The following is a 134699-nucleotide window of genomic DNA, read 5'->3' as shown; positions in this document are numbered from 1 at the left end:
TTCTCTTTCTTCAAATAAAAAGAAACTAAATACATATTTGTAAAAAATGTAACAAACCTCCCCCTCTTGACACAATATGATTAATTTTTATTTTCATACACAACATAGGATAATCTTGAGAAATCTTGAACCTTAACAAATATTTCTTCTTGAAACTTCAGACCACCAATAGCCAAGACTTCAAAACATAATCTTGAACGTCATATAAGAGCAATCTTCAAATTTCCAACGAAAAAAAATTGAGTTCAGACAAAACCGATAATATTGACACATGCATAGAGAAAATTGGATCTAGAAAATTACCCTAATTTCTAAGATTAACATGAATAAAAATAAACTCTAAATTAATTCAAATTAGAGTTTTGAGGAAACTTACATTAGAAGCTTCGATTGATGCTTGAATATTCGCTTGAACTCGAACAGACCACCACTAATAGTTACCTATTATCCTCTGGACCTAGAATTGGGTTGTGGGATCTGATAGATAATGAAATCAAGAGAGATGAAATTGAAAGGTCAATAATGATTTTCAAATGATGAAAATTTTGGGTTATTTTTTTTTAAAGAAACTCTTTCAAAAGGAATTTTAATTTTTGAAAATAACCAAAAGTTTATCATAATTTGAAAAAGTTTTCCTTAAAAAATATAATTACATGCCACTATTGCATCTAATTAGTTTACTCAATTTCAACACCTCACTTTTCACTTACACTTAGTGAATTTAGTCACCATTGCATTTTCTTTTAGTGGGCATGGTATCATCACTATGAGCTTCCACTTAGCCTACTAAGAGTTAGCTGGACTATAGAACAAAATGTTGAATTTTTCCATTAACTTTGGTCAAATGGCAAATTGTTCATTTGACCATTCTAGTCAAAGTCAAACTTGGACTTTTTAAGTAAAAAATCAACACTTTGACTTTTTAAGTAAAAATCAACATTGTGACTTTTTTAGGCAAAAATCAACATTTTGACTTTTTTAGTTAAAAATCAACATTTTGACTATTTATCATTTTGTCCTTTTTGACTAATTTTGACCTCCCAAGCATGAATTTACAATTTTTTAATTTAAATTATATTTAAATATATCACCGAGTCAAAGTTTGACTTTTGAAATTCAAAAGTCAACATTTTAACTTTTTACAACTAACTATTTTCATCATTTTGAGCTTTCGAGTATGAAAATGTATTCATATTTTTTATATATAAATTATATTTAAACATAAAGCTCTACCTCTAAATTGATAATCAACGACTGTATCGCATACACTTGTCAGTTTCTCTCTCCTCTCCTAATTTAAACAATTCGAATCATTCCATCATACTATTCTAACTTCATTCTAGGGTAATTGTAATGGATGACCAATTGAGGAATAATAATTAAGGATATAACAACATTTTAAAAAAATTGCAAATATAGCAAAACTATCGTTGATAGACTTGTATCACTGATAGACTCGTATGATCTATCGGTGATAAACCAATTTTTATAACATGGTCTATCAGTGATAGACTCTATCATTGATAAGATTTGACAAATTTTGCTATATTTGCAATTTTTTTAAAGTGTTGCTATATACTTAATCATTTTGAATTTAATTGCTAAATTTGCAAGTATCCCTTTATTCTATTTGAGCAGTAGGAGAACCTAATGGACTTATAGATCATGGGCTCCAACGATCTAAGATTAACTAACTAAACCCTTTTAAACCAAGCTAATCAACATTCGTTAACTAATGGATCATTCCACTAAAGTCTCGTAGTTGCAGTTTCCTCACTATTGGTACATTTGTATCCATTTGATATAAACATGATTAGTAAGTTAATCCTTCATAAATTATTTGTAACCTTGGTTGGGTCAAAATATTTGTTTTACCCTTAAGACTACAACTTGCTCCTTAAGTCCCATTGATCTACTATTGAACAATTGATTTAAGGTTCAATCTATAAACTGAATCTCTCTCGGGTCAATGAGAGGGTGTGTCTCTTGTTCAAGATTGGATTCTGTCCTTAAGGAAACAACCTATCTACTAACCCTAAAGCGAGTATAAGTGAGTTCCATCTTGAACCATATGTAATTTTCAGCCATCTACTCGGTCTTACCCTTAAAATGGGAGGCTTATGAGGCATGTGTTAATGAGTTGCCCTCACCTTTGTAGATCTAAGGATAATCTCATGTAAATAGGAGTTCATAGTTAGCTTAGGATTAAGATTAAGTTATCCAGATCATCAATAATCGAAATAGTCAGTTTTAAACAGTAAACAACATTATAACGTAAAAGTGACCATTTTAAGATTCAATATTATGTAAACTCTTTACATAGGATATCCCCACTTTCATGCCTATACATGAATGATTCAGGATCACATCGTTTGTACTAACTACAAAGCAAGTCACATCCATAGTGTCACAGAATAAGGCGTCCAACCTTTATTCATATACTATAGATCATTTTTTGTTATATACTCAAACTTGATCCATGTTTATGTTTCTACATAAAGTTCAAGTTTACTCAAAATAGCCTCAAGACTTTAGTTTATTGGATTTAAGTCTATAGTATTCAATTTCTCAATAACAATTATATTGAATACAATATGATTTTAAACTACGAGTTTTGGGACATAAATTTCAACAAACACCTACTTGGACGACTAACACTCCTGGTGGGATAAAACAACGCTGGATTTTACCATAAGAGAGAATAATACATATGAGTACAATAAACATATGAATATATAAAAAACTAGTGTACATGCCTAATAAGTCTCCCACTTTTCCTCGTTTACAAACATTGTAGACCTAAACTTTGTTGGTAACCCTCAAATACTTTAGATGTGAGGGCTTTTGTAAAATGATAGACAATGTTTTGCTCAAAAGATATCTGGATCACTACAACATCACCACAATGTACAATTTTCCTGATAAGATATGGTACTTGCATTCGATATGCTTTTTTCGTTTATGGCTTCTAGGTTCTTTTGAATTTGCAACTGCACCAATATTGTCGCGGTAAAAAGTGATTGGCAGATGCATCTTTGGAACATTTTCTAGATCTATCAAGAATTTTCGTAGTCACACTTCTTCCTTTGCTACTTCGCAAGTCGCTACGTATTCAACTTCCATTGTGGAGTCGCTTATACAAGTTTGCTTTACGCTTCTCTACATTATTGCTCCTCCATTTAGAGTGAATATCGATCCTGACATAGACTTTCTAGCATCTTTATTAGTTTGAAAATCAAAATCAGTGTATCCAGTAAGGATAAGATCCTTAGTTCCGTACACGAGTATGTAGTCTTTTGTTCTTCTAAGATATTTTAGAATATTCTTAACGGTTGTCCAATGATCACGTCTAGGATTGGATTGATGCCTACTGACCATCCCTACAGAGTAGCAAATGTCAAGTCTAGTACATAACATTATGTAGATTAAACTCCCAACAGCGAAAAGATAAAGAATATGTCTTATATTCTCGACATTTTAAGGTGTCTTAGAACATTATTCTTTTGACAGATGACTTTCATATTTGTACGGCAACATGCCCTTTTTGGAATTCTGCATTTTATATCTAGACAAAATTTTGTCTATATAATATGCTTAAAACATGGCTAGTATTTTGTTATTACGGTTTTGAAATTTTGGATCACGAGAACGATTGTGCATCTCCCAAATCTTTCATTTGAAATATCGTAGCTAGCCATTTCTTGATATCAATAAGATAACCTACCTCATTCCCAATTAGTAGAATATCATCGACATACAAAACGAAGAATGCTACAACAAAATTGACAACCTTTTTGTAAACACAAGACTCGTAAACATTTTGTTCAAAGTCATAAGATCTTATTACAGTATCAAATTTTATATTCCAGAATCTAGATGCTTGTTTTAATCCATAAATGGATTTTTAAAGCTTATAAACCTTTTGTTCTTGACCCTGTTCTATAAACCCTTATGGTTGAGCCATATAGATATTCTCCTCAAGATTGTCATTCAAAAGAGTTGTCTTGTCATCCATCTACTAAATTCCATAATAATAAAAAATGACAATGGATAAAAGTATTCTAATTAACTTAAGCATGGCAACAGGAGAAAAAAAAATTCGTAGTCCACTCTCTCTCTTTGGGTAAACCTTTTGCCACAAGTTAAGCCTTAAAAGTCAGTACTTTACCAGTTTGGTTTCATTTTCTCTTGTAGATCCATTTACAACCAATAGGTTTTACGCCATTTGGTTGATCTACTAGAGTCCATAAAGAATTCAAGTACAAACTTTATTTTGAGGTCCATGACTTTGATCCATTGGTCACAGTCCACATCATCCATTGCTTGTTTATACATTAATGGATCCTCTACGCTATCATTGGGTATGATGACTTGAGTTTCAGTTAAACCCAAGTATCGATCATGATGATGAACAACCCTCCCACTATGTCGAGGCTCTCTCAACTCTCGAGAAGGATGTGATTCACTAGATTTCCTAGTTTTATCAACTACTTTAGTGGATGAACTAGGTATATTTGTAGCATCTTTGGAAATCTCATTTAATACTAGTTTACTACGAGGTTGATGATTTCGGATGTGGTCTTTCTCTAAGAATGTGGCATTTGTCAATAGAAATATTTTATTATCTTGAAGATCATAAAACAAACCACCTCTTGATTCTTCTGGATAACCTATGAATAGGCATAATTTTGAACGATGTTCCAATAATTTAAAGTTTTACACCAACAGATGTGTCGAGCATCTCCAATTCTAAAGTGACATAAACTTTCTTTATACTATTTACATAGCTCATAAGGTGTTTCTAAAATACTTTTAGAGAGAACGTTATTCAAAATATAGACACCGTTTCTAAAACATGTCCCGAAAAAGAATCTGGCAACTGAGTGAATTACCATGTCCAACAAGGTTCGATTTCTTCTTTCTTATACACCTTTCTGTTGAAGCCTACTAGTTGCAAAGAGTTGTGATTGGATTTCATGTTCTATCAAATAGTCTTGGAATCACAAGTCCATATACTCTCTACCTCCATTTGATCGAAGTATCTTTATTGTTTTACCAAATTCATTCTCAATTATTCTTTGAACTTTTCAAGATAATAAGACTTATGATGTATTAGGTAAATATGATCATTGAATCATCAATGAGACTGATGAAATATTCATACCCACCTCGAGCTTTAACATTCATCGGTCCATAGAGGTTCGTATGTACGAGCTCGAAAAGTCCTTTGGCTCTAAGACCTTTTTTAGTAAAATATCTCTTAGTCATTTTTCCTTTAAGACAAGATTCACAAAGAGGTAGAGTTATCTTCTAACTGACTTAGAAGCTCACTCTTAACCAATCTTCTAATCCTATTGAGATTTATGTGACAAAATCTAACTGCCACAAATAGGCGCTAAAAGAAACCTTTTGTCTTTTACTCTGAATTTTGGATATTCTAAACATTTTAATATTTAAGACAACTTGTCCTGGTTGGTCTTAACTTATATAAGTTGTTTTAAAGTATAGCATAACAGACTTGAATACCTTTATAGAAAATTAATGCTTCATTAATTTTAAAAGATATTTTGTACATTTGTTCCAAAATACAAAAAGGTAAAAAAAATTGATGAATTTCAAGAACATACCTATTTAGGCCTCTCAGACCTAGTTGCCAACCTGCAAACCTAGTTAACGACCCGGTTCATCCACTAGCCTACCTGCACGAGCTCCAGCCTTCTCTTCTTCAGTCTAGCCCAAGTCCAGCGCACGACTTATCATTCATACAGCTCAGCCCGTGCCAATCTGACCTTGCCAACTCGGTCTATGTTTTCCTACTCCCATGGAGCTATACCCAACCCAACTCCATGACCCACGCACATCTGGCCTCGTTCCCTGTTGGTTTTGGGTCAGTTTAAGCCAAATGAGTTGGGTTTTTGGCCGGTTCAAGGATGTTTGGGGCCCATTTTGTGCAGTTTTGTTGGTTTTTTTGTTAGTTCGGGTGGTTGGGGAGCAATAATGTACTTCATCAAATTATTAATGTAATAATAGTTTTTAACTTAATAAAATTATGCATGTGATGTATGTTTTATTTTTAAAAAAAATTGTATGCACATAAAGTATGTCATATAGATTTAAAATTTCACCATAGGTTAACATGTCCATGCATTTAATGTATGTTATAATGTATAGTATGCATGTTAATTAATTAATATGATTAATTAATTATTTTATTAATTTATTAATTTAATTAATCTTGATTAAATATGATTTCGTGAAATTAATTAATTTAATTATAAGTTAAATAAATCAAAACCTATATTAATTAATTTCCTTATATAAATAATGTTTGAATGTTTGTTATAGATTAGTTTATAGTTTTATAAGTGTTATAAAATCAAGTTTTGACTTTTAAAATATATAACAAAGATAAATTGCATACACACTTAGGTTAAACATATCAACCAATTTTTCATAGAATTATGTCAATATCTTATAAAACTAATTACAATAGGCTCACCTGATTAAATCTTATTAACAAGTTAGGTAAGATGATTAAGGTTGAAGGTTCTTAAGTTAACGGTTTATAGAACACTTGCTACCTGGAGATCATATTAAGTTCTTGAGTCTAGTTAACCCAATTTTATGAGCATGTGTAAGATGTGTGAGATAATAAAATTGATTTATCACCTAGACATCGTAGGTTAAAATCTTGTATAATGGTTATGCTTAGATGTTTCACCTAGACTTAGGATTTTTTTAAGTTTGCCTAAATATAATTATGAAGTTATAGATTACCCTTGAAACCATTATAAAACACTTCAACTAGAAAGAAGTGTCGTACTTTTAGATCTAGCGTCTCTAAGAGTTCACATCGTGAGGTCCATACAGGGCTTTGGGTCGTGCATAGGAGCGGACTCCCTTTGGAGAGTATTTGCATGGATCAAGATCAAGGTAAATAGGAGAAGTGGTTCATATTAAGCGGGTGAGGGATATGTGACAACAAATCCATCGGTCTCTTCCATTAGGTCGCACCGTGAGATTCCTATAATGCGCCTGCTTGTCTGCCTTGGAGCGATGTTCCCTTCAGATGATTGTATTATAAGATTCAGAACACCGCAAACTTCAAATATGGATAGGTCTTCTTAGATCGATTTTCATATTAACTTTCCACTTTCGGGAGCATGTTGGTTCTAATCTATGAGATCCGAATATGGTAGGTCACACTTACAAGAATTACTAAGTTGCTAATATATTCTCGACCAAAGTAGCGATAACTAAGTGCTATAAAGAATAAAAATTTATTCTAGAGTTAGCATCTAGTCAAGATTTCCTTGGTTTAAAGGAGGAGTAATGAACTACCCTATGATAGAGATTATTCTAAACCTTTAAAATATCGTTGCAAAACATAATAATGAATTGTACATTATTAGTAATTGCTAAAATAGATTGGTTCTTAAAGGATTATAGTTTTTTACTAAGAGAATATGTTTGTCTTTTCAGCATCAATAGCTCAATAGTTTAACTTTTAGCTTCCAAAAAACTTAATGGTGATAACTATGCGGCAATCAAATATATTTAGACTAAGACACAAGGCAATTAAATCCATTTACGCTAAGCGTATGAAAGAGGAGGTCTCTGTTAGAGAACATGTTCTAGACATGATGAACATGTCCAAAAAACAACAATCCAAACAACAACCCCACAAACAAGGGAACACAAACAACCTCACAGCCCGGGGACAAGAAAACATAAAAGAAGAAAAAAAACTAAATAAGATCCTAAGCATCCTCACTTCAAGAGACAACACGAGCATGAACATAAGTTTGAATAATATGAAACATGACAATAGGCTCACAAGCCTAACCACCATGGAGACGGTGATTACGCTCCTGCCAGATACGCCATTACTTCCTCCTCGCACCTTTTCCAATACCCTTATAGCAAACCCAATACAACTCAACATACCATCTCTCAATCCTGTGAGAGGAAGCCTTGACTAGAAGGACACGGGACCAAATATCACATCTAAAAGGACATGAAAAAATAAATGGTCACAAAAATCAAAATCCCCCCACACAGAATGCACGACGACGGAATCAAACTATTCCACCTACGCAACCTATCTCTAGTCCTCAACCTATCTTTGATAGCCAACCAAGCATAAAAGGAATGTCTGGGAATATTTCCCCCTTCCCACAATAAATCTACCTAATGAACCAAGTCACTACGAGGATGAAAAGTATCTCACGCACTCTTAATTGAAAAACTACTCAAACGACCTGAAACCTAGACCCATCAATCCTCAGCACTCAAACACAGATAAAAAAAACATAAACTCTATCCCACAAATCAATCAACACAATAGACACTCACGACCACCTCCATTCCCCATCTGTTCCAATAAACTAAGAAAGTCTAGCTTATGATCATCTCGCTACATCATAAAGCACCGCCCCCCAACCCTCTCAATGATTAGACCACCTTGCAACCACAGATCAAGCCACACTCTACATCGCCTACCACCCCCAACCTCCAGCCAAACATATTCTTTTAGCCTATCACGCTAATGCAAGATAGCCCAAAGATACCAAGACCGAACCATTTCACAATCAATCGACCACAACGACCTCCTTTTTAGAATGTAGTCATCCACCCAAGCCACCCACAGAGAACCCAAACTAGCCACCAATAACTAAAGAATCTTCAAAATTTCTGCGATGTTCTAAGAAGGCCTATCACAAATAACAAGACCACCCTCATCAAAAGTAAGAGACACCTCTCCCCAAGCAACCTTAACACCCCTCTACCCTCCTCCTTACCCTTCGAAGGATAAGACCTAAACAATTTATCAACTTCATGATGCACACCCACATGCAACACAAACACACTAGCCCAATAACCTAAAAACTGTGCAATACAGATCGAACAAGTTGTAGTTTTCCAACTAATGAAAAAACTCTAACGAACTAAGAATGAATCCAGTTAGTAATACGCTGAATAAGAATAGCACAATCAGTAAGCTATAACCTACCAAAAAGTAAGGGAAGCCCAAGATAGTGAACATATAGATGTCTAAGAAAAAAAATGCAAGACCGCGTCACAAGAATCCTTCCCAACCACATTCCAAGCTCTTTTAAAGAAACCCACAGAAAATCCATGAGAACCAAGAGCCTTTCCACTATCCATAAAAAATAACTCCCTTCTAACCTCCCCACGACAATAAGGAGCCTGTAAAGCATGAATATTTCTCAGACCACCTAAACTAAAAAAATGTCCTAAAGCATAGGAGAGAGCTCCTTATAGCAAATAACTTGGGACCCCAAACTGTTACGATAAAAATTAACTGCCACTTGCACCACCCCATTGTGAGACATCAACTAGGAGCCATCTGAATCAACCACAAAAAGAAGAGAATTACAACTCACACGAGAACGATGGAAGAAGGCTATATTTCGATCACTAAGCTTTTAACCACCTAATCCTGAACTTCTAACGGAGAGAGGTTTCCTCCAATCTAACAACCATTTAGAAGGCCTTAGTGGCAAGGCCAACTTTTTCCTATTTCAAGAATTTGATTAAGATTTTCAGTACCAAAATTGAGCATTTTGAAAGATTTGATGATGCTATAATATTTAGCTTTTGTATTTTTTAGTTCTTATTTTAGAGATGAAATAATGGTTACAAGCGATGATTATCTTAAAGCAATTCTTGAATTCTTTCTCTTTTAAGCTTAGGAACTGTAAATATTCCTTCTATTGTTGATGAAGCTTATTATTAGCCAAGTTATTATCTTGGGTGTCTACAGTTGAATTTTCAATACTTGATTCTGATTTATTTTCTGTATGTACAATTATGAAGGCTCGATTATGTTTATCTTTACTACTGTTGTAGTTAGAGTCAGAGTCATCGTCTGATAGTGCTACAGTAAAGTTTCTCTTTTGCCTTTTCAAGTGATTTTGACATTCAACTTGATATTGGTCATAGCCTTTGTCATGCCCTGCTCCAAGAGTCACTCTATGCGACCAAGTGAAGACATGACCGCCTAAACAATCTAAGCAGTCTCTTGCGAGATAATGCATAGAACGCTTAGTAAGCGAAATTAAATGAAACTAACAATCTTAGACACAGAATGTGAACTCAAATGAAATAAGAAGATTTCATTGATAATTCTGATAACAGAGTACGTTCAATACTTCATACAAGGTTTCTTTCAAAAGAATTATATACAACTTAAAACAACACTCAAACCCTCATCGCTTTGCTTTTACATGTTATGTGATCTGACAGTGGCTAATACTAAAAGGATGTGTTTAACAAATGACATAGTAGGCGTTCAAAGTTGCAAGTTCAACATTGGATGTCTTTCGTTACTTGTGGGGGGAGGGGGGTAAAACAAAACATTGAAAAGGTTAGACAAAAACGTCTAGTGAGACTAGAGTTTTTTTTATCAACATCTTTGATAAATCAAAGTTGCCTTAACGTGCTATAATCATTTCATCACATCACGATTTAATCAATAAAATATTAAATTTAATCAAATCTATCTCAATTTTGTCAACATCCTTCACAAATTTTGTCAACATCCTTCACAACTCATAGTTTCATATGGAAATCATTGCTTTTATACTTTTTATCGTAATTCATATATGCATGGCGCATGTAACATAATCATCTCGTAGAACCAGTTGCATGTTTAATTTAATATTTGTACTCGTTGAAGAAAAACTTGAACCAAGTTTATATAGCTTATTTTAATGCATATTATGAAACTAGGCTCCCATACAAGAATACCGCAATGAAAATCGCCTTAAACAAAGACCGAACAAAAGAAAACGGGCAAAATTCTAAATAATCAGAAAGTTTTCAAATATTGGTCCGTGCAATCAACTTCAAGGTCACAAGTTCGAATCCCAGCCGCATGATTTATTTCCACGTTATTGAGTTGAACGTCACGTGTTCGAAACGCATCCATCTGCGCGTCCCACCTCGTCGTGCGTTCGAACGTCAACTGCTGCAAAATTAAATAGGATTTTCAATTGGAAAATTATCGTCAGCACGTCACGTTGTCTGCTGCCACGTGTCGTCCAATCGTCTTGCTCGCATCTTCAACATCACAAGTTCGAATCTCATATCTAAATTATTTTCTGATGAATTTTTCGAAGGCAATTTCGTAAATATTTCCAACTCTTTGTAAAGCTTCGTCGTTCCCGCGTTTCATCCGCACGCCCGAGCTTGAGGTGACCGTTTCGAACCTTCTTGACGGTTGCTTCATTATTTCCCTATAAACACCTTATTTTCCCCAATTTTCACAATTCAACCTCACTTTTCATTTTAATTCTCAATGTACCTAAGTTCTCTTTAACAAATAAATTTCCAGACTTCTTTCTTTTCCATTCTGCCATTTTTCTTCCAAAATCTAGTAGGTTTCTTTAATCAAAATGGAGGGGTAATCGTCAGTGAAGTAAGGGGCATTGGAATTGTTAATCTTGTGAGTGTTTGTTTTTTCTTTCTTTCTTTTTTTTTATCAATTTTCTTGAATTGTTGTAGAGTTGCTTTAGTTTCTTTCCAGAATTTCAATTCAATTTTGCTATATTTTTGTTTCCAATTTAATTGAATGAATTTGATTCTTGAATTCTTGAAGCATCTTGTGTTTTTTGTATTCAATATACATATTCTATATTCTTTGGGAAACCAATGATAAGATTTGTCAAAATTGCCTTCATAATTGTTGTTTCAATTTTAATGACAATTCTTGAAATATGAAGTTTGATTTGAGATCTTGTTAGAATTGCTTCATTTTTATGGCTTACTTGTTCAATCGTCGATTTTGTTATTTACTGCTTCTCTCTTCCTAATCAATTTTTTGGTGGCTCTCTTCCTAATTAATTTTCTGGAACCACCAAAGCAAGGATTGTTTCTATTTAAAGCAACCTTGTATTTCGACACATCTCGTAATAATGTTCGACTGTTCTCTTTGCACATTCTGTCTATGTCCTTATGATCAGACTAGCTACACTCATGCTGAGACAATGTCTAGAATTTAGGGAGCTGACGTTGGTGCTTAGGATTATAATTTTACTTTTTACTTTTAATTATTAATGTACTCTCGAAATTTACAAATGTGTACATTTGTAACATTTGAATTAATTTTAATATAAATTTGATTTGATATTTTAATAATTTTTTATTAATTTTACGTTAATTGTGTTTTAGAATTTGATTGAATTTAAATTAAATATGATTCAATAGCGAAAAAATTAAATGATAATATATATATATAAAAAAAAACTATAAAAAGGTTTTTTCGACACACAAAACATGTCGGACATGAACATCCATTGTCGACGCTTTGACCACTTCAGACAATGCTTCTTCGACGTCATTTGCTAGTCGATTAGACTTTGTCGGGCAAAAGTTTTTGTTAACGTCATCGGGTTGCGTTTCAGTTTAGCCTATCACGATGCTCTTCCCAACCTGGCATTTTGCGTTAGGATAGACAGTCCCAATGCATTTTATGAATTTTGTCGACGCATGTGTGCGTTAGGCGAAGCCCTACTTCTTGTAGTGACGTATGACAATTCGTCACATAGTCTTCTTGGCGTATAACAGTCTTTGACGCATAATTAGTTCTTTGTTGTGAGTATTATTATCACGTAAGAGAGACGCGATCAGAGCCTCGTAACTACTACCTCCTTATTGGAATTCTATCCTTGAAATTTAGTAACCTTAAACGAAGAGTTGTGGATTCTTAGATTTCCTTAGCTTCTCACTTTTCCAAGTGGCTTCTTCAATGTCATGGTTGTTCCACAAAATTTTAACCATGGGAATTGCCTTGGTTCTCAATACTTGTTCATTTCTGTCTAACACACACAAGGGTGGATTTGCTTTTGGAGTATTTGTGAGGGATCTGGGATATACTTTCTCAACATTGAAACGTGGAAGACATTACGAATTCTAGACAACTTCGTCTGCAATTTTTAACTTATAAGCCACTGGTCCCACACGTGCTAAAATCTCATAAAGTCCTACAAATCTAAAACTTAGTTTTTCCTCTTCCAAATCTGATTACACCATTAACGGTGATAATTTTTAAGGAAAACCTGGTCTCTAACCTCAAACTTCAGAACTTGGCGACAATTGTCTGCATAACTCTTTTGCCTGTCCCAAGCAATTTTCAGATTTTCTCTAACCACTTTGATGTTCTTAGTCATTGCGTGGACTAACTTTGGGTCATAAAGTTTTCTCTCGCCTATTTCCTTGTAACAAACTAGTGTTCTACAACGTCTACCATATAAAGCCTAAAAAAAGACCATTTTGATGCTAGAATTCACACTACAAGAAAATGAGGATCTCCCAATGCACACAAGTGCCGGAAGACATACAAAAATGTGTCGGAAATTTCCGATGCAAAAATGTTCGTTCGAACGAGAGTCGGGAGAGGAAGTTTTTGTTTGAATTGCTTTGGTTTGAACTTTAAAGTATTTTTGGGTTAAAGTAATGACTTCAGCTTAGTATAAAGAGTTGAATCATTACACTAATATATATACTAGTGTTGTAATAGCTAATATTCATAAAATAAATTATATATATCAGCGCAATGTTCATTGACATCAATTGAGGGGTGTCAATTATTGATGTACGGAACCTACTAAAAAAGTATATCAAAGTGACTTTAAAAAGAATGTGTAGAATTTTCATTATATTGTATGCAAAATTGAAGGATACTTTTTACTTTTTCCATTTTAAAGTGAATTGGGCCGACCTTAGTCTGCCAATTTTGGAACACAGTTAAAAAAAGTGACGAACGTGTATGCTAAATATGAAATTGCCTTTATTCTTTGAAATCATGAGTAGAAAAAAATAGTTTTTTCATAATAATAATAATAAATTATTGAGTAGTGGAACTCACAAAGCATGAAGTGAAGAGATTAATAGGTGGGTTTGGGGGAAAAAAAGTTATGGAAAAAAAAGATTATGATAATCAGTTTTCAATTACGAAAAAAAAAATTGGCTATTCCATTCGTTCATGAATTCGGACATGAATTCTATCTCTCTCAATTGGGAGATAGCAAAGAAATGCATATAGTAATGGAAATAAGAAACAATAAAAATTATCTCTTTTTTGTTGTAATTGGATTCTTTCCATTTTTTTCGTTCCTATTCTTCTTTCTGAGAAAAAGGGTACTTACTAAATAAGGAATTATTTCGTTTCAGATAATAATATGTGTTTGGAGAAATTGTTACTATTGGTAGTGTCATGAGTTGAGTTTTCTAACGAGTGGAGGAGATAGTGGGAGAAAAAATTTAATTGGTTGGATGAGATTAAAAGAGGTGTTGCACAATGTATGAAAAAGACAAATAAGTGCATTTTTCCTATTTTAGTGTTGACGATAAAAGTTGACTCGGCTGTTGAATAGAAAGATCAACAAGCATAATGATAGATAATAAATGATGATTATATTGTTATATTCCTATGCTTGGGGTTATTTTATTAAAGAGTGTCAGGTGATAAGGTGTACTCTGTGCTGACATACACTGTTATTGTTCATGGCATCAGGGGTGTTGGTTTTGGTCTTCGCTTGCTTCCTCATATCATTCCCTCAAAATTCTTCTCAATCTACTACAGATCCTCATCAAGGTTCTCTCTTATCTTTCCAATTTTTCTTTTCACTTTTTTCCAAGAGAAAGAAAAACCCAATAATGCGTTAGAAAATTGAATATCCTATAACTAGAAAAGAAAAGAAAAGGCAGAAGAAGTAAGGTAGGTGGATTAGAACACTTACAAGAAGAGTGCCGATGGTTGTAATCCAGCCGGGAAGAATGATTAATAGTGTTAGAGTAGGAATTGGTTTGAAAGAAATTCATTCATATCTTTTTCTACTTTTTGTGTTCTTTTTTTTTTTTTTTTTCGCTTTTAATGCTTTTATCCCTTTTAGTTTAGTTTTATTTTTTTTTAAGATGTGAATATTTTATTTAGATTTAAATGACATTAAAAAAAGACGTTGAATCAAAAGTAAATGGTTTGTATGTCTGCTTGTTTTTTCTTTCTTTCCTTTCCTTTTCATTTTATTATTATTATTTTTAATTTACACCACTAGAATATTTATATGTTCTTAATTACAAATGTTTGGTATCTTAGGTCATTTTTTTTTTGTTTTATATATATATTTAGCATATATCTGGAAATATTTTGATAATGGATTTCTATTCAAAACAATCTTAAATGTGCGTAATATTGCAAGGGTGTCCTTAAAACTATATATTTTAGGAGGTTAAAGTCTTGTTTTGAAAATTGAAGTTTATATGTATGTAAAATTTTATATGTGTGTTTGGGGGTGTAGAGTCATTTTGTTTAAATTAAAAAAAGTCTATTTTTAAAATATTGGGTTGAATTATGAAATAGGTATCTAATACAATTTTTTTCCAACTCAAATAATCTATTTTTTAGTGATTATTATTTTCCCTTTTTCAATTCTACCAATCTCTTTTTTTACGGGGAGTTTTGAAAAATAAGGTTTATAGTTTTGTTTTAGATGATTCATTTAAAAAAATTTAACAATTATTTTACAAAATTGTGCATTTGGATGGAATGCAAGAGTATGTTATGCACAAAAACAATAGATTATCAAGAGATTTAGGATTTTTTTTTATGAATGATAACATATATCAAATTGTAAGTTAGAGTTTACTATACATGTAAACTGGAAATTGGAAATGAGATCAAGTCACATATTAGCTAGATAAAGAGATGATCTTGAGTTGATGAAGCCTTTTGAGTGAAACGAAAAATAAGAGTGCGAGAATATAAACTACAATACAAGAAGACTATTAAACATCATGAACTAATAATTTCAAATTTATATTGATACACTTTCATCAACTAAGTTTTTTAAAGTATATCATCTGTTGAGTTTGTCATTTTGGAGATGATGGATAAAGCTAGTCATTGTAGATGATGATTGAAATTGGTCATAGTTGAGACATGATAGCCTTACGGTGCCTTGTAATTGTTATTAGGCGACTTTGATGTTTTTTTTTGCAATGTATTAATTGGTTGAAGAGTTAAAAGCCTCGTAACTAAAATTCTTTGGACCGTTTGACCCTCAAACTATGAAAGAGTGGGGTTATCATAATCCTAGAATTAGGATTAGAATTATTATTTCTCATTCGTCACTATTCTTTACTTTTCCTTTCAACCTCTCATGCTCATTCTTTTTACTATTCTCCACTTCAAATATAGATTATAATAACACATACTATAATAATCTGCGTTATAATAAGTTAACTATTAACACAAATGTGTATTCTCCATCACATGTATGAAAATTACATTTAATGTTGACCCAAATAAAACCTAAAATTGTCATGGAAGGAGAGGAAGGCCATTTGACTCCACCTTCACCCTTTCGTCTTGACCTCCGGAACCAAAAGAAAAAAAAAATGTGAATCTACAACCTTGACAATGCCAATACCACCAATCTACAAATACACAGTTAATTCCAATTACCAAAGCTACATCCATTCACCCATTTGGCAATCCTCCGTCTGCTATTCTCACATTCAAGTTAGATGACAAACATGCTCCAATCTATTTGAAAAATATCGTGCATTTTCCTCAGATAAAAAAGAAATCTTTTGAGCATATCTAAGCTAACTCACAACAATAATTGTTTTGTTGAATTTCACTCGGATTGTTGTTTTGTGAAGAACAAGGAAACAGGGAGGGTAGTGCTCCAGGGGATACCTTAGCATGGGCTATATCAACTCCATCTCAACACACTTAAGGCCTAGGACTCTCCTCCGGTTCACACAACCATTTCTCAATCCTGTGCCAATTCTAATACTGGTAAACAGAGTCAATAATTTATTTCTAGTTCGAGTCACCTTCATAGTGAAGATGGTCATTATCCCTCAAATTTTCATGTTTCAAAGAGTAATGATGTCAAAGAACTCTTGGCATCAACATTTACGTCATCTTTCAGATAGGGTGCTGAACCAAATTCTTAAGTCTTGTAATGAAAAAATTTCCATTAATGAAAGTGTTTCCTTTTGTGATGCATGTCAGTTTGGAATAGGGGTGATTATCCGTTAGAGCCAGTTTTTCAACCAAACCAAAATTGACCATCGATGAGTAAATGAAAGTCGATCGGTTTAACTCTTTAAAATATTTTTTGAAATTTTTCGATTTGGAACTTGATCACCGAATATTAACTACGGAGGGTAAAAAGCCTATCAATGTGAAGCTGTACAAGTATGGGCATATCCAAAAAGCTGAGATAGAAAAAATTGGTTACGGAAATGATGCAAGTGAACATAATCAGACCGAGTCGAAGCCCCTACTCGAGTTCAGTACTATTGGTATAGAAAAGAGACGGGGTGGCGTTTCTGTGTGAATTATCGTAAGTTGAATAAAGCCACGATAGCAAATAAGTTTCCCATTTCGGTGATCGAAGAATTGTTAGATGAGTTACATGGGGCAACAGTGTTTTCAAAGCTTGACCTCAAATTTGGATATCATCAAATCATAATGAGGGAAGAGGACAGAGAGAAGACAACCTTTTGGACTCACGAGGGGCACTATGAATTCCTAGTAATACCATTTGGATTGACAAATGCACCAGCTACTTTCCAATCGTTAATGAATCAAGTCTTCTGCCCATTCCTTCTTCGTTTTGTGCTAGTATTTTTTTATGAATACCTTCAATTGGAGTGAAGAGTCCACTGCGACTTTTGAAACATTGAAGAGGGCTATGATATCAGTTCCGGCTATGGCACTTCCGAATTTCGCCCTTCACTTTGTGGTTGAAACTGATGCGTCCAGATGTGGATTGGGGGCTGTCCTAACTCAGAATTCAAGGTCGATAGCCTTTTTAAGTCAAATATTATCTCCATTGCCCAAACTAAAGCAATTTTCGAAAGGGAACTCATGGTCGTGGCGTTAGCAATGAAAAAATGAGACTATTTATTGGGCAGAAAATTTATAGTGATATTGGATCAAAATATGCTTAAATTCCTAATTGAGCAAAGGGAAGTCCAACCTCAATTTCAAAAGTGGTTGACGAAGCTTTTGAAGTATGACTTCAAAATATTATATCAACCCAATCTATGAAATAAGGCCGCAGATGCCTTGTCTAGAATAAACCAATTAGTAGAAATCATGGTTTTGACTGCCCCAGGGATAGTTAATGTGGAGATGATCATGAAAGAAGTTAAGGAAGATGGAGAATTGCAGAAATATAGAGGAATTAAAGAGGGAGCCAAATGGGAAGCCGAATTATGAATGGATTAATCGACAATTACGCTTTAAAGGAAGGTTGGTATTACCAAAAAGGTAAATAAATCATGGTAGATTGAGGATATATTCAGGCTCGTCCCCAAGAAGGTAAATAACTCGATCTAGAAGGTACCAATGAATCTACCATCCCTATCGCTCACGATGCTTGTCGGGACTCCCTACAACTTCACGACATGCTTAAAGAACAACTTTATAGTCAGCTCGGCAGAACATAGTTTGGTAGTGGGGTGAAACTGGCGATTTCAAGAACCAATCGATAATAACCAAGATGGCTTTAAGGTCGCACACCTTTGAAAGATGTCTAATAAAGTCCATGGAGACACTGTCCCACGGTCTTGTTGGAACAGGCAAGGGTTCAAGAAGCCCAACAACTTTCACTTTCTCGACCTTATCTTGTTGGCAGATGAGGGACGTTTTCGTATACTGCATGACATCGTCTTGCATATTAGGCCAGAAGTAGCTTTTCTTCAATAATGCATAGGTCCTTTGCTACCCAGGATGGTTTGCCCACCATGTGTCATAACACTCGTGCAGTAACTTTTTCCTCAGATCACCTGCTCTCAGAACATATAATCGGTTTCCTCCCGTCAATAATAAGTCTTCTTTGACCTAAAATTGTCATGTTTTATTGGCTTTGACTAGAGCAGCAACAACTTGGGGAGAGGGATCCTTGTGAATGAACTCCCTAATGATATCGCGCATCAATGCATCAACTTTACTTGTAAGAATAGGGGCTAGCATACACAGTCGCATGCTAGCCTTTACAGCTAAGAGCATCGGCAACTTGATTGATGGTGCCTTTCTTGTGTTTGAACTTGAAGTCGAATTCAGCCAAAAGTTCTTGCCACCTTGCTTGCTTAGAGGTCAACTTAGGTTGGCTGAAGAAGTGATAGATAACGTTGTTAGATTTCACCATGAATGGTGATCCCAGTAAATATTGCCTTCAGGCCCTCAAACAATGGACTTTGCAATCATTTCTTTCTCTGAGACAGTATAACTCATCTCAGCACTATAAAGCTTATGGCTCTTGTAAGCTATTGGGTGACCCTCTTGGTTAGGGACACCCCTAAGAGCAAAATTTGGCGCATTGGTTTCAACTACAAACGACTTAGACACGTCCACCAACCCGAGGACAAGATTCCTTATCATTGTCACCTTGTCAAAAGCAGTTTGACATTCGACTGGCCATCTCCAAGTTGTACCTTTCTTCAATAACTCAGTCTATGGTGTAGCCCTTCTTGAGAATCCTTCAATGAACCAGCGATAGTAATTAGCCAATCCAAGGAAGGAGTGTAATTTCATCACAAAAGTAGGGGCTCTCTAGTCTTTAATAATTCGCAACTTATTCTCGTCCATTTGAATCTTTCCACATTTGATGACATGACCCAGAAAATTAACTTATTCAGCATTCTCTGATCTCTAGGAAACTACAACCTTCCATTCCAAAACAAAATAACCACCCCTTTCTTCCCTTCCTCCTATCCCTTTTAACCTCCCACCATGTAACTAACTATGGTTCCCACCAAGGTGGTTTCCACTTTCTCTACTTACGTTCTGTGCACCTGCCACTTCACCATTTTTCCTTATGCTATATTGCATTATAATTGGTGGTCTATCGTAACTCTCCCTCTCCAAAGACACCTTGTCCTCAAGGTGGATATGAGGAAACTACTGCAGAAAATCATCACAATTATCCCATGTAGCCTCATGAGGTGGTAGTCCTTCCTAACTAATAAGCACTTCCCATTCCTTTGTTGATGTATTCTTTCGGTAACCAAAAATATATGTCGGTATGGCCACACACCACATTTTTAGTTAAGAATGGAGCTAGTTGATGTACATTTGTATGATTGCCAACAAGTGTGTTAATAGTTCAATAACTAAATATCTTTTATTTACTCTGTAACCCTAACACAAGTGTATATATTCATCACATATATGAAAATTACATTTGAGATTGCGTGACTTTTATGCGTAAAACCTAAAACTGTCTGTTGTTGTCGGTGGTAGTTGTGTGGAGTCGGATGTGATCACTGAAAATGGTTGTTGGGGGTAGTCATTGGAGGTCAAACACTTAGTCAATCCTCTTTCTTAGGCTTATTTTGGTCCTAGATTGTTGTTTTAAGCCCAAATCTTAGCATTTTATGGCCTTTTTGATTGTGCTAAAGGTGTGTGTGATGACATACATTAGTTTTCAAACTCGTCGTGTATTATTGTTTGAATTAGTGGGCTTAAGCCCAAGGGTAAATTTGCCCTAATATTCTTTCCTTTTTTATAATAAACTCTTGTTGTCTATTTATTTTTCCCTATTTTATCTTTTGTGATGATTTTCTTCTGAAAATGATACGAGTCTCACTATTATTAACATAAATAAAGAGACAAAGCTCAATGTACATGAGGATTATACAAAGAGCAAAGGGGAGAGGGAGGATCAACAGACGCATCCGGGCATCTCAACTAGGTTGACACCTCCTTAGCGCCCTCAACACAACCAAAAAGCAACAATATAATATCAAAACAAAAACCACAAAAACAAAGCCAAACTAAAAGATAAAAAGAATTTGTCCAAAGCAAAAACAAAAACAAAGGCAGCAGGCTGAGAACAAAGAAGAATAAGCCTTGATTGATTGAGCAAAAAACTGTTTGAAGCAGAGGGCTGATCCAGAAGTCCTGATCATCAAGGACTTCAAAGTGGGGATGCTGTAAAGGCTGGCCAATATAACACAATATCCTACGTCAAAGATCTTTAGCAATACATTTTCTAAAAAATTCCAATCCACTCTGTTAAAGACCTTTTCAAGGTCTAATTTAAAGATCCATCTTTTCTTTTTTCGGATTCTATAGTCCTCCACATTTTTGTTTGCTATTAAAATAAGATCCAAGATTTGGCGCTCTTCCATAAAGCCACATTGTAATGGAGCAGTAATATTTGACATTACTTTCTTTAATCTTTATGCGAGAACCTTTGCAAACAAATTATAAATTAATGTTTTTTTAAAAAGAAAACGAGTCTCAATATTATTAATAATGAAAATAGAGAGACAAAGCTCAAAGTACATGAGGGACATACAAAGAGCAAAGGGGGAGGGAGAGGATCAGCAGGCGCACCCAAACACCTCAACTAGGTTGACATCCCCTCAGCGCCCTCATCACATCCATAAGCGAAAATAAAAACCCACATAGTAGGTTAAATAAAAGCAATACAACAAAACAATAACAAAGTAAAGGCCACAATACAAGGCCAAAAAAAAAAAAAAAGATAAAGCAAGGCAACAAGCCGAAAACAATGCAAAAATAATAGTCATCCTTGATTGAGCAAAAGCTGATTAGAGCAGAAGGTTTGATCTGGGAGACAAGAAAAACTAGAGCTTCAAGGTGGGGAGGCTATAAAGGCTGGCCAAATTAAAACAATCTCCTGCGTAGAGTAGTCCTGAAAAAACTTGGATAATGAGCACCATGAAGATGCATTCAGTCGAGCAGAATCATAGTGTTCCATCCTTTGCAACCAGCTTATAAATTAGTGTTGTAAGACTTATTGGTCTAAAGTCTTTTACCCTTACTGCATCTTCTTTCTTCTTGATTAAACAAATGAAGTTTTCTTTTACACATGCATTTAACCTCCCATTCTCGTAAGACTCGTTAAAGAGAGCAAGGCAATTATCTTTGAAATGATCCCAAAAGCTAATTAGAAATTCAGCTATATAGCCATCTGGTCCAGGGGCCTTATTTTTCCCCAGTAATTGAAGTGCATATTTTATTTCGGACAAACTGAAACTTGAGGTGAGCCTTGTATTTTGTTCTGTTTAAACTACTGACCAATCAAGGGGATTAGGGAGAGAACCAGCTTGAGGAGATTTTGTATAGAGGGACTTGTAGAATTCAATGATGAGACTTTCAATTCCATTAAAGGAAACTGTAGGAGTACGTTGATCATCTATCAATTCTGAGATCAAGCTACGTCTTTTTTGCAGCAAGGAAACGAGGAAGAAGCTAGTATTTTCATCTCCCAATTTTAACCAATTCAGCTTAGATTTTTGGATCAAATCTCTTTCCTCTCTCCTGTAGATTGCTAAAATGCCCGATTTAATAGACAATTTCACAATGTTATCTAAGGATGACATGTTCAAGGATTCTTCCTTAATTTCTTCATTTGCAAGAGCTTGGAGCCAAATTATAAATTAATGTTGAAACTGATCCAGCAGGGAACGTGAAACTGACCTTCCTTCTCTTGACCATGTGAATTTATTGTTGGAAGACGGAATTTCTAGCAGCTTTGCCACTCGAATGAGTTTATTAATTTTTCTCATTCCCTTTGTTAATCTTCCTACTGGAAATGTCTCTTGAACTTTTCAAATGATGTTGAAATCAGCTCCCAAACACCAGGCTCCTGTTCAGAGGTCTGAAAGAAGAGACAACTCCAGACAAATTTGGTTTCTATCTCAATAATTTGTGGGACCATAGAAGTTTGAAATCCAACATATTTTTCTATTGATTGTGCTACATTTTACTGAAAGAGAATAGTCTTGTTTCAGGACTTCAATAATCGACAACTTAGATTCATCCCACATAATCAGCAAAACTCCTAATCTACCACTAGCTTCAAACTAAAACCCAACCAATTCCTTTCGAACTCCATACTGCCTTCATAATACAACTGGCAATCTCTTCTCTTTTGGTCTCCTGAAACAAAATCTTTTGTGATTATTAGAAAATAATAAGAAAGCAATACCCTGGTTTTTCTCCCTGCATTAGGGTTTCCACATAAACTTGTGTGCTAGCTTTTGTCATCATTTCCAATATGGTATCAGAGAGGAATAATGATGAAACCCTAGACGACACAACTCTTTTTGGAACCTGTGCAAAGGAAGCCATTGTTGACAGAACCAAAACCAATATTCTAGCCACCTTGGATGCAAGGATAGCCGCCATCATGGAGGACCTCTTCCGCCTGCTTCAAACAACTTCGGTGAACCCCTATCTTTAGCTGCACAAGTTCTGCTGGTCTGCTGTTTTAGTTCATTTATTGTATTGTTTTTTCTTCAGTTTTATTTCTTACTTTTTTGGTTGCTTCGCATACTGTACTTGGATTTTCTTTTGGTCTTTGGTTTTTCCTTGGTACACCTCCCCCTCTTTTTGGCTTCTCTATTTTTCTCATTGTATAATTCTATTATACTTTGAGTTTTATAAAGAAGCTTGTCTCCATTTCAAAATATATATTTATATAAGCTTATGACAAAATTTAAAAAATATCTTTTTGAAAATAAGGTGTTAATAATGCAACCAAAGTCCTCCCACGTTGGTTAAGCAGAAGAAATATGTTATGAATATGCATGTAATTGAGACAAATTAACTTTATTAATGTGCAACCTTTTGGAATGGATGATGGGCAAAAGAATTTAGAGAAAAATTAAGTTACAATGTAGGAGAATTTCTGGCATATATGTAGGAGTGGTAAGTGTAATGTTGGCATTTTCTTTTTCTATATGTTTGATTTGATATCTGATTTTATAATGGATTTTTAAGGGATGATGATGTTGTGTATGCAGAGCAAACTCTGAACTCCATGTTTAGACAATGGAATATATTCGCGCCTAACAATACAAAGAAAAACGGGGTAAGATTTCGGAGTTGGAATATTAGCGGCAACCTCTGCACTGGGATTGCTAAGGATAACAGCAACATCGAAGATTCAACAGAAAGTCCTTTGATCAAATGTGATTGCTCCTACAACAATAAATCTACTTGCCACATAACCCATCTGTATCTCTCGACTCTCTCCATTTTGTTCTCTTCAATTCATGCATTTCATTCTCCCATAACCTGCTTTGTTTGTTAGACTCAAGTTTTGATTTTTCCAATTCTTTAATGGTTTTTATACATTGCACAGGTAATGATTAGTTGAACCAGCACATGCACTACTTTCCATGTTTTGAAAAACTCTGGCTGTTTTTGTTCATAGCCATAGGATAGCGCAGTTTAAACTTTTTTTTATTGGGGTGAGAGATGGAGGTTGTTATTGAATAAAGCAAACGAACTTTGGAATTGAGCTACGTTGACTGGTAGAATTGAAACTAACTTTAGCTTCAATGTGGAAGCTGCTTTTGGAATTGCCTGAAATTGGTGACTGCACCTTTAGAACATTGCTTCTCTTCTAAAATGAGGGGAATACAATGACCTGCATTTGTTCTTTTATCTAAATTCTCTGTCCATTTTGTTTATATTACTTTGCAGGAAGGTTTCAGGATTGGATATTGCTGGTGTAATCCCTCCCGAGCTATGGACACTGACTTCCCTCACCTATTTGTTTGTTTCCTTCCTCATTCTTTGCTTGGTGTTTCTTGATCATTTTTATTTCTTATTGCAGCATGAGTGTTCATGTAGCCTATATTGGAAATTTGCTTGCAACATATATGCAGTAAAGTGAACCAAGATTCTCTAAATTTGTCACAGGAATTTGGAGAAAAATTTATTGTCAGGGACACTGTCGCCTTCTGTTGGTAATCTAACGCAATTGCATACCTTGTAAGCCAATCCAAATACTGGTTTTCAAGACCTTTGTAGATAACCATATTCCCCCTTTTTCTTAATCTAATCTATACCAAATTTTGGTTAGGCGCATTCAAATCAATAAATTATCAGGAAAACTTCCAAAGGAACTCGGACATCTTGCCAACCTAAGATTCTTGTAAGTTTTCATTGTTTCTGTACTTTGTAAGATATCTCTTTTTAGTTTTTCGAAAAGGAAAATGAAATTTATGAATAGTTACAACCATCACTATAATAGATCCCCAATTAATAAGGTGTATTCAATTCACGTAAGAAAAGAAAAGAATAAGAATGGCTGAGCAAGAGGTATTTGCCTTGTTTTGGTGGGCCCCAACATATCTTGTTTGTTAGATTGGGATGTTGGTTGGTTATGTGGAGTCTCTCTTTTCATTCTTTGACATTTATGTTTTCATTTCATCAACGAGAAGTGTAGTTTCTTTTTTTCTTTTTTTGAAACGGAGACAAACTTCTTTATCAATAATAAAAATTCAAAGTACAAGATAACTATACAATGAGCATAATAAAGAAGCCTAAAGAGCGATAAGCGAGGGGGATCAATAGGTGCGTCTGGACATCTCAACTAGGTTGGTACCCCTTTAGCACCAAAACTTCATATCCCAGTTAAAGCTAGAAATAAAATATGCCAAAATACAATTGAGACATGGTCCAGCCTAATACAAAAAGCTGAAACAGAGAAATGAAGAAGGGGAAATGGGCAAACAAAACAGTACAAAGGCTGAGCCTATAAACAAAAACAAAAGCTGCTACTGTAGTATTGGGTAAACTAAAACAAAAGAAAATATAAGCTGTGCTCCAAGGAAGGCCAGCTAGAGGGGAAAACGAAGCCGTCAAAATGCAGACAAAGTCACCAAAATAGTATTAATATAGTTTGATTATTCTTAGGTGATATTATTCTGGAGATATTATTTGATATTATTTTCTTAAGTGTATTTCTCTATGGTTATATATAGACTTGTACCTCTACTAAATAATTAATGAAATATAGATTAATTCCATAAAATCAACATGGTACCAGAGCTATAGGGTTTTCGCCTCATTGAATTCTAGCCTCCACATCCCGTTCGATTAACGGAGGCAGAATCATCCCCCATTAGCCGAAGCCGGACCTTAGATCTGCAAATTCACCGCCGTCGTCGCACATTCCCTTTGCCGCTCATTGCCGCTCAAATCTGCCACCATCCAAACCTCAGAAACCCCATTCATTTTCACTAGCATCCGCCGCCCTTGCTTCCCGACCATCTCCTTCATAGTTCTTCGTCTGACCTCTTGTTTTTCTGTTAGCCAGGTAATTGATTGAACCTCTATCAGTTGAAGCCGAACGCCCAACCAAAGAGTTTTGGTTTTGTCCGTCGTCTAAGAAGCTCCGCTCGCCGCTGCGTTTCGTTGTCGTTGCTCCATCTGCTTACGCTGTCCCGACAAAACCAACGAAACCCCATGTCCTCAGATCCTCGTGTCCGCCTTCAATCTATCCCAGGTCTGTCTGATTTCGTTCAGACCCATCCTTCATGTCTGCCTTTGAAGTTTAGATCGAAGCCCAAATCCAACGGCGCCTCGATTTTGTTTTTGTTCAGATCCGCTAGGCCTCTCTACTCCATTCAGTTCGGTTTTCGTTCTGTTCACCCCAGATTTCCCGTTCAATCTGATTTTGACTTGCTCTAGGTTAGTTCACTTGGTTCCATTCTGATCCAACAAAACGCTCTTGTCCAATTCAGACCCTGTTTTCGTCCTGCTTTAATTCTACTTTGCTCTTTCATTTTGCCCCCCGAAGTTCTTGTTTCGTTCTTCCTAGGTTCTGTTATAGATCTCTATACGAGGATCTATGTTTCTATCCCAAAAGTTCTTCGTTTCGCTCTTCGTGGGTTTGTTTTAGCCTAGAAGTTCTTTGTGTGTTTGTTCTTCGGGTTTTTTATTCTATTCTAGATATATTGTTTCTTTTCTTAGTTCTTAGCAAACTCAAGTTTGTGATTTCAACCTTGAGTTTGAGGGAGGGTATTAATATAATTAGATTATTCTTAGGTGATATTATTCATGAGATATTATTTGATATTATGTCCTTAAGTGTATTTCTCTATGGTTATATATAAACTTGTACCTCTACTAAATAATTAATGAAATAGAGATTAATTCCATAAAATCAACATAGAACTAGGTCTAGGGGGCTGGTTGAAATAGAAGGACTGCCCAGTTGAGACGAAGATCTTGAGTGGAGTAATTCACAAGCTCCTTGTTTAGAGAGCACCAGTTGCTGCGATGCGTTCTGCAGAGCAGAAAATTTTTGGTCTTTATCTTTGCTTATCGTGGAAGATCTGTTGATTCTGTTCAAACCACAATTTGCCCTATACTTGGAATTAGCAGCAAGACAAGGGAAGCCTTGCATCAAATTTACTTTAGTGTTAGAGTTGGGAAGTTGAAATGCTTGGTAGGAGAAACTGAGTTTACTAACCTGGTGAGGCAATTAAAGGTCTGAATTTTGGAGCTGCAAACCTACAAAAGGTCTGGATTATTTTCTGAAATAGATGGCTCAGAACAGTGAATTCGAGAAGGGGCTGAAAGTGGAACTTTGAGAGCACATCCTCCATTCAACTCTGATTTTTATAAGGCTGTCCATAAGTTGTTGAAGGATGTTTGCTTCTAGATATAATGCTTGAGGATTTTCGAAGCTTGAAAAGATTTACCGCCTTTTGCTTATTTAGGTCTTTTGCAGAATCCAGAAGCTGAAGGGAGAGAAGATGTGGTGGCCGGATTTGGAGAGTCGTTGGGTGGGAGGGAAAATCTTTAAGTACTCTGGAGGATATATCATAATTATTCACGATGGTAACTAAAGAGGCTTTATCCTTTTTTCTCTCTCTCATTAGATCTTCAGCAGCTGAATTAATGTGGATTAGGTTAATACTCATGGTCCCCAGTTGCTTTTTAGGACAACTGTGATCATTAGGGATGTCATTAACTGAAAAAGGGGACTGTTCAGGTTCGAGCCCAATGGAGTCGGCTGCCACATGTTTGCCGGATCCTATCATTTTCTTTAGCACCGGTAAAGTGACTGGAAAATGCTTTAGAGATTCAAATGGACATCTATTCCTCCGTAGGACTGCAAATACTGATTTGGAGACATTTAGAACTGGTGGGAAGGAGGAGAGATCAAAGCCTTCATCATACCAGACTTCTCTTACTCTGAGCTGGTCAATGGAACTTTTGTAGACATCTTGCAATTTGGGAGCTTTTCTAGAAATTGGGGGTTTAAAAATTTAAAATCACCAAAGTGTAAAAAGATGTTTCCCCTCTTTTGGTCTGAAATTTCAATTGTTGAAGGGACACAACCGCAAAGGTTTTTCTTGACCAGAATTCGAGCTTCATTACAATTAGTAAGATTCAAGGTTTTTGTGACTATTTTTATAAGACCATTGTCAGGATTCCAACACACTTTCTAATAAAACACCCAACAATGGCTAAACAGAGACAGCACCCTGTGATTCTTTATTTATGTATATAGCCAAAAGATACAACTACAATATGAAATGAAAGTAAGAACAGTAAATAACAAGAGCATACCAGTATCCTTTACAAGAAGGATACCCCCTCCCCTTTACGGCTGCTGCCGCCTCTCTTTACCCTAAGGATAACAAAAAAGATACCTATCCCTATTTCCCAATCATTCTATTTATACTCACCCTCAAATTCCTACTCAGTGGGACCCACCTGCACATTCTCTTACTTCCCACTCATTCTCTCTCATTACTTGTTGGTGAATTTCCCTTCTTACCCTTCCTAACATACGTATGTATGATTGGGGGTCTCACAACTACCAAAATGATCTCCAATTGACTAAAAAATACTTCTACACTAGAGATCAAGGGAAAGATTCTTAACTTTAAGCCAACCTCCATATCCTTTCAATATGAGTGGTTTGCTGTGTTTCAAGTTGTCCCATTTTTCAAATTTAAGATGGTAATCTCCTCATGCTTGCCATTTTCCATCCATGCCGATGAGGTCACTAAGAGAGCCTTGATCAAGACTGATAAGAGAATTATCATCATAAAGGGGATTTATAACAATATTGGTTTGGAAGTTCTTTTCCAGTATTTGGCGAATCATTCTCTAGTTGTCAGAAGCAAAAGGTTCTGATATGATCCATAGGTTATCAAAATTGATCTTGGCCACTTCCTTTTGAATCGGGGAGGGATGACGGCAAAAATCATCAAGTTTACTTTGATAGTTGGATGTCTGGCTGGGTTCCTTTTTTTCCAGGCATTGGTACTGTTTTATTGAAGTTTTTGGACTTGCCCATCTCAACATAACTTGGCTTTTCTTCCGGTGGTTGGTGGGAGACTTTGGTTGAGTTGTCTGAAAACTATTTGGAAAAATCAACTATATCAATGAAATTTTCCAGCATTTTGCAGAAGAATGACCAGCCTTGCTTGTTAACTCCGGGAAGTGACCTCCTGAATAAGGCCAAAAGGTTATAGTTAAGGATCCAACCCGAATTAGCTTAAAACTTGGAAATCTTTAGTCGGCCTATGTTAATATCAACATTCTTCTTGAAGTAATGTTCTATAGGGTTTTTAAGAAAAGCAGAAATGGTAAGTTGGGTACAACGGAGTTGAGCTTCAGAGATTGATATGGATTTGTTGGCTTCCACGTTTTCAATAGTTGAGCTATTGTTCTCTTTCCAAATGCAGTAGTGTGATTGACTGACTTTGCAGCAAACAGATCTCCATGTCGAGGAGAATGAAGCTCGTCGGAGAAGGCTGGCTAACTGGGGGGAGGGTGGAGGAGAGAGGAGAGAGGGGAGAGAAGAGAACTTATTACCTTTCAGAAAGTGTTGTTTCTTTGAAAAAAAGAATGTTGTGTTGTTAGGGAGGGAGTGATATTGTACGGGTGAATTTTCTGACTTAAAAATGGGAAGTAAAATGGAAAACTAATTTTAAGACATTCAAGAGAGTTTCTAAAATTTAAGATTTTGCTAGGCATCCTATTTATGAAATAGGTAGCTGTGAGTATCTTCTCTTTCAGGTTGGGGGCCAAGGAGAAGTTATCAGCTTGACTTCGACGAGTTATTTGAGTCCCCAGAAGGATTGGAGGGAGGTAAGGAGAGTTGGAGCCTAAAGCTAGAACAACGAAGTGAGAACTCTTCATTATAGGGTGGTTAGGATCTTCATAGACTGTATCGGAAGAGGGGGTTTAGGGTTTAGAGTTTCCCATAAATACTTAGGAAAACATTATGGCATGTGAACCTCAAGTAAATGTTATTTTTCCGTTTAGCAATTCCATTTTGTTGGGGGTATCACGACAAGCAGACTGATGTAAAATGCCCTTCTTTTAAAATATCACTAAATAGACATTGCAATACTCAGTTCCATTATCAGAGTGTAAAGTGCTGATTTTTGGTTTGAAAATTGAGTTTCAATCATTGCATAAATTTTTGTAAAGAAATCTTTCACCTCAGATTTATTCATCATTAAATAGACCCAAGAAAGACGTGTGTGACAATCAATAAAACTGTAGGATCTTTGGACACTTCTCAAGGGACACAAGACTGTGGGATGCAAATGGGTGTTTGCACTCAAGTACAGAGTAGATAGTACCTTTGACAGACATAAGTCCAGTTTAGTTGCAAAAGGATTCACTCAGATTTATGGGATTGACTATTTTGTGACTTTTTCCCTTGTTGCTAAGTTAAACACTATTAGTCTTGTTGTTGATATAAATAAAGACTGGCCCATATATTAATTTGATGTTAAGAATGCGTTCTTGAATGGGGATTTAGAAGAGGAAGTGTATATGAGTCCTCCAGAATTTGAAGCTCAGTTTGATAATTAAGTTTTCAAGCTCTAAAAGTCTTTGTATGGGTTGAAACAGTCATCGAGTACTTGGTTTGACATGTTTACCACTTTTGTCAAGTCTCAGAGATACAATCAAGGGCATTCCTATCACACTTTGTTCACAAAAGTGTCCAAGATTGGGGAAATTGCAGTATTGATTGTCTATGTTGATGACATTGTGCTACTTGGGGATGACACCGTTGAGATCATCCAACTAAAAACGAAGATGGGGGATGAGTTTGAAATTAAAGGCTTGTGGAATCTAAAATACTTCCTTGGGATGGAGGTTGCTAGATCTAGAAAGACCATCTTCGTATCCTAGAGAAAGTACACATTTGATTTATTAGCTAAGACAGGTATGATGGGATGTCGTCGTGCTGATACATTGAGTTCAATGCCAAACTTGGAAATTCAAATGACAAAATTCTTGTTGATAAAGATAAATATTAGCGCTCTGTGGGAAGCTGATTTACTTGTCTCACACTAGGTCTGACATCTGCTATGCTATATGAAGGCCACATGAAGACAAGTAATAGAATTTAGAGGTATTTAAAAGCAACTTCTGGTACAGGATTGAGGTTTAGGAAGACTTAATGAAAGTATTAAGGACTATACTTGCTCTGACTGGGTAGAGTTTCATTGTTGATAGAAAAGCCATCTTGGGATACTACACCTTTGTATGGGGCAATGTTGTTACTTGGAGAAGTAAGAAGCAAGGAGTCGTGGCTCGAAGCAGCGCTGAAGCCGAATACAGGGTTATGAGTTTTGGAATCTGTGAAGCAATCTGGCTCGAGACGATGTTGTCTGAACTTTGTCAGGACTATGAGGTGCATATGAGACTATTATGTGTGCCATTAGCATTGCCAATAACCTGGTTCAACATGACAAAACCAAACATGTGGAGATTGACAAACACTTTATCAAAGAGAGTCTGAACAGTGGTAGCATTTGCATCCCTTACATACCCTCGAGCCGACAAATTGCTGATATACTCACAAAGGGGCTCCTCAGACAAAACTTTAATTCATGTGTAGTTGAGTCTTTTTGACATTTACGTCCCAACTTGAGGGGAGCGTTAAAAATAGTGGACTTGAGTCTTGTTGAAAGCCCAAAGATAGCTTACATTTACTTTGCCCTATTTTTTATTATTTTAATTAGGCTCGTGTTGTCTATAAATATTTCCCCTTTGTAACTTTATTATTATCAGAAAATAATAAGAAACATCTGTTGTTTTTCTAGAATGAATCTCTATTTCATTTAATTAATTTAGCAAAGCCTAAATATAATAAAAGAGGAATACAGTTAAGTAAAGAATATCTAGAATAATATCTTCTAAAAATACTCCAATACCCTCCCTCAAACTCAAGAATAAAATCAGAAACACATGGAGAACAAACACACAAAGAACTTCTAGTCTAATACAAATCCACAAAGAATAAAACGAAGAACTTCTGGGATAGAAACATAGATCCTCGTATAGAGATTTATAACAAAACCTACGAAGAATGCATCAAGAACTCCTGAGCTTGATAGAGAGATGGTGGAACGCAAAGTAAGCCATGAGGGGAAGGTTGGCTAGATTTGGGGCGGACGGATCAGAATCGAACAGAGACGAGCTGAACAGATCTTGAAACGAGACTGGATCTGTGGGACAGAGCAGATGGAAACCGGAGCTGTGTGGGACAAATCTGTACCGAAACTGGTCGATAGTGGAGCAAATCAGAACCAGAGGTGAAAACCAAATCAGAACAGGTCGGAATTGGACTAAACGAATTCGAAATCTAGAGGTGAACAGAACAAAAACTGAACTGATCGGAGCTAAGAGGCTGAGCGGAACTGAAAAAATGAATCGGGGGTGGATGGAGGTGAAAACAAAGAAGACGCATGGGGTTTCTAGGGTTCGGATGGCGGAGGATTTGAGCGGCAAAGGGAATTAAGGTGCGGCGGCAGTGGCAGCTAATGGGAGATGGCTCTGAAGGTCGGATCTGGAACATAGGGGATGGTTCTGCCTCCGTCGATGAATGATCAACGGAGGCAGAGAACAGGATGTGGCAGCTAGAATTCAATGAGACAAAGAAAAACCTAAAGCGCTGATACCATGTTCTTTTTCTAAAATGAATTTGTATTTCATTTGATTAATTTAGCAAAGGTACAAGCCTAAATATACTAAAAGAGGAATACAATTAAGGAAAGAATATCCAGAATAATATCAGAATAATATCTTAAAAAGATACTCCAATGACATCTATACCGTGGCTTTTCTTCTTATACTAGGGTTTCTACATAGACCTTGTGTTTTTTCTTCGTCTCTATTTTTCGATAGCAGCCAAGCAACAATTCTTGGAAAAAAGAATAACCAGAAGAATGAGAAATCTGGCGGTGGCTTAGACTTGATCGGCCTGCAGAAAGAAGAAAAACCCTTGAAGGACCTGCGGAAAAAGGGCTGAAAACGTCTTAAACTAGCAAACTTTGAAGGGCCAGCGACAGAGGAGACTGGTGCAATTCTGGCGGAGACGTGGCAGGTGGCAAACTCTGAATGGCCGGCAACGGCAGTGGTGGCAGAAACTAGAATTTTTTCTTTTTTTTTTAAAAGAAAATTAGGGTTTCAATGTTATTTCTTCTCTAGTACCAACTTAAAAATGGGAAGTAAAATTAATGTAATATTATTCCTTGTATTCTAATATAGAGAAAGACAGACAACAAATAAGTAAAACATAAATGAAGAAAAAATATCCGACATAAATAAAATGTTGTAATACAAGAGAAGAAAATTCAACATTGTGAACAAGATAAATTGGAAGAAAGAGAAAAACTCTCAAATCTTCAGTAGTTCATGTTGATAAATGAAATGGTTGGCTAAGGCCTTTCACTTATACATGCTTGAAATGCAGTATTGTAACTTCCACAGGATGAAAAGTATTCAAATAAAAGCTTCGTTAGTGAACCTTTTGAGGAACCATGGTGCGAATCAGTATTATAACTTGTCATAGTGGGATTTTTTTTCTGTTGAATTCATTTGGTTTTTCGTCCTTTCTTGAAACTGTAGGGCCTTTGGGGTCAACAATTTCTCTGGTACCTTGCCATCAGAGCTTGGACATCTTTTTGGGCTAGAGGAACTGTAAGCTTCACACTTCATAATTTACTTTATCACTTTATGTAGTTTCTACTTGAAAAGTTGAAAATACTGTAATGTGCTTAAAAAATGGAATTCATGCATTTATTCATAATATTGGGGTTTATCTGATTGGGTTTTATTAAATAATATTAAAAAATTATGTTAAGACTTTTAATTATCATCTTTATTTTGATGGACTCTTCAGTAAATATTTACAAACTAAAGTCAACGCATTAAATATGCTGCTTGTTAAAGGAATTAGGGTTTATTGGATTTATTCTTGTTTAATATTTTTCATATTTGTATTTTTGGTTTATTTATTCACTAATGTAAAAAGGTTATTACGTACTTTTGATTTATTCAATATACTGTATAAAATTATCATAGTATCAGAGCTCTGTCCAATCTCCTCCGTTGATCTGTCGTGGACGAAGATAGACCCGAGTATAGTTGTTTCACTGCATCTCAGTGACTAGATCTGTTGCTGCATTTTGTCTCCTGCAGCTTGAATTTGCATCTGTTGTCGCCCAAATATGCCCCTAGGTGCTTCCCCTGCCTAACTTCATGACTCCTTGCCCTAGATTTGCGCCTAGCCACTTTGCACAGTACATACTGTCAATCATATCTATAGCATCAGATTGCACATCTGATCAGCTCATACCCGTTTGCGCTCTGCCCAAATCTGGCCATCCACAACCCATAGTCTCTGTATAACCCAGATTTGCCACTGCCTCACGTCGACAATCCATAACCACCGACGCCCATAGCCTCCGTTTTACTCAAATGCTCTATCGTTCAGATTTGTCTTGGTTGTTCATGACTCTTTGCTCGTGGGTCGCAGTTTTGCTGAGATTTAAGTTGTATTTAGGTGGTGTTTGGCCCATGAGTTTGGAATTAGGGGGTTAGGCATTTGAAGCCAAACCCATGTTTGGACACTTCGATTAAAATTCCTGGGATTAAGAAACCAAACATGGGTTTGGAATATGTTTTTTTTTAATTGAATTTCATATGTTTTAGAAACATTTTCACTTCAGCCTCTTATCAATGATCATTGATGACCGTTGGCAACAAACGTTAGCCAACTTCACGATCAACCATAATGATCGACGGTCACAACGACCAATCGTCTTAACCGTAGGCTTCGGATTGTCTTGATCATCGATGACCAATCAACTTGATCGTTGGTGACCTACACCTTTGGACGTTACTGTCGTCGGGTGAACATCTTGATCGACGGTGAGCAATCTTTATCATTAATTATCTTTTTTGAAACAGAGACAAACTTCTTTATTAATAGTAAGAACTCAATGTACAAGAGAATTATACAATGAGCTAAATAAAGAAGTCCAAACAAGCGAAAGAAGAAGAATAATAGGGATCAGAAGGTGCACCCGAACATTTCAACTAGGTTGACACCCGTTTAGCACCAAAACATCATATCCCATTAAAACTAGCCTATTGCAACAATGAGAACAAAATTCAACCTATTACAATGAGAGTAGAATCTAGCCAATACATCAAAACTAAAAAATCATCGAAAACTAGAAAAGAAAAAAGGCCAGAAAACAAGTGAGCCTTATTAGTACAACTAAGATACTACTGAGAAGTAGTCCTAGGAAGCTGACTGAGATAGCAAAACTGTCCAATTGAGACAAAGGTCTTGTGTGGAGTAATTTGCAAAAATCTTGTTTAGAGAGCACCAAGTTGCTGCATTACATTGCACTGAATTGAAAATTTCTAGGCTTGATCTTTTCTTGTCTTGAAAAATCCGCTGATTATGTTCAAACCACAATTCCGCTAAAAGATCTATGAGCTTTTAATAGATTTAACCAAATTAGCCGAGGCTTATAAGGAAGAGGTGGACCCTCCAATAGCTGAAGCACTGAGGAGTTGAGGGAGGCGTCGAATACTCAAGCAATATCAAAGATGGAGAAGAAACTATTCCAACAAACAGAGGAAAAGGGGCAAAGTAGGAAGAGATGAAGCAATGACTCATTAGCATTCATACAGAGAGGGCAAACCGAAGGCTGGAGGCATCTGCTTGGGGATTTCTTTTGAAGAATTTCTGCACAATTTAGGGACCCGAAAAACATGATCCACATCAGAATGTTCACTCGCTGAGGGCAGCTTGATTTCCATAAGGCTTTGAAGAGTTTTTTATCCATCGGGGAGGCAGAATTTAAGTGGGCTGAGAGAGATTTAACAGAGAATCTACCTTGCTGTCCAATTGACCAAACCTTGGACTCATCAAAATCAAACACTTTTTCTAGCGCAAGAAGAGCTAATAAGGAACCAAAGGCTACTATTTCCTCTTCATTCAAGCTTCTTCTAAAGGAGAGGGACCAAGAGAGGGTAGAATGATCTCAATGATCAACAACTGAGCCTTGTGGTAATAAAGCAATTCTGAAAAGCAGAGGAAAAAGTTCCTTTAGAGTAGAGGACTGACCCAGATATCTCTCCAAAAACCAATTTTGCTGCCACTGCCAAGTTTAAGGTGAGCTATAAATGCTCCACTAGCCTCCACATTCTAGAAATGTTAACCCAAGGGCTCCTTAGGCTATTTCCAGATTTTTCCAAAGTGAACCAATCAAATGTATCTTTACCATGGATACTACAAATAATTTTCCTCCATAAAGCTGAATCTTCCTTAGAATATCTCCGGCCCCACTTACCAAGCAAAGCTGAATTTTAGGTTTTAATGCCCCTTAGACCGAGACCTCCATCTTTTAAAGGAAGGGAAACCAAGCTCCATTTTACTAGACGATTGATCTTGCCACCTGCAAATCCTTCCCAAAAGAAGTTCCTCATGATTTTTTCCAATGAAGTTGCCACATGAGCTAGAATAAGGAACAAAGACAGATAGTAGGTTGGGAGGCTGGCCAAGATAACATTGTATAAAGTTTGCCTTCCTCCTCTAGAGATAGTAGTTTAGCTTAGCCACCTCATGGTTTTTAATTAACCATTGTTTTTTGATAGAAGGGGAATGACGAACTGAGCCCTGAGAAATATCTTGATAGATGGAATCCGAGCATGGTTCCATTTTTCCAGATTTAGGTACTGAATGGTTGGAGCTTTCGGATTTAACGGTAGCAGCATGACTTTGTTTTTCCATTGAAGGTTGGAAGGGAGCTTTAGCAGAAATGATTGAGAACCAATGGGAGTAATCTACTATGTTTACATACTTATCCAGCATTCTACAGAAGGAGGACCAACCTTGTATATTGATTCCGGAGCATATTCTAAGGGTAAAACTACGTCCTGAATAAGGCCAAATGTCACAGCTGAGGATCCACTCCGAGTTGGCTTGGAACTTGAAGATTTTCATTTGTCCTCTGTCAATTTCACCATCTTTCTTGAAGAAGTGGTCTACTGGATTATTGAGGAGAGTTGAAATAGTGTGCAAAGTCCATTGGAGTTGAGCTTCGGAGATTGAAATGGATTTTTTAGCTTCCACATCTTCAATAATAAAGTCTTCTTTCTCCTTCCAAATATAGTAATGAGATTGATTAACTTTGCAGCTAGCAACTTCCATGTTGAGGGGCTGGTCGGAGAGGCTTGGCTGAACCAAGGAGAATGGTGTAGGAGGAGGGAGGAGGGAGGAGGGAGGAGGGAGGAGAGAGGAGAGAGGAGAGAGGAGAGAGGAGAGAGAAGAAGATTTTTTTTACCTTTTCCCTGAAATGAGGTTTTTCATTGATATAATGAAAAGAGAGTATTAATTATCGATGTCATGCCTATTAACAAACGGTTGTAGTGATGGTCAATGACCAATAGCCATGACCCTTGGCGATCGATTGTCATGATGGTCAGCGACCAACTAATTGTCTTAAACGTTGGCAATTGTTGACCGTATTCACCATTGATCAACGACCATCTTCACCAAGGCTTCCTACACTCTTTCCTATGGGTTTGAATAGTAAACACTATTCTTGCCCAGGATTACCTATTTTTTTCTAATTCAATCTAGAAAATTCGTCGGTCAACTCTGTACACCACCCCAATGACCATCAAACTTCCGGCCACCAACTGCGGCAATCCTCGCAAACCTTGAAAAATTAATAAAAATGAATTTTTGAATTTTTTTTTTCTAAGTCATTCCAAATACACATTTTATTTATGATAAGCACTTTTTCATTCTTCTATTTTCTTTTGTTCTGGAGTTTCTTTTAATGATAATTTTTATTTAATAAATAATAATTATTATTAAATCATCTTTTTTAATCATCTTTTTTCTATTCTTTGTTTAAAATCAATCTTTCCTTCATTTTTACGAGATTTTGTTTATTTTGTTATATTTTTCCTAGGTGAAAATTGATGACCTATCTATTGTGATCTCAAGTATAAATAAAATATTAATAAAGTATTTTCGAGGAAAATTTCCTATTTGTGCTTAATTAGTAGGTCACATGTAAGGTTTTAAACTAAGCATGGTTTGAAAATTTATTAAGCTTACACATGTAATACTCCAAGCAGGAGCTGACAAATTAAGGAAGCTTAAGGGGTGACTAATCCAACCTAGGATTAGTATAAATAGGAGAAGAAGATAGAAGAGAAGGAGGTGATTATGAGGTTTTACCGAGGGAAAGAGCTAAGTGTTGTGATGTTAAGAAGCTATTAGGTGAGAAGGGTTAGGTGTTCAGAAAGAAGAAGAGAATTTAGTGTAGTGAGTGATCTTCTATAGTTGAATAAAGATTTGAAAGCTTTCTTCCTATGTTTCATGTTGTCTTTTAATATTGTTTAACATTAATGGTTTTTAGAGGAATGATTTTAAAAGGAAGCTTATGTTATGTTTCAAGTAAAGTTTTACGTTCGATGATTGTATGTATGTTTGGGAGTAACCATTAGTCTTATTTCTATCAATGAGCTAACTAATTATGTGCATATAGTGAGTAAAGGCAACTATGTAGAAAATGACTGCATGGTAGAATGAAGCCAGCCAATGCGTAAAAGGAGTGTATTGGTTTAAGTGGCTTGAGCAACGGGAAATGAACCAGAAAATTCTCCAAGGTATGCTGTTAATGGAAAGGCCATCATAGTAGTCTATGCGTTGGAATGGTTCAAGTTTTTGGCGAAAGGAATATGAAAGGCTAATGTATGATTTATGATTTATTGAATGAGGCGTTCAGGCCTGTTTTATGAAAATAATTTTACGTATTGTATGCCCAAAGGGCTTAAAACATCACGCACCAAGTATTTGACTTGTGTTTTAAGTTTCTCTTCCCAAGGTTACAAGGCATTAAGGCCAAGTTAAGAAGGGTAAGGCAAGCTGCTAGTGAGGTGTTAGCAAGGCATTTAAAGTTGGGAGGTCGCGCAAGGCGTTTAAGCTTTATTTTATAGTTCATGTACTTAGAAGTATGTATCATGTATATTTGGAACTACTGATTTGAAGTAATAAAAAGGAGTTGTTTGATATCTTACACTATATTTCTTTTCGCCTAATAATTATGTTTCATGTTTTGTGTTAAGTTATTTGAGTTGGACTAGGCGATCAAGCAAAGTTCAAGGACTTCAGTTATTTGAGTTGGCCACGGGTTGCCGTCCGTTCATCTCACCGCCCAGCCCAGCTGCTTCTACGCGTCGTTGCTCATCCAACTATCGAACCCTTCTGATCATCTGTAGCCTTATACGCTGCTGGCACCCTTCGGTTATGGACAGCCATCAAATCTTTCTCTCCACGTGCCTGTCATTTAACCTTTTATAGCAGCCATATTTTTGTGGTCCCAGAATTAACCAAATCTACAGCAGATCTGGTTTTGAAGTTGGTGAATGCTTGACACAGTCTAAATCGATCGATCTACTGATGTATTCAAAGAACCTACCACTTTGCTTCCTAATGTGCATTCAAATTATATAACTAACTCAGTTGCCTTTAATGCCCGATTCTCGACCCATGATAATGAGAAGAATAGTAGGAAACCAATTGTAACTATGTTTCCTACGATAATCTCTCTCCACTGTTCAAAGCTTTTACAGCAAGCCTTGACTCTACCATAATACTGAAAAATATCCTACTTTAGAAAGTCCTGAATGGTAGAAGGCTATCATGAAAATAAAACATGGCAGATTTGTGCTCTACCCAAGGGACACAAAACTGTGGGATGCAAATGGGTGTTCACGATGGAATACTTTAGGGGTGTACAAATATGGGTTGAACCCGAATAACCCGGACTACCCAACCCATATTATAAGGGTTGGGTTGGGTTAGGTTAAAATATGGATTGAGTTGGGTTAAAAAAAATTGATTTTTTCGGGTTGGGTTGGGTCTCGGGTTGGAGGGTTGAAAAATTCGGTTCAACCCAACCCAACCCGAATTAATATAATATATAAATAAATAAATATATATATATATTATTTTAATAAAAAAACAAATTAAAGGTATATAAATCTTGGATTTATTGTATGAAAGTTTGAATTATGTATGTTTGAAATTTAAATGTAACAATTTCAAACTTTTATAATCATTAGAAATTAGAAAACGGGAAAAAGAAAATTAAAAAAAATTATATACACAACCCGACAACCCAACCCAACCCATATTTTACGGGTTTGGTTGGGTTGGGTTAGAAACTAAATTCGGGTTATTCAGGTTGCCAACCCAAATAACCCGAAAATATGGGTTGGGTTGAGAATGTCTCCCAACCCAACCCAACCCAACCCGATTTCACCTCTAGAATACTCGACAAACACAAGACAAGGTTAGTTGCAAAGGGATTTACTCAAACCTATGGTGTTGATTTTTCAGAAACCTTAAAACATTGTTGGAGCCCTACTATTTGTTACTGTTAATAAAGATTGGCCTCTATACCAGTTGGATGTTAAAATTGCCTTTCTAAATGGAGACCTAGTAGAGCTACATGAGCCCCCTCCCTGGATTTGAAGCCCAGTTTGGGAAGGAATTTGTAAACTCCAAAAATCCATGTATAGTATAAAACAGTCACTCAGACCGTGGTTTGATAGGTTCACTACTTTTGTCAAGTCCCAAGGGTACAGTTGGGGACATTTTGATCCCAATGGTACAGTTGGGGACATTCTGATCATATTTTATTTACAAAGATTTCCAAGTAGGGAAGATTGTTGTTCTATATGTTGATGACATTCTTTTGTCTGGAGATGATCGAACAGAAATCAGTCCACTAAAGCAGAGAATGGGTGATGAATTTGAAATCAAGGATTTAGGTAATCTGAAATATTTACTTGGAATGGAGGTGGCCAGATCTAGAAAAGGCATCTTCGAAATACACCCTTGATTTGCTGATCGGAACAGGTATGCTGGGATGTTGTCCTGCTGACACCCCTATCGAATTCAACTGTAAACTAGGAAACACTAATATCAAGTTCCAGTTGATAAAGAACAATATCAGCGCCTTGTGGGTAAATTGATTGACTTACCCATACTCGTTCTGATATTTCTTTTGTTGTGAGTATTGTCAGCCAGTTTCTGCAGGTTCTCTATGAGGAACACATGGAAGCTGTCAACAAAATTATGAGATACTTGAAAATGACACTTGGTAAAGGGTTGGTGTCTAGAAAGACAGATAGAAGGACCATTAAGACATATACTGACTCAGATTGGGCAGAATCTGTTATTGACAGCAAGTCTACCTTCGGTTATTGTACTTTTGTATGAGCAATTTTGTAACTTGGAGGAGTAAGAAGCAAAGTGTTGTGGCCAGGAGCAACGATGAGGTCGAATATTGAGCTATGAGTTTGAAAATATGTGAGGAAATTTGGCTCTAGAAAGTCCTATATGATCTTCATCAAGAGTGTGAGACACCAGTGAAGATTTTTTGTGATAATAAAGTCGCTATTAATATTGCTAACAACTCAGTTCAATATGATAGAACTAAACATGCTGAGATTGACTGGCATTTCACTAAAGAAAAACTTGACAGTGGAAGCATATGCATTCTGTGTATCCCTTCAAGCCAACAGGTTGATGATGTTCTTACCAAGGGGCTTCTCAGACTGTATGTGGAAAGAAGTATAAATATCTTCATATATCAAACGCTCGCTAATTAGTACCGCATCTTCAAAATTGTAACCTTCCCATGGCATATAAGCTACTAATACGTTTTTTCCCAAAGCAAGTTCGCCACCAACTGTAGCAGCACCGTCCGCTAAAATTTGCCCTTTTTTTATGCATTTACCCTGGTGAACCTGGGATTTTTGCTGCATACAAGTATTTTTGTTAGAACGTTGATACATAACTAATCCATTGCCCGAAAAAATGATCTTGTCAGTATCGGTATAAATTTTGACTTTTTTGTGTTGGCAAGTTGAGCCTGATTGATGTTTTGTGTTCATTGCTTTCAACAAGGTATTTTGGGAGGGCACAATGATGGAGGGTGTAACCCTTTTAAGCCTTTCAGTTAAGACTTTTGCCATCATTTTGTAAGGGATGTGAACTGATTGGTCTAAAATCTTTGACCTTCAGGCTTCACTGCATCCTCCTTCGGAATTGAACAAATGAAATTTTCTCTAACCCGCATTCAGCTTCCATTTCGATGAAATTTCTCAAAGAATTGGAAGACATCCTCTTTCATATATGCCCAAAACTTCAGAATAGCTTCAATCATGAATCCATCAGGCTCGGGAGCTTTATTTTTCCCAAGATTCTTTAATTGGAAGACATCCTCTTTCATGTAAGAGACATATGCTATAAGGAGTTCACTTTCCCCCAATTTAAATGTGCTGGAAAAGCCCCTGCACCTACTGATTTTGTGTACAAAGCTGTGTAAAATTTCATAATCAGCTCCTCCATCTCCCAAAATGACAAAAGAATACTGCAATCCTTGTCTACCAACTCCGCAATCAGATTTTTTCTCTTCTTTGCCGCCAAGAAACGATAAAAGAAACTACTGTTCTCACCACCAAGCTTCAGCCAGTTTAGTTTTCTTTTTTGGATCAAGTTCCTTTCATCATTCATGAACCTTCCCAATAATTCTACCTTTAATGACACACTCAATTGAGAGGTCAATCAAGCATTGGTTTCTGCCCCACCCCCGCCTCCCGCCCCCACCCCCATCAAATCCTTCCAGCCTTTCCAACTGCACAAGAAATATGCGCCTCCCTCTCATTTCTTTTCTATTTACTTTGTACTTGCCATTTTTTTTTGCTGCTTTTAGCTTCCTTAGTTTGGCCGATATGACAAAATCAGTCCAGTTATTATTAGATGGAGGTTTCCCATATTCGTTTCCATTTCTTCCTGTCATTATCTACATGAACACTCGAGTTAGCATTCAGATTTGGATTCATCAGGGCATGGATTTAATCGAGTCTTCATATGCCTGATTGGGTTAATGGGTGGAAGAAGTCCTAACAGTGGCCGCAACTGGCAGCTGAGAGTTATCGCTCCGAGAGAGAGATTCCAAAACTTCAGATGGTTTTGGACTAGAGCCACGAGGCATCAACAAATCCAAGAAGTTTGTGTACTTTCAGAATTTTGTGAAGATGAACTTTCCAGATAATGTAGTAGGAAGAGTACAATTGTACAGAGACCAAGCTGCAAATAATTGAAAGCAACAAAATGGGAGAATGGACATCCCAAGAGCTATCAGCCATGGAAAAGAAAAAAAATATTCAAGAATTCATGAAAAGTTGAGTAAGAGCGGAAGAGCATGAAGAATCAGAGTAATGTGAGTCAGAAGGGCCAAAGTGAGCTTAGCTCAGGGTTATTGGCATGATATTCATTCCTTGAGGTTGAAGGTTCAATCCTCTAGTTGTTGTACTTAGTAACCTAGGTCACAAGAATCTGCTACCATGAAATAATATTTCATAAAGATTTGTAAAAGAGCTCTTGTATTCAATAATCTGAAAGCTTTATAGAAAGATAAATATGTTTGGCAAAAGTATAACAAGAAAACTGAAATAAACAATATACTAACTGATTATAACAGGCTTTAACAAAATAATAACCATCTCAATTGCAAGTTTAATTAAACGTGACAATTTCCTAGGTTGTTGAGCATAATAGTTGGTGATCATGTTCTTTCCTTGACATTCATGTTCAATTGTTGATTATGTTTGCCTGGAAGGTACTTAGATAGTTCTGGAGTTCAGGGTGACATTCCCACAACATTTTCAAATCTTACAAATTTGCAGACAGTGTAAGGGAATTGTCCATCTTTGTTTTCTTCTAATTGTTCAAGAAATTTCTTAAGAACTAGAACCCATGTATGTGTTGTTGAGATACATTATTTCTTTTTTATTCTGGACAGATTGGCATCAGACAACAAACTCACCGGAGAAATACCTGGATTCATTGGGAGTTGGCTAAAACTCAGAACATTGTAAGAATACTCTTTCCCAACCACCTTTTCCAGGTAGTCAAAAACCAGAGAATGAGAGTATGATTTCTTTTGTTCAATGGAGGGCTACAACCCTGTTATAATAGCTTAAATTTATTACACTAGATTTTGAGTTCAAAGACAGACTGAAATGCAAAAAAAGAGGTAAGTTCTCTCTCCCTTTCTGTCTCTCCTCCTCCTCCCTCCCTTCAAGATCATCACCGGCCCCTTCTCCTCTTCGATAGACACTGCTATACGTCATCAAAGGAGCACTAATCAAAATGAAATAAAAGCTACAATAAAATCTCTCTCACAGCTTTCATCTTCAACTACACTCCACCATTCTATGACTTCATGAGGTTAGGTCCACAAAAAGACTTGCCTGAGGATGCAGTCCAGCTTCTTTCAAGGACATAGACAGCTTATTAGTGCCATAAACAACTCGGGGAAGTTCGATACCAGATTATAACTATCAACCTCCAAACAACCCAAGGAATCGATGTAATCTTAGAGAGTTTGGATTGAAGTGGTACTGTGAAACCTCCGTTCCTTGTGTTCTCTAGTAGGGAACTGCACCAACACTTGTGTAACATTAGGCCCTTTTTCTGGTTCGGCACCAAGTGACATTGCTTTCTCCTGCCGCATTCTAGCTAAAGCAGCCTCTCTCTCTGCTGCTTCACGAGCTGCTCTCTCGCGAGCCTTTTCTTCCTCTTTCCTTTTCCTCTCAGCTTCCGCAGCTTCCCTTTCAAGGCGCTCTTGCTCTTCTCTACTTTGTTGTTCCCTGGCTTGATCGGCTTCAAGAGCTGCTCTATAAGCAGCATCTTGTTCCTCTCTCAATCGCATGTTATTTCTTCTTTCTTCTGCATCAAGCCTTGCCGAAACCAAAACAGGAGCACTTTCTTCAAGAACTCTATGCAGAATCACTAGCATTTCTTCAGCAGTTTTTGGTCCCTCAACCTGCTGAAGCAGTGCAATCCTCTGATTTGTAGCAGCCATAACCATAGCACAAAAAGGGTATCTTGAAGCTTTACCATAGCACAAAAAGGGTATCTTGAAGCTTTACCATAGCACAAAAAGGGTATCTTGAAGCTTTCAAGCTATTACTCATCTTAAAACCTTCACTAGTGCGAGTACTCCCTCCCTACGAAACAAAGTTCTCATTCACAAACACAGCAACCGTCTCCGAACACAAGGTCCTCTCACAGAACAATGGCGTATTCGGGTGATCAGGAGAGTGCAAGTAAACAAACAAGAACTTAAACGCGTTTCTCGAACGTTGCAATGCATGCATGTACCCTTCCCCAACAAAACTCAGCCTAATCATTCCATAATCCCTCTAAAATGCCGACACAAAATCAATAGCCTCCGATGCTGCAGCAGATACAGAAACCAACCGAGCCGACGACTCAGCATTCCGACCAGAACCAGACCCAAAACCTATCACACCAAGAGAATACGAAAGAATACCACCACCAGCCCAAAACCCAAGACCAACAGCACTCGAAACAAGCCCTAAACTACCAGAAATCACAGAAATCGAAAGCGTTATGTTTTTCCAAGCCAAACTTGGAGCCAGAGCTGCATTTTCTTGATGTTCCGGTCTATCAAGAATTTCTCGCATCGGTGGGTCGAAATGGGCATCCCCACCACCACCATCGGCAGCAGCAGAAGCAGAGGATTCTAAATTGGTGGCAGTAAACGAGGAAACGGCTAATTCGAGGTCTCAACCGTGAGCGACAAGGATTTCGGTGCAGATTTCGGGATCTTCTAAGCCTGTAATCACTTGGAAATAGGCTAATTTATCAGCAAGATCAACCATATTTGGTAAGAACTTAAATCAATGGAAGAATTTAACAGTTTCTTTGATTCATCTCCTTCTTGACTCTTCAAAGATTGATTACCGAAGTCTTTGTTGATTCTTTAATCTAACTTAGAAAATGGATTTTGATCACGAATTGTGTTTGGGAAGATCCTAGAGTTTTTTTAACTGAGAAAGCTTCTCCACATAAGACCTCAATGGAGTCATCATCTCTTAGCCTCCTCGTGGTGTTCCTTCTCCAAGGATCTCAAGTTTGTCTCAGCGCAAATTGATGGATGTCTGCTATAGTCTTTTATTTGTATTTGTATTTCTTTGTACTTCTTTTGGTTTTGTTTTGCCTTTGGACATTACTCATTTGTTTTGGTCTTTAGCTTGTTTGGATATGATGAGGGTGTTATGGGGTGTCAACCTAGTTGAGATACTCAGGTGCACCTCTTGATCCATGTTACATATGTTCATTGTATAATTCTCTTGTACTATGAGATTTTGTCTCATTATTATTATATTAATAAAGAGAACGTCTCCTTTTCAAAAAAAAAAAAAGATTGATCAACTTTTACTCAGGCAATCCTCTTCATTTTTCTAAAGAAGTTTTGGCCCACCTAGCAACCATTCTTAATTTATAGAGATGGAAGTAAAAAGCTGCAACATTGACGATCTATTTTTCTGCATTTGGCATGAAGACAACTTTTCACATAGAAGACATAGAAGCTAATATTATTATCTCAATATTGATCTTGTAACTTAGGTGGTTCATTGACTCGGGAAAAGAATTGAATCAGATTTCTGAAGAAGATTATTTCTACAAGAAAGAAAAAGTCGAGAATGGAAGGGTCGTAATCTACAAATTCAGAACTAAAGGTGGGTGAGTCTAAGATGCAATGCGTGGCCTCGTATGGGTGGAAGATTATTTATTCATATTCCCATCCGTTAAGACAAACAAGGGTGGAAAAGTTTCAGCAAAATGCTGGAAGATTTCAAGGACAGCAATGAGTACAAAATCTGGTTCTCTTCCCAAATCAAGTCCAACACTTTTATGAAGCAACCGAACAAATCACGGAGAAGCTCTCCACTCTTGGATAGCTCGTAACTTATCCTCATCCATCCCACTCTTTTCATGCTTGATAACGTGACTCAAGAAGTTGATGCACTTTTGAGTAAAAGCACATTTCTCTTTCTTTACATATAACTGATTTTTTCGTAGTTTCAGCACTAACTGGAGATGAACTTGGTGTTCTTTCAGACTGGGGCTGGAAACCATAATGTCATCGAGATAAACCACCACAAGTTGATCAAGGTACACATGGTGCAAAAGGTTGCAGGAGCGTTTGTCAAATCGAAGGGCATTACGAGAAACTTGAAGGCCCCATATCTTGTTATGCAAGTAGTTCTTTGTTCATCCCCTTGCGCTATTCGAACTTCATAGTAGTCTGACCGGAGGTCGATCTTCGTAAAGTATCGAGCTCTGTTTAATTGGTCAAACAAATCGGTTATGATCAGAATAGGGTACTTGTTTCGAACCTAACTTCGTTCAAGGCCATGTAGTCAACACATAGTCTGGGTATTCTGTCTTTCTTCTTCTGAGATAACACAGGTGCCCCATAAGGTGCTTTCGCTCGTCGGATGAATTGGAAATCAATAACTCGTCCAACTATTTTCTTAATTCAGCTAGCTCAAGTGGAGCCATTCGGTAGGCATTTTTTCGCTAGGGATTTGGCTTCTAGGACCAATCTGATCTCATGATCAATCCCACATCAAGGGGCAATGTCTTCGTCAGCTAGGGCGACATTATATCAACACACTCGTTCAAAACTTCCTGGATCTCTAATGGGACAGACCCAATTTCAATTTGCTCATTCGCCACAGGATAACAATAAAAGTAGGCTCTTCTCTTTTGAGGCCTTTTTTCAGTTACAAGGCTAAGATCATTCTCACCCCACTAGGTTGGTTGACCTTAGCTTGAACCATTGTTGGGTTACTGCTCGTAACTACCGAATACTGAGCCAATAACATATAGATGATTTTATGTTCCAAGAGAAACTCCATTCCAAGTACAACGTCGAAGTCATCCATACGAACCACGGCAAAATTGACATTTCCTTTCAATTTGCCTTATGTTAGAGATACCCTTTTTGATACCCAACAATTGGAAATGCTTCGGACCTAACAACTTCATCTTGCTGGTATCTTTCTTGATTTTCAACTCCAACCGTTGCGCTTCATGTTCTAAGTTGAAATTATGACTTGCACCTGAATCTACTATGGTGCCTTTTGCAGGTGTGGAGTTGATGATTGCATCGACAAACATAAGTCCCTTCTCAAGAGCATCCTTTTGGTGAGAAACATTCTTCTGAATTGCTAACAAGAATTTTAATGCTCCCATTCAAGGAATCTCCCCCTCGTCCTCCTTATCAACTTCCACTTTTGCCTCGTTAGAATACTTCACTAAGGCTTGTAGTGTTGTCAACGAGCCTTGATGTGGCACTCAGCCACTCGATGGGGGCCCTTACATAAGAAGCAAGAAACGGGCTTGTTTGATTCGAGCTTGACTAATATGTTCCTTGGGGAGTACTAGTGCTTGGGGTTTGCGGTTTTTTGCCATTCCTAAAGTAACTTGGGGGATTGGGTTTGGAGGCCCTGTTCTCTAGATACGATGTTGGCACATTCTTTTTTGGGACCCTTGGTCCACTGTAGTCTAGCAGTCTTTCTGCAATGGCAAAAGCAGAGGCAAGATGTTAAACTTTCTGTTCATATAATTTAGTCCTGACCCACGACTTGAGCTCTTCTACAGAACAAAATACTTTATCCTTTTCCGACATGTCTTGAATGTCCAACATAACAGCAAAAAACTGTTTAACGTAGTCTATGTTAGTTCCTGTGTGTCTAAGTTCTTGTAGTTTCCTTTTTTCAATAAATTCAATGTTAAAAAGAAAGAAGTGAACCCTTAGTTCTTAAGGTCTTCCCAAGTATCAAGACCGTTTTAGATGTCATTCACTTTCGACCTCCACCAGAGATTCACATAATTAGATAGATGTATGAAGGCTAATATCACCTTAGTTTCTTCAGATGTGGTTCCATTGCCTTAAAGTATTGTTCCATATCAAAAAAGAAAATTTCAAGCTCTTTAGCTTTGAGATTCTCATTGAAGGTCTTGGGTTCTAGAATCTAAAGCTTGCTTGGAACAATAAATGCTTGATTCGGGATCTTGTTCCCCACTGCTCGCATCGTCAAATTCACTTGTATTTTCATCTCGGCCTTGATTGTCTCAATTGTCACTCTTAAGTCGTCTGGCAGATCACTGAACAACTCTAGCATTGTCTTCTGGGAACTGTCAAGCTCGTTGACATGCTCTTCCACGTGTACGACAAAGCATGTGGAGCTCTACTTCAAACGTTTAAAACCACCCACTTGAGTAGCTTTATGTTCTATCGAATCAACCCTCAACGTTAATTCGTTTGTAGGTAGTTTGTCTATTTGGACATTTAGTGCGTCTAATCCTTCCACCTTCTCATCCAACCCATCTAGCCGGGTTTGGAGAAATCTTACTTTATCTGGCAATTCTCTTAGATATAAGAATTGCTTTTTGATCTCGGTCAGTAGCTCAAACTTCGACTTCGATAGTTGTTTCGTTGTCGACATGATTGCCTCTCACTTAGCCAAGGAGCTAACAAAGCATTGATACCACTTGTCACAATCGCAACCTTTCGAATACGGGGCGGACAATTGTACGACACTTGCTCTAACTCGGCCGGCAAGTCAGCCATACGAAATTCGAAAGTTGCAGGCAATCTCACTATATGATGTAGCCTCCCTTCATGTTTTAAAGAAAATGGTTTTATAAAACGTGAGAGAGCAAGAAAAGCACTGAAAACATCATTGAAGACTGACAATTGCAAGAAAGCTCAGTTTGCAAAAAATATAAGTCGGGCAATTAACTATTGGGTTTCCCCTGTAGTACATTTTAAAAATTTTTAAATGTGACAGACTTGCATATCAAAAGTGCAAGCGGTCACTTACATTGAAAGCGATGTAGAAATAAAAGCAACAAGCTAAACTAAGCACAAAACATAAAAATAAGATGGTTTGAGGATGTTTTAGCATGCGACCATAGGCAAACAATGCCTTGGACAAGCATGCTCATGACATTTAGCATACTCATATAAAATCTACACGTGAATGGTTTGTATAAAAGATTGAAGGTTGGAAAGGATACTGTTCACGTTCCCCTTCTTCAATATGCAAATGACATCTTAATCTTTTGCATGTTTGATGAAGTTATGCTTGGAAACTTCCTTTGATGTACCTAGTTCTTCCTTTGGGAGGATATCCAAAAATTGCTCACTTTTGGCAGCCTATCTTTGATAAAGTACAAAAGAAGCTAGATAAATGGAAGTGGTTTAATCTCTCAAGAAGAGGACTTACTCTTTGCTCATCTCGACTCTCCAACCTCCCCACCTACTTCATGTCCACTTTCCTCGTGCCAAAAAAAGTACCTAATTCCATTGAAAGAACCATTTGTAACTTCTTTTGGAAAGGAAACAGGGGCAGCAAATTGAGTCACCTAGTGAAAGGGGATTTATTCTCCAAATCCCAAGGAGATGGGAGCCTTGGGTTGGACAAGTTGACATTTAGAAATATGATTCTCCTTGCCAAATGGGGGTGGAGATTTCCAGTAGAACATAATTCTCTTTGAAGTAAGGTGGTTCGTAGTATCCACAGGAGTAGCATCCTCCAATGCCACACAAGTGGCAAAGAAAACTCAAGTTTAAAAAGTCCTTGGGTAAATATTTCTAGGCAGTGGCGTAAAGTAGAAGCTTTGGCAGTTTTTAAAATTGAAAAGGGTGACAGAATTCTGTTTTGGTTGGATCCATGGATGGATAAAATTGCTTTGAAGATCAGATTTCCGAGTCTATACAGAATAGCCCTTTTTCTTAAAGGCTCGATTTCTGAATACTGGGACTTCTCCACCTTCTCCTGGTCTCTTAATTTTAGAATAATGTTGAAAGAGGAGGAGATCTCTGATGTTCAACGTCCCCTAGGCTCCTTGGACTAGATAACACTATCCAATTTAGAGTATAAAAGAAGCTGATCACTGGAATCTCATGGAGTTTCTTATAGTAAAGTCACTATCCAGGCCATTTGCTCCTGCTTCTCCAATGGATCTACAGCTGGAAAAATGCCTTGGAAATCTAAAAGTCTAAGGAGGGTGAATATAACCCTATGGATTATGTTGTCCGGGAATTTAAATTGTGCTTCGGTTATGGAAAAGAAAATATCCACTCAGATTTCATGAGGATGTACAACACATATTGTTCGAATGTGTTTATGCTGCCAAGTGTTGGAGTAAACTCTTTCACACCTTTAATCTCAGCTGGGCTCTTGAAAAAGATTGCAAGAATAATGTTAGACAGTTATTGGCCTGGTTATGGGAAAAAATGCTTCCTTGCTTTGGTGCAATGCTGTCCAGGCAATTTTGGTGGAATAGTGGTTTGAGAGAAATCAATGGGTCTTTCACAATAAAGTCTCCTCTTGGTTTGATATATACGATTTTGCACTGCTGAATGGCTCTTCGTAGTACTCTCTAAGTAAACAGTTTAAACACTTTTCAATGCAAGATATCTTACTAAATTTCCTCTCCTTTCACCAGCGAGGTTGACCTCAAATTAGACTCAGATATTGAAGGGATGGACCTTAGTGTTTCGTTTAATGATGAGGGCTTCCCCCCGAATAAAATTCCCCTTGATCTGCCTAAAGATTTGTTGATGTAAATCAAAGTAGAACTAATTTCTCAAATGAATTCTCTGCCTATTCTCAGCTGGAGAATGACTATTTATTGATGAATTGTATGTTGTGGTAGTTACAATCAGTTTTGGTAGTTTGGGGTATAACTAATCAGTTTTAAACAGCTGATTCAACAGAATATAACAGACTAACTATCTAACTGTCTTGGCAACAATCTTATTACATCATTTGTTGTCAATAGTCAATGATTGTGGAATTATTTTGTCTTAATTTAGAAGTGCAGCCTTCCTATTTCTTCTCCCAGCTATCTTGAAGATTCTCCTGGAACACTAGGGGTTTGAACGATTTCTCCAAACATGCAGCCCCTCGAAAAGTTCATAAAAATTTGCAGCCTGGATGTAGTTAAGGATATGAAACCAAGAAATGATTATGCGATCAAGAGGAAGAGTGCTCAAGAACAGAGGGATTGGAAACAAAAAGCTAGCTAATTTTCATCACCCTAAAGCTTTATGGTATCCACATGATAATGAGATGACTGAGAACTACAGAAGTTCCCTGGTCAAGGACCAATGCCAATATTCTGAAGAGTTTAGGAGGCAAAGGCAGTAAGCATATTGTTGATCCTGAGGAGATTGTTTTATCTATCATGGCCAAAGCTTCCAAGAAGCTAGGTTATCAAAATTTTCTTTTTCGATATGAAGCTCTCTGAAATGATTAATTTATTTTATTCTGGAAAGGAGCTTGAAAGAGAAAAGTCTTTGGCTACCAAATTGTTGAACCAAGTTCCTTACTTCATCTTGAAAATATATATAATGCCAAGGGCACAAAATGTGCATTGTGAAAATAAATATGTTAGATCTCCTGGAGCATTCAAATAGAAATCAAATCTTTTTGTGAAAGACGGACATGTTTTTTTGATAGAGTATTGTGAAGAAAGGGCTTTGCTTTTAGGCAACATTGAAATGGGGGCAAGGCTGTGGACTTATTATCAAAAGTCGTCCCCCTATGATCAAAATGGTGCACAGTAGTGATGGGGGGGGGGGGGGGGGGGGGGGGGTGGGGGGCGGGGGGGGGGGGGGGGTGTTAGTTTAGGACATGTCAAATACAGGCATCTCTTGAAACAAACATGTATAGGGCGCCTGTATTTTCCCATAAGGTGCCAATGACTGATTATATTTTGGTTCGTTTCTGCAAAGGGGAAGCTTTCCCTGAGAGGCATTGACAAAATTTTGTAGTTGGCCAGGAGTGAACGTGTTCAGCAAGGCTGTTTCGTTGTTCTCTTGGTGTTCCCTCTTCACTCATCTTGGAGCTTTTTGTGGGCATTTTGTCACCTTACTTTGGGTTCCTTTTGTCATCCGATTTAATTAATTACTTTGTACCTAGTTTCCATTCTAGATTTATTCGTACTATCGAGGATTTTGTTTAGCTCGTTATTGTTGAGTTTGATTTAGCTATTGTCTGTATCTGTTTTAACCCTTTTGCTCTCAGTATAACTCTGTTGTACTTTGAATGTTAGTTTCTCTTATTATTATTAATAATAAAGAGGCTTGTATCTGTTTAAAAAAAAAACTAAATTTGCAGGCTTCATCTTTCCGCTCTGATTAATGGTTTAGTTTAGGCTATGACCTCATATGCTTCTTCCATTTGCAACTTCTTCTTTGTTTGACTCTATATTTATTCCTAGTCTTGTTAGAGTTTGTTTCGACGTTCTTATTGAGATGTATCGGCTGTAGTTAGCCCTCACTTGGACTTTAATTGTTGTTTGGTTCTTTATTATGTTTGGATATACTGATGGTGCTAAGGGGGTGTCAACCTAGTTGAGATGCCTAAATGCATCTCCTCTTGTTTGGTTTTGTTTTGTTTGGTCATTGTATAATCCTCTTGTAGTATGAGCTTTCATCTCATTGTTTATTAATAAATGTGGCTGTCTCTTTTCCAAAAAAACAATAATAAAATAGAATACTTGTTCTCTTGTATTCACAACTTTAAACAACAATAAAATTCTCTCATTTCGTATACAAGAGTTTAATTCTCAAGATTTGGATTTTTGTTTACAAAAGGGTTTATATCATTCTCTTAGGTCCCTTTACCACTTTTCCTTTAAAATAAGCTCATCATATATCAAATCTAAATGATCAACTTGCTCTTGCTGTCTTGCAGGATGTTTCAAGGAAACTCTTTCACGGGACCAATACCGTCAACATTTTCAAATTTGACAGCTATGAATGATTTGTATGTTTACTAATTTCTAATTTTTGATTTACTTTTTGCTTTATCCGTAGTTAAGTATTTTATTTATATGAAAGATAGCTTCTTACATAAATAGAATATGACAAGACAAGAAAAAGGTTATCCACGGCTAATTGTGTCATTTATATAATTGATGAAGGAGAATAGGTGATCTATCAAATGGGGGGTCTTCCCTAGAATTCATCAAGAATATGACGTCTCTGCGGACCCTGTAAGTTAACAGCAGCCTTTGTTTGATTGCTCTTTTTTAAAATGTTAGATATAATGTTAAACTTACCTTCATTCATCAACTTAAGCTTTTGGGTCAATTAGCGATTTAACTTAGTGTCATAGTAGAAGGTCCTATCCATGTTCAAACTCTTGCCATGATATTTCCTCTCCAATTAATATTGATTTCCACTTAGTAAATCTTTTTTTCTTATGTTGAATTTTCCTTACCTTCAACCTAACTTAAGCTTTTGGGTTTGTAAAACACTTAGGTTTGAGAGAGAATCAAAATCACTTAATTGCATTCACTAAAGAAATATATATACAAGGTACAAGAGTGATGAAAGAAGGAAAGTGTAGAAAATACAAAAAAAGGAAAATATAACAAAGATATTTACAACAGTAAAACTATAACATTGTCAATCAGCGATTTAACACTTGATTTCCTTATGTTGAATTTTCCTTCAAAGATTTTGAACGTGACAATGTTATTTTTTGTTATTCTTATTTTGCAGAGTTTTGAGGAATAATGGTATATCAGATTTAATTCCTTCCTACATTGGAGAGTTTGAAGAATTGACGTGGCTGTAAGATTTAATTGTCTATGGGTCGATCTTTAAGTGTATATTTTTCTGGTAGTGAGCTTGGTTGGATATGTTATGGACCTCATGGCTGCAAACCAACTGAGCTTATTAGACATTTTGAATAGTTATTTATTTATTTATTGTGTTTTTGTTTTTCATAACTTTTTCCCTTCTAATTTAACATTTAGTTTTTAGCTTTTATGCTTTTTATATTATTCTTGGGTAGGATCTTGATGTCAGTCTTATTTTTCTTGCAGAGACTTGAGTTTTAACAAGTTAAAGGGAGAAATTCCAGAGTGGCTTTTCAACTTGACTAAGCTGTCATACTTGTAATGTCCATTTTTTAATGTCAAACTTCGTTCATGTTTTCTATTCAATTGATTCGTGTGTTCTTGTTCTTGTTTCCAGGTTTCTTGGAAACAACAAGTTAACGGGTAGACTACCTCAAACTAAGTCTGACACTCTTCTTGTTATGTAAGTTCATCTCATAACTGTTGATTGCTGTAACTACAGAATCGGCTTGTCCATTGGAAACACGTTTCAATTTTAAAATCCTAATGTCTAACAATGTGCTCAAATTGAAGTTGAAGGATTGTCTTGATTAGCCCATACATTTATTATGGGCATCGACGTTTGCCTTGTGTATTGACCCCTTTCACATGATTCTTGCAGAGACTTATCATACAATGGTTTATCAGGGACCATTCCTGAATGGGTCGATGGTTCAACCTTACAGTTGTAAATTATATACTAGTCTCTCTTGTTTATTTTTATTTACAATCATGCAAATATACATTCCTTAAATCCTTATCCTATTTTTGTGTAACTGGAATAATGGTTGATTTCTTTGTCGGGAATGATTTGCAGAAATTTAGTTGCCAACAACTTCCTCTCAGAACATGTGAAAGAGAGGTAATTCAGTGAGTTGATGTATTATCTGTAATTTTCATGTGTACAAATTGCGCTTAAACAAGGTAGATAAACATTTGAATGTCGTGTTGTATTGCTTGTATAAACACATTTTTCTTTTACCTTTTGTTTCAGTAATTTACCTTTGGGTTTGCACTGTCTTCAACGAGAATTTTCTTGTAATGGAACTTCTGGAGGTTCTAGTTTGAGTAAGTGAAAAGTTTGTCTTTTTTGTTACAAGGGAGGGGATAAACTTATTCAGGGTTATTTTTCCTTTTATATAATTATGGCAATACACTAATTCAACTTCATGCACAAATAAATCTCTCGAAATATAAAGAGCTATGAGGTGTATTTCTCCATATTTTTTTGAGTTAATGTAGTCTACATCCTTTTTTGAGAAGGTAACAGAACTTTTCATTAAAAAAAAGAGAGAATGTAGTGAAACTTTTCATTGATATAATGAAAAGAGTCTAATACTCAAAATTACTAGAACCCTCCAGAAAAATCAGATAAAAACATACAATGGATATTTCTCCCAACTTTTCTTATACATCTTGCAGAACCTAGTTTTGGGATCAACTGTGGAGGTTCAAAATTTGATGAGTATGATAAACAAAGTGCGATTACTGGTGGAGCTTCATATTATGTTAGTGACTCAGAAACTTGGGCTGTTAGTGATGTTGGAAACTTCCCTAATACCGAAAACTCTACTAGTTATAACAGAGGCAATAGAAACTCTACTAGTTATAACAGAGACAGTGACACAACAGAATATACATTTGCAAATAGAAACGTCTCAGAACTTTTTTGGACACAAGAATTATCTACTTCATCATTGAGATTTTACGGACTGGGACTTAAAAACGGGATCTACACTGTGAACCTTCTGTTTGTAGAACAAGCTTTCACAAATTTGTCGAAATGGAGCAGCCTTGGGAGGCGGGTCTTTGATATATATATTCAGGTTATCTTTCTTCATTCTTACCATATAGTTTATTTTACCATAAATGTAATATGAGGAGTCTCCTACTGTTTGGCAATGGAAAGAAGAAACTTGTTATCTTAAGTTTGGCTTACAACAAAAGACTTAATCTACAGTAGACACTGGTTCTAGAGAGTACTTTAAATGCGTATGATTGTATTTTCAAGTTTGGTGCAATTGCTTAACGTTTTTCTTTTAGAGTCATTCTAAACCACCGTAGATTTTAAGAGAAGCATACATTTTTATTTGTAAGATTAGAATAGAAGTAAGCTGTCATTTGTCGTCTATTACTTTTAGTACAAAATGCACCTTCTTAAATAGGAAAAAAATTGGACAATCTAACTCAAAATAATAACGAATCTAGCATCGTCTAAACATATTTGTAAACTTCTGTCTTTACCTATTTTGTGTAGAACTTCTTGGAGGAGGATTAGATTGAATGGAAACTATGATACTTTATTAGTGAAGAGGTCAAAGCCTTTACAGGCAAATTACAACAAGGCTCTCAGCCAGCCAACTAACCAACAAATAACAAACTTAAAAAACAAACTCGATCATGAGTTTATACAAACAAGGTATAATCATCTAGAGCATAGTAAGGAAAAATATCAGTCACGTTGAATGTAGAGCTGATGTTCATCGAGGAAGGGAGGTCCACACAATAGACATTTTCCCCAAACTTTTCCAATGTAGGGAAAGGTCCACAGTCTTCTTGACATGGATAATAGACCATGACAAAATCCTCAAAATTCTGATTTTTTGAAGGTAAAAGATTCCCTAGGCAAAGGTTCTTCATCTTCAATTAGGCTAGGCATTCAGAATGCAAAAATGAGTACCTTGAGTGCAGAATTGATTTTAGATCAAAACCCTGATTCTTTGTAGGTATATTGAACACAAACGCAAATTTCTTCTTTCAACCGGACCAGTCTCTCAGAGCACTTGCCATCCACACTTTAAATATTCTGTTTTTCCTTACCTTCCTCAAAAGTTAAATTTTTGAAAGGCTACCATTGGCAAACTTCGGGACCTCCTTCAAGAAAGAAATGCGATACAGATTTTGACTCTCCTTTTAGCGTGAGTAGTGAGGAAGTTGATCATTTGGTGAAGTCAAATGGGCTGGAGGATCATTCTTTGAAGGACCTTTTAGAAAATGATCTCAATGATTTGTTTCAGTATGTATGAAGAGAAATTGGATGTTGAAAAACAGACCACTAGAAGTCGCTCTCAGTCTCAGCGTTAACGATATTCCAACCCATTTTTTTTAAACGGAAACGAGCCTCTTTATTGATATTAATAAAAAAGACTAAAGCTCAAAGTACAAGAGAAATATACCAAGAGCAAAGAAAAACTAAAGAAGTAGATGCAACATAAATCTAGATAAGAGAGAACATAATAAAATTACAACGAGCTGGATAAGATCCTCTGGAACCCGAGCAAAACAAGAAGAATTAGATACAAAGAAAAATGAAAATCTTTCAACAAGGAGCCCCAAAATAGCTGAAAACTTGAAATTGCTTAGAAAATGAATGGAAAGGAAAACACCAAGAAAAGGCAACCAGTTACAAGCTTCAAGCTTGATTTAAAAATACAAGCCTATGCCATGGAAGACTTACTGAAATCTTTCATCACACCAATAAAAACTGCACGTTTACTACTGAAAAAGCCCACTAAAGCTCCAAATCGTTGAACTGAATTCTGAGAGGAAGAAAGAAAGAAATACATAGGGAAGGGCCAAACGTAAAATCTCTCACTTTACAAAAGCCATTATCTTGCTTCAACAATCCTGCCAATGCGCCCTGACAATCACTGGAGAGCCATTCAATTTTTCTTTTGTTTTTTTTGAAATGGAGACAAGCCTCCTAAATTATTATTAATAACAGAGGCTTAAGCTCAAAGTACAAGAGTATTATACTAAGAGCAACAGAAAAGATAAAATTCTGTCTACAGCTACAACAAAAGCTAAAATACAAATTCCAAACATAAGAGATCAAGCTAAATAAAACCATAACCGAAGAAATCTAAATACAAAACATAATGCAAAATTCTTTCATCAAGAACTAATTTGAAACTCAAAACTTGCAAGAAGATGCAACTTGGCTGACTTAAAACTACCTAGCCAAATTATTCCAGAATCTAGAGGAAGCTCGAAAATGTCTTCCACTACTTCAACATCAGCGTGAAGGATTTACTTGCCACCCATATGAAGGGAAATCCAAAAAAAAGTGAAGTTGGTCTAACAATGAGGAGGAATACATTAAACTCCTGAAGAATCAAATTAGATTACAATAATTCCACGATTAGCAACTATTGATTTTAAATGATCCGATATTTTGCAAGACCGGGGACAAGAACGAGTAGCAAAAGGCAAATTTGCAGATCTAATTTTACAATTAGATCTATTTCTAGAGGCTCAAATTGTTTCTGACTTTCAAGCTAGGTTGACCTATCCAAATTCTCTAATTCCTCACTACTAACGTTGATACTACAAGAAGTTTGGGATCTCCCAACGCATAAAGTCATCGGGAGATATACGAAAATGCGTCAGGAAAAGATCTCTCGACGCATAAATGTGCGTCGGGATGGAGGTCGGGCAAAATGCATCGGGAGAGGATCTCCCGACATTGAGAAATTCAGCGTCGGGAGATTCTGACAACTCTCGATGCAGTTTTCAGCATTGGGAGTTGTGTAGGATCTTCGATGCTGAATATTAATGCGTCGGGACATCCTATTTTTTTTTTAAAAAAATACCTTCCAAAACAGAACAAGCAGCAGCTACCAAAATACCTTCCAAATTGGTAAGCAAACTTCCATTGATTAAATGAAATGTACAAGAAACCAAAAGTATGAAGAATTGCCCGAACCATTCTTGAAGCACAACAATTATGCTACTAAATAGAAGCACAATTATAGTGCTACTTAATGCAATAGAATAGGATAAACCAACATTAAAGGTTCCTAAAAAGTGTCTACGTGACAATTTAACTCTCAAAACAGTCAACAAAAGTATCTAAAAACACCTTGACTCCCAAGAGTTGAAATACTTACAAGAATGACAATTAATTTGCTGAGATGGGCACAAGTTTCATAATTGGAGCTCTCAAATTGTTTAGCCTGAATAAAAATCAAACACGTTTAATTCTAGAATCAATTACACAACCCAATGCCAACCCTCATTCTACAAATGGAATCCAGTGTATTCAAACACGTTTCAATCATAAGAAGCCTAATTATCCCCTTACCATAACAAATTTAAAACACCCTAGGACAAAATCCAAACACGCCATATTGAAAGGAATGCTTTCATCTCTTCGGTCCAACATATGTATTATTGGCATCACACTTTTTGTTATTTTTGGTATGTTGTATATTTTAGTGCTAGACTATTTTCTCTATATCTAAGATGTTTCCATTTCAAAAAGGGAAAACAAAAAAAAACAAAAACCATAAGCTTTTGGGTCAATTGGTGGCTTAACAATAATATATGTTTTTATGTGTAGTTGTCCTTGTGATTGTACATTCCTTAGTTTAAGGTTCTCTTGTAGACCTATATACATGTGGCTTTCTAATCTAAATTACGAGTGAGAAATTTCTTACAAATTGAATTCTCACTTGAAATTATAATGTTTTCCATCTGTTTTTGCTTTGATCTATTATTCTGTCTTGTTTGAGCTTAAGATCTTTGTTTCTAGGGGGAACTTTTCCAGGAGGATTTTAGTATTCAAAATGAGGCAGGTGGGTCTTTTCGTCCTATTTCAAAGCCATTTAAGGTACCAGTTTCAAAAAACTACATGGAAATTCACCTTTTCTGGGCTGGGAAAGGTACTTGCTGCATACCTAAAGACGGTACTTTTGGTCCTTCTGTTTCAGCAATCTTTGCAAGTCTAGGTAATGGCCACTCCTGTCTATTATTTTTCCCTGCTTGTTATGGTGTACTTTTCAATTAACTAGATACATTTTTCAGCAGATTCTGATCAGCCTGTAAGTAATGCGAAGAAGGGAACTAGTCAAATAAAGGGGACCGGTAGTAAGAAGAATGCAGCCATTCTAATAGTGGGGATTGTTGTTGGTGTAGGATCTGTTTGCTTTCTAGTTTTCACAATTTCCATTCTTTTCTATAGAAGGAAAGGTCGTTCCTCTGAAGATGAAGGTAACCAAAACTAGTTACATCAGAGTAGTTCTTTTCCTTTTAATTCTCAAGTATTCCATTAATAAAAACTTCTCTCATGGTGCTCGTTATCCAAGCATTTTGCAGATTATTTGAGTGGGAACGCTCTTACTTTTCCTGGAAGTATTCCATATAATGAAGTGTTTTATCACATTAATGGGAGTGGGTTTAGTATAGTATAGTGTTTTTGGGTAGAGAAAAGGAATGTTTGCTTGAAAATGACTGAAGGTGTTTGTGTCTTTTGGTTGGAGAGGTTCAGCTCTCTAGAAATAGCTGGTTGCCGATGGCCTTTTTTCTTATTCTATCTTGCTGATTCCTGGGTTGTTTTTCAAACTCTTGACGAAGGGAAATCAATTGAACATTGTTCTTGTCACACCCCTGCCCCGCAGACCTGCTTGCTTGTCTCGTGAGACGGGGTGTGACTTGAGCATCCTTGACGCAGTTAAACACAAAAGACACTCATCTTAACTTCCTTACTTTAGCTTAAACACCAAAACACTTAACTTCGAAATCCTTTAGGCGATAAAGAACTTAACGTGGAAAGATAAAACGAACTTTAAACTTTTGTTCCTTAACAAGGCGTTTAATACATGTACATAATGATACAACAATCAAAAGATAAAAATCAACACTTAAACTTGAACGCCTGGCAGCTTCTTGCCTAAGAAGCCCAAACTTCCTCTCTTCTTGACCTCAACGCCTAAGTCCTGAAAGGTAAAATTTTAAAACGTAAGTCTAAAAGACTTAATGAAGTTTTATGAAAACCTTTTCGCAATGCCTTTTTACAAACATCATTTCGCATAAACAACCTCAGAACATTTCACATAAACCTTTCTTTATGTTTAAACACATTTATAACATAAAAATTTCACATAAACACACATTATAATTATTCATTTCACCAAGGATCTCAAATCGTTCTCTACGCTTGGTCTCATTACCTTGCGTTTGACTACTGTAATAATAGCATCCGAGAACATACTGATTCGTTCTTGTTGCTCAGGCTACTAAGCTTTATATGCTCCTTTCTATACAGAAGTCAACTTCTTATCACCATGTAGTCTGTACACCCTTTGGTGGCATTGACTCTTTATGTGCACATAAAAGTTAGCATCATCTCAAGAAATCAAATAATGGTTTGAAAACCATTTCATAGCATGGAAACCGTAATCATCAAATCAAGTTTTAACATTATAAATCATGCTTGAACACATAATCTCTTCATAGAAATTTCTTTTTGAAACACTTTCTCATTTGAAATCATCTTTCAAAATAGTAAAGCAGAATCACAAAACTTTTAAGAAGAAAACCACTCACCGATCGTAGATCAAACCATTGGCTGAAATGCTTGTCCAATTCCTTCTTGTTCAAAACCTCTTTGATCCAACATGCCTCGCCCACCAACCTCCATTGTCCAGAAACTCGTTTTCGGTCAGAACCTTTCTTCCACTTTAGAGCTTAATAACATAAAGTCCATAATTCAAATGAAAATGTTTCCTTCTACAAAGTAGTTGCAAAATGTCTAAGTATTCTCACCTCAAAATTTCAGCTTCAGGTTCCAACAAATGAACTCTACAGCCCTCTTGAAGTACACATTGTTCAGAATCACACGAATTCTGACCTTCCTCACTTCCTTCAACTCAAACCCAGCCCTCTCTTACTCAAATTAAACCAGAAGCTTCAACTTAGAAAATAGACTCAAAATGGAAACTTTTGGAAGTAATTTCACTCAAAACGCACAAGTGTACTGTGAGAAAAATGAATATGTAGTAACCTAATAATAGAGTTCCTTGCATGAGTACAAGTTGACACCTCATCCTTGCTTACATCCACCTTAAACCTTATTAATACACTTCTTGCTTACTTTTACACCTCAAAATGCATGCTGACAAGGCTTTGATACTTCGCTTAATTCTTAAACCGATTGCTTAATCATGCCACATAGTTGTCCAAAATGCATAGGTAGCTTCTAGCTTCCAAGACCATCTCGCCTAGACTACATAACCTGACTTAGAAAAGTTATAACTTAAAATCCGTAACTCGTTTGACCAAACTTCCTTCTACAAAGTTACTCTAAAATGAGTTAACTTTCTTCCAAATTTAAGAGCAAAACGTCAAACTATGCATTCTGTAGCCTTATGGGAGTGCATTTTGCTCAGATTCACTCGCAAACTAACCTTTTCGCCTTCTCTTATCCAAAACACCAACTTTCTCATATCCAAAACGTCCAGCCGCCTTCCTCAATAAACTAGACTCAAATTATGAACTTTCAAGACCAATTTGATTGTAAATGCCCAAGTGAGTTGTGAGAAACTCCTTTCTGAAGTTAGCTAAAACGTCCAACCTCTATGATCCTTCTTTCTCATCAACCTTAAACACTTAAAAACCCTTTTTAACCTCTTTAACTATTTCGCCAAGCCAACTCGAATACTTAGTCAAAACTTCCAATTCTTAACTTAAATTTTCGATGCGGGTCTTACAGTTCTTGTGTTCTTTTGTTGTACTATTTTGTTCATTGAATTTTTGCAGTTCAATCGTGAAGGGGAAACCTTATAGTAATGCAATCAAACAATTTTTCTATTGAAGGCACTTCAAGAAAAAAATATAACAGTACGCATAAACTTGAACATTTTGTTTTGTTTTGTTTTTTTTTTAAAGGTGTGTTTTTCTAAAAAATGCTTAAACTAAAAGGTGTGCCCACAACCACCTTTAGTCCTTCGGTGCCTCGTTTTCTCCCATCAGAATGATTTGAGAGGAAAGGTAATGAAACATATCCACAATCTACTCATATATTATTTACCATTGCAGAACTCTTCGGAATTGATGATCAGAGACCTCACACTTATAGTTATTCTGAACTAAGGACTGCTACAGAGGATTTTAGTTCATCCAACAAGCTTGGAGAAGGGGGCTTTGGACCCGTTTACAAGGTATATTTAATTCCTTTAAATGACCCATGAGCCTTGTTTTGGTTGTCTCAAATCACGTTGCTCATATCTAATACAATTAGTAAGTGAAACTGTAGTGTTAGTAGTGCTTATCCAACTGTCCTTGAGTTTGAGGTGATAAGCTTCCTTGCCTCCCTTCTCGAGTGTGGTAGACTCGATCTAAATGCAAAATCTCAGCACCAAGTTAGGATTGCCTAATTATCTAGAATAATTAGAATAGGTAGTAATTTTAATTAATTATAATAGGTAGTAATTTTAAGAACAATTAATAAGCATTAAAATATAATTAATAGACAATAATTTTAAGAATAATAATTAAGTATACAATAACATTTTAAAAAATAAAATGACATAAGAAAGATTTTGCTATATTTATAATTTTTTTAAAATGTTGCTATATGTTTAATTATTTTAAATCTAATTGCTATATTTTTTTATTAATATTTGAAAAAATGGTCTTTTAACGAGAGTCTTTTGCTGGAGTGGCCCATTAGGCCCAATGTTGAAAACCTATACATTAGGTTTTCTTTAGGAAATTTTTAAAAATAGCAAAATAAATTAAAACATTCACAAGTTATAACAAAATTTTGGATTTTATCAATGATAGTCTTTAAAAAAAATTTCCTTCTATATCAGCGATAGAAATTATAGATTTCTATCTCTGTCTATGAATGACACTGATAATCAATAGGACTGCTAGAAATATATCAGTGTCTAAATTATTACTGGACGACACTTATTATAAAATTTTAAAATATAATCTCTTTTATAACTTTAAAATATAATCTCTTTTATAGAAGTTGATACATGATTTTATTAAACATGGTTAAATATGTTGTTTATTTAATAAATTTAATATTATATTTATATATATAAAAAAAGTAGATGAAGTAATTTTCTCTCTTATTCTAATATTTTATTTTAATTTCCTTAATTTCAAATACTGTTTAATTAAAACATAAATATATATTCGAATTATTTTAGTATTTTTAATCAGTCTGATAGATAAAAAGATCTTAAATCTAAAAACCTAATTGAAAAGACTATTCCCATATATTAAAATAGTGTATAAATCTTAAATAAATTCATTTATTTTAATTTAACTACAATAAAGTTAAATTCACAAAATTAGCTATTCAATTTTAGAGACTTGTTTTCATCTCTGAACATATTTTAAGTTTTAATAGTTTGTTTTCTTTTGAAAAAAAAAAGATTTATTAACTGCAATCTATGTGCATCTTTGGAACATTGATACTGATTTTGAAACTTCAAATCTCCCAAATTACACACAATTTACCCAATTTGCTAATTAAGACAATGATTCAATTATTTATGACTTGATAAATAAAACACTCATTCTTGAAGAATAAGAGAGTCGTAATAGGAACAAACAAAAAAGAAAAAAATCAAAAGAAATAAAGGAAAATTTGGAAAAAATCATGTATATGGAGTTTGGAATAAAAAAGAAAAAACCCTAATGATAAAAATCACATATTGTTAATTGAATTTTTATTAAAAAGGAAAAAGAAAAAGAAGAGGGAAAAACAAAAGGATGCTAAATAAATAAAAGCTTGGTTAACTTTCATAAATATAATAGACAAAATATTTTCGACCCGGTCACAAATTGAGAAGCATATGGAATTTATCATTTTTTTAACAAAATTTGGGTTTGTCCTTAATTATTATCATCTTTCTTCTTGTAATTTTTAAAATATTTTCATTTGCCTTATTCATATCATTTTTTCTGCAATTTTTCTTTTCCTTTCCAACGTTTTTTATAATTTTTTTCTTTTTCTTTCCATTGACTTTTTATTTTCTCGGTAATTTCTTATATTTTTTTTCAAACGGTTATTTTGTACAAGATCGTGCTATTTTTTTTTAATTGTTATTTGGTTTTTGAAGATGATATGTCAAATATAAAAGATGAAAAAAAAGTTCGAAATATTGGATTGACAAATATATACGATTGTGTACGAATATAAACACGATGTACCAAATCTACCAAAAAAAATCTTTAATTTTAAAATATTTACAAACAATTTTGAAAACGGAAAAAACTCATAGGCCTACAGTGAAAAATACAAAAATAGTCAACACACGATTAATTGGCCACGCTCACTCGAGTAATCTTCTTCTAAAACATCATGTACTACAGTCTAAACGAATGACCTACGATTGTTTAGATCACATGATTGTATAGTTCTTCTTTTTAACGATAGAAAAATGTTTCAAATTTAAACGATTGTGTTGATCATGGAACATGATCGTATCGATTATGGTACGTAAGCGTAAATGATCATTAAAAACTTCAAATCTAATAATTGTGTTGATTATGGTAAACCATTGTTTAAATCTTGATATGTAGTTCTTTTTAAATGATGAAAAAAAGCTTCAAATTTAAATAATCGTGTTGATCATGATAAACGATCGTGTTAATCTTGGTAAATGATCGTGTTGATCATTTAAAACGATATTTAAACGATCTTAATATTCTCGAATATGAAAAATATTAAACATTAAAACAATCGTGAAATAGCTTCAAAGAATCTTGTCGAAAATAATGAAAATGAAATAGGAGATTAACGAAAACAAAATCGTTTAAAAATAGACGAAAGAAAATTTGGAAGTAGAGATAAAAAAATTACAAGAAAAATGAATAAATTGCAAAAGGAAGAAAAAGAAATGACGATAAATATTCAAACATAGATAAATATTTTTTGATTTTGTTATAAATTATCCAATAAATAAGTTTTTAATAAGATTTTATCTAAAACATAGATTGTGACTTTTTTCCCTTCTATTTTAAAACGTGATTTAAATATTTTCTTTTAAAACTTGATTGAAAGGTTTAATTTTTTTTTTTCAAATGTGATAGATAATAGATTTTTGGGTTGTGGTCTTTTTTCCCTTTTTCCTTTTTAAACGTTATTTAAAGTTTTTTTTTTTTTCAAAGGTTTAATGGAGTAGTTTTCCAGATTGTGATTTTTTTCCTTTTTCTTTTTGAATGTGATTTAAAGATTTTTTTAAATTTCTTTTTAAACGTGATATTGTGTAGTTTCTTAAGGTGATTTAATTTAATTCAATAATTTAAATATAAATTTAAGATGACCTTATAACTACGGTTTAAAGGGGACAAAAGAGGAAACCTTATGTTTCTTCCCTATAGCCTTCTCTATATAGCATATAGGTATTAAATATTTAGAATAGTCCAAGGTACATAGTGATCTTTTACATAAGAGAACAAATAGACCTTAAAGAAATCATTATTTATAGAAAATATATAAATGGAAAATTCCAAGAAGGAAAATAATGATAATATATAAACTCAGTTTTCCTTTTAACACTCCCCTTCAAACTCAAGAAGGTGGTAGAATGATGAACAACTTGAGTTTGTGAATAAAACGTCTAAATCAAATCAACATATATGTTGTAGAACAAAAATCCCACAAAAAATGAAAACAATAACTTTTAGGCTGGAAACACAAATCCACAAAGAACGAAACCAAGAACTTCTAGGATAGAAACAAAGATCCTCACATAGAGATCTAGAACAAAATGTTTGAAGAGCGAAACAAGAACTTTTGGGAATGAAGAAAGATCCTCATTGATCCATCTAAAACAAAACCCACAAAGGCTACTTTGAAAATAGAAGAAAGACCCACGATTTTTTTTTCTAACCAGATTTGTCATAATTATAAATAAACCAAATTGGACAAACTTTAACCAAACAAAACTAAACTGGACCCACAGTTGAAAATTGACCAAGTAGGCCTGAGAAAATTGAACTAAACACAATAGATGGACTAAAGTGAATCAGATTTGTTTAACCAAACCGAACTTAACTGAAAAAATAGGAACTGAAGTGCAAAGAAAACATGAGGCAAGAGAGGTTTGTGTTTCTAGGTGTTTGTGTCACAGGTGGGTAGAGCTAGATTTGGGTGGCTAAATCTCCACTTCCTGACATGGATCTCAAGGTAACTATGGCAGATATGAGCAACAATCTGGTTGTGCGCAATGGAAGAGACACATGTTGCTCATATTAATCTTTTGAATTCCAACAGTTAGTTTTTTTTTATAATCGTTTTGAAACGGAGAGACAAGTCTCTTTATTAATGAAAATAAATGAGACCTAAGCTCAGGAGTATAATACTAAAAACAAGAGAACTAGAAGAACACAGTAAGAATAGAACTGGAACTAGCTTAGGCATAAACTAAAAGATGGCTACCTAAAAACAAGTTCCAACAGAAAATAAATATTTTTATTACTTTTTAAAATTTTAATATTAATTAATCAACTATATTCCAAATGAAATTCTATATAACATAAAATAAAATAAAAAAAGGATGGAGAAGGAAAAAGAGAGGCCACAAAGGGAATAGAAAACCTTTATTTATGGGAAATGATCAGCATACATTTTTCTAGGCAAATGGTTGGAAACTGTGAAACAAACGAGATTTGGATGCATGTATCAATTTCCATGCAAACGGCCATAGAAGACAACAACTATACACAGTAATATACAAATATATGCTGTAACAATAATATACGTAATTCTATCCTAATAACATTCTTATCAAATATTGTCATTACTTCGTAACATGTTATTTTACTTGTAGGGAATACTGAATGATGGAAGAGTAATTGCTGTGAAGCAACTTTCTGTAAAATCTAATCAAGGAAGGAACCAATTTGTGGCTGAGATTTCTACATTATCCGCCGTGCAGCATCGCAACCTCGTGAAGTTGCACGGGTGTTGCATTGAGGGCCAAAATCGTCTCCTTGTGTATGAGTACCTGGAGAAAGGGAGTCTGGACCGAGCATTATTTGGTAATTAAGCTAACATTTTCCTTTTAATCTAAATTTGTGGCCAAACACAAATTGTAATATTTATTGACTTGTGTGAGGTAGGAAATAGAAGCTTCACTCTTGATTGGCCAAAACGATTTGATATATGCTTGGGTGTGGCGAGGGGTCTCTCTTATCTTCATGAAGAATCAAGGCTTCGAATTGTTCATAGAGATGTTAAAGCCAGTAACATTCTACTTGATGCTGATCTGAACCCCAAAATTTCAGATTTTGGTTTAGCCAAACTTTATGATGACAAAAAGACTCATATTAGCACCGTTGTTGCTGGAACAATGTAATATTTCATTCAAAATTTAAATTCCCCACCGCATAATTAAAATCATTACATTTGATTACTTTTATCACGATTAGTGTAATATCACTAAAACGTTTACTAATGCAGTGGATATCTTGCACCTGAGTACGCCATGCGTGGCCATCTAACGGAGAAAGCTGATATCTTTAGTTTCGGTGTCGTGGCTCTTGAAATTGTCAGCGGTAGGCCGAATTCCGACAGAAGCTTGGAGGAGGACAAAGTTTTTCTTCTTGAACTGGTAATAACTCTATAATCTTTGTCCCCTTCTTTCCAGTACCAAGTTCGCATCAAAATAAAGATGCAACAACCTATGGAAACTTTTATTTGAGAAATCCTCTTCATAAAGTATGCTAATGATATGCTAAACTTTTAACAACTATGGCTTCTAGAAAGTACGTCATCATTCTTAAATGGTTAAAATCACTTTTATCATTTTTAAAATTACTCCAAAAATACTTTTAATCATTCAAAATCTATTTTAGTAACATGAAAATGGCCTTTAAATATAAACTAAAAATTGAATTCATTTTGAGTGATATATGTGTGTTTCAAAGTGATTTTAAATATGAAAAAAATGAATTATAAATCTCAAAATCACTCCCAAACATGCACTCAATATCTTTTGAATATAACAAAAACAGAAATCAAGAAGAAATATTGGGAGAGTTAGAATAAAAAAAGAAACCCATTGATCGAAAAGGAAATTAAGAACAAATTTAAAAGGGTTTATATTTAGGGTTTTAAATTTTGAATTACCTCCAACTAAGACAGAGACGAAGATGGAGGGGGAGTGACGGCAACGGACAGAGCCTAGGGTGTATCCAAACGCTTTAAGTAAAGTTTCAGAAATTCTAGCTTCTCCCGAGTGCATTGGGAGAGGCTCTAACTTCTGACGTCAAAACTCCCGGCGGTGTAAAATGTTGTCGGAAGATCTAAAATTTCTTGTAATGGTTGTCATCAAAGTGATTGTTGGAGCGCAAAATTGCTCGCTAGCTGTGTCATTGAAGTGATTGTTGGAGCTCAAAATTGGAAGTCAAAATTGATCGTCGGAGTTGTCATCAGAGTGATTCTTTAAGCCTGATTTTGGTTGTCAAAGTTGTTATCAGAGTGATTTCCGAAGCTCAGAATTGGTCATCAAAATTGGTCGCCAGAGTTATCATCGAAGTGATTGTCTAAGCCCATAATTGGTCACTAATTAAAGTTTTCATTGAAGTGATTGTCAGAGTACGGAATTGGTTATCGGAATTGATCGTCGGAGTTGTCATCAAAGTAATTGTCGAAGCTCGAAATGGGTCGTCACAGTTCGGAGTTGGTCATTAGAGTTGCACGTGGAAAAGTGATCGTCAGAGTTGGTTCTCTGAGTGTGGGCAATATAATTGTCGATCGTGGCTAACGAATGGAGCATTGAAAACATTAGAAGAAGAAGAAAGTTGGGGCGAGTTGGTAAAACATATACCTACTCAAACTCCACCAACACTTAAAATCGGTAGACTAAACGATGAGTTATACCAACTCAACTCATGTTAGTGAACCAAACATCCCTAAGTTTCTTAATTTATGGTTAGTATTGAAAGCAATAAACACAAACACGAGACTTTACGTGGAAACCCAAGAACTGGGAGAAAAACCACGATATTGTTAATTTTATTATATTTTGATGAATGAATATAATAGGTACAAAGAGGGAAAATAAATAGAATACATCAAGGAATAAAAGAGGAAAAGATTTAGGAAATAGGGTAAATCTTCTCATAATCTATCCATAAATACTCTAAGGGCCAAGCCCACTAGTTCTAACACTCCCCCTCAAGTTGGGACGTAAATATCAATGAGATCCAACTTGCTAACACAAAATTCGAAGTTTAGTCTGAGAAGTCCCTGGTGAGAACATTAGCAACCTGTTGGCTCGAAGAAATGTAAGGAATGCATATGCTCCCATTGTTGTCTTTCTTTGATGAAACGCCAATCAATCTCAACATATTTAGTTCTATCATGTTGAAGTGGGTTGTTAGCAAGACTAATAGCGGCTCTATTATGATGGAAATCCAATTGGTATGAAATATGAATATTATTGATAATAGAATAGGAACGAGTTCCTGAGTACAAAATCAACCTTAATCCCACTGCTGACCTATCTCTCAAGGTAGAGTAATTCTTTTCTCTCACAAGATACTAACGAACTTTCCCGCCCTTTCTACTCAATTATTTATACAACTTCTAATCCCTTCCCCACTAACTCTCATGTGCTATTCTACACACGTGCTACTTCTGATTTTTCTTTTCTCTCCTACTATATTTATATATGATAGGAGGTCTATCATTACACTCCTCTAAATTCACCTTGTCCTCAAGGTGAAAATTTGGAAAACGTTGTTGCATATCTTCATAAACCTCCCATGTTGCTTCATGTTGAGGTAGTCCTTTCCAACTCACCAACACATCCCACCCTCCAGCCTTATTCTTCAAGTATCCATATATTTCTTTAGGTACTGCTCTCCACTCATAATCTTCTATCAAGTAGGGAAGATCATTTCGGTTTTCTTTGTGAGATCCGATCACTTTTTTAAGCTGAGAGACATGAAAAACAGGATGTATAGTAGCATTGTCAGGAAGTTCTAGCTTATAAGCTACTAAACCAATCTTTGCTACTATTTTATACGGCCCAAAGAACTTAGGGGATAACTTTTCATTTCTTTTCTTTCGCAATGACAACTGCCGATAAGGCCTTATCTTCAGTAGCACTAAATTGCCCACCTGATAGTGAACTTCCCTTCTTTTCAAATCAGCATACTTATTCATTTTATCCCGTGCTACTCTCAAATGCTCCTTCAATATCCCGAGCATCAAATCCCTTTTCTTCAGTTGTTCATCCAACGTCGAGTTCGGTGTATCCCGGTCTCCATAATAAATCAAGGGAGGAGGTAATCGACCATTGACTGCTTGAAATGGTGTGATCCCTAGTGAACGTTGGTAAGTAGTATTATACCAATATTCTGCCCTGTGTAACCATTTCACCCATTTTGGTTTTTCTCCACAAAAACAGCGCAGATAGCTCTCTACCTCTCGGTTCACTACTTCTGTTTGCCCATCTGACTGAGGATGATATGTCATGCTATAATTCAATCTTGTGTCTGCCATTCTGAATAGCTCCCTCCAAAAGTTACTAAAAAACACCTTATCCCTATCCGAGACTAGAATTAGAAAATCCGTGCAGTCGTACTATTTCCTTGATGAACACTTCAGACACATTCTTGGCAGTGTATGGGTGTTTCAATGGCAAAAAATGCCCATATTTGCTCAAGCTATCAACCACAGCAAGTATGACTTCATACCCGTTTGCCTTTGGTAACCCTTCCACAAAATCCATCGAAATATCTTCCCAAATTCTATTACAAACTTCTAGAGGTGTCAATAAGCCAGCTGGAGATAGTGCCAATGTTTTATTCCGTTGACAAACCATACACTCTTCGCAGTATCTTTTAACATCCTGTTTCATTCCTTCCCAGAACAATTCCCCTGTCAGTCTTTTGTAAGTACGTAGGAATCCTGAATGTCCACCAAATACTGAGTCATGGTAAGTGTGCAAGAGCATAGGGATCAATTTGGACGTCTTAGATAACACTAATCGGTCCTTATACATCAGCATACCCTGTTTTATTAAGAACTTAGTACTCGGTTCTCCTTCTCTTTCTCCCAATTCATTCTTAATTTTCTGCAACTTCTCATCTTTATTTACCTCTTCCCTTATAACTCCCACATCAATTATTTTTTGGGATGTCAATTGATTCAAATGAATTGTAGGAGGCATTCTAGACAATGCATCAGCAGCCTTGTTCTCTAACCCTGGCTTATACACCACTTCGAATGCATATCCAAGGAGTTTAGAAATCCATTTCTGGTACTGGGGTTGAATCACCCGCTGCTCTAGCAAGAATTTAAGCGACCGTTGGTCAGTCTTCACCAAAAACTTCTTTCCCAACAAATACGGACGCCACCTCTTAACTGCCATGACCACTGCCATTAATTTCCTCTCATATACTGGTTTAGACTTGTCTCGATTTGCCAATGTATGACTATAGAAAGCAATTGGGTGTTGGTTTTGCACCAGCACAGCCCCCAAACCAAAGCCAGACGCATCTGTCTCTATCTCAAAAGGAATGTTGAAATCCGATAACGCCGAGGGTCATCATAACTTGCTGCAACTTAGTAAAGACTTCTTGTGCTTCCACAGTCCATTTGAACCCACCAATCTTCAAAAGTTGCGTTAATGGAGCTGCAATTATACCATAGTTTCGTACAAACTTTCGGTAATACCCGGTTAAGCCTAAGAATCCTCTGACTTCCCTCTCACATTAGTTGCGCAGGGCCACTCTTTGATGGCTCTAATCTTCTCCGGATCAACCTCTACTCCTTCTCCGAAAATGATATGCCCCAAGTACTCCACTCTAGATTTCGCAAAACTACACTTCTTCTTATTAGCATATAACTCATTTTTTCTCAACACCTCCAAAACTACTTCCATGTGAATCAAGTGAGTTTACAAATCCTTGCTATAGATCAATATGTCATCGAAAAATACCAACACAAACTTCTGAAGATGGGGCTTAAAAATCGCATTCATCAAAGATTGGAATGTAGATGGAGCATTCGTTAGCCCAAATGGCATTACCATTAACTCATAATGACCCTCATGAGTTCTAAAGGCTGTCTTCTCAACATCTTCAGCACACATTCGAATTTGATGGTACCCTGCCTTAAGATCAATCTTGGTAAACATGGCAGCTCCATTTAATTCGTCAAAAAGCTCTTCAACCACTGTATAATTATCTTCTTCCCCTGATGTACAAATGACAGTACCAAGTTCTTCCAGTCAATTTCAGTTATCCCTAAGGAATATAACCAAATGTCTTCACATATTCTCAAACTCATAGCTCGGTGTTCAACCTTAGCGCTGCTCCTAGCCACAAACTTTGCTTCTTACTCCTCCGAGTTAAAAGATTGCCTAAAAATAAGTACAATAATTGGAGGTCGATTTTCTGTCAACAACAAATCAAGCCCAATTCAATTCAATATATGCCTCAATGGTTTTTCCATATGTCTATCTAAATATCAACCATTTACTAGGTGTAGTTTTCAAGTATCTCAGAATTCTATTGACAGCTTCCATGTGTTCCTCATAGGGAACCTAACAATACTTACAGCAAAGGAAATATCAGGACGAGTATGGGACAAATAAATCAATTTACCCACAAGGCACTGATATTGTTTTTTTATCAACTGAAACTTGATCATCAGAGTTTCCTAGTATACAGTTAAATTCAATAGGAGTGTCAGCAGGGCGACATCCCAACATACACGTCTCAGTTAGCAAATCAAGGGTGTATTTTCTATGAGACACGAAGATGCCTTCTTAACATCTGGCCACCTCCATTCCAAGGAAATATTTCAGATTTTCCAAATCCTTGATTTCAAATTCATCATCCATTCTTTGCTTTAGTTGACTGATTGATTTATGTCTGATCATCTCCAAACAAAACAATGTCATCCACATAAAATATTAGAATTGCAATCTTCCTTGTCTTGGAAACCTTTGTAAATAAAGTATGATTAGAGTACTCCCTGACTGTACCCTTGGGACTTGACAAAGGTAGTTAATTCGTCAAACCATGTTCTAGGTGATTGCTTCAGACCATACAAGGGTTTCTGGAGTTTACACATATGCTGACCATACTGAGCTTCAAATCCAAGCTTGAGCTATGTAGACATCCTCCACAAGGTCTCCATTCAGAAAAACATTCTTAACATTCAGTCAGTATAGAGGTCAATTTTTGTTTATAGCAACAGATAGAAAGACTAACAATATTCAACTTAGCAATTGGAGAAAAAGTTTCTAAAGTCAACACCATAGGTTTGAGTAAATCCTTTTGCAACTAACCTTGTCTTATGTCTGTCGAGAGTTCCATCTGCTTTGTGTTTGAGAGAGAACACTCATTTGCATCCCACAGTTTTTTATTCCTTGGGTAGAGCACAAATCTCCCAAGTTCTATTCTTTTCAGGGGCCTTCATCTCTTCCATGATAACATTCTTCCATTTAGGACACTCTAAAGCAGTGTAGATATTTTTCAGTATTACGGTAGAGTCAAGGCTTGCCGTAAAATCTCTGAATTGTGGAGAAATTATCATAGAAAACATAATTGCAAATGGGATGTTTAGTACAAGATTTGGTACCTTTTCCCAAAGCAATGGAGTCAAGAGAGGGATCATACCCATCAAGGTTCCTAGTACGACCCTATTCAGCTTCGTTATTAATGGTTCCTGCTCTGACCTTAGTCTTTTCACCATTGTTCATTTTTTCTGTATTTTGAAGAACAGCATCATGAGACTTGTCATTCTCACTCATCTTATTATTAATACAAGGTTCAGTAGGATTGGAGTCGGCAGCTGACTAGTAGGGGACCCAACTTTCTTTATGAGATTTCTTCTGTAATACGTTATCTAGGGAACTTGGTTTGTGAGTAGGACTATGGGATGAGGATTGATGTCAGACGCGGTACTAGCAGTAGGTTCAATAAATTCGAAGGTGTTAGACTTTTCACTCACACTCCCTTTGAATATGGCTAATGGGAAAGTAAGGTCGGTCCTCACAGAAAGTAACATCCATGGTAACAAAGTATTTGGCAGATGAAAACATTTATAACCGCATTGATGAAGAGGATACCCAACAAATACAAATGCTTAAGCCTGAGGGAAAATTTTGGTTTGATTAGGGTCGAAATTAAGGACACAAGCGGTACACCCAAACACACAATGGGGAACTTCATAAATTAGACGAGTAGAGGTGTAGGACTCCTTAAGACAATCAAAGGGAGTCTGAAAGTGGAGGATATGCGAAAGTATTCTATTGATTAAATAAGCTACTGTAAGAATAGCACTCCCCACCAGTAAAAAGGAAAGGAAGTAGATAGCATAAGGGAACGGGCTACTTCTAGAAAATGACAGTTTTTTTGCTCGGCCACCTCATTTTATTAAGGATTATAGGTGCACAAATTTTGGTGAACAATCCCCTTGGAGGTTAGAAATTCACTAAGGTTATGATTTTGAAATTTCTGAACATTATCACTCCAAAGAACTGCAATTTTGTATGGAATTGTGTTTCAATGGTGATAAAAGTTTTGGAAAATAAAAGGAAATCTCAGATTTATCGGTGATAAGGTAGACCCAGGTAAGACAGGTGTGATCATCAATGAAAGTTATAAACCACCGTTTTCCAGATAAGGTGGTCACTTTGGAAGGGCCCCAAATGCCACTATGGATAGGGGCTAAGAAGCACGGACACGGATACGAGACAAAATACAACACGACACGAACACAGCGACACCATATTTTAAAAATCTAGGACACAACACAGCAAGGACACGTTTATTAAAATATTCATTTTTAAAATATATATATCATTGTTATAGTAAATGAATTAATGCAATATTTATATGCTTAAAAGACTTAGCTTAATGTATTTAATGCTCAAAAGTTATTATTATTGTCATATATGTGTCTTTTTAGTCGAGTCAATCAATATTCTATGCATGTTTAATACATTTGTTGGACTAGCAAGCGTCCAATAGATGTCCACCAAGTGTTAGAGTGTACAAGTGTCTGATATGTGTTCGTGTCCGACACGCTATCCAAACTGAAGTGTTCATACTTCTTAGGATAAGGGTAAATGGTTGTGTGGCTTTATATGGTTGTGAGGAAAATGTAACCCGATGTTGTTTTGCCCGAATACACACGTCACAAGATAGAGAAGAGACATCATATAAATAAAGTTTGGGTGGCCCAACCGAAAATGTCATAACATACAATCATGTTCGAAAGTGCTAAAATAGGAAGACTGTAAACTAGCCCTAGAAATACTACTATCAGAGGTATCATCTTCAAGGATGTAAAGTCCCAAGCACTATGTCGAGCAATGTCAATCGTCCTCGAGCTCATGTCTTGAAAACAAACAGATTCAAGTAAGAAAATAGATTTACAATGCAGCGCACGAGTGATCTTGCTTATAGTTAAATGGAAAATTGTAAAATAGTTTGAGCCCATGCTAAATATTCTGAAGAGCAAGATCGTCAAAAGGAACTATTTGTCCTTTGCCAGCAATCGGGGCTAAGAAGCCATCGACTATCCAAATTTTTTCATTACTGGCACAAGAGGCATAAGAGATAAAGTGCTTTGAAGAACCTAGGAGAAATTTATTTTTAGGATTATTGGCTGTAAAATAGCAAAAGAAGTTTGAGATTAATCCTAGGAGAAATTTGGAGGGAGCATGAGAGCAAAACTTGCCAAATAATACTCTCAAGAGAGGGTTCAAGATCCACATTATGTGAGAAACTATATATGCGAAAGTGATGACCATGGTAAACCAAAGTGAAAATATTTTAGATCAAAGAGTTATATTGGTTAGTACTTCCAAAACAATTTAACAAAGATTTCAACCATAGAGGAGTCTAATTTGACTACTCGCTCAATGCTTGAGTCAATTAGTTGATTTTAAGAGGAAATCTAAAATAGAAACTTTATAAGGCATTTCATTTATGAGATAGACATCTAAGTATTATTGCTTCTCCCCGTAAATATTCATAGAAAACATGTAAGCTTGACCAACATCTAGCTAGTATATGTTTATTTTTGTGTTCAACAATGCTATTTTGTTGTAAAGTATCTCGGAAAGTGAATTGGTGAATACTGCCTTTGTTTTTAAGAAAACATAATCAAATGTTCATTGAAATATTCGGTTCCATTATCATAATGTAACATCCTTATTTTTGTTTGAAATCGGGTTTCAATCATATTATGAAAGCATGCAAACATCATTCACTTCTGAACTTTTTTATGGTAAATTTCAGAGGGACTTCAAACGTCAACATGGATTAAATAAAAAGGGTTCAGAAGAGTGATTACTTTTTGCAAACATGCAACCTTTTCCCGCTTTGAGTATATTAATTTTGTTTTGCAGGCTTGGTACCTCTATGAAAACAATCGTGAAATCGAGTTGCTAGATTCGGATTTGTCGACATTCAATGAGGATGAAGTAACACGAGTTATTCGAGTAGGTCTAATGTGCACTCAAACAACCCCAGCTCGACGGCCATTGATGTCACGGGTTGTGGCAATGTTGTGTGGAGACATTGAAGTGGCTGCTATAACTTCAAAGCCAGGATACTTAAGTGAATGGACCTTCGATGACTTGGTCACTTCTACAAATGATGCAACTACAGAAGGATCCAGCACTACCCATCAAGGTTCTTCAAGTTTTAGCATCCATGCTAACGATGCAACCTCTTCAAATTAAGGCAATCCCATACTTTAAATTATGGCTTTACTATACTACGTTATTTGGAGACTTAATTTACACAAATCTGTATATTTTTATCAATTTTTCAGGTTTGTTTGGTTCGTTGGTAGTTTAGTTCACAGACCATACAATAGTGATTCTTAGCCTTAAATATATTGTAGTATTTATTTATGTGTACAAACAATATCCCAGATAGTAGATGTTTATCATTGTGTAGTTTAATTCATAGACCATAGAAATGTTACATAGTTTATTATAAATAAATTTGAGTGTCCTTGCAATTCACCTACAAGGAGTACTTTGCCTTGTCTAGACAGAATGCCTAGACGAGTTGCTTGATATTATGCTTGTGTATCCCTGGAAGTTTGTAATACACCTTGTATACCACCACATCAAAACACCTAAGACTCTTCTGAATGCTTTCACTAATCAGCTCGTCTATTGTCAACACGCCTAAGACTCTTCTGAACGCTTTCACCAATGATCGGCTTGCCTGTTGTCAACACGCCTACTGCAAAATAGTTAAGGAAGAAGCTTGAGTCGCGATCTCGCTTTCTTTAAAATATTTTGCGACTCTGCTTCTTTATGCAAATAGATTTCTAAAGTTTTGTCGTCTTCACGACAAAACAGTCGTGTTCTTCAATCAGTTTTGCACTGGAAACTAATTAGAATCTCAACACTTAAATGAACACTTTGATTGTTCAGAAATCTCACAAAGAAAGTTTTTCTTCTTTTTCTCACACTTTTAAAAACCGAAGAATGAAATGTGTTTTTTGTAGAGTGAGAAGACTAAAAAAAGAGACGGTAATTAATTTGGGAGAATTAATTATGGAAACGTTTGTTGTTAAGGGAAGATAATGTTGGAAATTAGATGTAAATGGTAATATAACATGGAAATTAGATGTAAATGGTAATATAACATTTGATTATGTAATTATGTGATAACGATCATGTCATTATTACATCTTATCTTGCCTAGTCATTACTTTATGTGAAGATATTCTAGTAAATTGCATAACTAATTCTATCGCGTAATCATGATCAATATCACATAATTCGATAACTCTATCTCTATCGCATAGGACTTTCAAAACTATGATTCGAATAGCTGAGTCCAGCAAAAAGAGTTGACTCCATTAAGGAGGTGAAGGGGTGTGGATATGAAGTCATGATTGCAGCTCAGTTGTGATATGTGTGTGGGTCTTCGAGCAGAAGGGTAACTTTGTTTTCTTATTCCATTTAAAGGACTATAGGGAGGTTAATTGAACCAACACATGTTTATGTATATCTATGATTTAATTAATTATTTTATTTATTTATTTTTATTAAATTAGAGTCCATTAATAACAAAATGTTTTTCAACAATACATTTTATTTTAAACATGTTTTTTAAAATAAGTTTAAAATTTAAACCCTCAACGTTTTGTTAGACTTTTTTTATAAGTGTTTATATGTGAATTCGATTTTTAAAGATTTCTCCAAAATATATTACTTTATAAATAAATTTTTCGAAAATGCATTATTTTAATTTGTCAAACACTACTATTTTTTTTAAAATAGTTTTTTATAAAATTAAAAGCAAACACACTCTTAATAATTTTTAAATTAAATTAAATGAAATCAATAACTATTTAGGAGTTATGGAGGGACTCGGATCCCACGTGTTCCAAAGGTCTCTCTTTCTCTTCTTCATACTAAAGAGGGAGAAAGTTGGTAACTTATATATAAAAGTTGTATTTCTATACTTTTCAAATGTGCTTTTCTAAAATAGCAAAAGAAAAATTATAATAATAAAGTTTATGTTAACAACATTTTTTAAATTTATAAAAGTAACCAATTTAAAAGTAACGATCCTTTGAAAACCCTATGATTAGTCCTCCGATAGCTTATAATTATTATCTGGTATCACTAATTTTATCATATTCGTAATATGCAAAAAAAAAAAAAAAATAGTATCATGAACTGTTTTTTTTAAATGATTTGACAATTTGATATAATTTTTGTCTAAAGCATGTTTAACTTTTAGGTTTCAATATTTTAGATTTTATAATTTTTTCTAATGTACTAATTTTCTAAATTCCAATTGAATTTGGATAAAGTTCGTGCCAGCCCATACCCTTGTGCCAAAATGATGGGTCATTTTTTATATTTTTATAATTTTTGAACTAACTTTGGAAATTTTGTGGTTAAGATAGAGTAATTTGAGATTTAATTAAGTCTATAGATCCCAGAGTTGTAGCTTAAATCAATTAGTGACAAAATGTTTATAAATAACTTATTTAAGCACGAATTTCAAGTTAATTTATTCAAGCAAGCTTTTAGCTACATTAAAGCATGATTGAGAATCAATTTATTTTTTCTGTTTACAATGAGTTATTGAAGCATGAGATTTGCTTCAAGCATAAGGCTTCTTAAGATTTTAAGTATGGGATCTTTCTTAAATATTTTAAGCATAAGTAATAGTATTGAAGCATCAGATTTAGTAAATTATTTAGGGGTGTGTTTGAATTATTTGAGCAAGTTAGTTTTAAAAAGTTTTATATTGCTTTATACTCGAGATATCCAGAGATAGTTTAGCTTCTACGAAAGTACTTATGTATGCACACAGTAATTTTCGTTGTCGGTGTTGAGTCTACTCTCTGACAACGATACCGTCAAAAGTGCCGAACGTGCCCCACTACAACGAAGACGTTGGAAGTACTAGTTGTGCCCTATTACAACGTAGTCGGATGGATATTAGAGTAATGAGAAAGTTTTACAAGTATATATATGTTGCTTTGCTAAGATTTATTTATATAATGTTTTCCAAGCATATTTTATTTAAATCAGTCACTCACTAGGATTTAGCTCATTATTTCAAATGTTTTTCACTTTTGAAGTAGAGTTTGTGACTCTGAAGTTTGACTTACTACTGCTAGTTTGATGTCCAATCTTTGGTTTCTTTTATTATGATGTATCTTGATCATGCATCCAGGGTTATGTTGAGATGTGAGGTTTTGAGAGAATAATTATGTATGTCTTTTGTTTACCGAACTGGACTTCACACCTTTTCATAGGCTTCAAGAGGAAGGTGTGGGAGGGGTGTTACACTTAACCATTCTAATTTTGAATTCTATGTTAGATTTTTAGGATTACCACTTCACAAGAATCTATCTAAACCTCTCAACAATAATTTCTGTAGCAGAAGGATTCAAGATCATTATGGGAAGCTCATCAGCTTCAACATCGCTGGGCACATTATCAATGTTTTCGTGAAAGCCTCAAATTTTAACCTAAATTAAGGCGTATTACCATATTTGAGATCATTTAAATCGAACTAAGACTCCACTTTGTATTAATAAATAGAATAAACGGAACTATCCAAATTATAACCCTCAAACTAAATACATTGCTTTGTATTTACTGATGCCGGGTCATTTGATTGGAAGATCAAGAAGGTTCTAAACAAATTTTAGATTACTGAATTTCTTCCATATAGAGTTTTGCTGTATGGAAAATAAAGTCTTCCATTATTTGGATTTGTTAAGCTTTAGACAGATAAAAGTAAAACTGCATTGTAAATTTGTTTTTATAATGAAGAAGATGCTTTATCCTCTTCATCTTTGGCTTATCATATTTTAAATGGTGTATGGAACCAAGAATGATCTGTTCTCTTGCTCTAACAGACAATGATCACTTTTCAATTCGTAAACACAAATGATAACAGATGGGTTATAACTTATAGACATCCATCTTCATCTTTTAACAATATCTTCATCTTAAAAATCAAAAACCCTCTTTTACTAACGTACATAAAACATGAATCCGCTTCATCGGGTGATAAACAAGAATCGAAGTATGAAATCTAGCAGAAAGACAAAATGAAAAACACAGTACCTAACCCTCCATCCCAGCAGTAAATCTTTAACAGAACTACAAAATGAATCATTCATCAACACAAGGCTCTCAAATTACAGGGTTTTAGTTTTCTTGTGCATTCCACTCCAGCCACGTCTACGTGCTCTTCTTTTCCTTCCATCTATTTTGGCCTTGATTTTCTCTTTTAAATCTCTCTCCCCCCGCCTCTTATACATCTTGAAAGTGATTTGCCTGTCTGCAGCCATCTTCCTCACCTTCTCTGTGATCTCAACAGCTAGTTGTCTGTGGAAAAGTTTCTTCAGGCCACGCATTAGCTTTGCAAAAGTGTCTGGCTGTGGCATTAAGTCCGCATCCATCATGTCCAAGCAGTACGAACAAGCCTCCTTCACATGCCCATTTGAAAAAAGTGCGTGAATCCAAATTGTCCAAGCACTGACATTAAGTTCACATCCTTTGGTAGTCATACAACTCCACATGTTTTTTGCCATTTCAAGCTTTTCAGCTCTCAAAAGAGCATTTGTTAACTCCTTCAAAGTACCATACTGTGGAGCAGATAATAAACCTCTTTCAACCATTTCTTTGAAGTAATCACAAGCTTCAACTAGACAACCTTGACTAAGAAACCCATGAACCATCAAAATATATGTGTCAAGACCTGGATTAAGCCCACCTGCTTGCATTTCACCCCAAAGTCGAACAGCTTCCTTAAGGTCCCCCAACTTACATACTAACCTTATCATTGTATTATAGATGTTAAGGTCTGGTACGCAACCAATCTTCCTCATTTCTTCTATGAGTTCCATACACTCTTCCAGCTCTTCCTTCTTTTCATGTGCCATCATTATACACAAATAACTCAACTGACTAGGATCATGGCCTTTCTGAATCATATCATCCAGTATCTCATAAGCTTTGTCTGTGTTCCCCCACTTGCAAAATCCACTAATCAGAGTTGTATAAGTGACAACGTCTGCCTCACATCCACTCCCTTGCATCTCAGTGAAAATACGCATCGCCTCATCCATCTTTTCTGTTTTACAGAAGGACTGAATCAAAATTGTAAAAGAAGCTGCATTTGGGCCACAGTTCACTTTCTTCATCTCTGCTAAAAGATCAAAAGCATCCCGCATTTTTCCTGCCTGAGCATACCCACCAAGTAAATTGTTATAAACCACAATGTCAGGCTCAAAACCAGCTTCCTTTATTTGGACCAATACATGTTTCGCCTCCATAATCTTGCCTTCTCGGCACCAACCATACAACAATGACGTGAAATGTCTCAAATTTGGATTGAATCGAACTCTCATATCCTCAAATAGCGAAGCTGCTTCTTTAACACTGCCATTTTTACACAAAGCATCAAGAAGACACCCAAATACGTATTCATCAGGCTCGCACCCATACTTAGGCATTTCATCAAGCACCTCAACTGCTTTCTTTACCATTCTGACGGAAGCGAACCTCCTCATCAACACAATAAACACTTCGGGGGTTAGCATGTATGGATTCTCTTTTCTCATTTCCTCAATCAACGCCCAAACAGCTCCAAATTGTCTCATCTTCCCTAAAGTTTTGATCATAGCTTTGTACACTTCATAACTATGCCTATAACCTGGTTGCTTCGAAGCCCAGACGAAGAACCGGTAACCCAAGTTTCCGGCATCGCCACACCGGCTTAAAACTCGTTCTGGAAGACCGGATCGCATAATTACACCTGATTCCTGCAGCGCAAGCTCGAGTTTCGGAACCCTGGTATGAAATTTCCTTAGAATCCGGTACACCTTTTCGACGTCGACAGAAAATTCATCGGCATCTCTATCATGGGCGGATTCATGCGGAGTTGTTTTCAGGTGAATAGGCCCAAACCCTCCACGCTGCGTTGTACCATTCGGACTGGTCTGAGAACTTATTAGAGAAAGAGACAAGTGCGGTTTTTTAGGAAGGAAGATTAATGGGCTGTTCGATTTCGAAGATTGCTTGCTGAAGACATGAATGGTTCTGTGGTAAAATCTGTGCATTTTCTTAATCCTCCATCCTCCTCCCTCCACCAAGCATTGCAATTTTGATTTTATTTATTTTCAGATACTATATACATGTGGCCACTCATGTCTATGCCTCCCCCATTTCCAACATCCCACCAAACAAAATGAAGTAAATCAAAATGAGAAATTCTAAGAGTGACGATCCACAACTAAATCAAGTAACAACAGGGAGTGCAAAGCTGAGTCTATCTAATCTCCATAACCAGAGCACACTTATTTATAACCTAGAATTTGAGACATAAAATCCATAAAATAAAAATGGGAGAAAGATATGTGATAGGCCGTGAATCACAAGGGTGTAAGTACATAAATTTCTGATTAAAACGATATGTGCAAGAGATGTTGAAGAGAAAAATAAATTTGATTTGGTTGAATCGAATGAATTTGGAAGGGTAGCAGCGTTGGAGTTCAGACGGAATGATTGAATTGTGTGGATGAATGAAGGAGAAGAAGAAGAAGAAATTCGCGTACCTTGAATGGAAACAAAGAAACCCCACAGTTCAACATGAAACTAAGGAAGTTAGAACAGCTTTCCGGGTGAGTTGATGGAACTTGGAGAAAAACGCCCTAGGAACCAAAATTATCAAGCACCCAATGGGACTGGACCAAAGTAGGTGACTCATTTGACAGCTCAAGTGTGAAAATAAACACAACTATGGCCGAGTTGAGCTCTATTGTCGGAGGTAGGTCAGGTGTGTCACAATTGCAACCTTTCAAACTTGAGATAAACGATTGTGCAACACTTGTTTGACCCAGTCAACAAGTCAGCCGATCAAAATCCGAAAACTAGGAACAAACTCACATTACGATTCAACCTCCCGTCACGTTTTTGAGAAAATATTTTAGAAAACGTGAGAGAGAAATAATTGCATTGAAATCGTTGTTAAAACAAGCATTGAAGACCGTCAATTGCAACAAAAAGTTTAGATTGCAAAGAGTGCAACAAGATTTGGACGGGGATTCAATTATTGTGTCTCACTATAGTACATTTTGGACTTTTTCAGCTATGGTAGACTTGCATATGAAAAAGGATGAAAAGTCACAGCCAAGAATTATTACATAAAAGGGAAAGCAACTAGCAAAACTAAATATAAGACATAAATATAAGATAAATCATGGCTATTTAGGCAAACAACCATAGGCAAACATCACCGTGGACAAGTATGCTCGTTACATTATTCCCCACTTAAACAGTTGACGTCTCTGTCGACTGGTGAAGCTTGAACTCCTCGATCTTCTGCGTTCAGGCTTCTAGGTCTTCGACACGTTTCCAACTAGTTTCTTCCACAGGAAGGTTCTTCCACTTCACCAAGTATTCGTGGATCCTTTTTGTGGGTCTTCAGACCTTCCTCACTCGCTCAGCTAGGATCTCTTCAATTTCTTTATCCTCCTTCTGACTGAGGTCAATTGTTGGTCGGACTACGACATTGCACTGCATGTCGTCAGGATCTTGATGGCAGGGCTTCAAGTTACTCAAATGAATTACTAGGTGAATTTTCATCCATGTGGGCAACGCCACTCTGTAAGATGTACTCCCTACCCTTTTCAGCACTTCCACAGACCCCTCGTATTTTCTCACGAGGCGTTAGTCTTTGCGTCCCCGAAATCGAATCTGTTCTGATCACAGTTTAATGAGGACTTGGTCTCCGCCGGAAACTCAAGGGGGTGGTGCTTCTTATTTGCCCACTTCTTCATCCATTTCGAGGCCTTCTATAGATAGGCTTGAGCGAGGTCCGTTGTCTGTTTCAATTCTCTAGTAAAGTTGTGAGTCTGGGGTTCTTCCCCATATATGAGTGATCAACAAGGTGCGGCAATACAAGTTGTCTACCACAAACAATCTTAAACGGGCTTTTTCTAGTGACGAGCTCATTTGAGCATTAAAACAATATGGGGCTACATGCAACAACTTAACCCAATTTTTCTGCCTTGCATTAACAAAATGGTGCATATATTCTTCGAGCATGCAGTTGAACTACTTGGTCTGACCATCTGTCTGAGGATGGTAACTTGAGGACATATTTAGACTTATCCCCAAGAAAGTGAATAGTTCTATCCAAAAAGTGTCAATAAATCTACCATCTTGGTTGCTCAAATGCTTGTCGGTACACCACATAACTTGACAATGTGTTTAAAGAACAATTGGGTTGTCAATTCAGCGAAACACAACTTGGTAGTGTGAATGAAAGTTGGCATATTTTGAAAAACGGTCTATGATGACCAAGATGGTCTCATAATCACCAACTGTAGGGAGGTGGGTGATAAAGTCCATAGAAATACTCTCTCACGGTCTTGTTGGTACTGGCAGGGGTTCGAGAAGTCCAGTAACTTTCAATTTATCGATTTTGTCTTATTGACATATGAGACATGTCTTCGTGTATTGCATGACGTCGTCCCTCATACTGGGCCAAAAGTAGACCTTCTTCAGTAAGGCATATGTTCTCTGCTATTCGGGATGGTCGGCCCATAGAGTGTCATGAAACTCGTATAGTAATTTCTTCCTCAAGTCCCCTCCTCTAGGAACATACAGTCGCATCCCCTTTGTTACTAACATGCCATCTTCAACCCAAAATTGTCTTGTCTTACCCATCTTAGCTAAACTCATGACATTCTAAGCGGCAAAATCTTTCTTCAATAATTCTCTCAAAACATCGTACATTAAGCCATCAATCTGACTCGCGTAAAGATGCGCTAACATGCACGGAGCCACATGTTCACTTCTTCAACTAAGCGCATTGGCTGCCTGATTGCTCACCCATTTCTTGTGCTCAAACTCAAAATCAAACTCGGCTAGGAATTCTTGCCACCTTGCTTGTTTTGAAATCAATTTCGACTAGGTAAAGAAATGGCATGTAGCAATGTTGTCTGTCTTCACAACAAAAGTAGACCTAAGTAAATACTATCTTCAGGCCCCCAAACAATGTACCACAACAAGCATCTCCTTTTCAGACACCGTGTATCTCCTTTCTACGGCATTGAGCTTACTGCTTTCATAAGCGATGGGGTGTCCATTCTGCAGGAGAACACCACCTAACGCATAATCAGATGCGTCGATCTCGACTCCAAACAGTTGGGTCACATTGGCAATCCCAAGAACTGACCTCTTGATCATAGCTTGCTTCAACTCATCGAAGGCGACCTAACATTCAAGGGTCCAACCCCATGAGCTGTCCTTTTTCAACAACTCGATCAGCGGGCTTGCTCTTTTGGAGAATCTTTTCACGAATCTCCTATAATAGTTAGCTAATCTGAGGAAGGAATGCAAGTCGATGACTGACCTTGGTACTGTCCAATCACGTATCGCGGCAATCCTTTCCTCCTCCATACCAATTCGACCATACTCAATCACATGACCCATGAAATTTATCGGTTCCTGCGCAAAGGAACATTTTTCTCTCTTGACATATAGTTGATTCTCCTTTAGTTTCTGGAAAACCCTTTGGAGGTGGTCCTTGTGTTCTTCCATCGTTGAGCTATAGACTACTATATCGTTAAGATAAACCACGACAAACTTGTCAAGGTATTCGTGGAAGATCTAGTTCATCAGCGTACAAAGGGTTACAGGTGCATGGGTAAAGACCAAATGGCATAACAAGAAATTCGAACACCCCATACCTCGTGACATGGGTCATTTTAGGCTCATCTCCTTCGACAATTCTCACTTGATAATAACTCAATCGTAGGTCTAACTTCAAAAAATATTTTTTTCCATGTAGGCAGTCAAACAAGTTAGTAATTATGGGGAGTGGGTATTTGTTGTGAATTGTGATTTTGTTCAGGACACGGTAGTCGATGCACAACCGCAAAATTTCATCCTTCTTTTTTTGGAAAAGGATTGGGGCTCCATACGGAGCTTTTGTAGGTCTAATGAATCCTGCATTCAATAATTCATCTAATTGTTTATGAAGTTCAACCAACTTCGGTGGCGCCATACGATAAGCATTCTTCGCATGCGATTTTGTCCCTAGCAATAACTCTATCTCATGATCAATCATTCTTCGCAGAGGCAGAGATTTGGGCAGACTATCTGGCATCACATCCATGTACCTCTCTGAGACACACAAAATGTCTTTGGAGATTGTCTCTCCCAGATTTTCCAATGACTCAAGTGGAATAGCCATAAACGTTAGTTCGTTATGAGCAAGGCCTTTCTTCAGTTGCATGGTCAAAATCATCTTTACCCCGTTAGACTGACAGATGTTTGTTTGTACAACGGTGGGTGTAAATCCAGTAATCACTAAACATTTGGTCACCAGCATTGGTATAACCTGATGTTCGAGTAGAAATTCCTTTCCTAGTACTACATCGAATTCATCCATTTTAACAACCACCAAGTCTATGAGGCCGTCACATGCTTCCAACCTTATCGTCGTTCGTCTTACCAGCCCAACAATAGGCAAGGCAACCGAATTCACGATCTTCATCTTTCCCATGTCTTTCTCCTAGTGGAGATTCAGCCGTCTGGCTTCTGCCTCTGTTATGAAATTGTGGGTCGCACCAGAATCCACCATAGTGCTCTTAGATGGTTTCTAGTTAACCCAACAGTCCATGTACATTAGACCCCTCTTAGTCGGCCCTTTGGTCTTCTCTACCTTCTTCTAGAGAGACGACAAAAATTTCAAGGCACCTATTCATTTCACCTTCTTCTATCTGGCCAATTTCTCCTTTGGTTTGACTCCATTTAACATCTGGGTCGAAGGCTAATGTGGCTTGAAAAGCGTTGAAGGCAATTCGATTGGGACACTCTCTAACAAGATACGGCCCTTTACATATGAAACTAAGAGGATGACTGGTTGTGTTTTGATTGTTGGGTCCTCGCCATTATTTCATGTATTTGTTTGAAAGGGTCTGCGGTTTCCGCTATAACATTTGTCCTCACCTACAGGCTTGAGGAAACTTGGGCGATTGTTCATGTTTCCCCCAGAGGAGGAACTCTGATGGCATCTTAAATCTTGGGAGTCACTGGATAAGTCAAACAACCGTTCGGCTGCTGCATATGCCGATGTGAGGTCTTGGACCCTTTGTTCATATAGTTTGGTCTGAGCCCACGGCTTCAAACCTTCGACAAAACATAAAACCTTATCTTTTTCGACATAGTCCCATGTTGCCAGTGTGCTTCAGTTTGCCCATTCCCTCCGAGCCAGTACTTCAACATTCTTAGAGAAGAACTGCGAAAGTTCTTTCTTTAAAGCATCCCACGAATCTATTGTGCAATGCCCTTCCTGAATGTCAACGTATTGGGACCTCCACCACAACTTTGCATCTATGCATGGTTGCCTACATCACTTTGGCCTCTTCGGTAACTGTACTTGTGGCTTTAAAATACTGCTCGATGTCAAAGATGAAATTCTCTAGCGCCTTTGCATCTCTTGCCCCACAAAAGGGCTTGGACTCAAGAATCTTTATTCTACCAATCGAGATTGCTCCTCTAGTTGGAGTCTGGTTGGCCAATGCTCGCATGGTATGGTTCATCTTTGTGTTCACCTCTGCGATTTCATTTCTAACGACATTGAGGGTAGTTCGAAAATCCTCTATCATGTCGTTTATCATTTTCAATATGTTCTTATGGGAGTTATCTAGCTCAATAACTCGTTTTTCCATATGGACAGCAAAGTCCGATGAACTGTCCCCACGCTCGTAGGTGACGTTTTCCGTTCTCATAATTCGGGATTCTAGAGTGTCAACTCTAGTCAACAATTATTGTATGGATAATCCATTGAGACGATCGGACACCGCATCAATGCCATCGGCTTTCTTAGCAACTTCCTCAAGCCACTTATCTAAGAAATGGATGGAATCAGGAACTTCCACCAGGTAGAGCATATGCTCTTCGAGTCCAACAAGTCGTTCATTATGGGTCTTACTAGACTGTCATCTTTCTGTCTTAAACTGTCAGCTAGCCAATTTAGCTTTGATACCACTTGTCACAATCACAACCTTTGAAACCTCGGGACAAGCGATTGTGCAACACTTGTTTGACCCAACAAGTCAGCCGATCAAATTCCAAAAACTGCGGACAAACTCACAGTACGATTCAACCTTCCGTCACGTTTTTGAGAAAATATTTTAGAAAACGTGAGAGAGAAATAATTGCATTGAAATCGTTGTTAAAACAAGCATTGAAAACTGTCAATTGCAACAAAAAGCTTAAATTGCAAAGAGTGCAACAAGTCTTAGGTGGGGATTCAACTACTATGTCTCCCCGACAGTACATTTTGGACTTTTTTAGCTCTGGTAGGCTTGCATATGGAAAAGGTCGAAATGTCACACCTAAGATTTATTACATAAAAGGAAAGCAACTAGCAAAACTAAATATAAGACATAAATATAAGATAAATTGGGGGTATTTGGACATACGGCCATAGACAAACATCGTCCTGGACAAGTATACCCGTTACAAGGTGCACCCACTTTTGGCATCGATTCAAAAAGAGGAAGTTGCAATAATTTAAGCTTGTTCAAGGAAAAAGTTGAATTGGGTGGCTTAGTTGTTTTGCCGAGTTGCTTTCATGCATCTCAAATCACAATCGAACGGACATCAGATTTTGCTGGTTTCAACCGGAAGTAATCCAATCAAGTACCTAATATAAATTCAATAAGAAAAGAAAAAGTTGCAAGAAGTATGCCGTTGAAGTTCTCTTCTGTAACGGATGGAAGTATTTTACTATTTTTGTATATTGTTTCCTAAGTTTGGTTTGAATAAATTTGATCGTGTTACCCTATTCTGATAAAAAAAACAAGAGAATATGGTAAACAAAACATGAAAGAATAACATTTAAATATATTCACTTTTGCTCAAAGCAACTGTTTATCAGAAAAACAATCAATCACCCCGGAGCATTCAATAACAAATCTACTTGATGTATTTTTTTTCTATAAATCTTCTAATATTTCATTTTCACAATAAATACAAAGAAAGAAAAATCTCAGATAAGTGGCTCAGATAGTTCCATCTCGTTTGAACTCTCTTGTTGTTGTGTTTCAGAGTGCCGAGAACCAACAAAATCAAGTCCAAGCCATTGCCATGGCCAACAAACATATCTATGACCATTTGAACTTCCTATTCTCGATTCTTCTCTGTTATCGAGCTGTTCAAGCTGCCGGGTAAGGTCTTCCACCCTCTCCCTCAACCTAGACGCTCTCACATCCGCTAGTCTCAATGATTTCTCAGCTGCATCTCTGGCTGCCATGGCAGCATTTACCGTCTCTTCTTTAAATTTAAGTTTTTTATCTGAATCCAATATCACCTGTCTTGCTTCTTCAAGTTCCTGTTTAACACCTGAGATCTGCCAATACCAAATGGAAGTCTGTCATCACAAAACATGCTGACGATATATGTTGTTTGGTTACCAGCAACGGTAAAAGCTTTTGATCTCATAGGCTGCACAAAAAGCGACTTTGTCTAAACTAGTAACCAAGTTAATAGGTCCAGACCATACAATGTAATTGAAAAATAACTAACTTAACAAGGTCAAATGAATATCACGACACCGGATATTTCTGAGTGTATTCTTGAACATGCCTTCTGGGCTGCACCGCCAGAACAACTGATGTATTACTTCATTTTTTTTATTAGAGAGTGTTCATTTGTTAACATCTCAGGCTTCTATAAAATAAGGAACATAATAACTCTTATTTCGTAGTATTCACAGATATAATGTATTCAACTAAAATAATTAGAAAAATATCAAGTTGTATCTCTAAACATTGGAGATTGCATCAATCCAAACTCTCAACTTTTGTAAATATATCAATTTACATCCTCCATTGCATTCTGTTTGGGAAAACCTCAGGTGAAATTTATAATTATATTAATTAAATCAATAAACTTCAAAAAATGAATCAATTCAAACTCTTAAGACAAATTTTCCCTTGAAAATCTTCCATGCATTTTTACCCTGTTCATTTTGTTAAACTAACATTTGAATAAGTCCAACACATGTTTCAGAATTAATGTATGTATGATTTTCAAATGTAATAGAAGTTTAACGATTTGAATAAGTCTAACACATGTTTGAGAATTAATGCATGTATGATTTTCAAATGTAATAGAAACAAATAACCTAAGTTGATTGATATATAAACATTTAGGATTTTAATCGATTCAAATTACAAGTTCTACATGATATTAGTCAATCTTAAAGATACATTTTACAAAAGATCAAGTTTTAAATTGACACCAATCATTATTTCAAAGTTCAAATTGATAAAACTCTCCCTAAAGTTTTAAGGGTATGAATTGATATTAGCCCAAGATCTTTTATCCTCAAAAAACTATTTTCTTGCATATCAACTATTTTCTTTCCCTCACCTCTAGAAATACAACAAAATGAAATTGTTCATAAAATTACCTGTCTTTAATAATTATTTCAGAGAAAGAAAAAGGTTCATCTTCAACGTCATTACTTCTACAAGCCAAATAGATAATTCACACAGTCAACCTAGTAGCAGCTATCATACCTGTGCCAGAAACTCTTGCTCAACAGCTTTGCCAGCAGCAGCTTCTTGCTCTGCAGCTACCTTCCATCTTATGATTTCTTCTTCCGCAGCTGTGACGTCCATCATTAACCCTTCAACCTAAATCAATAAACACTAAATTGTGATAACATATTACTATTGCAATTTATAATGTTCAATTTTAAAAAATTATGAACAAAAAGGAAAGAAAACTAAATTTAAACCATTAAACAATTAATTCCATACACTTTCATTGGCAACTCTCTCCTTTTCTTCAAGTTCCTGAATTTGTAATGATCTAAGTTTAAGCTCCTTGGATTGAGATTCTAGGCGCTCTTTAAGTACAACCGACTCTGCCCTTCAGAAATATATGGTAAAAAGTAAGACGTTACAGGTCAAAATCAGCAGAAATTGCAAATGCGTCAATAAAATTCTATAAATAATGGATGTGTGCGAAAGTCCCCAATATTTAAAATAAATCACAGCTACAAAATCCAAAGAATTTGTTTTAATCAAAAAGTCAGCAACTCAGAAATTTGTACCTTAACTCCTCCAGTGAATGTCGTAGCTCAATGATCTCAATCTGAGATGCCTTCACAATATTCTCCAGAGCACCAGCCTGTATTTTACATGAGAACATGATACATGAAACAAATTAAAGACTTGATACCATTTAAAGAAAAGTATTATAATAAAACATGGCTCAAAAGTGCTTACCAGGGTGAATATTTCATCCTCTGCATCTAGTGCTTTCCTATTGTCCCTTGTAGTAGAAAATTTCTCCTCTCCAAGAAGCTTGCTGAATTTGAAATCAATTCCAGCCTCTCTTAAACCATTCTCCGCTACTTCAAATAATTGATTTGCTTTTGAGGATGGATCAGATGTCATTCTCTTAGATAATGCAGTCCTTAGCAAATATCCAATATGTTCTTTCTCCTTAAGCAACTGGGCAACTGTCTCATTTAAATTCTTAGATTCACGGATCTTCTCCTCAATTAAATTCCTTGTCTTATCCATGACGAGTTTTGCCAATGCATAAATAGATTCCATTCCAGCCAATGATGCACGTACATTCTCCTCCATGTCTGTTTCCCGAGGGAGAAATAAAGACTCTGAAAATTCAGAATGGTCCACATCACTAACATCAACTATCTTAATAATATCATAAATTTGGTCATGAATTTTAGAAATTAAACCCAACTGATCTACAAGTAAAGGCCTTTGGGACTCCATTTTAGACTCCAAATCCCTTAACTTGTCATCATACTCCTGCACAAGCTGCCTCAGGTCAGAAGCTTCATCCTCGGCCCGTCTTAATTTACCAACCAGATCTACTTCATTTTCGCATATCTTTTTATCTTTTTCGATGATAGTGTTTTCAAGGTCTTCAATAACAGAAGTTTTCTTGGAAACCTCATCTTTGAGCCCACTAATAGTAGCTTCAAGCTGAGAAACCTCAATGGCAATTTCATAATTCCTAAGCTCCATCTGTTCCCTAGTTTCATTCCTCGACTTTGTCGTGGTATCAATCTGCCTAACAAGCTCTTCAATGATTTCATTTGTTCTCTTAATAACTCCATAGGCAACTGCAGGTAATCCTGTATATTTTTGTGACCTAGGCAACCCACCTGCCGTAAAATTCTTGAAACTGCTCACTTTTGCAGATATCTTATCAATCCCAGTCACAAGCATATGGGATGCATTACCAATTTCTGATCTCAGAGTATCCCTATCCTTTAGGATCTCATCAAACTCCTTAGTAATCTCATCCCTAAGCTTTAAGGCCTCATCTCTTTGCCGATTCGCCTCAGCCAACTCTGCAGAAACCTTTTCATTCAATTTCAAAGCTTCTTCCTTTTCTCTCAATGCTTCATCCCGCTGTCTTCCACACTCATCTCGCTTCTTAATTGCCTCATGGGCAAGCGCTTTCAAGCGGTTAAATGACACTTGCAATTCCGATTTTGAATTCTCTGCTGCTTCTCGAGATTGCCGCTCACGATCGCGCTCCGCAAGAATCTCCCTAAACCTCTCAACAGTGATTTCTTCAGGAGAAGGATTCTGGATCGTAATGGGATGTTCGTCACCTTCAACATCGCTGAGCACAACATCTGCGTCTTCATCAAGACCACTCGCCATTCAAGAAGCAACAGCCCAAACTTTAGCCTAAATTAAGGCACATTACTATATTTTCAAACTTAATCTCAAGCACAAAAACAAGATCATTTAAATCAAACTATTTAAATTAGAACAAATGAACGAGTGTTAGTAAAATCTTGCACAGGATTAAGGATTTTCTAGTTGAAGTCGTTAATTACTCAACAAAAAGGAGTCTAGTTTCTGTAGTGGCAGACAGGAACGATCTCCTCATAATGAGGGATAGAAGAGATAAAGGATACTTTTAGGTAGGTGTATTTAACAAAAGGTTCACTACTCCCTTGCTCATTTCTGTGAAATGCACTAGAAGGTAGAAGTTAATAAAAGTACTATCTCCTTTGGTAAAAGTAGTTTGTTTAATTGATTGAGTTTATTGTTCAATGCATGATATTGCTTTCCTACGTCAGCTTCTCTAATTTTTTTACAGAAAAAACTACCTTTATTGATACAATAAATGAAAGAACACAAAGGAATAAAAGAACCACGCCCACAAAATACGAACTAAACAAAGGGTTTCCAACCAAGTAATATATTGCCTATGGAATAATTAGAAAAAGTCCTCCAAATCACGGTAGGGTTTCTCTCCACCCCTCAAAACACTCTATCGATTCTCTCTCCCCAAAGACCCCAAAATAACATACACACCCCCACAAACCAAAGAAATTGGTCTTTCTATTTGAATGGAGAATGGCAGAGGAACTCACCGCTCATGAATTGAACATTCCTATAAGCAGGCAAGAAATCAAACTTCGGAAAGAAACCAATCCAAACAAATCTTGCAAACTAACACTCCCAAAAGTAGACGATCTAGATTTTCCTATGCCTTCCAACAAAGGATACAACAAAAAGGACCTGTTAATGAAGGCATCTTTCTCAAGAACCTATCCATCACACGATCAATCAAAACTTGCTAGGAAAAGAGCTTATCTTACTTTGGAATATTAATCCTCCATAAAACATCAAAGACCAACTCAACAACAGGAGAAGGATCCAATAAAATCGTAAAAAACAACTTACAACCCTCCAAATGGTTAGGACTCCAAACACGGACATCCCTTCTCCCAAGCCTAAAGTCAAGATCCTCAATCAAGGAAAAAGAAGAGAGGCTACCTTTGTCATTTCCCTATTCGAGAACGACCAACGGAAACCAAATGAGAAAGAAACAAATTTTCCTAAACAAAACAAAAATTTCAACATGGAACATTTTTTCGACGACAAATGATATAACGACCTAAGAAAAGCACAAGATAGGTTTGTTTCTAACCAAGAAGCACAAATATTCACCAATTTAAAGGCCTCCACCGTTTGTAAATAGAGCTATCTTGGCAAAGTAGATTTAGTTTTTTTTTTTATTCTTCTGATTATTTTGTAAGGAGTCATATACTATCTCTTCATTATTTCAAATTTTCAATGAAATTTTATTTCCGTTTTAAAAAAAAAAAGATACCAAGGTGAGAAATGAACTCTTTGGAGAAAATTGGTTGATGTGAAATATAGTACCATGCCGCTCAAAACAAAACCTAGGCAAACATTCCTTGCGCTGGCAAGAGGTCCATTGGAATCTATCTTCAACCTTACAGCTTTGATACATGGTAGAACGGCCTCCAAGCTTGGGGCTTGATCAAAGATTGCCTTTTGGCATGATGTTGGCTAGGAAATGAGTATTGGTCTAGAAGATTCCCCCTTTCTATTTCTAACTTCTCTCGTAGTCTAGAAGATTCCCTCATTCAATCTTCCCCAAGTGAAGACAAAGCAGTGAAACATCAAAGGTTCATGAGTTGATTTGGAGAGGCGGTTACCCTAAGAAGGTTAACTCTTCTTATGGGAACTCATGTTCTTTCTTTCTTTAAACACTCAAAGTCTTCTAACCCCTTTCTCACTAATGACATTCACGGTCACACAAGAATGCACAATCCTATATCATGATTTTAGCCCAAAGACCACACAAACACACTCGTCATGCTTTTCCAGCCAATCTCAACATCACAACATCAAAAAACATGACTAACAACTCACTCACTCCTCAGCATGTTTCAACATATAATAATTCAAGAATAAGCATTTAAATAAATCAAAATTTTCAAAGAAAGCATACACCGTACAAGGCATAGAGAAAACAGACTCAACAGATAAAAACTACTTACAGACGTCGTAAACCACTCCTATGCTATTCTAGCAGTTCCTGAAAGAAGAAAAAGAATAATACGAGATTAGAACTCAGCTCCAAATTCTCGATCAAAATAAAAAAGAATTTGAAGGTCAAAAAGAGCTGCCAACTATTTCTTACCCAACGTAGACGTCAAACTAAGTTCAATCAATCCAAAACGAATGGAAATCTAAATACAGAAGAATTCCAAGGATTAGAAGCTACTCTGAAACAATGATCGAAATAAAAAAGGTATGCGGCCTAAATCTTACGAAAAAGGATTCAGGTCCTGATTGAATTGTGTAGAAATGAGTTGGGATCGTGGGTCATCTAGGTTCCAAAAAGTGCCGTCACTGCCGGCGGAGAAGATCTGAATGGAAGTGAATTTGAATGGGGCAAGAAAAAGGGAAGACCGATTGAGGGAGAATAGAAGAAAAGGACGATGGTTTCAATTTACCAACCACCACCAGTCTTCTTCTACAATTGCGTTTTTTGATTCACAAATATTTGCCCTTAATCTCATACATCACCCATCATATTATCTGCTGTTATGCGGCCTACCGTTCCCTTCTACATTATCACTTCAAACCTCTGCCACGTGTTATTTAATTTCGCAATGCCTATTTGGAGGTGTTTGTATGGTGTGACTTGTGAGATGAGAGCCATTCTATTTCCTTGCTTTCTTTTAAAAGGTTTTGGCTCTCTCTCTCTCTCCAATTTGTAAAATAATATATAGGAAATTTGGAGGGGTTTTTTTAAAAAAAAAATATAAGAAATTGAAAAAATATTTATACTGTACCGAACAATTTTGAAAACTAAAAAAGTCTACATGCTTACCCTGAGAAATACCAAAAATGTTCATGTCAACACGCGATTAATTAACCACATGCACGAGTGTAATTCTTCTTTTAAACAATCATAATACATGATCGTGTAGAAAATTATACATGATTGGGTAATTCATGATACACGATTGTTACTTCATGACAAATGACGATTTTGAAAAAGATGATGAAACACACGATCGTGTGTAGTTTATGATACATGATCAAGTCGTTCATGATAAACGATGGTTTCAAAAATCCCTAGTAAACGATTGTGTAGATCATGACACAGTTTATGATACACAATGATTTTGACATATCCTATGATAAACGATCATGTAGTTAATCTTTGTCCATGACACATTGAAAAAAAACAATATAAAATTGACTATGGATTAAAAACAAAAATAATCATAACAGAACCATAATGATTATCAAATAATGATGATAATCTCAAAAGAAAAAAATCGCACGGATTTTAAAAGCGATTTTAACAAACTTGAAATATTACAAAGAAAAAAAAATGATCGATTTTATGAGTTTTTTATTTTGTTAGAACGGTAAATAGTTTGGTATTTTGTTATATCGATCAAAATTAACTAAATTTAGAGTTATAATTAGTGTGTATTTTTTCAAATATAGTTGAGGATGTATATATCCAATGTTATGTCGAGTGGATATTAAAATATCTATAACAATTTGTATGTGTACTTATAAAGCATAACATGCAAAATATAAAGTGGACAAAATCTATTAGAGTTATACATGTGTTATGTGTATACTTTTTTATATAAAATATAAAAAGAAGAGAAACATTTTTAAAAATAAAAAAATAAATTAAAATATTTAGTTATAACAAAATTTTGAATTATATGGTTCATAGTCTTCTATCCTATAGCATATTAATCACTACCAGTCATAAAATTTGGTATAGGTTGTAAATATTTTGTAAAATCTACTACTTTTAAAAATTCCTCAAATATGTACGTGTTTTAATTCTAAAGAATGTGGACCCCACTTAAAATAAAAATAAAATATATAAAAAAAAAGTTCTTTTTCTATTGGTTCTCTAAATCTCAGCAATTGGCTTGAGCCTCAACAAAATGTAAATGTTTTTAATATTCTTAGAATTAACCCTTAATCAAGTTTTATTGCTTTAAATAGGTACACAAACTACAAAGACATACATTTTTAACGGCCTACAAAACTAATTAATTCCATTTCTTTTTTGTACTAATTTAATGTACAATTTTTTTAAAAAAAAATATCTTACACAAGTTTGGTTTTTTTAGTTTTTAAAAATTAAACCATACAAACTTTATTATCACGTATAATATTTTTACTTTGTTTATTTACTTTAATAATATATTAAAATTACATTCAATTTAGTATTAGTTTAATCTTTAGCTTTTAAAACTATAACTAATAAATATTTAAATTTTCAATTTTGACTTTTAATAACTCTTTTAGATCTATCCGATAAATGTATAAACTTTCAATTTAGAATTTAAAATTTTAGTAATATAAAAAAATGTTTAGAAATTCATCGTTATATTAGACAAATCCTAAACTGTCGTTGTCACATAGGGATGGAGATAGAACAATCCAATATCGATGCAATTCATAAAATGATGAGACCAAAGAATTTACACACAAGATAAGAAGTCTTTGGATGTGGCTAGCATATATTTGGAGGTTTATTACATCTCTCACGCGTGCTCATAAAATTAGATTAACTAGGCTTAACAATTGATTACGATCTCTAAATAGTAGGTGTTCCATAAACCATCAACTTAAGAACCTCTAACCTTAGTCATCTTATATGGCTTGTTGACAAAAAAAAAAAAAAAAAGATAGAGGCTCTTGTAACCAATTTTACAAGATATCGACCTAATTCTATGAAAAATTGGTTGATATATATGATTTTAGCTTAGGTGAGCATGCAACTTATCTTTGTTATAGATTATACATGTTTAATTTGTTTTATAACACTTATAAAAGAAATAGAGAGAAATTGACAAAACTAGCGTCATCTTGGTTTTACATTTTTAAAGTAGCACAATTTTAGAAAACTTGTAATTTTATATTTCTTGGTCATTCTCGACCGAGTCACCGAGATTGTGCATTTTTTATTAAAATTTTAAAAATAAGGGTTTGACGCCCGAGATTAGGAGGGAGACATGAATGAACCGGTATCACATCTGAATGAAAATGATCTTGAGGACATGAAAGTCATGTTAAGAAAGACATAAAAAGAATTAATATTTAATACATATACTAACAAGGTGCACCTTCCTTTTCGGTGGCTCGATCATAGGAACTTTAAAGTTAAGATGAGGACAAAGTATGCTAAAATGACTCATGTTGGTTTGTGGGGAGAACCTTCACTCTAATAAGTCTTTAAGAATAGTAAGGATGATATTGCCAGGTCACAGGGGATGCAGAGGAATGTCAGAGATCCGAATTTCAAATCTTGGTCCGAATCTTGGGCCTGGGGCGTCCAGATGGTAACAGAGCCAAGTTTTGATTTTATTCATTTGGTTAATATGGTCCTTCATCACTCGCCAGGTACGTTTTATGATATAGTTTATGTTTGTGCATATATAACCTTGTCTGAATTAAACTAGATAAGTAAGTATGTATGTTATGATCATAGAGGTGGTAGGAGAGGCAGAGGAGCTAGAGGACAGCCGGTTGTATAAGTTGTTGACCCTATTGCAATTGTCACTCAAGCAGACCTTGCATCATGGAGCAAAGGTACTGAGACTTATTGTTCGAAGTAATGGCACAATGACAGCCTGTTCAGCAGACCCATACAACTCATGTTCAAGCATCGACTATAGGTGTTCAGATCCTAGGTACAAGAGTTCAGGCCCCAATTGTAGCCCAGAACCTTTTAGACATGCTTTCAGTAGAAGCCAAGCAGCTGAGGGACTTTAGGAAGTATAACGCTCAAACTTTTGATGGATCTTTGGCAGACCTCACCAAGGTGTAGATGTGGTTGAGTTCAATGAGCCTATCTTTCACTACATGAAGTGTTACAACGACCAGAAAGTTCAGTGCGCCGTGTATTTACTGACGATAGGGGCAGAGGCTAGTGTGAGTCCACAGAGAGGATGTTGGGTGGAGATATGAGTCAGATCACATGTGAGCAGTTCAAGGAGAACTTTTATGACAGATTCTTCTCCACCACAGTAAGAGAGGCAAAGTGCCAAGAGTTCCTAAAGTTAGAGTAAGGCAACATGACCGTGGAGCAGTATGATCAGGAATTCGACACGTTATCCCATTTTGCACCTGAGTTAGTGAGGACCGAGGCTGAGAGAGCTGACAAGTTTGTCAGAGGTCTTAAATCAGAGATTCAGGGTTTCGTTCCCGTCCTTAGACCAACTACCCAGGTTGATGCGCTACACATGGCAGTAGACTTGAGTTTGCCTGAGAGGCCGGAGTTGGCCAAGGCTGCAGAGAAGGGGCCAACATCAGGGCATAAACGGAAGGCTGAGTAGCAGCCTATAGCAGCACCACAGAGAAATTTGAGATTAGGTGGTTTGTTCCAATAGCACCGATAGCAGGCCGCTCAAACAGGCCAAACCTTGAGGGAATTACCCATGTGTCCTAATTGTGGAAGGCCTCACTTAGGTCGTTGCCTAGTAGGAAGTGGAGTATGTTACAAGTGCAGGCAACCTGGGCATTTAGTTGATAAGTGCCCTCAAAGATCATTCGTAGCTGTTTCAAACCAGACTTTCACACCCTATCAGGGGAGAGTTTTTGTCACTAATAGACAGGAGGCCGAGAGAACTGGCACAATAGTGACAGGTACGCTCCCAATCTTGGGACACTTTGCTTTAGTATTATTTGACTCGAGACCCTCTCATTCTTTTATATCATCAATGTTTGTTCAACATATGAGTTTAGATGTAGAACCTTTGAGTCACATGTTGTTTGTCTCTACTCCGTCTCGAAAAATTATGTTGTCAAGAGAAAAGATAAAAGTATGTCAAATAGAAATAGCAAAGCATGTTTTAGATGTAACATTATTAGTGTTAAACATGCAAGATTTTGATGTAATATTAGGCATGGATTGACTATCTGCTAACCATGTAAGCATAGATTTCTCCCGTAAGGAGGTAGTTTTTAACCCTCCTGAGGCAACTAGTTTCAAGTATAAGGGAGTAGGGACAAGATAACATATCAAATCATATAGATATATCATTTTGCACAATGCCATTTCGTAATATATCTTTTCACATGTAAAACCATCTCGATTAAACACACATTAGTTAACCGCCATTCCTTTCACCAAGGAATTTGAATTGTTCTCTACGATTAGTCCAATTACCTTGTGTTTAGACTACTGTATCAACAGCATCCGAGAACATACAGATTCATCCTTATTGCTCAAGCTGCTAGGCTTTATACGCTCATTTCAACGTATAAACCAGCTACTTATCACCACATAGTCCGTACAACATGGTGGTCTTTACTTTTTATATGCACATAAAAGTTAGCATCATCTCAAGGAATCAACTAATGGTTTGAAAACCATTTCATAGCATTGATATCATGTTCATCAAATCAAACTTCAACACTATAAATTATACTTGAGAACATATAAACTTTTCCTAGAAATCTCGTTTGAAACTTATTCTCATTTGAATTCTTCTTGCAAATCAGTAAAGAGAAATCATAATGAAGTTTTTAATATAAATTTATTTGAGGGAAAACTAGTAACAGATCGTAGATCAAACCCTTGGTTGATATGCTTGTCCGATTTCTTCTTGTCCAAAACCTCTCTCATCCAACACGCCACGCCCAACAACCTTCATTGCCCAAAAACTCATTTTCAGCCAGAACCTTTCTTCTACTTTAAAGCTTAATAACTTAATTATCCGATATCAAATAAAAAATATTTTATTCTATAATGTTATTTCAAAATGTCTTAATATTATTACCTCAAAATTTCAGTGAAAGATTCCACAAATTGCATCCTGCAACCTCCTTAGAGTAAAGACTGTCCAGTTTTTACCTGAGAATGACCTTCCTCTCTTCTTTTAGCTCAAACTCAGCTTCTCCTCTTTCAAATTAAACCAACAGCTCCAATATAGAAAATAGATTCAAAATGAAAATTTTTTGGAGTAATTTTCCTCAAAATGCATGAGTGGATTATGAGAACCAATAATGAATCTGGCCTATTTATAGAGTTCCTTACATGAGTACAAGTTAACACGTCATCCTTGCTTAAATCCCTCAAACCTTATTAAGACACCTTCTGCTTACTTTACACCTTAAAATACATGCTAACAAGACTTTGACACTTCACTAAATCCTTAAATCGATTGCCTTAATCATGTCACATTGCTGTCCAAAATGCATAGCTAGCCTCCATGACTTTCTCACCTAATTTCTCGCCCCCAGACTACATGACAAGACTTATAAAAGTTATAACTTAAAATCCATAACTCTTTTGATAAAACTTCATTCTAAAAAATTTCTTTAAAATGAGTTAATTTTCTTACCTCAAAATTTCTACTAGTATATGTGTATGTTTGTAGCCTTCTAGGAGTGCATTTTACTTAGATTCACTCACGAACTGACATTCTCACATTCTTTTATCTAAAATGCCAACCTTCTCATATCCAAAATGCCCAACAGACTTCCTCAATAAACTAAACTCAATTTCTGAATTTTTAAGACTAATTTGAGTGAAAATGTGCAAGTGAGTTGTGAGAAAATCCCTTCTGAAGTTAGCTAAAATGCCCAACCTCTATGATCCTTTTTTCTCGTGAAGTTTAAACACTTAAAATCCCTTTCTAACCTCTATAACTATTTCACCAAGCCAACCAAAAATGCCTAAAGTGTTATTCTTTGATACTAACCAACATCTTCCCTTCTTTCTAATTTAAGCTTCGACAACACGACCTTCATTCTTTTCACTCAGCACAACACACTTACCAAAACACTTTCTCAAGCCTACTTCCTTGTCTTAGATTTCCTCAAAACTAATCCTTTCAAGCTCTTTGAAAATTAAGATACCTAAAGTTCAGGTCTTACATACACGCGCGCATGTGTAATTGATTAATCGCGTGTTGACTGAGACTTTTTTTGTATTTACCATTATGGGCCTGTGAGTTTTTTCCATTTTCAAAATACAGTGTAAATATTTTGTCGTTTATTATATTTTTTAACAAAACCCTTTTTTGACAACTTAAGGACTAAAAAGGTTCTTTTTGAAAACTCAAGGACCAAATAAGTCTCTTCTTATAAACATAGGTATGCAAAAGGTCTACTTTTAAAATTGAGGGACCAAAGGCACATATTCATCAAAACCTAGGGACTAAAAAGGTAATTTTACATTTTATTTTGAATTGAAGGTTCTTTTATATTTTCTTCCATTCTTTGGTAATCTATTTCTTCTCTTTAAAAAATGAATTTGGTTTTGCTTTCTTTTTTATTATTTATTTTTCAATTCATTAATTCTCAAAACTTGGTGGAGTAAGACGAGACTAATGAATTAAAAAAATTACTTCTTCATCAAACATATTTGAAATTATTCCTTTCAGTTATTTTTATTGGATATAATAGATTGATAAAGGGTGTGGCGAAAGCAATTCTTGCCATAAATTTTTTACTATAAGAAAGAAAGTTACAAAACAATTTTTTTTTTTGTTGCAACATGTACTTAATGTTTGAATGTTTACCATTTGCTTGGGTAAGGGTTTCAATTGTCTATTCAAAATATTTGATATGAATTAACCCTTCTTGGATACCGTTTTGATCGACACCTGAATCAATCAAAACCTATAAACTAATTTCAAAATCATCATAGAGCGTACCATTTTTGAAAATTAACCTTTGAAATTTGATTTATTAAAAAGTCTTTTCCTATATCAAATTCTTTATCTGAATTGAATTATTTAATTTTAATAAAGGAATTTCTTTATTTTTTTTTCATGAATCTAGTATTTATGTTAAGATATGAAAAAGATAATTGATTTCAAATTATAAATCTTCTATTGAAATTGAAATTGATATTTTTATTTTTCTTTTATGTAAACCGTTAGAAAGTCTTTTCTCTTGAACTTCCTTTTTACTTTTGAAAGTGAGGATTTGAAGTATAGACTTTTCAAATCATTAACTGAAACATGATCAACTTGCTTGTTACAAGAAGCCTAAGTTGTCACATCTGGTGACGAGGATTTATTTTCATTAAAATAAGCAATTTTTTATGTTTACAAAGATTTGTGGGTTAAAATCATTATTCTTGCCAACACGTGTGACTTGATTTAGCAGCATCATGAATTTCAATGTGATTCTTCAAAGATGTAAGCTCTTTATCTCTCTTCACTACCTTCATCACCATATCAACTAAGGGTGTTCAAATAAAGACAAAAAATTAATTTGATCGTCCAAAATCGACCAAATCGATCTCAGATGATCGATTTAGAAGGTGTTACAGTGATTGTCCATGGTTTTCCATTACAAAATCAACCAATCAATTGGTTAGTTAGAATATCAAAAATGAAAAAATTTGACTGAAATACACATATATGTAAAAAAAACGTGTCAAGTGAAACAATGAGATATACTCATTAACGTTTAACAGAGAGGAGATGTTTGTAAAAAGAAACTCTTATTCTCTTATGAATGTATTTACTTAACTCAAGTTCTTTATATAGAGGAACTTGGTAACTACCTTCTATTTTATACTCTCCGTCAAGTTGGACGATGAATGTCTATGATTCTCAACTTGGATACTAGTCTAGATAAGGTAGATGAGGGTAGTGCTTTAGAGAACATATTTGCTAGTTGTAGGCTGGATTTAACGGGTAGAACTTTGAGAAAACCATCAACTATCTTGTCTTGGACGAAGTGACAATTAATCTCTATATGTTTCATTCTCTCATGAAATGTTGGGTTAAAAGCCTTTAGGTGAAAGAAATCAATGGATCTTATTAAAACACCTTGTCCTAGTGAATCTTTTAGGTATATCAATAAGTGGTGAGCAACATCTAAGTGGATCTTTGTAGGAATTTGGATGAACTGACTAAGATGGTGAACAGGAAAGCAAATGTCTAGTTTGGATATCTAGAGATATATCAATATTCCAATTAGTCTTCTATAGCATGTAATATCTTCTTCAGTAAGGGGTTTTTCCTCATTTTTAGATAGCTTCAAATAAGGATCCATTGGTGTTGTAGCTGGTTTGGAATCAAGAAAACCAGTATCTTCAAGGATTTAAAGGTAGTATTTTCCTTGGGAGAGCATGAGTCCTTGTTGGGACCTTGATAACTCTAAGCCCCAAAAAAAAAAAAAAATCTTTCCCCAAATCTTTGAGTTTAAAGTGTCCCTTGAGGATGTCTTTGATCGAGTTGATGAGAGATGGCCTCATTAGTAATATGTCATCTACATTTACTAACAAAGCTACAAAGTTGCTTCCATTTCCTTGGGTAAATAATGAATAGGCAGATTTCAATTAGAGAAAACCATGTGAAGATAGTGCAGCTGCAAACTTTAGGAACCACTGTCTTGAGACTTGCTTAAGGTCATATATGGATTTGTTAAGTTTGCAAGTTAACTTTTCTCCTTTTTTCGGTACTTGTGAGGTTTGATAGTCCAATGGTAAGGACATGTGCACTTCTTCAAACAAATCTTCATTTAAGAAAATATTGTTTATGTCCATTTGAGTAAGGGACCAATTGTAGGATATAGCAAGGGCTAAAAAAATCTTGACAGTGACGATTTTGGCAACTGGTGAAAAGGTATCTTAAAAGTCTATCTCCTCTTGATGGTTGTAGCCTTTTCTACAAGTCTTGCCTTCTATCTGTCAACTGTGCCATCTAGAATACATTTCACTTTTTGTACACCCATTTATTACCAACGGTGTGATGACCTTTTGGGAGGGATACAATGGTCCATGTGTTGGTTCTTTTCATGGTTTCTATTTCTTCTATCATAGCTTGTCTCCAATTCTGGTGTTTTACAACTTGGTGATAATAAGATAGTTCATATATGGAGGCAACATTTAGTAGGTAATATTTGTGATTTTAGGTATAGGCATTATATGAAAGGTATTTGGTGAGGGAAAAAGGTGTTTTGCTTTGGGAAGTGAGGTTGCAATGGAAGTCTTTTAGGTAGGATGGTGGACAATGTTGCCTAAATGACCTTCTTGGTGCTATGGGAATGGTTTCTTGAGTAGGGTTATTGGTTTCTTCTGAGGTCCCAATATAGGTATTTAGATCATCATCATCGTGGTTGTCTTCATGAGCGTTTCTGATATGTGAGTTATAGGATTTCCAACACTCTAGTCTGTGATGGTGCCTTTGCTTTCAAGATAGTCAAATAAGGGACATGGTATGACAAATTGCTCAAGAAAGTCATGTGAGGTGAAAATGTCAGGTTGTATTTGAAGTCAGGAATATGAAGGACATCATTTAGTATCACTTCCTTTGCTATGGAGATGTCTCTTATGTACTCAACCTTTAGGCGAGTTTTAGTAGAAAAAATCATTGACATATTTTAAGTGCTATGAAGGTTATTGAACATGGATTTGTCATGGCATATATACAAGGAGGCACCAAAATCAATGATCCAAACTGAAGAATTGGTGAGTGCGGTAGAGAGACAAGTACTTGTTATATGAGTAGTCTCTGTTTTGGTACTCTCACCATTTTGGAAAGTGTTGAGGTGTGTTTAAAGCATATTTAGGAGTTGAGAATATTGATAATCGTTGATGCTTGGAAAGAATGCAAGTTGGTTACCTTTAGGAGCTTATTGTCACGTGGTTATTTTAATCACAAAACCAACGTGCGGCACAAAGGTGTTGGGGTTGCACCAATGTAAGCCTAAGAGTAATTGGACTTGTTGGAACAAACTAAGGAAGAAGGAAATCCGTAGGTAAGAAGTAGGCAAAGAGTTGTAGACAAGGTGTTTGATAAAATGCTTAAGAGAGCTTTGTTGATGAATTCCAAGGATTCTGTGTTGTTTTTACAAATGGACCCCTTTGGGGTATTTATAGAAGTATACAACCTATTTACAAGCCCTAAACCGCCTTACAAGGTTGGCAAAAGCAATCTGGAACTTTCCGAGCGCTCATGACACTGTCCAGAAGCTTCTGGAGGCGTTTGGGGCCGTCTGGCGCGCGCGCGCGCGTCTGCGCGCGTCTGGGGCGCGCGCGCCTTCGCGCGTGTTCGCGAGCCTTCCCGGCCGCTCGCGATTCTTCTGGAACCTTCGAGAGGTTCCCAGATGCTTCTCCGCGCGCTCCGTGCGCTCCGTGTCCGCTTCCCGCGCGCGCTACACTAGCGCGCGTCCGACTGGCCTTGCGCGCGCGTCCATGCCGCGCGCGCCCATCTGCCGTGCGCGTCCGCTTGTCTGCCTGCCGCCCTTGCGCGCGCGCGCGCGCCCATGTCATGACAGGGCCGCGCGCGCGCAATCTACTGCACATTGGCGTGTCATAGGCTTGGCGTGAACCTATTCCTCTTCCTTGGGTCTTTGGACTGCTTGGGACTTGGTTGGCTCCTCTTGGGCAATGCTAAGGAGCCTTAATTTGCGAAAAATTTGTTGGGTCATTTTTGGGGCGTGACACCCTCCCCCACTCGATTTCGCAACGTCCCCGTTGCGCTTTCTTGAAATCTCCTGATTTCATCTTGAAATTGCCATAGGGTGTCCTCCTTTTCCCAACTTGCTTCGCTTTCGGGTAGTCCTTCCCAAGCAATCAAATATTCGTTATAACTGGGAACTCCTCTCCTTCGTATCTTCCTCTCCGCTAAGATCTCCTTGATTTTCCTGTCGAACTCTGAGATCATGCCGGTAGGTGCACGAGAGGACTCACCTCTGCTTGGATCCTCCTTGTCTTCATAGAAAGGCTTCAACATGCTCACATGGAAGACATTATGGATCTTCAGTCTGGGAGGAAGTTCCAATCGGTAAGCTGCTTTGCCCACTTTCTCGATGATAGAGAAGGGTCCTTCGTATCTTCGGATTAGGCCTTTATGTACCTTGCGTAGGGATTTAAATTGGTTAGGTAGCAGCTTTACCATTACTTTTTCCCCTACTTGGTACTCTCTAGCCCTCCTTTTCCGGTCCGCCCACTTTTTCATTTTAGTGGCGGCCTTCGCCAGGCATGCCCTTGATATATCACATTCTTCGTGCCATTCCTTCGCAAACTTGTATGCCGTTGGATTGGGTCCTTCATATGGAATAATCAGGGCACTAGGAGTGTTGGGTTGTTGATTCATGACTATTTCAAAGGGGCTCTTTCCGGTAGCCTCACTCCTTTAAAGGTTATAAGAAAATTGGGCTATATCGATGAGAGTTGCCCAATTCTTTTGGTGTGCACTAACATAATGCCTTAGGTAGTGCTCCAGTAAGGCATTTACTCGTTCCGTTTGGCTGTCGCTCTGGGGATGGAAACTAGTAGAGAAGTTTAGTTCTGTCCCCACAAGTTTAAAGAGTTCTCGCCAAAACTTGCCTGTGAAGCGGGGGTCTCGATCGCTGATGATGCTTTTAGGTACTCCCCATAACTTCACAACATTTTTGAAGAACAGCCTAGCTGCTTCATCGACTTTCACATCTGGTGAGCATGGAATAAACGTTGCATACTTGCTGAATCTATCCACTACCACCATGATGCTTCCAAACCCTTGGGACTTAGGTAAGGCTACAATGAAGTCCATTGTAACACTATCCCAAGGTTTTTCCGCTATAGGCAAGGGTTCAAGTAACCCTGCTGGGAGTTGCTGTTCCCCCTTGTCTTGTTGACATATTAGACAAGTCTTGACATAGGCTTCAATATCGTCTTGCATTTTCGGCCAGTAATATTTGTCATGAGTAAGGGCAAGGGTTCGATTCATAACTGGATGTCCGGTTCATAAAGAATCGTGACACTCCTTTAAAATATCCTTCCGTAAGGATCCCCATCGTGGCACGAACAACCGATTTCCAATTGTAAGGAGGGCACCATCGCTCTCCCAAAAGCGTCTGGTTTTACCTTCCTTGGCCAACTTCAATAAGTTCTTGGCTGTTGCATCATTCTTCATCCCTTCCATGATTTTGTCAAGGAAATCACTCCTGGGCATGCTGGTGGTTATAGCAGCCAGTTTTGCCTTCTGGCTTACGACGTTATTGAGTGCATCGGCGTTTCCTGATTTTGCCTCGAGCATAACATCCTTGTGTTCTGCTGGGACTGTTGGTTTAGAATTTGTCTCTCTCGACGGTACTGTTTGATGTTGGGTTTCGGCAACTCCCTCCTTACTCAGCATGGCTAACAATCTGATTGTTGGTTTTCCCTTCTTTAGTGGGATGGTCGTTATTTGACCATCCACTATCGTCAGGGTACATCCGGAGGAGTCAACGATAGCAATTACTTTATCGAAGAACCCTAAGCCAAGCACGATGTCAAAGTCATCCATAGGTAGCACGGTGAAGTCGAGCTTACCTTGCCAATCACCGATCTTGACTGTTACACCTCTTGCTACACCTTTGATGGCTTGTGCTTCTGAGTTTACCGCCTTGACAGTCCCCTCTTCGTTTGTGAACTTGAGGCCTATTCTCTTAGCCTCATTCATGTTCATGAAGTTATGACTTGCACCGGTGTCAAACATGGCAATAGCCTCTCTCCCGTTTATCTTTACATTTCCATGGAGTAGGCCTCCTTTAGTTGTTTGATTGGCCTGTTTCAGAGCTCCAATGTGTTGCAAGGAACCAATCTGTGGTGTATCATCTCCTTGCTTGGACTCAAGCAATTTAGCAACAAGTGCGTTCATTGCTTTTCTATTCGGACAGTCTCTTATCCGATGAGGGCCATTACAAACAAAACAGGGAGAAGGTTTGGACGACTCACCTTGTTGAGTTTTGTGATACTTGCCATGTCTTTGGAATGCCTTCTTTCCCTTTTCCTTTTGCTCGGAGTCTCTATGCTTGTAGTGATTGCCTTCACGTTTACTTGTACTAGGTTTTCTCTCCTTTGATTGGGTTGTATAATCGATAAGCATCTCAGCTGCGGCTATAGCGTCGTCCAATGTTTGGACATTGCGATGGTCTAGCTCAACCTTGACCCAATCTTTCAATCCATCCCTAAATTGGAATAGGGCTTCCTTCTCGGGCAGATCACTAATTTCAAGCATAATAGTGGTAAATTCCTTCACATAGTCGAGAATGTTACCTGTGTGTCGTAGCCTTCGAAGTTTGGCTCTTGACTCCATTTCAGCATTGTGGGGAACAAAGTGCTTTCTTAGCTTAGCCTTGAATTGTTCCCACGTCTGGATGGCATTCCCATTTTGGTCAGCGTATCTTCGACGCCACCAAAGTTGTGTGGCATCCCTTAGGAATGTCGGGGCATTGTTTATCTTGGCCTCATCATCTCGAACACCGACAGCTACATAGTATCGGTCAAGGCCAAAGAGGAAGTTTTCCACGACCGTGGCATTCCTCACCCCATTGTATGTGCCAGGTTTCGACACTTTTATGTGAGTAGTGCCTTGCACAGCGGTGTGTGTACTGGTGGATGGACCGTCTCCACCAAAGTGCTTGGAACGACATTCCATGCAAAGAGTATCTACCTTTGCATCTAGGGAAATATACTTAGAATAGAGTTCGCGTAACTCACCTTCAACAAATGTCTTCAAAGTGGTTACGGTTGATGACAACTCCTTCAAATCCTTTTGGAATGTTTTTCCAAGGTCGGCCACGAGCTCCTTGGTTGCTGCGGAGATTTCCACATTCTCCTGAATAAGCTCTTCGTAGTTATCACCCAACTCTTCTACCGTGTGCTGGACATCCTCGAGACTTTGCTCAAGGTTGGCAAGGCGAGTTTCGACATGCTCCCTTGCATCCGGACCCTTAGATTTCGATCGTCGGGTCGGGGATCGTCGGTCCTTCCTACCTCGTGTGATAGGTCCTTCAAGAACCTGTTCAGCTTGGGCTGAAATGTGGCATTCTTCGCTGGACATCTTGTTCGCAAGTCGACTGGGGATAAGTGGGTGTAGAAACTGTGTTCCGTTACTTTGACAACGTTTCAAGAACTAGAGTCTTGAATCTTGGTCTCTCGGTATCGTGCACTTGATAGCAACGATCAAGAGTATGTCCCTTTGAACGAACACGCTCTGATACCACCTGTCACGTGGTTATTTTAATCACAAAACCAACGTGCGGCACAAAGGTGTTGGGGTTGCACCAATGTAAGCCTAAGAGTAATTGGACTTGTTGGAAAAAACTAAGGAAGAAGGAAATCCGTAGGTAAGAAGTAGGCAAAGAGTTGTAGACAAGGTGTTTGATAAAATGCTTAAGAGAGCTTTGTTGATGAATTCCCAAGGATTCTGTGTTGTTTTTACAAATGGACCCCTTTGGGGTATTTATAGAAGTATACAACCTATTTACAAGCCCTAAACCGCCTTACAAGGTCGGCAAAAGCAATCTGGAACATTCCGAGCGCTCATGACACTGTCCAGAAGCTTCTGGAGGCGTTTGGGGTCGTCTGGCGCGCGCGCGCGCGTCTGCGTGCGTCTGGCGCGCGCGCGCCTTCGCGCGTGTTCGCGAGCCTTCCCGGCCGCTCGCGATTCTTCTGGAACCTTCGAGAGGTTCCCGGATGCTTCTCCGCGCGCTCTAGGCGCTTCGTGTCCGCTTCCCGCGCGCGCGTCCATGCCGCGCGCGCCCATCTGCCGTGCGCGTCCGCTTATCTGCCTGCCGCCCTTGCGCGCGCGCGCCCATGTCATGACAGGGCCGCGCGCGCCAGTCGACTGCACATTGGCGTGTCATAGGTTTGGCGTGAACCTGTTCCTCTTCCTTGGGTCTTTGGACTGCTTGGGACTTGGTTGGCTCCTCTTGGGCAATGCTAAGGAGCCTTAATTTGCGAAAAATTTGTTGGGTCATTTTTGGGGCGTGACATTATGCCACCTTCTCACTTCTAGTTTGGACATAATTGCCCTGTCTCTGTTGATGTACTAATTTTTTATTTGCCAATTTGTGACCAGGTAGATATCCATGTAGCTTATAGACTTATCAACAACGTGGCCTCTATAACCACAATTAAAACATATTGGTCGTGTGTCTTTCTTGAATTTTTCATATCAAAATCTTTTCTCATGTTAGTCATCAGGGCAATTCTTTCAATGGAATGGGAAGATCCAATAATTTTTGTCTTTCTGCTTGGATGATAAGGGAGAACACTTTATTTATTGGTGGCAAATGATCAATGAGCAAGATTTGGGCTCGAATATGGGAGTAGGATTCATTCAATCCCATGAGAAAAATAATTACAAATTCAAAGTCAATCATCTTCTTTGATCCTTCGCATGTGCATTCATCCAAAGGAGGATACTCAACAAGTTCTTGTCATATGGCAGTAACTTTTGCATAGTATGTTTCAACTGCGAGAGACTTCCTTGTGTAGTAATTACTAAATCCTTCCGTAATTGATATATGTGAGGCCCATTAGATTGTCGGTATCTCTCCTTTAATTCATCCCATATTTCATTTACAATTTCATTATAGACAAGGCTGGCAGGGATTTCTTTTGAAATGGAATTAACGATCTAAGAAGCTATTATACCATTATTATCACTTCCAAGCAGGGAGGAGATTACCTTAATTATGAGGGTTTCTTGATTGCACCCGTTATGAAACCAATCTTGTTCTTTCTAGAGAGTGCAAGAATCACCATTCCACTCGATGATGAATAATTGTTCGATCCTACAAGTGGTGTGGAGACAAGGTTGGTGGTCGAAATGATTGAATGGTGAAGCATGAAAGGATTCAGTTGGACATCAAGTTCATAAGAGGTAATTGAAGTTGGGGGTATTGGAACTTTCGGATGTCAAACTTTCAGGTGCCCTCATCTTGAAGACTGCAACCAAGTTCTAGATAAAGAGGTAATCAAAGTTGAGGTATTGGAACTTTTAAACGTCGAACTTTCACATAGCCAAGTTCTATATATAGAGGAACTCTCTTTTTCAAGTTCTTTATACAAAACTCTCTTTTTTTTATTTCTCTTTTTCTTCTCCATTTCTTCTTCCATCTCCATTATATTGTGTTCATTTTTTTTTTCATCGCCATATTTTTTTACCTTCTGCTTTTCTTACTCTCTTAATTTGCGTTTCAATTTTCCTAGACGTTCTCCCGTTTTCTCTTTCTTTACATCTCCCTTTTCTCACTTTTGATTCCATTTGTCAGTTTTTGAAGAAACCAACCAACCACCCTACCAATCGTTGTTCTCCATCATCCAAAAACAAACAAGAATCGACCGTTATATCGGTGGTTGGTATCATTTTTTGCCTATACATGATCTATATATGTAATTGGACAGAACTGCTTTTCAGACCAAATACTGGCCTTCAACTTGAGCTAAAGCTAGCCATGTGCACTATCTTTTCTTTGGCAGAAATTTTCAACATGGAATTTTATTATTGGATTTTGAACCTGAACAACTTAAATTACTCGAGCCAATTTAGCTAATAACTCAAAACCACATTATGCTCTAACCAAATTTAAATTTATTGATCATGGTCTAGGCACATGGACATTGAACTTGATAAGCATATCATTGTAATCCAAATTTTAATTTAGGGACACTAATTCAATTGGCTTTTATTTTTATTGTGTTGACATGAAAAAATTCCATTCACCAGAGTCTCCAATCCAACAATTTAACCATTATTAATTATAAATAAAACTGAGAAGCTTTTTTTTTTTTTTTTCTGAAAGGCAGAAAAGTTGTTCTTAATCAATAAACTTGTGAAAAAATCACAACGTGGCGTATTCATACAGATAAAATTGCAGCTTCGGATATTAGATAATGGATATTGTTAAAAAAATATAGCCTGACACTGCTCCACAGTATCGTCAGGGCTGATAACTGCAAAAGCAAAACAAAAACAAAGCAGATATATAAAAGAGAACACACACTACTTTAGAAAATACAGCAACAAAAAGAGAAGAAGAAAGGCAAAAGTTGCCAGTAACAGTGGAAGCAGACCTTTGTGACCAACAGTTCGTTCTGATTCATAAATTTCATGATCATTTCCTCCCTGTTTAAAAATGAAAGCAACAGAAATATCAAAACGGAGAATTGGGTTGGGGCACCTAAAAGGATAATATGTTCCACCTCACTAGCAATCAGATAAACAAGACCCTAGTCTCTTCACAAAAGAGCCTAATGGAAACTAAAAGATGAAACAAGAACTCAGTCCGTTAAATGCGAAGACTAACCAGCACTAAAACAAAGGCCAACCAGCGAAAATAAGAACACCTCAATTCAAACATATAAATTTAATTGAAAAACTTTCTAATATTAACCTCGTAAGTTTTATCGCCAAAGAAGTGGATTTCTTGGAAATCTTCAAGGTACCTCAAGCAATATGTCTTGTCCCAACCTTGAGGAAAGACCTGTGTTTAAATAATTAAATAGATATCCGCCATGTTGTTTGCTTGTATGGTATATAATACTGCTGAAATTAAACTTTACTTACATCAAAGCTTATTTGTCCTCCAATGGAGAATGTTAAATTAAGATGTGCAAATTTCTCCCGAAGGATAGAAACCATTTTGGGGCGTATATTATGGACCTGAATGTGGATTGCAACATATATCTCATCTCATATCCTCAAAATTAAAATGTGAGATAAAATCGCAGAAACTGACACTTGACTTTCCCAACAAATGGGACTGCACTTTTTCACCTTATCATACTTCTCGAATTCATCTCTTTCTTCTTGGCTGCAGTTTCGCCCAATTGGTGAAACGTTAAGCATCCCATTTCGAAACTCAATAAATGTTCCCCTGAATGGACAACAGGTAAGATAATCCCAACTATATATATCATTTGAAATCCCATAAAAAAGAAAAAATTTCAAGGGTCCAGTAGTCCACTAACCTTTTTATAGGAATATCCAAGTCAGCAATATAATGAAGCGTAAAGTTGATAATACTCTGCAATTTTTTGGCATTAGGTCATTTTAGAAAATCGATGTTTATATCAGTTGCTTTTCATGAGCACAAAAAGGATACAACATTAATGGAAGATGTTTCATTACACTGTAATTACAAATTCATAGTTTTCAACGCTTCTATCACTATAGCATCCTTTGTCCTTTTGTAATTTGATACAATCAATGGGTTTGGCCTCCAATCATGCAATATCATAGGAGAGGTAAGGGTAAAAGAGTATTTCGCGAAAAGAAGTTGCAAAGGGAGGAACCACGAGAAATAAGGGCAGGGGAGAGTATACATACTGTGTCTTAGGGAGTGTGAGAGTTGGTCTTTTGGAAATATCTTCTCGAGTGCGGGAGATTGGGAGTAGAGACAATCTTCCGTGATTGTACTCTAAGGTTTATAATTGTCGATCCATTACTTTTTCAATAAAGATCGATACTTTTCATATTGGTATCAGGGAAGATTATCGAAAATGGCGCACAAATGACTGGCAGAGAAGATTGAGGCTAGTGAGGGGGTGATTTCTGCGATACGAGCGAAAATTCAAAAGTTGCCGAAAATGGAGGAAATGATGAATTTGTTAGCAAAAAGTATCGAGCGATTGAATGATCAAGGAGATAATCAACAACGAAGTTCAAAAGAGATGAAGAAGTTGTTATCGAACTTGTTGATTGAAATTGCGCACTCAAGATTCTAATCAGTTCGGAAATACAGAAGCAAAGGCATCGAGCGGAAGTAAGAAAGGTAAGGAGGTGGCGGAGGCTTCGACAACAGTTTTGAATCAGTTGTGATCAGGAGTAGAAGAAACTGGAATCGAGAGACATAAATTTAAGAAAGTTGAAATGTGGATATTCAACGGCACTGATCCGTATTCCTGGTTATTCAGAGCAGAGTGATCCTTCCAGATCCAAAAGTTAATCGAGGCAGAGATAAACGTTGGTTGTAATCAGTTTTGAATCGGTGAGGTTAGATTGGTGTCGCGCGAAGGAGAGGGAGTCGTTTAGTGATTGGAAAACATTGAAGATGAGATTTCTTCAACGATTTCAATCCTCCTCGGCAAGGCACGGTATGTAGTCAATTTCTTGCGATTAAACAGGAATCTATAGTCGAAGAATATATAAACCCATTTGATAAGCTGTGCGCCATTACCTCATTTATCAATGAAATATTAGAAAATACTTTCATGAATGGACTCATTCCATGGTTAGGGCTGAGGCTGAGGCTGAGGTACAGTGTTTGGAGCCGGTTGGGCTTGTAAATATGATGAAAGTGGCCAAACAAGTGGAGAATAGGGAGTTGATCTGGTCCAAAACGTTGACAAAGTGTTCTGAGAAGAGCACATAAAAATAAAAACAGTAGTGCGGTGATTAACCCTAAACCTACGATTCTGACTGCTACGAAAGAGATGTCAAAGGTGAATGGGCCAATTCTGCTGAGAAGGAGAAGGGCTTGTGCTTTAGTTGTGACGAGCAGCATACGGTAGGGCATCGATATAAAATAAAAAATCAGGGTGAGTTACGAGTTTTACTTGTATGGAATGATGATGATCTGGAAGTGTTTGAGGATGGGGGTGAAGAATTTGAAATGGTAGAATTACAGACGACATAGGTAAACGAAATTGTGGAGCTTTCAATGAATTCAGTTTTCAATTTGTCAATTCCAGGTACAGTGAAGTTGAAGGGAAGATTGGGAATAGGAATATTGTAGTGTTAATCGGTTGTGGAGCAACGCATAACTTTATTGCCCAACGTCTGGTTTTGGAAGAGAAGTTGAAAGTGGGAACGATGAATTATGGCGTTATAATGGGAACAGGAACAGCAGTGAAGGGAAAGGGACTGCGAAAGGGGGCCTGATTGCAACTGGGAGGACAGTCGATTGTGGAGGAGTTTTTGCTGCTGGAGTTGGGAGGAGTGGACGTCATTATGGGAGTGCAGTGGTTGCATACCTTGGGTGTTACAGAGGTGGATTGGAGAACATTGACAATGAAATTTGTTCAGGAGGGAAAAACAATTGTGCTTATAGGAGATTCAAGTTTACAGAAGCTGCAAGCGAGTCTCAAATGGATGATGAAGACTTGGGAAGTTGGTGATCAAGGGATAGAAACCTGGGAGGAATTTTATGGGATAGAACCGAGATTTTTAACCCAACTGAGGCTTTGACTAAAGTCATTTTGAAGTATGATGACGTTTTCGATTGACCTGAAAAATTACCTCCAAGTAGAGGAATTGACCATCATATTCATTTGAAAGAGGTAACAGGTCCAGTGAATGTAAGGCCCTACAGGTATACGCATAGCAGAAGACTGAGATGGATCAGATGGTAGCTGATATGTTATCTTTGAGTATAATTAGGCCAAGTGCTAGCCCTTACTTGAGTCCAGTACTGTGGGTAAAAAAGAAGGATGGAGGGTGGAGGAATTGTGTAGATTATAGAACTTTGAACAGTGCCACTGTCCCGGGCAAATTCCCAATTCCTGCAATTGAGAAACTGTTTGATGAACTAAATGGAACGGTGTGGTTTTTGAAGATTGATCTTAAGTCCGGGTACCATGAAATCAGAATGCATTCAACTAATGTAGAGAAGACTGCATTTCGTACTCATGAGGGCCATTATGAGTTTTTAGTGATGCCCTCTGGGTTGATGAATGTGCCATCAACATTCCAAGCTCTAACGAACAAGATCTTCAAGCTGCTTTGCAGAAGTTTGTTCTTGTGTTGACATCCTAGTTTACGGCAAGGATTTGGAGGAGCATATTCATCATCTGAAGGAGATGTAGGAAAACGAGTTGTATGCAAATCACCATAAATGCCAATTTATGCGTGGCCATTTGGATTATTTAGGACATATTATTTCAGGTGCAGGGGTAGAAGTGGATCCAAGAAAAATCCAAGCTATAATTGATTGGCCACCAACTACTTGTATTCGAGAGGTAAGGAGCTTCTTGGGTTTAACTAGCTATTATAGGCGTTTTGTCCAGAATTATGGAAGCATTGCAGCCCTATTGACACAGTTGTTAAAGAACGGAGCTTATCAGTGGTCAGAAGGGGTAAATACGGCGTTCAAACGATTGAAGACAACCATGGTGACTCTGCCAGTGTTAGTTTTACCAGACTTTAGTAAAACCTTTGAAATAGAAACTGATGCATCAGGCTATGGATGATTTCTTTCTTTAGCCATACTCCTTTAGAATATTGATCGTGTAAAGCCGGTTTATGAAAGAGAATTGATGGCTATCCAGACATTGGTGTCCATACTTGTTGGGACACAAATTTATTGTGAGGACTGATTAGAAAGCTCTCAAGTTTCGGCTTGAACAACGAGTTATTCAGCCCCAGCATCAGCAGCCGTTATCTAAGTTGCTTGGTTTTGATTTTGTGGTGATTGGGAGTTGAATTGATAACAAGGTTGCTGATGCCTTGTCTCGGGAAGCCTGAGGGCATTGAATTGACAAACCTAGTTGTCCTACTTTGTTGGATGTGGCTGTGATTAAGGAAGAGGTTTATAAAGACTCCAAATTGAAGGATATTATTGAGAAGTTAATGGTTGACGAGGACAGTATTTCCAATTTTTCTCTTCAGCAGGGGATTTTGAAGTATAGGGGTCGTTTGGTGATTTTTAAAACTTCTTCTCTGTTGCCGGCAATATTACATATGTATTATCATGACTCAGTGTTTGGTGGACATTCTGGTTGCTTACATACTTATAGAAGGTTGTTTGGGGAGTTGTATTGGAGGGACATGAAGAGTGACGTTAAAAAGTATGTGGAAGAATGTGATCGATAGAGATCAATACCTTTCACAATGAAATCCAGTTACTGTTTCTCATTAAAAATAAATAAAATGAAAAATAAAAACTAAGGCTTCTCTTATCGAACCCTGTGTGCCATATCAGATAATTGTGCACGAAGATGATAAAGAATGACCTCAAACATGAGAACCCAAGGTTACCCTGCCAAAGGTTTCTAAATAAATGGAATACGAGAAAAAAGGGTAGCTTACATTACCTTAAGATTTTCTTCTCCCAGATGTAATTTCAAGCTCTGTACAATTGGAAAGGAACATATTATGATGTAGAGATCAAATACAAAAAACATGGTAAAAGGAGCAAATGTTACAAGGAATTCAAATGATAGTTTGTCTAAGTCGAATAAGCACATCATGTCCGAGAAGTTCTTAAAAGAAAAGGCACCAATGGCATTACAGATCTTAAAGGAAAATATAATAATAAGGGAATGGGGAAGCTTCGGAGTAAGCAGTGACTTTGTAGATCAGTAAAATCTCAGTATAGAAATGTTATATAACATAAATATTTAGCTAACTACTTCCTAACCATAATTTTACTACTTATCACATGCAATTATACCCGCCGATTGTTATTCTTGAAATGCAAGGTAAAAAACTAACACATTTATCAGAAAGTAGAAAACCATAGAAACAAGGGTGTTAGAATTAGTGAGCTTGCCCAAGGAAGGGTTTACTCTAATTTCCTTTCCTTTTTTATCATAAGCTTCTTATATAGTTATTTTCTCCTTTGTATCTTTTTGTTAATATGAGAAATTAATAAGAAAGTAAGATAGTGGTTTTTCTTCCGTTACTCGAGTTTCCACGTAATTCGGTGTCTATTTCTTTACTACTTTTAACATGGTATTAGAGAGAGGTAAAGACAAAATCCTAGACACAATTATAGATGAAAAAACCCGAACAGAGACAGACGAGACAACTGTCACCGTCGAGATCAAAGCCACCATGAAAAAGCTGCTCCACTAGCTTTAGAAGACACCGACAATCACAATGGGTCCACACTTGGAGTCAGCCACATGCGCCTTAGCTGTCTGCCTACGCTTTGCCGCTGCCAAGCACGTATCCCCACACGCCATCGTCCAACTTCTTTGTCGTTTAGCCGGCTGACTCCCACATGTTTTTCCAAGTCCAGTTGTAGTACCCTTTTGGCCAACCACACATCCACGCGTCGCGGCTGCCCTTGGTTTATGGACTGCCATCGTCTCACACGCCGCTGCCCTCTGATTCTTTACCACATCCGCACATCCGTAGTACCGGGATCAATCAACTCCATAATAAATCAAGGTTTGAAGTTGGCGAATCTTTGGCACAATCCAAACCTACCAACTTGCTGATGTATTCCAAGGACCCGATAACTTCGCTCCCTAATTTGTAATCAAATTATATAACTAGTTTTCTAACACCATCTACAAGAGATTTTGCAGGGAAGAAGCTGAATGGCCCTAACTAATTTTCCTAGTCTGAATCGATAAAAATGTTTATTGAGGGACATCACCAATTCGGTTTTCTGACAAGGAAACTCTTCGGCCCCACCCGGTGATGCCCAGGAACGTCTCTGAAGAGGGGAAGAGGGGATAACTCTCTTATTCGATCCATGTTGATTAAAAATATGGAACCACAAATTGGCAAGCCTTTGCTTTATGCAACAACTGCGAAGGATCTATGGGACACTACTTAGAAACTCTATCCACAGCGTCAAAACATTTTTTGTCTGTTTACGCTGAGGAAACAAGTCCATGATTGCAAGCAAGGAACTTTGGATGTAACCTTCTACTTTAATAGACTCTCTCTACTCTGGCAAGAGATGGATTTTTCCAGAGAGACAATAAGGAATACTTTGAATAATGGCATACAGTATGCTAGACTTGAAGAAGCTTATTGTATTTATGACTTCCTTGTCGGTCTCAACCCCAAGTTTGACATTGTTTGTGGCCACATACTTGGCCAAAGACCCATATTTCCTCCTTAATGGAAGTGTGTTAATGAAGTCCATCTTGAAGAAGACTGTACAAATGCCATGAGTGTTCTGACTACCTTGCTACAAACTCTACTACCTTTGGTGCAAGATCCTCGACCCATGATAGTGAGAAGAACAATGGGAAACTGATTTCTATCTGTGAGCATTGCAAGAAACTGTGGCACACTAAGGATCGGTGTTGGAACTTCATGGTCATCCTCTAGGAGGTAAGAAACGTTCCTCAAATGACAAACATAATTCAAGGCGTGCTTGTATGAGTGAGTCTACTGGAACCTCTAAACCATCTAGCCCCATCGTACACTCTCTACTCTAGGAGTCATTGCTCAGTCAGATATGTCTTAGTCCCTTAGTCTTATTAGTGTGGATGGAAATAATCTCTGGATCCTAGACTCGTGTGCTACAAATCACTTGACAAATTTTTCTTAGAATTTTGTTTCTTATATTCCGTGTGCTAGTAATGGAAAGATCAAAATAGATGTTAAGGTATCCCTTTGTTGGGAAGAGGCAAATTTTTCCTTTTGAAAGGCTATCCCTCCAAAATGTGTTGCATGTGCCTAAGATTTCATATAATTTGCTATCTTTAAGCAAGATCACTCGTGAATTGAACTGCAAGGCCACTTTCTTACCTGATTTTGTTTCTTTTTAAGACTTGAGCTCAAGAAGGATGAGTGGCACTGTTCAGCATAGCAGGGGACTCTATTTCCTTGACGATGATACCTCCGCTAGTAATAGCTCTAGGACTAGTTTATTGTCTTTATATTTTACTATTTCTGAACAAGATTGTATGTTGTGGGATTTCCGGCGAGGCCACCCAAACTTTAAATATATCAATTATTTATTTCCCCATCTCTTCTCTAACATTGATTTCTCCTTCATTATCTTGTGATGTGTATATTCGGGTCAAACAACGTCAAGTTCCCTTCCCCTCACAGCCATATAAATCAACTCAACCATTCACCCTTATCTATAGTGACATTTGGGATCCCTCAAAGGTCACTACCCTCCTCTGGGAAATGGTGGTTTGAATCTTTAGTTTGGCCCAATGAAGGATTTACCCTAATTTCCTTTCCTTTTCTATCATAAGTTTGTTGTCTATTTATTTTTCCTTTTCTATCTTTTGTTAACATCAGAAATTAATAAGAAAGTTAGATCATGGTTTTCTTCTCGGTACTTGGATTTTCATGTAACTCAAATTCTAATTTCTTTACCGCTTTTAACAAGGAGGAAATGAAAATTTTGTACTAGATTTCTCTAGCTCTTAAAGTCACTTGATGTTAAGAATCTACACAAATTCATGCATGATACACAAGTGATATAAATATTAAACGACAGAGTAACATCAAATTGTCATCATCACCAATTAGACATCTAAATATCTGTACAAAACTTAATCTGGATGCAAGTGGTACCTGGGTCCCCATGAGCTTCCCATCTTTATGTGCCACGAGTCCATTCTCAGAGAACACATAATCATAGTCATGAATAACTGCATAACAAACATGGATTATTAGATTACAATACAAACACATATATTCTCTATTTAATGCTTTGCACAAACTTATTAAAAGTATCTAAAAAATAATAAAAAACAAAACTTGAAAGAGGATACAAAAATGACGATTGGCGAAATTCTACGTTACTTTAAACCAAGTAAAGACCATTGATGATACATCATAATATAGTAATTGGAAACAGTTGCATATTGTGCATATAAAAAGTTTGTGAGCAAAAAGCTAGGAAGCACCAACATGGGGCACGGCAACACACCATTTCTCGAAAATGTAGGACACAACACGTCGGGGACACGTCAATTTTTTAGTAAAAGAGTTAAATATATGTCACACATATAAACATATTACATAACAAGCATTCCAATTAAAAACATCAAAATAACAAGTTTAGAACCATAAAATTAAAAAAAAAGAATGATGTTCTCTCCTTAGACAAGTTCACGCGACGGGCAAGAAAGATGGGCGGCAACAGCAACCAGTGAGAGGGTTGGTGGCTGGTGTGGAGAATCAGAGAAGGGAGGGTGGAGTGTGTGAAGCTTTTCGTTTTAGAGAAAATTAAAAAAAAGAAAAAGAAACCTAATAATTATTGTCATTGGACTGGGCTAATGGGCCATTTCTATGGGGTTTTTTTTTCTCCAGCCGTGTTGGAGTCATGTCCAAAATTAAAATGAAAAAATAGGAGGCCATTTCTGACACCGATATCTTAGGAGTGTCGATGCTTCTTAGACAAGAAGTACAGAGCATATTGTTCCATTTGACAGTTGGCACCAAATAAATTAGTCGCTACAAATAACTTGTTGCTTGCTCGTGAAATCAAAGTACCAAGATCCATTTAAAATTTACCTGAGTTGCCAAGCTGCTCTGATATCTTTGAAAGGTCAGATCCTCCCACAACACCAACTGTAACAACCTGCAGTATTTAACAGGTTGAGATTTATGGTGGGAGGGATACAAATATAAAAGAAGAAAGATGTTCTATATAGATATTTCATTTCATGCAGTAAATCAGGTACCTTTCGGAGCTCGCTCATAAATTTCAACAACTCTGGAGTAGCAACCTGAAAATGTACCAAAACTTTCCTTATAGAAAAAATATGAAACAAAATGCATAAGAATGATGTAATGATTACTAATATGATAACATTCATACTCCCAAGATCAACTAACAAAATTTTCTTCACCTTTCTAGGAGCTGTTAAAGTCCCATCAACATCGAATAAAGCAATGATTCCAGGTCTCCTCACAGCCATCACACTCGATATATTTCCTTTTGCCAACACCAAGAACATTTCCGATTATAATTTGATCAAATATCTTCAAATCGCTTTTAGTAGAAACATAAACCAAATAGGAAAAATTCCTAAAGCTTCAGTCACTTAGTTCATTGCTTAAACAATGTCAGCATCACAACTTAATAGAATCAGGGGCAGAACTATGACCTCAATGTCAATGCAAATTCATCATACAAATAGAAGGTATAATATAAAGCAAGAGAAATTAATATTAATTAATTAACCATACATGATCACAAAGAATAGCAATGTGAGGAGTTTAAAGGTTGTATCACTAAAATGGAAGTGTAACGACTGAATTTTGGAGATCTCTAACGTGAGTCCCTCCTCTTACTCTAATGACCCAACTTTCTGAGATCTCTAACATGGGTCACTACTTTGACTTACCCAAAGTGTCGCTTGATCCAAATTCACTTCAAAACTTCACACAAAGACTTCAATCTACACAACACAATGAACACATTATAAATCCATATTAGAGCAATATTAACCAAACCAGGTTTCAAAACCTTGAACTCACCAAAATCTTATTCAAACTATCAAGTATAGAGGAAATGAGAGAGTTTTATTAATAAACTTAAAACTCATAAATAATGAATCGGAATACAATTCCTCTAATAAATAGGCAAAAACACAACTACGTACTAACAGAAAAGTAGCTAACTAACTGACTAACAATTCTTTAACTTTAATAGAAACACCAACAAACCTGAGAAAAGAAACTTCCAAATCACAGATCTAAAAACCAAATTTAAGAGTATCTATAAATCTATGGGAAAATTCAATGGGTGTACAAGATCTTCAGTAAAAACTCACAGAAATATCCAGAAGAACCTTACTCACAATCACAAATCCGGCGACGGCTGTGGGGTTCGACTGGCAGCGACGACGGGGTGACGGAGGCTGTAGTGTGGCTACAGTGCGGGGTCCGGAGAAGCAAGCAGAGATGGATGGGATAGAGTAGAGAGAGCACAAATGAGGGGCGACGGTGGACGGCTGCGCCGGCGAATGGCGAACGGGGAGAGCTGGCGTTGGGCGAGTTAGTGAGAAAGGGAGAAATATGAATGATGGGATCGCGCGGCTCAGGTTCTTAAAACGGGAGGTTGTAGTTATTTTATTAATTTTTTAAAAGAAAAGCTTCACTTCACCCACATTTTTTTTATACTCATTTTACTTTCAAAGGTGGGTAAGAACTAAGAGATGCCTAAAGTCTTTGAAGGTTGGTAACTGATTGAGTAAGTTTGATCATTTTTAAAACGTCTTTGAACCCACAAATAAGAATACAAAGATAGGATTCAACAATGCCTTCTCTTCTTGGGAAAAAGCATTTAACATCAATATACAAAAAGTAATCCACACAATAAAAGAAAAAAAAAACATTTCAAAATCATAAAATGTCAAGTTAATCGTGGTAGTACAAATTATAATACGAACATTAAAATATTAATACAAAAAAAGCAATATTAGAAAGGGTAATTGTAATTGATAGCCTTTTGATGAATAATAATTAAGGATATAGCAACATTTTTAAAAAATTGCAAATATAGCAAAATTATCGTTGTTAGACTTGTATCACTCATAGACTCGTATGATCTATCGATGATAGACCAATTTTTGTAATATGGTCTATCAGTGATAAACTCTATCATTGATAGAATTTGACAAATTTTGCTATACACTTAATTTTTTTGAATTTAATTGCTAAATTTGCAACTATCTCATATTAAAATGTTAAGATGAAGGTAAAATTATTCTAATGTTTGGTCTTTTACTCTGATTTTTTCCTTTTAGTTACGATTGGGGCAGTGAGCTTTGTAAACATGTTACTTAGCTTTGAGTTAAAAATATTAGATGAATTATTTATCTTTTTCTTCATGTAAAATTAGATATGTCAAATTACAGGTTAGATACGTATCTCTGAAGTACTAAAAAAAATATTATATGAGTTACTTATATTTTTCATTGAAAAAAAGTCAACACAAGATAAATACGTCAAATCGTGTGTCGGATACGGATCTAGGAAAGTATATGGAAGTACTAACATCTGACATGGATTCATTGCTTCACACGAAGGATTTGTGTTTCATAGGTTTGAACAATTTAGGTCATGTTTACCTGGCTAGAAAAGTTAATAAATCAATGGTAATCTATCATTTGATTATGTTTGTTGTTGTTTACGTGTATTTTTAATAGTAATAAAATGTGTAATCCACTTTGAATTTTGTAATCAAATAACTTAACATGATTGAGGAATATGGATGGTGCTCAATTTGATTGCATTTGAAATTTACATAGAATCCACTAGCCGTTATCATGAGTTATTGTTATCATTTCAAATATTGTTATGTTATAGTATTAGACACACATGAATTTGTCATATTTAGCGTTACTATTACCATTATCGTTACTATTACCATTATCGTTACCACGACCACTACTACTAGAGTCTAGTTGTAATAGTAACGGTAACGACAAGAGTAACAGTAACCACAAATATAAAAGATTATGTCACCAACAACAATAACGGCAATGGTAATAATAATAGTAAAATACAACATATTTATAGTTCTAAGTAAGTGGGAACAAAAACAATCTAATTATGTCTACGATTCATACTTGTTACAATTGATCCATCAACGGAGTTTCATCACATCCATCAACGGACAAATAGACATGTTTGAGAGCGATTCTAAAATAGTTAAAGAATTACTTTTAACATTCTAAAAAAACACTTTGATAGATCTTTTTAATCATTCAAAATGAATTTTTTAAAAAATAAATTTTTAAAAAAGGTAAAGTGGTTTTTCTAAAAATATAACAAAACGGCAAAATATTTACACTGCATAGAACAATTTTAAAAACGAAAAATGCTCGTATGCGCACAATGCTAAATACAAAAAAAAAAACCTTATGATTAATCAGTCACACACTCGCTTGAAAAAGCTTGATACACAATCATTCAGATATTGATACACGATCGTTTAGCTTTTGGTACATGATCGTGTACCAAATCTAAATAATCTTGGTACACGATCTTGTACCAATTCTAAATGATCTTGGTACACGATCGTGAACCAAAATCATTTATATTTAGTACAAGATCATGTACCAAGATCGTTTAGATTTGATACACGATTGTATATCAATATAACTTATATTTGGTACACGATCTTGAACCAAGATCGTTTAGATCTAGAAGAGGAAATATGTGAGAGATGATGAAAAATGAAGAAATTTTGAAGGAGAAAATGAAGAAATCACGAACAAAAACAAGTGGGAATTTAATATGAAGAAGAAGTAATAATATGATAAAAATTCATAATATGAAGAGGAAATGAATAAATCACAAAGAAGAAAAAGAAAAAGAAGTGAAAAAGCATCCTCAATATCAAGGGTAAATTTGGAATGTATTAAAATTATTTACCGGTTTCATGAGCTTTTTGATTTTGTTTCACAAGCAGTAAATATTTTGGTGCTTTGTTATATTTATAAAAATTAACTAAAGGTAAAACTAAATAGAAAAAAATTATCAAAAATAGTAAATTTAAAAAAATATTTACAATATATAACAAAAATTTCAGATTTTATTAATAATAGACATTGATATGTTTCTATCAGAGAATTGATAGACTATGATACAAGTGTTTCAGTTTCTATCATTGATAGAATTCAAAATTTTATTATAGCTTGTAAATAATTTAATTTATTTTGTTATTTAAAAAAATATCGCTAAAAAATGAATTTAAGTAATTTAAACGAGTGTTTAAGTAAGTTTATATGTAATAAAAATGAATGTAATAACTCCCAATTAATAAGGAGTAACAAATTGGAAAATGTGGCTTTGCGTAGACTTTGGTAACCACAATGTGAAGGAATGTGCTAAGGTGCCAAGAAATTTCACATAAAAATGTATCTAATCTTTTAAGCATAACTTGCTCCACAAACTTGGGAACACTTTATTTTCCACACCTTTTGTGAAGACCATGTGCATACTTTTTCTGATATGATTTTGAAAACAATTTGAGAATTATCATTACAAGAAAATTCATTCGTAAATATTTTTATTATTATTTCTTAGTTCAGTCTTACAAAAGATTGAACCATTTGTCATTTTTTTATAAAAAATTATATTAGTTTCTTAGGTTGTATGTTAGAAGCAACTGAATTTATATTTGTTAGAGACAATAATAAACACTGATATAAGTCATCTATAAGTAGATAGTTGAAAATGGGAGAGAAATTCATTCCAAAGACCTAAATTCCATTTTATCAAGTGTATTTTCGATTAGAGTAAAATGAATTCAAATATTTATACAATATAGTAAAATTTTAGATTTTATTAATGATAGAAAGTAATAAAAGTTTATCAATATCTATCAATGTCTATCATTAATTAAATATGTAATTTTGCTATATTTTGTACTCTTTTTTTTTTTTTTTGTTAATTCTACTCTTTTTTACCGTTCCTCGTTCGATAACCTATAAAAAGAAGCTTTTTATTGGTTAAAATAAGAGGTGCTTTTTTAAAAGGAATTTAATTTGGTATTTAGGGAGATGTAACCTCAACTTGCTTGCTTATTGAAGAAGGAAATTTATAGTGGTAAAAGAGAACATGTTTATAATAATAAGTGTCAAGATCTTTGAACTAGATGATTTTACAAATTAAATTTAGTTAAAGAATAACATATCTTGGTTTATGAATAATCTTTTTGAAGAATTCTGTTTCTCTCACTTTTCCTTCCTTTAGAACTTAATTAGATTTCTTGGTAGGAAGAATTGACTATTTAATGAGAGAGTGAGAAGACCAATCTCTAAAGTTCTACCTATCATGGTATTTAATTAGGACATTATCTTTTTATCTAATGAGACTAATAAAATAATAGGCTCAACAGAGATAAAATAATATATAATGCATATGGGTCACATTAATAATATTATATTTTAAAATAAATCTAGCATTCTTCCACTTGGCCCATTGATATTATTTACTATACACGTTTATAGACATAATGCGCAAAATTAGACTTCATAACATATCATGTCAAGTCAAAGAAACTACTGCGGTCATATATTATTGCATTAACATACTTCCTTCCATGTATCAATGAAATAGTTATTCTATTAACATGATCTATAATAAAGATAATCAATAATGGTCCAACAATAAGTGTATTAAAGATGATGTCTTCTTTGGTTTATATAATTCATTTATATATATACAAATAATAAGAACGGAACCATGAGATAAAATTAAAAAAATAACAAATAAAGGGGCTCTTGCAAATATAGCAAAATTAGTTTTAGAAATTAGGCTAATGACACACCACTTTTGGATTTGCAAAAATGACAAAATTCAAGTCCAACCCACATTTGAAAAATGTAAAATTACAAACCTACCCTCTTGAATTATAAACATTTTCACGTATTATTTGATATGTTGTTGATACACTTGATGTATTTTTTATATACTTGTTATATTTGTTGATACACTCGATGAATTAAATAATACTTGATACATATCATTGGTTTGATACACTTGATATGTTGTTGATACATTTGTTAAACTTTGCAAATACACTCAATCAATTAAATACATTGATGCATTAAGTATAATACGTTTGTTGTATCGTCAATACATTTCTTACGATTTGTTCATACACTTGATGAGTTTAATACACTATAAGTTTGATACACTAAATACACTAGTGGTAAACATTTTATACTTCACCAATATACTCGACAAATTTAATATATTTGATATAGATCATATGTTTGATACCCTTGATGTATTGTCACATTTTCTATGTTTATTGATACACTCAATTGATTAAAATACATTTGATACATTTGAGGTTCTGTTGATACACTTAATATACTTTACTAGTACACTTTGATACATATTATATGTTTAATACACTGAGTTATATCATTCATATACTTAATAATATTAAAATGAATTGCATAAAATTTACAAAAATGAAAATCATGTAGTAAATATATTAATACATATAATATAAGTACATCACAACATTGATATACAAAACTAATACATATAACGTGATGCTCTAACAAACCAAAGACAATCATCTTCATTACATCCCAACTCGATAGATCTTGAATTGGATCTCAATGTCTTAAACTCAAAATTAGTCTTGAAAGCGGAAGGACTTCAACAAAAAAAATTTACTCCGTACAAAACAAATTTCTTTACTACATACAAAAAAAAATCATTTTCCAACTCATTCTTAATATTGGTAATATCAACATCTTCAACATCTTTAAAAATTGTTAATTCTCAAATCAGTCTCAACTATGGAAGAAGAAGTTGAAGAATTAATTAAACCTCCAAATTTGTATATATAAAATGAGCAACTAAATGATATTGGGTAGATTGATCCTTAATTAATGTCAAGAACTAAGTCACATCTTTATCTTCAACAATCTTAAGAACATGATGAGCACCATTACTACCTATAGACAATAAAACTGAAAGTTCTATACATGATTCAACCTGAATTTCGGTACGTATCAAGTTCACACAAAAAAAGAATCAAATGATGATATCACTCCATCAACCAAAACAAAATTTGTTTTGTAATCCACATAACATCGTCGCTCATCCATTGACCACATGAAAAATAATTACTGCAAGCTTAACCATAACTAAAATGAACTGCAACAATTTTGAAAAAATGAAAAATACGTAGTAAGTGTATTAGTCAACTAATACATATAATATAAGTACATCATATCACTGCAGATATAAAAAACTTATTCAAATTTATATAAAAAAAGAACCAAACATAAATAAATAAAACAAAGCTATGCAAATCCCCTTTCGGTAAAAGAGATGAGGAACAAATAAAAAACTAAATAAAAGAGACGAAGAAGAACATATCGTAACCTTAATTTTGGATAGATGATGATCAATTCACATAAGAAGAAAGAAAAAAGATGATGATCAAAGTCCCTTACGCCAATTTTGGACACCAAAATATGGGAAAGAATATTAGGGCTAATTGTCACACCCCAAACCGTACTATCAATGAAAATGCCCAAGTAGTAGGAATAGGATTTGAGTTTGTTACAACTTTGAAATTTTCTTATCACAAAATATTATTCTCAACTCCTTTTATACTATCCACAAAACTTAAAACGCAATGGTGGTTAACCTAAATGCCAAGTATAATAAATATCTACCAAAAAGTTTATTAATAACAGACGTTTGATACATAATTACAAGACTTTGACCAAACAACCAATGCTTTATTTCTAAAACATCTGAAGTCATCTCACCGCAAATCCTTCAACCTTCTTCTCTACTTCGCCTAAACGTCTGATCCTAGAAGATGAATTTTTTAAAGAATATCTAAAAGACATGAGTTTTTATGAATTCCTTTTCGCAATACCTTTTCATAAACACCATTTCGCATAAATAACATGAAATAATTCCATCTCGCATAAATCTTTCTTTATGGTAATTAACATATTCATAACATAGCAATTTCACATAAACACACATTAGTTAACATTCATTTCTTTCTCCAAGGATCCAGAATCGTCCTCTACGTTTGGTCTCATTACCTTGCGTTTGACTACTGTATCAATAGCATCCGAGAACATACAGATTCGTCATTGTTGCTCACACCGCTAAGCTTTATACGCTCCTTTTAACACATAAGCCAAGTTCTTATCACCATGTGGTTTGTACACCTCATGGTGGCCTTGACTATTTATGTACACATAAAAGTTAGCATCATCTCAAGGAATCAACTAATGGTTTGAAAACTATTTTATAACATTGAAATCGTAATCATCAAATCAAGTTGTAACACGATTTTTATAATGCCAGAACACACGAACTTCTCATAGAAATCTCTTTTTGAAACTCTCATTTGAAATCATCTTTCAAAATAGTAAAGTGGAACCACAAAACACTTAAGAAGAAAACCACTCATCACACTTTAACAAAAATTCTCCTCTTCCTTCTCTTCTCGTGGAGAGGAAAGAGACATATTCTTAATCTTACACGTTAACCCTTGTCGAATTAGACTTGTCATTTTCTTAGCCAAACTTTACTTCTCGCCTAACCCCATACCACAAGTAACTTTAACCACAACACTTTTCATGAATAACCTTATCGCGTAGTTATATTTTTACAAGAAATCTTCCTCGAGAACTAACCAACTTTTACTCGCTTAGAACACTTATCACGAATTTAAACTTCAAGGCTTCCTCGTAGACTTCTTCATCATGAAATTGTTGGTTCTTATCGCGAATACTACTCAAACCCCTAGTCGTTTTAAAACTTATGGGCTTTCCTCTAAGAGCATTTAGACTTATAGATTCTACTGCAAATCCTTATTTTCTCAAAACTACCTCGCGAATTAACTTCTTAATAGCAAAACTTATTCTAACAATAAAAAAATTTATCGCTTAATTCTTTCCGTACATATATTCAAAAGCCAATTTCTATAGTAGTTTTAGCTGAAATTTTACTTACTATACTAGAATTAAAAACGGATCTCACACTTTAAAAGATAATATAGGAAGAAATACATACCTAAAAAAGAACGGTATAGAAGTGGGAGAAGAAGACAAGGAGAAGAGACGTAGCGAAGAGGATAAACCAACAATGGTAGAGATTGAAAGTGACAAAGAAGACCATGAAGAGGAAGAGAAAAAGTGACGATAACATGAACGATAAAAAGAGAATGAAGAAGTGACGGGGAACGATTAAAATAAAAAGAGAATGAAGGAGAAGAGAAAAAAGTGGAGATTTAGAGATGAACATTTTTGGAATAATGAAAAGATTAACATATAAAATATCAACAAAAATTAGAAAGTTGCTATATTTGCAAAGTTGAAAAGCTTGATGCTAATATTGCTAAATGATATTTGTATTGTGCCACCTAATACAATTTTCCATAAATAAATGAGCTTAGAGTGTCAAATAACATAATCTTGATTTCAATCATGATATCTACTTATGTCCATATGTTCAACAAGATCGTTGAACGTCTTTGGGGACAATTCTTTAGTAAGTAGATCTGCAATCATAAGTTTAGTGCTAATGTGTTTGATTGACAACCTTTGTTGCAGAACATCTTCTTTAACGATAAAGTGTTTACATTCCATGTGTTTAGCACCTTTAGAATACTTGTCATTTTTTTAAGAATAAAACTGCTACAAAATTATCACAATAAATTCTCAGTGGCTTGGCAATACTGTCGACAATTCTAAGTCCTGAGATAAAGTTCTGCAACCATAAACCATGAACTGTAGTAGCATCAAAGCATGCTACAAATTTAGTCTCCATAGTGGATGCAACGATAATAGACTGTTTTGCCATTTTCCATGAAATTGCTCCTCCAACTAATAGGAACAAATAGTCAAAAGTGGATTTTCGTGTATCCACACATCCAGTAAAATTTGAATATGAATATCCAACAACACACCTCAAGATGATTAAATCTCTTGTAAGTAAGCATATAATCATTTGTTTCTTATAGATACCTTAAAACTTTCTTTGCAGCTTTCCAATGATCCATTCCTGGATTACTTTGATACTTGCCTAGCATACCCACAACAAAACTAATGTCTGGTCTAGTGCAAGTTCGTGCATACAATAAGCTTCCAACAAGAGATGCATAAAGGAATGGTTTCTATCGTTCCAATTCATTTTTTGGACATTGTATGAGACTAAACTTATCTCCCTTCTGAATTGGAATAACTACACTTGAAGAGCATTTGTCCATCTTAAATTTCTTTAAAACTTTACTAATATATGTTTTTTGAGACAATCCTAACAATGCATGTCTTCGGTCACATAATATTTCAATTCCAATCACATAGGATACCTCACCCATATATTTCATTTCAAAGGTTTTAGAAAGAAATATTTTGGTTTGATATAACAAACCAAAGTCATTCATAGCAAGTAAGATGTCATCAACATATAGAACAAGAATTATAAACTTACTCCCACTGATCTTTAGGTATATACATCGATCAACGATGTTTTCTTTGAAACCAAAAGACGCGATGATATCATTGAACTTAAGATACACTACAACAAATGTGGCTTTTAATAGCATCCAACCATAACTTTTTAATATTAGGCCATAAAAAATAAAAGAAAAAAAGGCCGAAAACAAAATTTGAAAGTGCAAGAAAAAAAAAAAACTTCCTTTTAGGTTTTGCCCGTACCCTTCCCAACCCAAAATGCCTTCTTTTTCAGACTTCCCTCGTTTTCCTCTTCTCACATACCCCTCCTTAAATTTTCTATTCTCACAGACCCCATCCAACCCCCACTGAGTGGATTTAGAGTCTTTCACATCTTAGTTGGTTCGGACGTCAATATTGTTTGAACCTTGTTTAAGCAGTTTCATAAGTTGAAGTTCTTCGCCTAGTAGCATATTTTTCCGGTTGTTGAAGTGGGTGAATGCCTCATCCATTATGCTTTGCGATTATTCTTTCTATTGTATATAAGATTCACGAGAAGAAGTGGACGCATTCCATGCCAAACTGTCTAACTACTCCA

At 36.1% G+C, this 134699-nt stretch overlaps 4 protein-coding genes, 1 long non-coding RNA gene and 1 pseudogene across 16 annotated transcripts; 1 reads left to right on the top strand and 5 right to left on the bottom strand.

Annotated features, from left to right (window-relative positions):
• The first annotated feature begins 14443 nt into the window (after window positions 1–14443).
• Window positions 14444–78463, top strand: LOC101214104 (probable LRR receptor-like serine/threonine-protein kinase At1g56140). 7 transcript variants are annotated; one of them, XM_011656155.2, is made up of 24 exons: window positions 14444–14620; window positions 23824–24037; window positions 24509–24580; window positions 24728–24799; window positions 24891–24962; window positions 33710–33781; window positions 43810–43881; window positions 43993–44064; window positions 53783–53854; window positions 54012–54083; window positions 54595–54666; window positions 54921–54992; window positions 55072–55137; window positions 55336–55401; window positions 55531–55575; window positions 55708–55781; window positions 56136–56539; window positions 60247–60442; window positions 60519–60704; window positions 63531–63652; window positions 68288–68498; window positions 68580–68811; window positions 68920–69070; window positions 77840–78463. In XM_011656155.2, exons 1-24 carry the CDS (start codon window positions 14530–14532, stop codon window positions 78173–78175), a joined length of 3114 nt encoding a protein of 1037 aa, XP_011654457.1. In that variant the 5' UTR covers window positions 14444–14529; the 3' UTR covers window positions 78176–78463. The 7 variants fall into 7 exon arrangements, with proteins under 7 accessions (XP_011654457.1, XP_011654460.1, XP_011654458.1 ...); XM_011656156.2 differs by having other exon boundaries at window positions 14446–14620; window positions 60522–60704; XM_011656160.2 differs by lacking the exon at window positions 14444–14620 and having other exon boundaries at window positions 23858–23991.
• LOC105435395 lies at window positions 44353–45880 on the bottom strand (annotated as a pseudogene).
• LOC116403754 lies at window positions 61260–62586 on the bottom strand. Its single transcript, XR_004216587.1, has 2 exons — window positions 62040–62586; window positions 61260–61810 (listed from the first exon to the last, which is right to left on the bottom strand). It is a non-coding gene; the product is annotated as an uncharacterized LOC116403754 (long non-coding RNA).
• Window positions 78464–81885: 3422 nt separating the features above from the next.
• Window positions 81886–84689, bottom strand: LOC101213861 (pentatricopeptide repeat-containing protein At3g49730). Its single transcript, XM_031885978.1, has 2 exons — window positions 84550–84689; window positions 81886–84302 (listed from the first exon to the last, which is right to left on the bottom strand). The coding sequence occupies exon 2, from the start codon at window positions 84052–84054 to the stop codon at window positions 82129–82131; it is 1926 nt and encodes a 641-aa protein (XP_031741838.1). The 5' UTR covers window positions 84055–84302; window positions 84550–84689; the 3' UTR covers window positions 81886–82128.
• Window positions 84690–90822: 6133 nt separating this feature from the next.
• On the bottom strand, window positions 90823–97333 carry LOC101212666 (myosin heavy chain, non-muscle). Of its 3 annotated transcripts, none has more exons than XM_031885711.1 (8): window positions 97105–97333; window positions 96974–97022; window positions 96831–96868; window positions 93250–94695; window positions 93075–93151; window positions 92779–92890; window positions 92536–92652; window positions 90823–91456 (listed from the first exon to the last, which is right to left on the bottom strand). In XM_031885711.1, the coding sequence occupies exons 4-8, from the start codon at window positions 94666–94668 to the stop codon at window positions 91319–91321; spliced, it is 1863 nt and encodes a 620-aa protein (XP_031741571.1). In that variant the 5' UTR covers window positions 94669–94695; window positions 96831–96868; window positions 96974–97022; window positions 97105–97333; the 3' UTR covers window positions 90823–91318. The 3 variants fall into 3 exon arrangements, with proteins under 3 accessions (XP_031741571.1, XP_004149626.1, XP_031741570.1); XM_004149578.3 differs by having other exon boundaries at window positions 90837–91361; window positions 97105–97329; XM_031885710.1 differs by lacking the exons at window positions 96831–96868; window positions 96974–97022; window positions 97105–97333 and having other exon boundaries at window positions 90837–91361; window positions 93250–94713.
• Window positions 97334–114205: 16872 nt separating this feature from the next.
• Window positions 114206–125261, bottom strand: LOC101212422 (phosphomannomutase). Of its 4 annotated transcripts, none has more exons than XM_031885923.1 (13): window positions 124973–125261; window positions 124544–124597; window positions 124046–124131; window positions 123878–123922; window positions 123708–123774; window positions 122763–122839; window positions 119579–119614; window positions 115517–115572; window positions 115323–115422; window positions 115113–115208; window positions 114940–115029; window positions 114620–114671; window positions 114206–114499 (listed from the first exon to the last, which is right to left on the bottom strand). In XM_031885923.1, exons 3-13 carry the CDS (start codon window positions 124112–124114, stop codon window positions 114450–114452), a joined length of 738 nt encoding a protein of 245 aa, XP_031741783.1. In that variant the 5' UTR covers window positions 124115–124131; window positions 124544–124597; window positions 124973–125261; the 3' UTR covers window positions 114206–114449. The 4 variants fall into 4 exon arrangements, with proteins under 4 accessions (XP_031741783.1, XP_011654454.1, XP_004149625.1 ...); XM_011656152.1 differs by having other exon boundaries at window positions 124996–125261; XM_004149577.2 differs by having other exon boundaries at window positions 125000–125261.
• Window positions 125262–134699: the final 9438 nt, after the last annotated feature.

This window comes from Cucumis sativus, chromosome 5 (assembly GCF_000004075.3).
Source record: "Cucumis sativus cultivar 9930 chromosome 5, Cucumber_9930_V3, whole genome shotgun sequence".
Classification (NCBI taxonomy): domain Eukaryota; kingdom Viridiplantae; phylum Streptophyta; class Magnoliopsida; order Cucurbitales; family Cucurbitaceae; genus Cucumis; species Cucumis sativus.
This window is presented reverse-complemented; position numbering and strand designations above follow the sequence as displayed.

Bases quoted from the DNA above. Each gene is read 5' to 3' on its own strand.
- LOC101214104 (XM_011656155.2), top strand. From the start codon at position 14,530: ATGGCATCAGGGGTGTTGGTTTTGGTCTTCGCTTGCTTCCTCATATCA. The intron at 43,882-43,992 runs GTAAGGGAATTG...TATTCTGGACAG, and splicing joins CTTACAAATTTGCAGACAGT to ATTGGCATCAGACAACAAAC. The intron at 55,138-55,335 runs GTAAGTTCATCT...TGATTCTTGCAG, and splicing joins TCTGACACTCTTCTTGTTAT to AGACTTATCATACAATGGTT.
- LOC101212422 (XM_031885923.1), bottom strand. From the start codon at position 124,114: ATGGCTGTGAGGAGACCTGGAATCATTGCTTTATTCGATGTTGATGGG. The intron at 122,840-123,707 runs GTAAATTTTAAA...TTTGTTATGCAG, and splicing joins AGAGCAGCTTGGCAACTCAG to TTATTCATGACTATGATTAT. The intron at 115,423-115,516 runs GTTAGTGGACTA...TTGTCCATTCAG, and splicing joins TTGGATATTCCTATAAAAAG to GGGAACATTTATTGAGTTTC.
- LOC101213861 (XM_031885978.1), bottom strand. From the start codon at position 84,054: ATGCACAGATTTTACCACAGAACCATTCATGTCTTCAGCAAGCAATCT.
- LOC101212666 (XM_004149578.3), bottom strand. From the start codon at position 94,668: ATGGCGAGTGGTCTTGATGAAGACGCAGATGTTGTGCTCAGCGATGTT. The intron at 92,653-92,778 runs GTATGGAATTAA...TTATTGATTTAG, and splicing joins AGAGAGTTGCCAATGAAAGT to GTTGAAGGGTTAATGATGGA. The intron at 91,362-92,535 runs GTATGATAGCTG...TGGTATTGGCAG, and splicing joins AGCAAGAGTTTCTGGCACAG to ATCTCAGGTGTTAAACAGGA.